The sequence below is a fragment of the Leptosomus discolor genome, chromosome 8, assembly GCF_034619465.1.
Source record: "Leptosomus discolor isolate bLepDis1 chromosome 8, bLepDis1.hap2, whole genome shotgun sequence".
In the NCBI taxonomy this organism is placed as follows: Eukaryota; Metazoa; Chordata; class Aves; order Leptosomiformes; family Leptosomidae; genus Leptosomus; species Leptosomus discolor.
Window position 1 is genome coordinate 27,720,963 of NC_141398.1, and position 144,179 is coordinate 27,865,141.

The window sequence follows — 144,179 nt, forward strand, 5'->3', positions numbered from 1 at the left end:
AGTCTCTGTCCAGAGAGAGGATTTGGAGTTTCTTCATTATCTTCTCTTCTGTAGACAGTCTTAGGAAATTATTAGCATGAAATAATTTTGAGGGAGAGGGGCAGGAGGATAAAGCTCACTTTCTCTTCCTGTTATGAAAATGAACTTGATTTTGGTGTCCAGTTTGATAAACAAGGATAGTCAGAGCTAATCTGTAACTCAGCTGAGGTCTGCTTCTTGCCAAATAAAATTAAGATCTTTTTCAACTTTCAGGGATTTAGAGACCGCATCTAATTGGTTTCAAACCCCTGGAGGAACTCAGTAAGTAAACAGGATTAGTTGCAGATATGAGCCCACTAAAGTGGGACACAGGTCAGGTCTTCAGATTCCAGCTCTGCTCTGTCAAAGCAGGCACTTAAGGTCTCCTGATGTTTCTGTGTCAGTAGCCGCAAAAAAATGTTTCACCACTGAGAAAATCATTGGAACAGCAATTTCCAGCAAGCTCCAAAGATTTAACTTCACACTTCTATTAAAAAAAAAGTATTTGAGTTGACATGTATTAGGGTATTGTGATTATGACATGATGGCACAACTGGTAACTTGAAAACGCATGTTTACAAGGCATAGGCAACCATATTTCCAACTGCTCTCCTGTAGGGATAGCCAGGTGTCCTTCAAGAAGTTGCCATCTTGACTCCACGTATGTACCATGCTGAATCGTTCACTCCATCAGTTCTTGCCAGCAGGACAGGGTGAGAACTTTGTTCACACTGACCTTGTCTTTCAGATCCCTCCCAGCCATCCAGAAAATGCAAGGAAAATCAACACAACTACGCAGCCTTTAGCAGCTCAAGTAACTGCCCTTGTAAGTGTAAGCAGGTAGGTCAGTATATTTGCTCTGCAGAGAAAAAATAATCCAGCCAGCTGCATTAATTAAAAAAAGAACCTAAAAGACTTTGAGGCTCATTAAAGTTAAGAATAACAACATGATGTGATGACAGATACAACTTGCAGAGTTTCTGAAAATAGCAGGTTAAAATGTAAATATCTCTTAATAAATAATTTTCCTGCAATGTAAAAATAAATGATATTTCCTTTGGCAGTAATAGCTGATTTAATCTTTAGCTGGGAAGTTGTTTTGCTCATAAAATATCATTGTGCTACAGAAAAAAAAATATTATTTTGTTGTTTTGAAAGACTTTTGTAATCCACGATAAACTGGGTGACTCTACTTATGTCCGAGATAAGCGCCAAGAGTGATGCAAGCTCCCACCAGAACCAGACTCAGGATAGTCTTCAGAGAGATCCAGGAGAAATCAAACAAAGGCCTCATACTGTTGCCATACAACTCCACAAAGGCATCCTAGAAAGGGAAATAACAGAGTATCAGAATGGCAGTAACTTTTTTAGAGGGAGGGCAACTTGTTCCTGCTCAGTGGTCATCCAGCAATCACATGGCACAAAAACCCCACACAAACCTATTAAAATAGTGATTTTGGAGCTACGTTTTTGTGCAGCGCGTAGCACAAAGTTCTCCTGCCTAATTCTTTACAAATATTGCTATAATTATGGTCATGACTCCTGCTTTAGGCATGCCCTGTCTAATGAAAAATATAGGAGCAGCATTTTTAAATACGAGTACCACCATTTTGGCTCCTGAGTGTTGTATATTGAAACATACACAAAACTGGCAAATGGACCTTCATTCTCCAGACCTTTCACTTCCACTGGACATGGGGCATCTATATTGCCAGTCAGCTTTGCTGAAAATAAGGTGGTATTTATTTAGTTCCCTCGGGATGGGTTCAGAAGACTATGTGTAGTAGCCACAGATGATTCTTCCACGTGAACTGAAGCTGTTAGGGTTGTGTTACACCTTTCACAGTCTTTCACAACTGTCACCAAAAGGGGTGACACCTTGGTCCTGTGCTCTTGCTAATCATGATTTGGATGTGGCAGCGGTCTGGCTGTAGGGTTTGCTGGGCCAACCAGCTGCTCTCTGACAGCTCTGTGTAAAAAAAGAGCTGTCTTGCCATGGGATCATATTGTCAGTCTGACTTGCCTTCCAGGCCACAGCCAAGACATTCATCTAGAGGAAGAGGAGGGGAAGCACACAGTAATGCCACTTCTCATGGTTGCCCATGAGTCACCTGGCATGGGTGTAGGGGGAGTCCTCTCTCTCAGCCCGGCCCAGACCACCCTGTGTTTCTCCTTCGAGCTGCAGTCTTCCATGTATGGAGACCTGTTTTGTAAAGCTGCTCTGGGAAAGTCTGGAGGTGTGTGTAGGCACTGAATGGAAAGGCTGTTTAAGTAGCAAAGATAAAGTTTTTGTGACTCATAAATACAGTGGGGTTTGACTGGGCTAGTGATCAGATTGGTGACACTCTGCACGTAGTGCCTTTCTCTCAGGTTGCAGTTTCTAAGAAACATGAAGCTTCAGAGCATTTCTGAGAGGTGGATACATCATACCGTATGGCATGAAAGCAGTAAATAGCGAAGCTGAATTACTTGAAAAATGTGACAAAACCGATAGCATCATTTAGGGCAACTCTTGTACTGTGCAGCCAATCAAGGTCTGCTCCCAAACTGCTGAGATAAACTCATGAAACAGCTATCATCTAATGTGGGGCTTTCCGTCTCTACCTTTACTAGTCTGGACGTTCCATTTTTGGTAGAAGTTAACATTCTCTATGTTATAGTGCCTTAGCTGTTTTGTAATGTTAATATGCTAGGAGTAATCTGCCTTCTAAAAATGCATGTATGTTATGGTTTACAGCAGGAATTAAGGAGAGAAATATCTCTGTTATTAATATAAACCTTCCAGCCAAGTTAATTTTCTGTAAATTACGCAGTTAAATTAGCCTCCATCAGCAGCCAGCTCTAGTTATTGTCAGAATAAGAGCGTTTGTGATTTTACCACAAGAGGGCGTGTAAGGTTTTTTTTAATATTTTGCCATTTTGACTCCTGTTCACTAACACTGAGTGAGATTCAAATAAGTAATAGGTATTTACTTCCAAAATATGTTATTACCTTAAGTAATATTGGAGCATGTTGTAGGTAAGAGCAAGTGTCAGTAGGTAAGAGTCAGTAACAGAATAGCTATAGGCTTTGACCAACAGCTTGACCTGAAAATACATCTGCCTCCTGCCACTTCTCAATGCTTGTTCCTCCTGGCATTCATTTTCAAACTTTCCAAAGGTATGTTCTTAAGTGAAAGCAGCTTAACCTTTGGGGGGAATGTTTTAATGCAAACTCTTCATTTCGGAGAAAATTCGGCAACTTTTGCTTAGCTGCCTGGTTTCTAAAATAGACATTTGCAAACTCTGGCCTTAATATTCTGCTGTGCTGTTGCAGAGCTGAAAAAGCACACTCAGTTTGCTGTGCAGCTCTTTGGAAAGCTGCTTTTATTTCTCCTTAAGGCTATGAAGTAACACAATATCCTAAAATGTTACAGGCTGGGCTAAATCCTGTTGTCGCCAGTGCAGACTCACTGACTTCCATGGGAGCTTTGTCTGTATAGGGAGTTCAAGATCAGACCTTATAAAAATACAACAAGGGTAAAGTTCAACACTTGGTGATATTATTATGGATGGAAAAGAGAGGAAATTAAACAAAAAATCCCATGGAAATCCAAATCACGTGAAAACATTTTAACGTTAGGATTTTCATGTTTTCTTTCTGCAGGGAAGGTCTCACTTTGGTATGTTCATGACAGCCAATGCATACACAGTATCAATAACAAAATGAGCATATCTTATGTCTCCTTCCTATCCCAGTTTAGAAACACTCCTCCCAGTTTGTCCACTTGACCATTTCTAATGATTCAGTAGAGCTCCTGGTATTGGATAGGAAGGTGGCCAGAGGGTTACAGTAGAACTTGAAGACAAGGCAAACGCATGGCATAACCTATGGCTCAAAAGAGGAATGTTAACAAAAAATGTGCAGCATGCAGTACTTTTTCGTCTGAGATTATTAGAACAATAACATGAACCCAACCTAATGGTGTCTGCACTATATATTACAAGTAGCTCTTTATGATTGTTCCCCCTCCCCTTCTCAAACATCCTGATTAGGCCTATTTCCGAAGCTTGTTTGAACAGCCTGTCACTATTTGTTTAAGTTTCAAACCTGTTTTAAATAAACACATGTCCATTTTATGTACTAAAACAAGGCGAGGGGGGGAGGGAAAAATGGCCCGTTGTTGAAAACTATTTTAGCACAAAGAGAACCCTAAACAGAATCTCAACTGTTTCATAAGGTTTGTCTCCTTCTGTAAACCCATGTATTTGTCACTGGATTTTTGTCACCTAAACTTCTCTGTTTAAAATAAGAAAATCTCTGCTAAAACAAATAAGATTAGGAAAATTGCTTGAAACACTTGATGTCCTCTGAAAAGCACTTTTTATAATGAAAGCAAAGGTCCCCTTGGCAAATAGACTGAGGCAAGTTCTGGCTTGGGCAACCTTTCTGGAAGTCTTACACAATTGGAAAGAAAAGGGTTGCAGACCTTGCTTTTAAGATGTACCTGTTCAAAATTTAATGAAAAGTTGCATCCTGGATGTAAAATTGTATCAGGGCAGTTAAAAATTGTATGGAAAAGAACTCTTCATTCAGCAATAAGTTTTCAAAAAGTAATTTCTTAAGAGGCTTTTAATTAAGTCAAACCATGTTGACTGTTTCTGTCAAGCAAGAAAGGTGGAAGTGGGGAAGGGAAAGATGCTGTCACTGAGCTCCTCTTACCACCAAAACACCCGAGATGCCTGCCTCACCTACCTGGGCTTGATTGGCAGGCCAGGAAGATTGCCCCGAGGGCACGACTTGCTGCCATCTTGCCTTTTGAACTATAAGCAGATAGGACATAGCATGTTCCTGGCTGGAGTTCCTGGGATTTGTGGGGAGCCCAGGGCAAAAGTGGAGTTTGTCACCCTTGGAGGATGAGGAGGCATAACAGTGCACTGGGTCAGGGCAGCCTCGAAACAAAGCCTCCAGATTGTGCTACCCTGCTCTTCCACTGCCCCAAATTTGGCAGCTCTGATCCAAGAAACAAGTGTCATCTTTAATTACACAGGCATTCTTTGCTTGTGCATTGAGCCGAGTTTGTTCAGTCTTGGTCCTCTTGCAACTCAGCTTCACCCTGCTTGAGAGGCAAGGCATAGCTTCTCGGCCGCAGAGAAGTATATACTTCCCATAGGCTGAGCCCAGCGAAGCCTTACAGATCTGACAGCTCCTTACTGAAAATACGGAGGGAGAAAGGAGAAGGCAGTTTCAGCCAGGCATTTCTGACTGAGGGGGAGGTGGGGAGAGCAAACACGAGGAAGTAAAGGCTTCCTTTTTCTACCTGAATCAAACAGCTGGTGAGGAAGTGACTTTATTTCCCTCTTTATCACTGAGTTGGCAGGATATCCTCTTGAGCCACATTGTATTGAATGAAGAGCTGGTGAGACTTCCATTTTACTGAACGGGAATTGCCTTGCGGCTATTTTATGCTGCCCTCTCCGTGACTCCAAAACAAACAAACAAACACACACTAGCTCCCGGCTTTTGAAGAAACTTGCCCGAGTCTGAACAAGGCGGGTTTGCCACTGGTATGGGGCAGGAGTGGGAATGGCATAAGGTCCAATACCAAGATTTATCAGCTGAATGACTTTTCCCTCACCCCTGCCTCCATACGAACGACATCAATTCTCATAAAAGCTTTCATTCCCAAATGGTAACTCATTTCAGAAAGAGTTTGGGGAGGGAGGTGGCGGACAGAGCTGGTTAAATTGTCCCATGTTTTCTATGCAGTGAAACCTCATTAAAATGTCATCTTGAAGCTAATGAGAAAAGTTCTTGGAACACAAAAAGTAGACAAACCTGTAGCTGTTCTTTTCCCAAAGAGTTTATGGATCTTTTAGTCAGCCTAGGTCATGACTACATGCAAATAAGGACAGCTCAGACCTTGACCGTGTTGTGCCAAGGTATGGCATTTCATGAGGTTGGTATCTTTAGAGAGGCCAGTATCTTTTTACGCCTGGGAGTGCCAACGTGCTGGCGGTCCAGCCAGGTGCACATTATCGAATTATAATGGGAAGGAAAAGAAGGTGTCATCACACAAGCCCTGCCGGCCACTGGCAGAGAACCTGCCTGGGGAGAGGCTTCGGCACATCCACCCCTCATCAAATCTCCATCTCCCCCACCCTTTACCTGTGGTAGAAATGGGTCTATTTTGAATTCTCTGCTTCCACAATTCCCAATATAGTCTTAGGTCTTCAGCTGATGTGTTAACTGCCAGCTGCATACCCTTTTGTTTCTCCAGTGATATCTGAGGTTTCTGACTTCGGACAAAACTGGTTCTCATCACGGTGGTCTTGCCTAACTTCTTTGTTCTTTGTCCTTTCTATCTATTTGTATAAATTCTTGCATCAGTGAACCTGTGATCTTGGAGGCTATCTTGCAGGTCCTAATCTTGCCACACTCTCACTGAAGTCTGTGTGAATTTAAATCAGCGGAAATATTATTTGCATAAGGCTGACTAAGCATGGCACTCAGATGGAGACATCTAAGGAGCAAGGACTAATTGTGGTTAGGTTTGTTCATGAAAACGGGTGCATATGCTTAGATATATAGAAATGTGAGTGGTTACAGTAATGGGGATGACTGTTCCTCCTATCCACACTCCCAGAGAGCAACCTTGCTGGCAGGCAGATTTCCTCTGGACCTCTGCGAGATAAAGGACAAACCCAGGCTTCGGGGAATAGTCAAGCCATGTCTTTAAACACAGAAATCGTAAGGTGTTGATCATTCAGCTTGCATGGAAACCCATGCTGTGTTCAGACCAGGCTACATTCTTGTTAAACCAAGTCAGCATGAGAAATGTTTCAGTAACTTGGTCTTGGCATCTCTACTTAATTCAGTTAGATGGGTCTCTGCAATATGCAAAAGTCCAGACCTAGTGGAAGGTGCTTTGTTTTCTTATTCCTGGAAAGGCCCACACTAAAATGAGGTATTTCTGGCATCAGCATAACAGCTGTAATGTCACTACAGCAGCTAGCTGGTGGTATTTAATAAGTGCCACTTTTGAGGCAGCCATATTAGTATTAATGAGAGAAAGAAGGCATGAAGCCCTTCTGGTCAAAATACTTGGTGTTAAAACAACACGGTCAAAGCTGCTCTACTCGATGCTTCACAATTTTCTTTTTAGTTCTTTTGTGGGTCAATAATCCTATTCAACTAATCTGCTGTTTGCTTGCATCAATATTTAGCAGTCTCGGTTTTCTTTTCTGAAGGTACCCTACTTAGATAGAGTGCTAGGAGCTGTATGTAACTCGTACCTACAAAACAAATGTGTCCCTGCACATATTTTCTTGAATCTCAGTTGCACTGAGAACCATTCAGTTTTAGGCCACATTCTTCTCCTTCTACTCAAATGTATCAAACCCATTCTACAGAGCTTACATTCGCATACAAAGGTAAACTTAGCGAACACCCATTTATGTATTTTGGATCACTTTGGAGAAGAGAACAAGTGTTACAGAGTTGCTGGGGGGGACTCATCTCATCCCGTAGCATCACTCTCATACCTGCATCCTCTGAAAATAAGCTAGATGCATTAGGACCCCTGTCAAATCTTCAGAATGACTTTAAAATTTAAATAACGATGAAACAGGTCTGAATGACAGTGCAGACGTGTTTCTCTCAAAATCTTGTCTAAATTCTCCATCTTGCTCCTAACTTACTTTCAATATGAGTGCCCTTACACTGGAAATGGCCTACCTAATTAAAAAGCCCAAATCTGAGAGATTTGGCTGTAGTAGGTACATTGGTAGTAGTGAGAAATGTGAACACATCCCCCATTATGTTCCCTGCCTGCTCCAACTGTCGATGCCCCTCTCAGGCTACCACAAAAGAGTTAAATCACATAACCACCTGAGAAATGGGAACCGAAATTAGCTGCTTGTAGAAATGCTCAAAGTCCTGTAGCACAGCGTTTGTCATCAAAGTCATGAAGGGTTTTATTTAACAAGTGTGTTCAGCTCTGCCAGGAGTGAGGCAAAGGTATTAGCAGAGGTAGAGAGGGGAAAGCAAGACAGCAAGGCTGTCAGTCTGGGAAGAAGGGCCTAGCTTGGGGCCGCCTCAGCCAGAAAAGCCAGAGTCTGCACGTGAACGAGAAGGGTGAAATCAAACCAGTCTGAGCAGGTTGTCCCATTGGCTGAACCACGAGGGACCAGTCATGCATTTTTCTGCTTCTTGTTTTAACATCCTTCAGGGAAACACTCCATCCCGTGTTTGTTGTCTCAACACTCAGTTCTGATCCAAATCCCTTTGGCTTGACTAGTTCACGCTCGGCATTGAGCAATGGTAATGCTGAGCTGGAGTGGTGGCCTGGGCTCTCTTTGGTGCTCCAGCAACAACAGGTCATGCAGAGCCACCAGCACCTTCTGCAGAAGTGCCTCCTGATCCTCATGTGACTTGAATGAGGCTCTCAGTTTCTTTAAATCTTGTGACAATCGACAGATTTACAGGGCCAATGAGACAACATAGCTAGCATTATGATATAGTAACCTCATGAAAAATCTGCAATTTAATGAGTAAATGCAAAAAAAGCTTATGCTGTAGACTTCAATGGACAGTTACACTTCTACTAGCAGCCACCTGGAAAATATGAATTTGTGCATGTGTTTTCTTTGGCAGCCTACACCTCATTAGCAGCCCAAACCATTTCTGCTCACCTGTAAAAGCCTAATTTGAGGCAGAGAAGAGGCAGCATTTTTTTTTTGGTCATTGCTTTCTCTTGCCATTTCCTAAATCAGCCCTTGGGTGCTGTACTTCACCAGGTACCATTTGCCAGTGTTAGCTGTAGGGAAGGTAGACATGTCCTGGCAGTCAGGCAGCCTGATGGAGCAAGCTGCAAGTGCCCTCCTTCCAACAGGGTGCATGCAAGAGTGGAGGCCTCTCGGTGGCTTGCTCCATGTTTTCATAATTTCACAGCTAAGTGATAATGGGAAATTAAAATAAGGGGAAGTTCCTGGTCTGCATCTGCTCAGAAAAGATTGGGTTTGGTCTGGGTGCCTCCCCTCCATGCCTCTTTCTTGTTCTTTCTGTCCTGTTCACCATGTGCTCAAAAGCACATGACCTGGGAGACAAATGGAGGGTGAAGGAGCAGGGAAAGAATGAGGAGAGTCTGTGTAGACTGAGGTAAGTGGGACTTTAGACAAAATGAACTGTCTAAATAGGACAGGTGAAAACTGTTGCCACAATGAGCTGAATCCTGATAGCTTTATGAGTTGTCTTGCCTTATGGGGGCTCATAGGTTAACGTTGGCTGGTAAATCTTGAATTTTTGGGTTCATTCGGAAAGTCCTTTGGCAAATGTTATCAGGTAAGAGCTAACAGGGACCATATGAAAAAAACAAGGAAGAGTCAGAGAGTAAGAATACGATTCACAACAGACTGAAAGACTTTTGTTATTCAAAACAGTTCAAATTCATTTGCATACACAGTTGTAATCCATTAGCTATGACCATTAGATTTTTTTCAAATGCCACCATGCAAAACCAAAATAGGAAGACTTATAATGCAAACCGCCTCTGCCCCTCCACCTCCAAAACCAACATCAAAACAAACAACAGGCATCCTACACAAGTGGGATCTTCTCTATCCAAAAGCAAGTACCACTGGGATGTCTGAAAGCAACATGCCTCCTACCCATATGTATACTTTAATTCCTCTGTAAAAAGAAAGAATGTCTCACTGATATAAGAAAGGGCACAAATTCTCTGTTTTCTTTTAGCAGGAAGCTTTAAAACTGAAAAATGCTAGAGGCTAGTAGCAGGAGAAAAAAGGGTTATTCTGTACTTCAGGGGCTTTGCTGGTGTCACTGTTCTGGCCTAATCCCTCAATGGAGACATGGTTTATACCAACTGCAGGAGTCTGCCAGCATGGTTGAAGTACCTCCCAAACAATGAGAGTTATACTGGCAAAAGGACTCCTCTATTTGGTGTATGTCTACATAAGTCTACATAGTGGGGAAGGGAATCATGCCAAAATAGTTATCTTTGTAGGCTAGGGATGTGATTTTTTCCCCATGAGATAGTTATGCTGGCCAGACTTTGTCATGTAGACCCTAGGAACTTTTATTTGCAAAATAAGACTGTAATTTATTTTAACCAGATGTTCAGCGCTGATCTGTGTCTGTGCATTCACAGTACACTCCAAGTATTTTTTACTGTGAAAGACACAGACCTTGAACACCGGTAAGATTTCAAAAACTTAACACTGAAACTTTAAGGCTGTGGTGGGCTTTCCTTTTGGTGGTGACAAGTAGTTCCCAATGAAGTAGGCTGGTGTTCTGGGTATTGAATTTTGCTCCTATCAATCAGATCCTGGCCTGTAAGGCAGAAGGCTCAGCTCTCCCAGGTATCAGACATTCACATCAATTGCTGGAGCAAGTCATGCAGTTCCTTACAACCTAATGGTTGCTGGGAGCATAGGGTGAGAGCTAAGGTTACCTAGGATCTCTCTTTTTTTGGTAAAGAGCAGGAGGTACGAGTGCCAGTCCTCTGAAAAAACAGATCCCTCTTTGTTTTCTTTCATGCCTTGTGTTCCTGAGAGGAGGCAGGGGCTGGTTCTGCTACAGGACAATGATCATCAGAGTGGTCACATAGCTGTCACTGGAGCCTGAAGTACGTACCAGTATCAACAAGTTAACATACACATCCTTGGGAACAGCTGAAATACAGCTTAGCCCACATTCCTATGGCCAGTCATTCAAAACAGAAACTAAAGGATTTGGTTAACTGCTGCTTTTCTTCTTTATAAGCCTGCATGTCTTTGCAGATCATTCACAAAGGGCTAAGCATTTATATTTCCTGTTGACATCCTTTGAAAGGGAGAATGCCAATGGAAATTGGATCTTTTAATGAACAATTTCTGTGGACAGCAAGTCAGATGAAAATTCATGAAGGATTTAAATCTATCATTATGACCTTGAACTAACAGCATGAGGAAGGAGAAGGCCATTAACTTAGGCAGGAAAGACTGGTAATTACTTCATGTGTTGGTGTTTCCAAGTGAGTAGAATTTTCATGCAAAATTTTAGATACTCAAAGGAAGGAATAAAACACAAAATCAGGAATATCAGCCAAGAAAAAAAAAAAAAGCGGCGCATTACCTATGAAATCAGTCTTGAAAGCTGTCCCACTTTCTAAAATAAATTAGGCTCCACAGATCAGAAACTGCAGATCAAAATTGATATAAGGTCCTAAACTTTATAGTTTACTTTTTTTTTAAGACTTCTAAGTGCAGGTGGGTCCACACAGCAGAGTGCAGTTCTATGGAGAGGAAGAGAGAGCTGACCTTGCACTGAACAAGCCAACTCATGGGCAAGTATAAAGGTGCAAGCACTATAGGTATATTAGAATTGTACTCCAGGTGGGCTAACTATTCCTGCTGTGAAACTAGTGCAACCACTGTTTAAAGGCAGCTCAAGTATCCCTGTGCAGCACTGCGCTGTGCCATGTGGATGTGCCCTGAGGCACTACTGGAGAAAAAATGATGGATCCTGCTGCACAGAGTCTTATGGCACCACCTTCCACGTACAGCAATGTGTGCTGTGACTCTTGCACCAGCAGCTGCTGCTGAAAGACCAGTCTCTCTTGCCCAGTCACTTCAAAGGAGCCTCAAGAATTTCATTAAAGTATTAATCTGCAATTAAAAAGCCACCCTTGCTTAAGAGCCAAAGGAAGTGATTACAAGAGATGAGAGATTCATGTGTGGCAGAAGGAGAGGGACTAGATCTGGAAATAGGTACAGCAATCATCTAGAGGATGACCACAAATAACTCCTGTGTGCAACCACCTCCTGCATCTGTCTCTCTTCAGGTGATGGCCTGTGCCCATCTTGATGCCCTTTTCATTGGAATTCTGCCGTTGCTGTCAACGCACTTCTTCTTCCCCAGATCTTCCATCACCAATATCTGCTGCTTCTACCCCTGAGTGGGAAGGCACAAGGATGGTTTCCATCAGCTTTGCATCAATAGAGGCTTCCTGCTACAGGGGTAACTCTCAGCTGGCAATTTATGACTGGAACCTAATATATAAGTGACATAACCCACCCAGGAGCTGCCTTCAGAACCTCCTCTAATTAACTGTTGCCGCTATAAGTTTAGACAAACCCAGGAAATCACATGCAAAATTCTGTCTGACTTGCTATCTAATCTTCTTCTATCTAGGTTCTTATACCACACACATTGCTGTGGTATCTGAGCATCTTGGTGCCTGGATGCGATTCAGTTAAACCCTTTTCAAGCTAGCAGTCTAAGCTGCAGTCCTGAGACTTCTCCTACATGCAACCAACTGTTTTGCTACGAGCAAACTGTGAAGAAGCTTCTTCAAAGGCTCCCTGAATGTACCAACTTCTCTTGTCTTCCTTTCCCAGATAATGTAAGGTTGGGAAACTTGCCAAGCATCATGCTAAACTGAAAGAGATGCTCGCACTGCAGTGACTACAGTAGCCAAGGGAGCCCAGTCTGCCAGAATGTTATTGTAGCATTCTCAAGAAGCTCACAGCATTAAGACTTCATTTTGTGTTGTGCCTGCCTGTCTGTCTAGGAGATGCTCCTCTGGAGGCCAGAAAGTCATTGCTTCCTCAATATTAAATATAAGTGTGTCTGCCAACTGCAAACCATTGGTTAGCTTCAAACTTTTGAGTCACTTTTCTTTCTTTTTCTTTTAAGATTGGAGGCATTTGATCCCGCGGTTGCTGTCGCTTGAAACAAAACTTCTGCTTTCAAGAGGATTTTAGATATACCCTTTTCTGATGACCGTACAATCGAAGCAAGAACACAGACAGAAACCAGCAGTCAAAAAGGTGATGTAGAAGCTGTATTGTTTCTGGATGAGAAATACTAGATGCGGGTTTGATTGATTTAAGCCCAAGTAAGGGAAAAGTTCAAAACTTATCTACACTTTAACAGTAAAGAAGCAATCCTCCTCCCAGGAGGAACCATTTATACTGATATCAAAGTGTATTCTGACTCATTAACTGAACTATGTTGTGCTGGTGGAAGACAGTTAAATCAGCAATATTTTGTTTACATAAGGGTTTGCACCAGTATTATATGGATATAATTTATATCCATTAAAAAAAAAAAGTCAAATCCATAACCAACATGGGTGTACAGCAGAGTGCAAACCAGGCATGAAACATGGGGAGAAATTTTCAGGCCAAGGTTTTGGGCTATGTGTTTGATTTTTACAAATCTGTGTTTTAAAAGTTCCTGTATGTCCTGTATGTTCCTGTATGAGAGCAGTTAAAATAAAAAGAAAAAAAAAAGCCAAAACAATCTAGAGCAAAGCAAGTATCAAGAAACTAAAAGAAACCAAAGCCCCTTCCTTTCTTTTGCTATTCACTCCCACAGCTTTAGCCATGGAGTTGGGGATAGAGGGGAAGAAGCTGAACTGAGCCGGTGATCACGGCATTAAGTTGATTTGACTATTAGAAAACTTTAATTTAAATGTTCTCCACGGGGTTTCTGGTATTTATTTTCTCATTTACTTCTTGAGCCTATTTAATACTTTGACCTGAAAGAAAAAGACTTTGCACAAGCAAGCAGATTAAAGGTTCAAATTAGTTAAAGATGAAACAAACCTATTGATTCATTAAAGCCCAGTGTTCTCAGTGTCACCAGGAATACTATAATTTATTAAACTGTTACTATGCTTGAAATGATGAAAAAAGACATTTTCAGAATAGGTTTTAATTGGAAAAAATACACTGCTCCTTTGCATCCTTTTTGCCTAATGTTTTCTGTCCCATCCAAATGGCCTTCCTATGTATTTAACAACCATGGGAGGGGTTAGTGAGACTCTTCTCATGCTTGCCTGACTCTATACGTTTGTTTTAGTTTAATTTTGTCATCTTTGTCCACTCCCAAATTGTACCTCTTAACTTGAGCCCCTTTCATTCATTGGGTTTTTTTGCATGCTTTATTCATGTACTCTCTTTCCTTCTCCTGTGTTTTTCTTCAGCTATTCCTTCTGTGATTCCTTCTTCTATGGCTGTGTAACCTTTCTTCCTTCATTACCTCTGTTTTCACTATTCATTTTCATGCATCCAGTACTACGCTGCACAGGTTCCACAAAGCATTTGTGTGTACACAAATTACGCCTTTCCTTACCAGTATATTGCTTATTCCTGTTTATAGAGTTGAAGTTAGCTGAGACAAATACATGATTGTCATCGTGCCAGCTAATCGTGCTTGAGCTGTGGTCCCAGCAGGTTTTAACTGCTGCTGGCTGCCACAACGCTGAGTGCAGCCTAGGTGGATGTGATTGCCAAGTCACCGTGGGCATTGTGCCAAGGGGACTCTTCAAGGTTGTGTTGTGACACAGTGGTAGCTTGCAGTGAAGACTAGCCCTGCCTAGTACTCGGTGAGGCTCCAATACCCAGTTCATGTCTTGAATAAACCTAAGTTGAGGTGGTGTTCCTCTCTCTTGAAGCAAGTATGGTTGGGTAGGAGTGTTTGAAACAAGGCTTAGTAAAAACACCAGTTGTGTCTGGTTTGCTGTGAAGCCAACACCAAACTGTATTTGGAAAGCAGGGATACCTGGGCACTATACAGCTGTAGTTCAGCCATGCTCACTGAATCCTAGTATGTGGAAGACGCACTGCATCTATGTTTTTTAGCAAGAAGCTGATAGCTGCTGAGCCATATGAGAAGCTCTCTGAAGGCATTCACACTCCTGGGAGGAGGAGCAGCTCATAAAGCTGTGTTTAGTACTTCACCTCTGGCCAATATTTAAGGGTGGATTTAGGAGGAGAAAGATGAAGTTGCTCTTCGCTGAATTTCATAAGATATTAAAATACATACTTACATCACAGTTTTTAAAGAAAATTAAATAGCATCACCTTGAAGAGATTAAAGGTATGATCCATGAATATAGGAGCTGCTATACTGAATTGCCTTGTGGTCCAGACATAAAGACTTAGTGAGCCAGCTACAATCAGTTTGTGATTAATACCCGAGTTAAGACTAGTTTCTTCCTTTTGTGAGTCATTTTCCAAGACGCTGTCATGTCAAGTGTCAAGAAATCTCTCTTCTAATCCGTGTGCTTCCTGATCTATTTGGCCAAGCATAGGGGAGTAGCCAAAGTCCCTGTTACCACAATTTTGTTAACAATTCTTTTTGAGTTCAACATTGCTCACTCTATTTCCTTTTCTTAAGCTGCATATTAGCAACAAAGACCTGCTAATGCCTTTAATTTCCAAAAGTTGTTAAAATGCTTTGGAATTTCTAGTTTAGTATTTATTTGTCTTCAGAGATTCAGTTGCATAGTCCTTCCCACTTAAAGTTCAGCTAAATAATGTTCATGTTATCCTTCTATACAGTGGATCTCCTCTGCTTCTGTGGCCCAGTCTTTCTTTCCTGAACAGTTTGTAGGTAGATAGTGATGTTGTTCCACTATATTTCCCCACCGCCCATTATTACTGAAATCACCCTCCATGGCAAAATACTCCGATTGTTCTTTTCCCTTTAAGCTTGTTACGTTTGTCTAAATACTTACGCTTATTCAGCTCCTTTTTCTGATACCTTCCCAGTTTTACTGAATTCCCTTTTATGCATTTACCAAAATTACGACTCTCTGACGGTCGTAATTGGCATCATGTTCTCTGAATTCACAAGATGCTGCCATATATACAGATGTCTTTAATAGACGTATCTGACTAATATGCTCCCCAGATCCTCATAACTTCTGGCTTATTTGCAGGATCTACTTCTGTTCTGGTCCTCTCCATTTTCTAGGCTCTCCTTTCCCCAGAAGGTTTCCTCACTCTCTGTCTAACAAATTGAAACGCCTTCTTGCACAGTCTTTTCTGGCCACACTCAGAACTGGCATAGATCTTACTGCCTCATCAGACTTGCATATGAAACTGGGAACAACTGAGTCAAAGCCATTAGTCTTGTCTCAGACCCTATCTAGCCAAATGATATCAGTTCCCAGACAGTCTCTCTTACTTACTGGTAAGAAAAGCTCATCCAGTGTCTCATGATATCCATTCTTTTGGCTGAAATTAAGCAGCTTGCTGAGTTCATGTTCCTCACAGCTGCGCTCTTGGGGACAACTGGGAGTGTTTGTCTCACCAGTCTTGTTCTGACCAGTGGCAAAAGCCATGTTCAGATGCAAAGAATCACATTTTTCTGCCAAAGAAGTTTGATCTGACCCTCCCGCTCTGTAGGCGAGCTCTCTTCCGTCAGGAGGCTGGCTTCTTAAAACAAAGCATTGGCCAGCTTGTGCCTAAGAGCCATCCTTCCCCTCCCAGATGACCTTCCATCTTCTGAGCTTCCTCAGTTTCTCACGGACAGTTCTGGGACTTTAGAACATTTGAAAGTAAAGAAGCAGAAGCTTTGTGAGATCAAGAGTCCTTACCAGAAGGTAAAATATTTTAGCCAGTTCCCTAGTCAAAATAAGAGTTACTATCTTTTATCTACTTGCTCAAGTTTTAATAAAATGGGCTTTTGGTTGGGCAAATAGCTGTCAGTACTGCATTGCTTAAGAGAGTTCTTTTTCATTCTCACTGTAATGTACTCCATTTTCCTAATTCTTAAAAAAATATGCTTTCAAGTTAGACTCCTAAACACATGAGTAGACACCTAAATTAACAGACTGAGTTTCACAGTGGGGACCTCCTGCCTTGGTTGTCTGAAGATGGGTAGGTGCCAAGCATCAAAAGTCCTGGGCCAAATAATACATTACAAAGCTACAGTTTGAATGGGGACAGAGGAAGTTAAATTCCTGATCCCATTTCTAAAATTTTAATATTATGCATTAATAATAATTGCATTATTAATAATTTAATTAAAATTAATGGAATCTAAAAAAAATCTGTTCTGAAAATTGTGTTTGAATTTTCCGCACTATTTATTTGACAGTGATCACAATGGAGCAATGAGACTATAAGAACAGAAAAAGCTTTTCAATAGGGAGGGTGCTGGAACTAGCCATATTAGTAAGTAACCAGCTCACTGAACAAGGAGTGAATGAGTGACAGGGAGAGAGAGAATGTAGGGATGGTGATTCAGCACTCCTGGTCCTCATCATGCAAGAAACAGAGGGATTTCAATTACGTAAGGAAAGACAGGAAATTCAAAGCTGGTACGAGGATATACTTTTGCATGGGATCCACAATTAGACCATTTTATTATGTAAAGTATTTAAATTAGGTGATTGCTACAGGACTCTGAGAAGTGAGTTTAGCAAGCTTCAAAGAATAATTAAATACGTCTATAGTAAAAAAAAGCTGTTAACAGTTATTCCAAAATAGTAGTAGGTAGTAGTCATAGTAGTCATAGTAGTGGAAGGCTTATGCTTAAAGGATTAAATCAGTCTCTGAATTCCTGGGATTAGTGTGAGGTCTTCAAGGGGACTATGCAGGACAGGGGAAGGATGGGAGACAGAAAAGATTACCCTAAATCCTCCTCTTTGGCATTTCTTCATCTTCATCTGAAGCAGGTGGTGCTGAGCACAGGCACAGCCTGTGCTGGATGGATCATGATTTCGGTGAAGGAGGGCAATATTTAATACTTGTGTAATAGCTGAGCAGGGGAGTTTTGTGTCCTTCAGTGTTTTACAAAGATTTTTTTCTAAAATTTTTAGTGCGTCATCCAACTAAAGAAGACTTTGATTGAGACAAATCCCATGGATTCCTAAAATAAGATTTGCGTAGAAATTTTAAAAAATGAGCAACATAGTACGTTTAACTTAAGAAAAAAATACAATATGTCTTTTTATCTGGAAAACTAATGTGACTATTTAGTATTCAAAAAAATTGCTGGAAGTTAATTTCTAGTCATAATGAAAGGTTAAGAAAAGAATTTCAAGACAGATTTTTAAAATGGGCAAGTTCTTTAATCTTGAAAGGAATATTTTCATAAAATATATAATGAAAACTAAAAAGTAAACAGAGTAAAAAATTAATTTTGCCCATGTGCTTTATCCAAATGGAAGGAATAGTAATTAAACATGTAATAACAGCAACATAAAGGGGGAGGCTGTATTAAAAAAAAAAAAAACAAAAAAAACCCTGTGTTTCTTATTTAACTGAAAGTAGAGCTAAACAACCTGCTAATGACACCAAATTTAAACCTGTGTCAAGGTATAAAATGCTACTGTTCAGGTACAGCTGCCTTCACTCCTTTGTCCACCTATAGATTACTGCGATGGTTAGCTGTGTTTTTTTTAACTGAATTAATTACAGCGAGCGAGCAGACTCTCCCAGGCTGCTTTGAGGACCATCTCTTGCCACCTCGAGAGGCTTCCCTGCGCCACACGAGGCTAGGGTGGATGCTGGAAAAGGCCACAGAGGTACAGCTGACGGAGCTGGGGCAGATAAGGCTCCACCAGGCCTCAGATGAGCAACTGGATCCTGTGGCTAGACCCAGAGGCAGAGGGCCAGCCTGAGTGCAGGTGTCCTTATGGAGGGCCACCACAGGAGCAGGTCCCCAGACTGTCTCCCTGCACGTGATGGTGCTGCAGAAGACAACAAAGCGGCGTTGAAGTCTGCAAGGCTGTATCAGGCTTTGCTTCTTCTCTACTCTTCCTTAGAGGACTCCTTCATTTATTTTTACTTTTCAGCCTTCCTTGAATCGCTTTCATTTCCTCCCCTCCTTAATTATATATCATTATATTATATATTTTTAGCTAGAAGTATGTGAATATTTTTAATGACATCAAGTGATTAAAAATTGCATTCACAGAAGAGAATACAGCTTATACACCTGTACTGTGCCATGGGTAACATAGTGGCGTCTTTCTCATGGTCAGCCGAGCTTCCCAAACTCCCCTCCCCACCCCCACATGTACTTTCACTCACCTCTTTTCAGACCACTAAGCAACCACTGTCAATCACCCTTCACGCCCATCCCACCACTTTCACTCTCAGTCATTTGCCCACTGCCCTGACTCTGGCAGGATGCACCTCACCAAACCATTGCAGACACCCACCCCCTCTTACTCACCTCCCGAACCCTTTCATGCGGGCAGGGATATTAAACAGCAGCTCACCTAGAGCTGTTGGTACTGCGGTAAATGCAGAAAACTCAAAGCAAAAGAGAGAGAGGACATAACTGGGTGATACAGGCACTAGGTGGGAAATTCCTTAGTCAGAAGATTTAGCAGGTATGACTGTCTCGGAGGGATTGGGGAGTGCAGGAAACTCATCTGCTTGAAGCACTTCTGCAATACAACAACTACACCCAGAGATGCATCCCCTTAGGTTCAGTAAATACAATGATTGAGAGAAACTTTTCCAGTAGGTGATTCAGAGAAGCAGCAGCCTCACGTGGCAATCTCCAAGTTGCCCCCCTGGAGAAACCTCTCTCCCCCTCTGTTGAGTGTACAGGAAAAGTCCTTGGCTACATACCCGAGCGAGAATGCCTTACTTAATCTCTGTATCTCAGTGTATCATCTCTGGATGGTAGTAATGAAGTGCTTGACTGGGGCATGAGGAGGAGTATTCCTGGAAGGTGAGTGCTACAGCAGCTGTGGAGGATCACCCACAGTGGAAAATTATGGGTGGCTCTGTGTATGCAGAGCTCGGAAGTCCCCCACAAAGAGGTTGTTCATGCCTGCTTAGATCAAGGATAGATACTCTCTTCTCTGTTACATTTGTAGAAAGGGTCATGGTATTTCCCTTTGGGAATTGTGTATCACGGCAAGTCAATTTTAGCTGCGTTTATCTTAAGTGGTTTTATATTCCTGCATTAGTTTGCTGCAGTAAAAAAAAGACTGCCATTTGCATTTGTATATCTCATCAGTTTCTGAGTGGAAAATGATAAGAAATTTCTCAGCGACTCTTCAACCTGAACATTGCTTATCTTTTCTTTCAGCCTAGTGTTGAATGAAATACCATATCAAGCTAAGGGAGGCACTATTCGACAGAACAACAGATATCTCTCCACACCTGTCAGATTAAAGAGTAAGTGGAAGGTACTATATTTGGATCTATTATCTTACATAAGTATTATACAGAATCCAAACATTTCTCTGGAAATAAATATAAAGGCTAAACATTGGAGCTATATGTATATGCATATATATAACATATATATATGTATATGATATATATATGTGTATAAATATACATCAATACATGTGTATTTAGGTATAATGCTGAATGGTTTGAACAACTAAGTGAAAAATCAAGACCCTTGTAAAGAAATTCAATTTAGTATTCCCTTAGTGTTTTCCCAGCTAATGGTTGTCCTCTAAAATAGTCTGGTTCATTAGTAGAGTCCACCATTGAGTGGTTACAGATGCAAAATATTCATCTTAGACATTGTAAAGGCTGAGTGCTAGAGCCTGACCTTCCCTTAAGCACCTGCTTCATCCACAACCTTAAGGACAGCAAAGAGTTGCCCTGTTTTCATTTGACTGTGGTCAGGTCCTCAACATGCTAAAGTGAATTTTCCCACAGTTCAAAGGAGACTCTCACATCTGCGAAAAGGATCCCAGAGCTAAAGCTCGTTGTGTTACAAGGGGTATGAGGGTAGTATCTGCACAGAGACCAGGCAGACCCTGGAAGAGAACAGTCTGGACCGTGCGCTGAGGGTTTCAATTGTAAGGTTCACTTAACCCAAAAAGCCTGCTGCTGCAGAAGGCCACAGATGTTTTGTTACTCTTCCTTGGTTCTTCCTATCTTTACAGACATCACAGAGACACTGTGCCTAATACGGGTTTATTCGAGCTTTCCTCTCAGGACTGTGACCTGACCCCAGACCACTGAAGAGCCGATCTCATCCCAGCTAGCAGATTCCTGTATGAGATCTTACAGTTCTTGTCCTTCACAAATACTTCTTAGCCCCATCTATTCCAATTAAATATACCTATTGTGAAGCAAAGAATGATAGCAGCATTTTCTATGTCCACATGTTCCCTAGACTGATAAAATGCTCTGTATATATTAAGAATATAAGTGCGCTCAGTCCATTCACAACACACAATAAGTGCACAATTCAATTAACTAATGCGATTCATATTTCATTAGGACAGAAGCTGTTTGTGACCTTAAATGGACAACAATTTCATGACAGCATTGCAGAATTTTAATTAGATAGGAAAATAACAAAGCCAAATGACACAGAGGGAAAATGCACGGCCTGGCAGAATTGTTCCAAAGAACTTAAAAACAAAAGATGCAGTTGTTCTGCTAAGTCCTTCTCCTCCTTCCCCCTTACTAATGACACAGAGAACAAAACATTATTGCCTTTCTTTGCCTCTGATTAACCATTTGTAGAGAAGGCTATCTTGGCAGTTGTGGTATGCACCTGGTACGTGTCTAAGTGAAGAGCAGCTCCCCTAAGAAGAACCATTTTTATATCAGTTTTTCAAATTTGTTTCAAAGGCCCAAATATTTGGCCCTGAAATAATTTGTGAAGGAAAGTGATAAACCAGCAACAACAGATATGATTACTAAAATTAATTGTTAGTATGATTAGTACAAAATAACACACAAAATCACAGTCCATAAAGGACTGTGATTAAAGTAGAGAAGGATTCCAATGATAAGCTGCAATTGCTATAATATTTCTTTTTGTTATACTCCTAAGAAAATGAGAAGGGATTAATGAAGTTAGTTATTACAGTCCTGTAGTAATTTCATCCTTAATCCAAAGTATTACCATGTATGCTGACCCCTATGTGAGTAAAATGGCTCCCTACAGCCTGTAATTCAGTTTCATTATTTTCCTATAGATTGCCAAAACTGTATCTCGTATTACAGAAACATAAAAGGATGAGATCCTTTAGTTTTAAAACAGTACATTTAAAGAGACGACAGAAGGATGAAACTACCAGAACAGAGTTCACGGTCTGCAAAACATGCTCCCTCCCCTCTGCCCCTCTCCCAGACTACGACTTTTGTTTTGAAGATAAAATCAGCAAATAAATTTTGTACAAAGCTGGCCAGATTTTGTATTAAAGACAAGATGCTGTACAGGAAGCAATTGGATGTGTAGCAAGATGTGTCCATTTAATCAGGACATTTGTTGATCTGGGTCAGTAATAGGATGGTTATTTGTCCCTGGCCAGTGGGTGGCAATGGCAGCAAATGGCTTATGGTAGACAAGGATTGATTTTGATAAACATGTCCAGATGGGTATGATTTAGATCAGTAAATATATTGTTTTGTATAAAGAGATATTTTCAAATTAATTTTAAACCAATGTTTACATCTACCAGTCACTAGATACTACATATACACTCCTAAAATATTTGAACCGGGAGTATACTCAGTAAAGGAAAGGAAAATAGCTTTGCCTTCTCCGATTCTAACACCTCTGATGTTTTTCTTCTTTATGATATAGTAGATCAAAGCCCTGTTGTCTGTATATTAATATTATTTAGCAGTGCTTTTCTCAAACTTACTGTGAGCTGGAACTTACTGGAACAAATGAAGGTACTTTATTTGCAGTATGGTCAAACAACTTTTTAATGCAATGAAAGCATGAAAGCATCAAAACAGTACAGCTGCTAAATGAGAGAGATCATAAAAAGGGAGTTTCCAGAACTCACTGATATTAGCTGCTCACCCATACATTCCCTTCCTCTCAAGTTTCAAGATGAGATTATTATTAAAAAAGGCTGATTTGTCAAAAAAAAAAAAAAAAAAGAAAAAAAGAAACTGTCTGAACAAATCTGCAAATAAACCAACTTGGGGGAATTCCCATGTCTGTGTGTGACCTCCATGATCAAAATAAGGCATCCTCAACCCGATAAAAGATTCCGCTGTTTTTATTAGTACTTAACTCTTCACCCAATCGCGTATCTGACCGGTGCAGCTCATGCTTCAGGAAAGCTGTGCTTTAACTGTGGTCGGCCCAGCATGTGCCAGACCCCTCACAGGCCAGAGGGGTGACTGTTCGGGCAGGAGCAGTGGTGCGGGAACCAGGGTGGTGCCCACCACTGGTCAAAGAGGCAGCATCTCACCCGGCCCCTGAGCGCCACGCTGAGTCCATGCACCATGGAGGAGCTGGGCACAGGCTGCTTATTTGTAATGAGTACTGTTGTGCGGCCAAATTGCTCTGTACAGATTTTCTTTTTTTTTTTCCTGTTAAGTTTTTGGCTTGGCTGATGGAGGATGGGGAGGAAATGCCTCCCAGCAAAACTGCCTCTCTTTGGACTTGTGGGGGGGCCTCGTTCCAGTCTGCTTGCTGGCCTTGGGCTGACCAATGTTAGAAACACTGTAATGTCATTAATTTTTTTTCTTTTTTTTTGCCTTTCCTACACTTAAATTCACAAATCTGATGCCGGATTTTTTCTTTCTCTCACAGTACTGCAAAACTGGAGACACCCCACAGCCATGCTGGGATCTGCTCTGCACTGCCACTGATGCCACTGACAGCTTTTAGATAGAAGGAAGCTGAGGCTAAAGAGCAGAGAATATTTCTCACCCGACATTGTTCTCAGAGACTATTTCTGGCACACAGGAAGGACTCATAAAATCACTATCAAACTTACTTTGGCTAATTCCATACATGACTCGAAGTATTCCAGAGGTGTGTGTCAAGCCTCAGAGAACTGATGGCAAATTTCGTTCCCAGGTTAGAAAATAAAATATGCCAATCTAGGGCTGCCTGGAAGTGCTTCCTTATAAACACCAGGTAAAACAGCCTTCAAACGATACACGAGAATATTAACAGGAGTGGATCCAAATATTGTACTCTAAAATGAATACTTTGATAATCATAACAATGTGGTTTGAAAAGCATCACTTTAAAAGGTCAGCTATACCACCCCCTGACTGCATATTGAAAGCATAGCGGATATATTGAGTCATACATATTGTTCATTGTCATTTGCATTTGGTGAAATCCCTGCATTTTACCCAATTTAGTAAGCAAGCACCACCTTGGGCTCCCTTGGCAATACTCATCTCTAAACGCAGTTACTGTTTGTTGGGCTAAAACAACATCTTGTCCCATCCCGCACCAGTAAATCGCTCTTCAGTCTTTTGATCAATGTTTGTGTTTTCAAGCCTGTGAGTAATTTTGCGTTAATGGAAAGAGAGGAGCGGCACACTAGAGCAATGCGGGTATTTTGAGCTTCACCTCTGGGATACTTTTGTGCATGTGTTCTGAACAAATGACCATCTGTATCAGTTTGCAGAGAGTCACTAGTGTATCTCAAGATCTAACTTATATTTGCATGGATAAAGACCAGCTTAATTCTACAAACACCACGTAGTATGGTTGGGCAACATGTCATGAAAAGGCCTTACTGACGTCAAGTACACTTTTTACACTCCAGCATTTTTTTAAAACTGCCCTCAGGATTTGACCTCATCACCTTTTCCTTATTTTTTGCACATCATCTATCACTGGTAGGGACTGTTCAACTTTCCAATAGTCATGAGTGATATTTCCAACCAGAATATGGTAGAAGCTGTCCTCACCCTTCCGGGGATTACACCTGAAAAGTAAGCAAATTCTGTGGGTGTTTAAGCCTTTTTTTATTTTCTATGAGCAATGTAAAAATGACTCATTCGTGCTTCAGCTGGAATGTATAGTTGGTAAACACCAGTGGGGAGCAATCGTATTTCCAGATTTGTAAATAAAACCAGTCCATACTGCGCCGACTTTTCAGTCCTGTTACTGATGTGGGTTTTCAGTGGGAAGGGCAGGGCAGGGTCTCAGCCCGTGCAGCTGGGCAGGTCTGGTAGCTACAGCCATTGGTGGCTGGCACGGGAACAAAGAGCTGTCCAGCAACAGGGAAACTGGGAGGGGGTGGAGGAAAGGAACAGAGCCACCTTCACAACATAGCACTGATAGAGGCTTTCAAACCAATTTTGATAAGAAAAAAAAAATTTTAAAAAATCCCCCTCGCAGAGATGGATGGATACACAAAGTAACATGGAGGCTAACACAAAGACCATAGAAGGCAAAGGAAGACTCCGGTCATGGATGTTCTGGATTGAGCTCTGCATGGAGGATAGGCAAAACACACACTCCTGCCACACACACACATTTAAAACTAGTCAGTTTGGTGACTGAAGGAGAATTTAAATTGAATTGTGTAAAAGCACATACACACTGTGCAGAAACTGCTCAGGAGAGAAGTCACCTCAAGGTGCCTTTATAAAACCTAATGCTTTTATAGTGCCCTGGAAATCATAATGTTGTTTGCAAGGATTTTTGTAAGGATTCAGGAATACTCTCCATCCAAGAAGGTATGCAAGCCATATGCCTTCTCCCTGACATGGACAGAAAGACCAACGCTTCATTTAGACCCCTAACCCAAGCTGCACAAGCAATTCAGCAGAAAACTTGGAACAGGAACCGGCTGACTGCCCCCTCTCTCCTTAGCCACCAGAAGGAGCGCAAAGGACACCTACTCGGGCAAATCGCTGAGTGTCATCTGTGGATCCTTACCATTTTCCTACTCTTGTTGTAGAGGGGCAGCTGGGCTGCCATGTCCAGCTCTCTGGTCCCCACAGCTGTTTGCCCGTTGACTCTCCAGTCCCCACTGAGGCTGCAACTCCTGCAGCTCTGCACTGCTCCCCTGTTGCTGGGCCATGCAAAGTTTCTTTGAGATTCAGCACATCCCTCCAGTGACGCCTGTTTGGAGTTACCCGCTGATGAGTAATAGTGTGTAAAAGTCAATTACATTCATATTCATAGTTGCCTGCTACTTAAAATGTTAACGATGGGGAAATTTGCCCTACGGGAGTGAGGATGGGGGCAAATTTTTATTAGGCCCACATGGGCTTTTATCTGTTTTAAATGTTACATTGTCCTAGGGAAAGAAGTGCCATTGTTAACAGCATTGGAGGCAGTCAGCTGCACTCAATTTAAAATTAAAAAGAGAAGAAAAAATAAATGAAAAGGAAAAAAAAAAAGGGTCTGCCTGACGCACTGCACTATGGCAGGCTATGGTAACTTGCCCCAGAAACTTTTTATTGAATCCAGCCCTTCAGTACAAAAGAATTCGTTAACTGCTTCATGATGTAAAGTCTGCTAAAGACATTACACTCACTGGCCAGCGCAAGGCTGTTCCCATACGCCGTAAGCATTGCCTTCACTGATCAGCATTGAGTCCAAGGTTGCATCTACGAGTCAGTATTACCAAGTCAGGCGCACAAATGGTGCATCCCTGGTTCTGACTTGAGTCCATGTCACATTCCTGCCCACGGTAACACTGCTGAAGTCGGGACTGGCAGAGCTCAGCTCAGGCAAAGGCACAGGCTGGGAGTTAAGTGCAAAGTTGGTGTTTAAAATCAGCTGGTATTGGGGCTGCTGTGGGCTGAGCTTCCTCCCCGCTCTGCACAAGGACTACCAGTGGTGCAAGAGACCCCTTCTCCTGCCTTCCGCAGCACATTGCCTGTGCCACACATGCATTGCACAGATGGCACAGAAACCATTGTGTCGAATCTACACACCAGCCTGATCCTGCACGACTGGGTATGCCCATCCTTGGGGCAGTGCAGGATCCACTCCAATAAAGTTATCCCACCGTAAGAACTAGCAGAACCAAATGTCTTCTGCACAAAAAATAACACTGCATGAATGTAATCTCTCTGTTACCTCACCTTTCAAAATGTTCTTTATTGGGCTTAAAAAGGCTGGGGGCAATAGAAGCCAGCGTGACTCTAGAAACCACTAGTATCTTCACAACGATTTAAGATTTCCATTCACTATCGTACGCTTTCCAGTTTGCACTTCACTGACGCACGCAGTGCTGAAAGAGATGCACTAGTAGATGTTTATTATACTTATTGACCAGGTGGCCCTAAGTGCCCGAATTACACTCGCTGCCTTCTATTCATCACGCCACCTTAATGAACAGAGAGGCTGGCGGATGTCAAACAACCAGCCAGGAGAAACACAAGAGAAGCCAGGCACGGTGTCACCCGGCTTGAACCAGCCCACTGGTACCTTTCACATGGCCGTATCCATTCAGCTCCCCTGCAATCCCAGTGTGAATGAGCCAGAGCCATTGCCAAGCAAACAGATAAGAGTCTGGAGGTACTGATCAATATATTTAGATAAGGTATAACAAGAATACGTAGCAACCTGCCTCTTTGTCTGTGCTTGGTAAAGAGGAGAGGAGAGAAAAATAAAAATCCCTGTATTGGCTGCTTCAGGCTGAATTCTTCTCTTTGACACTATGGTTAATCAACACTACTGCAACCAGGGAGTTAGCCTAAGTTCAGGATAGCACGATGGCTTTATTAAGAAACTCAAGCACAGAAATACAGTCAGAAAGTCCTGGGTCTCCTCAGCAAATTAATCCTTTGAACCCAGCTCAGCCACCTGCACCTTCACATACACTGTTCTTAAAGAGAAGATGCTGGAAGTTTAAAAATAATTCAAAATATGTTAGTCATGCTTGAAATGGCCAAATGAAGATTAGAGAAAAGCTGCAAAAAAACCCCTAACAGCTTAACTGAACATGAGGTGACATTAAAGGGTATGCAAATATTTATACGTAATTTTATAGCAGTAGGCTATATACTGTACTTTTTTTGCTCACACACTGATTGCAGCACTCACTAATTGAAATTTCTTCAACTCTGAAAAGGACCTTTATGGGACTGAGAAAGAAAAACTATGACGGCATCGAATATGAGCTAGCTTTTGAGACAAGCGCCACTTAGGTGACCAGGGCTGTATTCAATTGCCTTTGCTGTTTTCTTGCAGAGAAGCAGCTGAGCAGTTTTAAATAATGGAAGAAAAGAGTCTGTTTATAGAACAAACTGGAAATAAGACTCTACCTGCAGGGGCTAAGTACACAGCCAAAGTCTTCCTCTGGCTTCACTGAAGTTTGAGTATATTACAAAGGTAAAGAAGGCATATTTAATCTTTTTCTTCTCTAAACTATATATATATATGTAGACACACACAAGACAGAAAGAACAAGTCTGTCTGTATAAAATCCCTTCTATCTTTAGCTGAAAATTTTTCTGCTGTGTCAAATTCAGAATACAGTACAAACCCAAAATCTAGAGAAGAGTATTTTGAGACCTGTTTAGTTTTCAGGGGATTTTTCTCCTTATAGATAAAATTAAGACTATGAGTTTACCTGTGTCTCATGTAAGAATCTCTTACCCTTCTTTGACTGTACATTTGTAAGATAAAGTGTTTAGCACAGGAAATTCACCAATTACACATTATAAAAAGGCTGTTGCTAATCAAATTTTACAGAAAAACTTACCAAATTGCTTACAGGGGAAAAAAAATCCAATCAACATCATGTAGCACCTGTGTTTGTCCAAATGTATTTGTTGTAAACACACATCATACTACCCACCAGAAAAAACCTCAAGCAAGCTGCGTCCCAACACTGAACCAGTGCAAGGCGTATGGACAGGTGCCTTCCTCTACTCGGTTCCTTTAAAACCAATTTTTTCCTCAGTTTATTTAGATACTTTATTTACAGCCTGGCCCAAACTTTCAGCTTCAGTTTTGATCCACTGACTCCAGCAGATTTCAAGCATTGTTTTGGCCTGAGAGGTGTCGATCATCCATCCCTTAGGAAGGCTTACTGCTTGGCAGCTGGCAATGCCAAACCTTTCCACACCAACAGCATACAGGCAGGCCCACAAAATGATTCATACCTTTAGCTGTCATTTTAGGCATGCCAGCCCCAAATTTAGGCAACCCCTCTCAGTCGCTGCAAGTATTGATGCCCTTATTTTGCACCAATAATATTTTCCTAGATCTCTAGATGTTGGCTGCCTGTCTGGCTTCACTCTGGCTTGAGCTGGTATATGCCTATACATATCACTGTCAGGATCAGGCCTTACAAAAAGAGGACTTGTACTATCCTCTTGCTACTACTCCCCTTTTTGTGAGAATGAAGGTTTGTTCCCTCCCTTGCTCACTACAAGGACCACAAGCTGACCTAGCAGACTACTCTGTAAGAGAGTATCCTTTTTTAAGTGTGCCTTTCCCCTATTGAAGCCTTTCCATTTTGTTTTAAGTATTTAAAATTAGGCACTGGAAGGCGATGAATCCCACATCTTATGCCTGGGCGAGCAACAGGCTGCAGAGTCAGTCTGCAATAGTGTCTAACACAGCTATCGCAGGCAAAATGAAACAGCATCAGGAGGAGACGACATAGATGAGAGCTTGCTACGTAACTCAGGACCACGGGAAGATTCCTCAGGGACAGCCGCTGCAGCCCTCAACAAGTTCTTTGTGAAGGCCAATCCAATGCATGTTGAGCTCATGCTTCCAGATTGCAGGATGCAATATTTGCAGAAATTATAACCCTAGCATTTGGACTTATATCAAAAAGAAGCAGCTCATGGCCAAGTGCAACTGTAAATACCACTTACATTTTCGCAAAGCCTAAGCCAACAGATAGATCCCTACAATCCAGAAAACGCTGAGCTACAATGTTCCTGATCGCCTGCTGGAGCCAGCGATACTGTAATAACCACGATCTTAAACTGCAATCACACACTTTTCCCCCCAAACATTTGCTTTAGAGAATCCTGCATTAGCTGCAGACATAATAATGATACAAACTGTCTTGTGATCACCTAGGACAGGCACATTGTCACCTGTCTGAGCGTAACAATGTGCATAGGGTTTTTTTCCCAGGTCAAAACCAAAACCCATTCTCTATCAGAAAGTACTGTAGAATGACCAACAGTTATGACAGGGGTAGTAGCAACACCATCTAGTTAGCAAAGACTAACACTCAGCTTTAGAAGCACTATTTCCAGTGAGGTGGAGATTTCTGGGGCATCCCCCACACTGACTTTGAGATACTGGCTCCTTAGAAAAGAAAAAGTAGTATCACACTAGCGAGACGTCAGAGGACAAAGCCATCCACTAGCCCCTCTGCCTCTGAGCAACCTGAAATCCTGAGAATATCCCCCGACACCTGTTTCCCAGGCAGGACAAATACTTGAGGGGAAAAAAAAAAAAAAAAAGAACAAGAAACAAGAGCCTGGGAGCATCCTTAGCTGCACCTTCTGAGGCAGAGAGGCATCTCCTACTGAGAGACTCCAAAAGCAACTTGCCTTGTGCAGATGCAAAATGCCCCTCTCTCCTGCCCACGCTGCAAAGCAATTTTCAGTGTGGCTTCCCAGATGGTTATGTGTTACTACTTGCAGATAAAGAACACCATGCTAAAGTGTATTTTAACAGCATATCCAAAATGCTCTACATCTGTTCAGCTTGGATGGGTTCAGTGGTTCAGTTAATGTAAGCTCAGGCTAGTTTGAACCTGTTAAGTGCTCAATTCAGCCTGATCCACCGCACCTCTTTCTTTATTTTCTGCGTAGCTGGATTCTGTTTTTTCCATGACACAAGCATTTCCGTAGACCTTTGGAAAGGCATTTAGCTGAAAAGCACGGATTAGTAGGAAATTGTTTGCTCTCAGTATGCTGCAAAGGAAATAAAGCCAACATGATAGATTGGTACTGAGTGAGTGGAAGTAATTTTTCCCAAGATGTCACACTTGTGCTTCAGAAATGAGTGATTTCAAGCATCAAATAAAGTAGCGGCAAAAACACCAAAATATACATCATATATAGCAAAACAAATGCCATAAAGAAATGTGTTATAAGTTCATGCTGAGCCATACAAAGCCAAATAAACATTTTCTTGTCATAGTGCAAAGCAGTGGTTACAACACGAGAGGAAATCATGTCTATACCACAAGAGTGTGTGTCTGAACTTAAAACTAGGTGAATGGATCAGATCTTCATCTGGTGTAAGTCAAAAAAGCTACAGAGATTTCACTCAGGTTTTAGACGACTATTCCTAATGAACCCTTGTTCCATGATGTCTGCAGAGAGGCATGGTTTACAAGGCCATGGCTTTTCATAATGTTCCTTTCAGGCTTCTTCATCAGGAATTCCTTATACAGATTTGTTGTTTGATCCTCCACAGGAGGAAAAAAGCTGAATAACTCCCATCTTGTTTGGCTACTGCCAACAAATTTACATAGGCAAAATTAAAACTCTGCTCAGTTCAATTTGGGAATGAAAGAAGAACCTGATCAGGGGCAGGGGAGGGTAAAAAATAAAGCCCACACAGCAGATTGCCTCCAGCAGCTCTCTCAGGTCCTATGAGCTCCTATGACACAGACAAACTACACCTCCCAAAGCAGGGATGACAGGGAGTTTCCCTTGAGGGCTGCGGCTGTAGTTTATGAACGTGCAACTTCATTAGCAGCCAGTGACCCCATTAGACAGGGCTCTTCATTTCTTGGCTCGGACAAAACTCTCCAGGGACCTTCACAGCTGTATGCCACGCACAGAGATCTCATTGCTGGGGTGAGGGATATGGCTTTCAAAGTCACCTTGAGGAAAGGCTCAGTAATTCAAAAATCATCCTTTGGACTTGCAGAAAATTAAGCATTTTGGTTTGGGTTTTGCCAAATCAAACAGCTGTAACTTGTAGAGACACCTATTCTACAGTACAGAAACCCACTCATCCTCCCAGGTGAGGAACTGACACTGAAAATCACATGTAGCCTAATAAGCCTCCTCTTTCTATAATTAGGGGAGAAGTACAAGACTATTTCTAACATGACTTCATACTGTGGTTTTTTTAAAGAAAAAAAATGAAAAACATAAAAAGGAAAGCTCATAAACAGCTGATGACCTGCTCCATATAGATCCGTTACAGAGGAGCAACTGTGCTCTTCACAAAGGACTTTTGATGTAGGCAGCAAGCAAACAGTGATTTAAGATGGGCTGGGCTTGCGGGATGTTGATGGCAGGGGACATTTGCGGCAGGCCTGAACTCTTTCGCCGATTAGCTCAAACCGCGACAGACCTCGGAGTCCTGCTCTCTGTGCACAAGGGTGTTCGGGAAGCCCATGACAGTGTCTGGCTAACTGGGGGATGCTGCCAAAACCTGCTGCTGCCTTCTTCTCCCTTTACAAAGCAAGAGGATGGGGAATAAATGACCCTGCAACTAGTGGTCCTGGTGGGATGGATGCAGCAAACTCAGCATAGCAGGCACTAAGACTAGGACAACGGTAGAGATTCAAACATCTACTGAGAAGAAAAGGGCTATGAGAGCAGCGGGGAAGGAAAGATCATGCTGAATGTCATGGTTTTCACTATTCAAATCTGTCAGGTCACAGATGCTTTCAAAAAGCCCATAATGCTTTAAGTTGGTTTGTTCAATTAAGCATTGCTAAAGCTTTCACCGGAGTTTAAATTCTGGCCAGAGACATAAGCAACAGCAATAGCGTTCAGCAAAAGCCTACGGTGATAAGAAGATGCAGGGAATGTTGTACTAATTGAGTTTCAAGTGTGCTCTGGCTGCTCCTGTAAGTTTCTCACATGCATTTTGGAGAGAAAGGGGATATATGTGTTGTCATTTGTACATGCCGTATCAACTGCTGTTCCTAATGCATTTGTCTGGCATGAATTTCTGTTCCTTTCCTTAAAATCTCCTTTTATGGCTGCCATGCAGTAGATCTGTTATTTTTAAACTACTGCATTTTTTTTCTCTTAATACTCATCTGATTGTTCAAAGCCCAACCATGGATTCTCAAAATATACATCTGCATTTTTCCACAGCTTCATGCCGAGTTGATTCTAGATTTTTATCGGCAGAAGGATTTCAGCCTGGGAGGTTCCGTGGCTTCAGCCCCAGTGGCTACAGGTGGGAAATGCTGATTCACTAGCGAGCAAGTTCAGAGGCTGCAAAACAACCTTCTGCCGTGGCACCGAGGCTTAGCAATAAGCTATCTGATGTACCACAGTTTCCAACGAAAGGTGTTTTTCAAGAAGTACCAGCAGTTTTGAACTGCTGGTATGAGTGAAGCGTAGTTTTTTAAACTGTCCTGATCTCTCCACTCTTCCCACTTTTGTGCTGCTGTTCTACCCTGGAAACTTCTTTTTGGTGTTGACTTCCTAATGCTGACATTTTCTTTTAAGAGAGCTGCTCTTCAAGGCAGCACCGCGGCTGATGTGAAGTGGTTCAGGTCCGCTGACTTTTCACTGGAGTTGTGCCAGCTTGCACCACCTGAGACAGAGCCCTCCCTGCATTTTCAGAATCAGATCTGCTGTATTTAGAACCAAAATCAATTTCAACAGTTTCTTAATCTCGTTAGCTCTATAAAATCACGCAGCAGGGCAGGGAATGGCAGCTGGCAGGCATCTGTTACAGAAGAAATTTTACCAGTGAATGGAACATCTCCTCAACCATCTGTTTCTAATGTGTAGAAAGAGGAATTACCACCACTGGTGACTTCAGCCTCAGAGATATTTGCTGGAGATCTCATGTGGTCATTCAAAAAATACCATAGACGGTCATGCACCCAGCATACTTGAGATGAGTACTGACCTCATTCAGACAGAAAAAATAAAAAAAAAAAAAAGAAAAAGAGTTTACACACTGAAGAATTAGCAAGTGGCTGTGCATAACGATAGCCATATTAGGATCAAGTAGAATAAAGCATCAACCAAAGAAATGTATGACAGAAATTTAAATGTATTTCTGTGTGGAGGGAGAGCCTGGTGGATGCTACAGGAGGAAGGGTACCACGCTGCTGAAATTTTAGGATGGGGAGCAGGAAAAGAGTCATATATTTTAGCATCTGAACGCTGCAAGATTTTGCAGTGAACTTGAAGGCTCATCAGCTGTAGACATGGTGCGAGTTGCACCGGGCCTGCAACTAGAAAAACTAAATCCTGTGGCGTGGAGATCTTGAGAAAGATTTCTTATAACTAAGGACATCTACACATACCCAAGCAGAGGGTGCCAAAGCCACAAGCTTTCTAATCAGCCCCTGGCACTACACGTGCCTAGTCATCTTGCCCTGGAAGAGGCCTACCCATGACAGCCTTGAGCCTTGCAAGCACCTCGCCATTAGTGTTGAGTCCGGCCAACCTCCTATGTGGTGCCGGGGCTTGCCTGCTCAGAGCTGAAGGAGTTTTAAACACCGAAGAAAGGACACAGTACAAATCATCTGGCTGAACAAAGAGCTAGCCCAGAGAAAATGTGGGAGACAAACTATGCCCTCACCCCAAGGCCAAAGCGTGGGGTTAACTCAGGATTGCAGAGCAATGCCTCCATCCTTGGGGAGTTCAGATGCTTACATTTGGAAGCACTTACTTTCCTTCAAAGAAAAAAAATAACCCAGAGGCCTGTACATTCCTCTTCCATCCAAAATTACTCCTCTGATCTAACCCAGGGGGTCTGGGCTCACCCTACTCCGCAAGGATATGGGAAGACCTCGGATCATTTCTCTTCCAGCCCAAAGGGATTGTAGCCCACTATTGCACTTCATTTCCAAATCCAACATTGTGGGTTATTCTGAGGTGAAAATGCAGCAAGCCCCTCCTGCTGTAGGGTTTCCACAGCTCACAGCTAATTTATTGACACAGAGTGAGGAATAAACCCTGTGATGGAGCAGCAGATGCCCTTACCCAGGAACAACCGTGAGATCCAGTATGTATGGCATCAAAGGGCTGTGTGTCCAAATGTGCATCTGTTCCTCACCACCACCCACTACAGCAGGAACATCATGAAGATACCACCTCTGCTTACAAACCCTGCCTCCCTCTAGCATTAGCGTTCATCGGGGTAGGCAGCAAACTGCAGATCCCCACACTCACCGCGTGGTACCTTAGGCCATAGAAATGCCATATTATCACTGAAACAGTTTAGAGGCGTGCACACTGTGCTTTCCTTCCTTTCTTCGAAAGCTGGCAGAAGCATTTAAAGAAAAATAATTCCTTTATCCTTTGCTTTTGCAAACAGGATTTACCTTGTATATCTAAAATTTCCTGTAGAACAAATGTAAGTCCTAATTCCTAAAGCTGTGAAGCAAGAGAGGAACGTAAAGGAACTACAGGGTATGAAAACATCTTGTAAAAATTAATAATTTTCATTGAGAAAGATCATTTTATGTGCTTGTCTCTTTATGCAATCACAAATATGTTACAAGCCAGAAGATAAAAGCAACGGGGTTTACTTTTTTTTTTTTAACAATTGTTCTGGATTTGTCAGGTCTCATGCTCTATACCTCCTATCCCTTCACTTGGCTTAAAATTGGAACTATTGCTCTTTGACCCAGGACTGATTGGTTTTTCTAGACTCTTGCCCTAGATGTTCGTAATACAACAACCCAGGTTATCCAATATCTAATTAAACACAGGTGGAACTTGAACTTCTTATGGGAAGACAGCAGAAAACATTTTGAGTGATCTGAAAGGGAAAAGAGTGCATTAGCAGGGAAGTGAAGATAAAATGTTGGGGAAAGCAGATTGCCCTTCCATTAAAGTCAGTAACAGTGGTTTTAGCCTCTTCCAGAGTGATACCTGGTAGATTAACTTTGTCCTCTACTAGCAAGTATATGCCTAAATATCAAAATGATCTCTATGTGAAATTGTATGGGGTTTTTGCTCATATCTGTTGCACTGATAATTTCTTTATGGGTGAACAGCTTTATCTGTAACCTGGAAGTGCCCCTACAGCCCTCACTTAGAAGATACAGCTAGCTAATCCTTACCCTCACCTGTTTTTTCTGAACCTTGTATGTGTTATATATTAGGTTACTGCTCCCTGTAAAAAGCATTACATTTCCCACCTTCTCCTGCCTGCAACTTCAGCATCGCCAAAGTAAATTTTTAGGTTTATAGCATAGAAAATACAAAACAAGTAAGTTCTTTGAGTTCCACTTAAATATGCAGCTACTTCTAAATAAGCAGAACTGTCTTAACAAGTCTGTCCTAAGTGAACAGTTTCATACTCTGGTTCCAAATGTGCCACGAACTCTGTCACTGTGACCTTGTCTCAGAAAGCTGCACTTTGAAAGAGATCTCAAACTCTGCTCCAGATTAATAGCTCAGGCCTCAGTTCTGCCCCCAGCTCTTGCATTTTTTAGGTATGTAACAGCCTTAAAGAAAATCGATTAAAGTTGTGATGCTTTCCTGCTGCCAGAGCGTGGAGCTGGACATCAAATGGGCGCTTCCAGCATCATGTTGTGAGCCCTCCTCCCTGCTTCCTCATCAAAAAGGTAGCGGGGTGTTTGATTTATACAGACATGACCATCAGAGGTAAGCAAAGCAAGTGAAGCCCATGTCTGGGTGCCCAATGCCCGCCAAGTCCCTTGACAACATTTGCCCAATTACAGGCACACACTTGCCTGTGCTACAAAACTGAAACCCCTTTGCACCATCTTTACTTGGATCACCCTCAAGAGAGAGGGGGAGGCCAGAGTGACATCGGCCTTCTTATGGTAGCAGGACACTGGTGTCTGAGCCTCCGTATGACCACTGTAATTTGCTGTTGCATTGGGAACATGGAAAACACCAGCAATGAGAGGCTGTATTTCTGTAAGGAGGGAGTTGTTCAACACCCATGAGTATGAGCATCCAGTATGGACACAAAGCTTGCCCACATTACCCTGACAGTGGCCTGAAGCCATGAAGCTCCCATGAAAAAAATGTCACCACAGCTCCAGCTGCCAGCCCTTTGGGACCTTCCCTGCTCTGGGGGCTGGCCACGGCACAAGGGTGCCTGCCTGGCTCTGAGGCTACTGACAGTACTGCTGCTTGGAGCACAGAGGCAAGGGCGCATCCCTTCTGCAGTCAGGGGCAAGGTCACCTTCACTGCAGAGGTTTTTCCTTCCATGCTCTCCTCCATCTGCATCTCCGATGTGATGGGGCAATGCGGCACAGCGCCAGCCTGCGCCTCCCCCACTTCTTAGAACCCCGGCTCTCACCACTACCGGCCTTCCGCGAGGCCAGGCGCCACAGCTGGCACGGCACGGCACCCACTTGCTCTTTTCACTGGAATCCCCAGATTTTGGCTATTTACATCCTTTTCTTAGAGAGAGACAGGAAGCTGAATGAATCAGAGACATCTACGGCTACCTCCGCCCCAGCCCTCACCAGGCTCCCAGCGGTGCCCCACACCTTGACAGAGTTACCTACAGTTGGGCTCACACTCTGCCTGCTGCCGAGACAGGGACCAGAAGCTCCCCAACCTGCTCCAGCGCTCCTGGGGTGGCAGGTAGGGACCAGGAATCCTGGTTGCCCCAGAGGGACAGGGACGCCCTCGGGTCCCGCAGCCTTGCTAGCTGCCAATGCCCCCGCTAGTGTTTCCTACAAGAGGCAAAAGCAGTGCTGTCCTCACGGAGGCACCTGCAGAAAGCAGAGAGAGGACAGGTCCCTGGGCAAGCCTGCAGCATCCCTGCCACTGCAGCCAAAGCCCTAATCCCAGGCATGCAGGGGTGTACGCCAGTGAGAGGGAGGGAGGATGCAGGCAAAGCACTTCACAGTAAGAGGGCCGGTTCCATGAAAAACTAAAAAGCAAGTTGTTCCTCTGAATGAGCACGTGGCATACAAAAACACCCCACCAGAGGAAGAATATCCTTTGCTCTTCTCTCACAATACCTGGCTGACACACAGGGTTAAAGACTAGCGAGCTCTGCTGCATGTCTGCTGCAGAAGGGTTTTCATCCCTCCGAAACCTTGAAGAACAGGCAAAAAGCAAGGCAGCATCTTAAACTGACACTTCCCCAGCAGGAAGCAAACCCTCCAAGCGAGGATGAGGTGCTTCCTTTGTGCGAGTGAATCTGAGCTACAATCTCTTCTGCCCATCAGATGTAGGAGGCTGTCTCTGAACCCAGCGAAGCATCTGTGCGCTCACCACTGCCCTGTTTCAAAGGACACCTCTTGCTTCAGGGAATCATTTTGGCTGCCAGAAGACAACTGCAAGGAGAAAACGAACATGGTATTTGGGCCACCTTTGTATGATCCTGCTGTCTTAGGCCTTATTAGGCTGACGGTCGGTGCTGTGAAGGAGCTCAACCCCCGCCACCCTAAGCACAGCTGCACTCAGCTGCTGGGATTGCACAGAGCTGCTGGGACCCCCTGGAGCTGCCGGAATTCCTGGGCCCAAGGCATGTTTCCCACTGCCTCAAGGAGGCAGCTTCCCTGCTGCACCAAATCTGCTTGAGAAATGTGCATGGGGTCTGGGACACTATATTGGGGCCGGGCATCTTACCAGCAGCTTTAGGGCCAGACCTCATCAGCGCCATGCCTAACACTGCAGCACAGGAGGTGAATCGGGCAGCTTGCTGGGGGTACACAGGGTACCATGTGGAAAGTCAGATGCCTGTGAATGGCACTTGCAGAGCCTCAAGTATTTCCTATAGAGCTCTACCCAATGCCTAACAGGCAGCAGCGTTCAGTCAGCAGTGAAGCGATGCTGGGAAGATCCCCTGCCACCCTGGGAAACGCTCTATGCCGCTGGCTGCCTGCTCCTGCTCGCTCTGCTGGACACAGCTCCCAGAGTTTGTGCTGGCTCACGCTGCAGGCCTCAGCTCTTGCACAGGAAACCAGAAGTACTCAGGACTTCTGAGGTCCAGGTCCTTTTTGCCAACATAAAAAATTTACCGGCATGCTGGGAGGGCCAGAACAACGCACCCTTTGTGTCTCAGTTGAATCTGCAAAACAAAGCGTATGTCTTCTCTTTTCCTCTTCATTAAGGCAATGAAGTATCCGTAAGTTACAGCAACAGGGCATCCAAAAAACCCTCTCCAATCAAAAGAACCCTAAATTTGCAAAGGTAAGTCCTCAAAAGGTCAGAGATGCCAGAACTGAGACTGCCTGCTCAACAACAGAAGCAGCAGGCAATTGAAATAAAGGACCTATGTCCTGCCCCTCTCACAGAGAGAGGACTGCATTCTCTGGCCATGTCGCACTGCCATAAAGTACCTGGAGAGAACAAATGGAAATATTTTCTTCAGCGGCAGGGGAGTGACAGGGAGAGGCAAAGACAAGCAGTTCTGAGCCAGGGACCCATAGCCTGGCTGCAGTCCCTCCTGCACCCAAGCTCTCTCCCAGTGTGGGTCCCAGCAGAGAAAAAATGAACCTCTAAGTCTGATTCAATATTGGCTTGTTCCAGTTTTACAGCAGTTCAACTCCCATTATCTGAAAACAAGTAAGCCCTTAGCTATAAAAGTCAGATTTCTTTTCTCTTCAAGGAAGGGGAAGAGGAAAGAGGAGAGAGGAGAGGACTCTCTACCAATAATCCATTATATGGAGGCATTTCACGGGAGTTGCATTGCATAAATCCCAGCAACAAAGTAATGGTTTTGGTCTTTCCTGAACAGATACAGCAGAATATGCTTTTATCAGTATCACAAATATCAAGCTATATTTTCTGGAGCTTGCACTCCGATAGATTTCTGCATTGTGAATGTAGTCATAACAGCTTAGATTATCAACTACTCATCCCCTATACTAATTCTGAAACTAAATACCTGTGCTTACAAACAACAAAATATTCTGGCAGCCCAAACTCACACAGCTATACAGAGTGCACATCCTTTATTTTCTTAATCTAGCCTGCCTCTCAATAACCAACTACTTCATTCAAAAGGTACCTTGTTTGGAAATTCAGGCACAGTCTAGGATCCATACGTGTGCCAAAAGAAAGTTGTTTTGTTTCAAATTCACTTGCTCTACGGTTTCAGTCATTCAGTTTATCAGAGGGTGTGATTTTAGAAAAATATAAATGGCGAATAGAAATTAAAAATCCAGTGACCTTTCACTGCAAGGAACAGCAGTCTCACAATGCATTCCTGATTAGAAAAGAACATCAAATGACCCACATGCTGGTAGCTGAGCAACTGCAAAGCTGACTCTTTGCAATCTACAAAATCACGGAGCTTTTTTATTTTTTCTTTAAAAAACATAAACAGTCAGTGTTTGTGTTCCCAAGTGGAAAAAGTGTCCGAGGACCTTATTTACAGAGTTGGAAGGACAGGCTAATCCCTTGTCCCTGTAGCCACTTTTAGGAACTTTCAGGTTTTTCTTGGCAAATACTCAAATGCAACATAGATGTCTTGCTCAGGGTAGCTTTACTCAACATGATTTCTGTTAAACTCACCTGCAGCGTGAATCGGGCAATTGTGTGGCCTTATTACTACCAAACAGTTATTTTAAAGAGTAATCCTTACGGTTAATGAAATGACAGCGGAGGCCTTGGCTTAGATATGCACCAGGAAGAGAGCATTTTCTTAGAAAAGCATAGTTCTCAGTAAATGATAAACCACAGAGCTACTGCTGTGCACATTAAACCACAAAGCTATATTTATATAGAATTAAGGGTCTTAAATCCCACCTCCACCCCCACCCCCCAGCTTCTGCCATCCAAAAGCAAGGATTTTCAAACGCACATCTAGGATTTTGACTCCTAACACAACCTCCTGACCCAGCCTATTAGGTATCCACGTTACAATCATGGGGAATACAAACTCTTTTTCCACATGACTGTTTAATTTAAGGCATCTGAAATGTCTCCACCACTTATTATTATTGATCTTCAGGGTTACAGTGGTGCCGAGAGGCCGTACCATGCCAGCTTCATAGCAAAATAAGAGTCCTTCCCTCACAGAGCTGCAGTCCACAGAGACCACAGAAACACCCGGAGCCAGAGGAAGCAAGTGCTCTGATCCCAAACACGTACAGAAGGAAATAAATCAGTCTCCAAAACAAGCAAGCATCCCGATTCAGAAACACACTTTAAAAATGCCCACGCTTAACCCTTTGTGGAGACCTCTGGGACTAGCGAATTCCACAAGCTCCTGCTCACCTGGACTACGAGCTATGGCACAGAGTCAGCCGGTACCACCACCAGCACTGATGGCTTGGCAGGGCCACCTCAGGCTGATTTTTCCTGCAGAGAAGCATGAACAGCCTTTACAGCATGCTGGTATCCAAAGTCGGGTCCACGTGAGCTGCATGGCTACAAAAAGTATTTGGCAAAGCAGCTTCTGTCGTGGGGGGAGAGGAGGGCAAGGATCCTTAAATGGGACAGCAAAACAACCCATGGAGATGTTTTCCTACACCTAATGCAACAAACTGCCAGTAACATTACTTTTTCAGGCTTTTTTTTCACTATTTCAGATATGCAAGAAGAAATAGGAATTAGCAGTGCTGCACCTGCACAGTGCAGCCCAATTCTGAGCTCCAGAGACACAGACCATCCTCAGGAGAAAGAGACTTGTGGGGCACATCCCGCACTCCGCCGGGCTCACGTATGTCTGTCCCCTTCCCAAGGAAACCCGGGGGAGGAGGAAAAGGGCACACAGGTCTTGTCCCAGCACAGCCTTCAGCCATTGCTGAAGCATCTGCTTGAAGGTGAGAGTCAGAAGGTAGAGACACTCACCTGAGGCTCTGTTAGCATATTATAGCATTTCAAGAGCAATGCAAAGCTTTCTAGGTGACTTGAAAGCCTTTTATTCAGTCTAGGAGGTTTAATCCTGCTGTCATGTAGGAAAAGTAGCTGAAGGGAAAGAGCACCTTTCAGTGAAGCATTTACTAGCAGGGCTTCTTAGGAGTCAAGGGGTTGCATATGACTATGAACAAGCCCCACTCTCAATTCAAGGTTGCAAGGACTTTGTTGTCCAGCCGACAAAGGGAAGTCACTCTGGCAGAAGAGGCTCTAGGTGACCACAGTCAGGCAGTTTCTGGCCTTCCCTGTTACCTGAGTGTCAGGATTCAGCAATAAATCCAGCAGAATTGAAAGCTCTCTCAATATTTCAATAGTAAAAACCAAGAGGCTCTTCACAGTGTAAGGTGGCCACTGCTTGTACCAAAGCTTTAGAGCAATTGCTGACATTTTCCCTGAATGTATTTGCAATTTTGGGCAGTATTTGCTGTAAAATGACAACTGCCTGCCTCATATTGGTACTGAGTAATGCAAGACATCCAAGTATCAGTGGAGCAGGGCCTGTGAAAAGCAATGAGTAATAGAAATACCAGTTTCCCAACTCTTTGAGCCCTCGAGAGAGCTAACGGTGGCCCACGGGCAGAGCTGGCTCAAGGCACAGCCCTGAGGAGCCTTGCAGTATTTTGTGCCATAATCTAAATAGGCTCTGGGCACTGTCGAACTGAGTAGTTATTAATACTAGCCTTGTTGGCTTGAATTGGGCAAAGATTTTGTGCACACCCCCCCTCTGACCTCATAAGGCTGACAGGCCTGGAAGGAAAGTGGAAAGACCCCAGCGATACCTAGGAAGAAACCAAAACCATTGGGTGACTCACTTTTCCATATCAAATATGACTATTTTGTATCTGTAAAGATATTTAATCCCACAGACACTCCTACATCAAGTTCACTCATTTCACAAAGCAAATAACAATTTTCCTGCTCTCAAGCCAGCTGATTTGGTGGGGCACCTGTTATAAAGGAGAGTCAAAACACATGGGGCTGGGCTGAAGGTGCAATTGGTTGTTTGACCAAGGTTGACCAAGGTAAAACACTACATACTGCCATTTCCAGGCTGCTGAGGAAAGAGGCAAATGTGGGTTAAAAGTACTCAAATGACCCAGTGTGGAAACACAAATATAATTCTGGTACCAATGAATTCTGTATTAACAATGCATTCACTGGCGGGAGGAGAGGAACATTTCTGTCACATCTCAAAGGCAAGTGGGAAAGCAGTGTTGTGCTGGAAATAGAAATACTGCTTCAATAACCCTTACTATATCTAAAGGGGTTTCTGTTTGGGGATAATTAACTTACTTTCCCTCCGGGCACTGCCTTAGGTAAGTGCTTTGAATAACAAGGAGAACAATGACTGAAGTAGTCACTGTGCTCTGTAAGCTCACGTGCCCCATAACCTGCTAATGGGAGACACTTCGGACAAGTTTTATTCCCTGATCCGCACATGCAGCTCCCTCCCACTGAAGTCAGTGAGAGCCCCGTTTATGCTTCTCCAAGAAGAATTTCACCCATAATGTTTAACTACAATGAGCATGAAACAAATTTGTCTTATTCAATATTGGGTGACTGGAAAAATGCCCTAAGCATTTTTAGACGGCAACCTGGAGGACACTCCAGATCCCCAGGTTTACCGTGGCTCAGCTCTAATTTATGAAGCAAGAGTCTGGCAAGAAGAACAAAAGCACGTGGATGCAGCTATTGCACATCTCATGATCAGTTCTTAAATGGAAAAATGGATTAGATACCTGAGCTCAGAATAAAACTGTTCCAGTCAAGGGAATACACGAACTGAGTGTGTCTTGAAACTTTTCAAGGCAGTAAGATAATGTGAAGGTACCAGTCTAACACTACATTACTATATATTACACAGTTGTTACTGTAAGAAGGAAAACACTCACCTTTTTTTTTTTTTTTGAGTGTTTACTAAGTAAAGGAATCCTTGTTTCATTTATTCAAAACAAATTAGAAGGGAAAACCAACACCAAACAGACCAGTAATTAAGAGGTGGGGAAAGAATGAACAAAATCTCCCACTCATAGACCCAAAATTATGTGTTGAGTAGAGCACAGCACGGAAGCAGTCTCAGATGAGGGACCAACCAGTTTGTGCTTGCCACTCGGATTATCCAGCACCTAAGATGAAAAGTTTAATCGCTGCATAAAATTAAGGGGGGTGGGGGGTGTTCCTAGTTTATGTCTCTAAACTACCTGATGATATGCTCTTGGAATTTCTATAATCTCAGAAACTTGCAGATATAAATTTAAAAGAGTGGCTTAGATCTGCAGAAACTTTAAACTGTGAGTGCCCGGGAAACTGAGGAATCCCTTTTTAAAAGGAAAGGGATTAGGCAGAAGGAACGTGAAGAACTGTAAAAGGGAAAATATCAATGGAAGTGTAGCAAAAGCCTTCCTGTTGAGATCAGTTCAGCTATAGAAGGAGTAAAAACACTGTCACTGGATGCATATAAAATTTTACTAGGCTGTCATAGATGTCTTGCATCCTCGCTTGCAACTTTTTCTGGTTAGCACTTCCTTTGTAACAGATGGGCAGGCATGAGGGAGCAAAGAACTGGTTCCCAAACCCTTCTATTACCAAAAAAAGTTAAGGCATAAGACAGCAGAAAAACTTTTCAGTCTTGAAAGAGGTGAGTTGAACAAAATCCACAACACCATGTGCATTTTCAGCAAACCGCACCAGTTTTGCACAGAGCAGAGGAGGTAATTTTACCTCTTTGTTCAGGTATGAACAGATGGGAAGGCTGGGAGCAGAAGAGCTACCCAGCTGTCTCTGGAAATTTTAGTGGCATCGACAAATGTTTGGTTTGATCCCCCTCAATATCCCCAGTTCCAAATAATCCTTCCTTTACGATGCCGCTGGAAGTTTGAAGAAAGTCGCACCTCCTTGCAACTGTGGCAATCGAAAGGACCTTACTTGGATTCCTCCCCCCAACTCCACTTTGCACTGAGAATACATGGCTTCAAGAGCATTCACGAAGGGATTTTTTTCCTCCTCTGGCTTAAACAGTGAATGGCAGAGCTCCGAGTCTGAATAAACAGTGTGGGTGGTGACTGCTCTGTGAGGCCCATGTAAAGGATGCAATCATTTTCTGACTCTGTTCAGCATTAAATCATGTGAAACTAGCTTGATTACCACACATAACATTGACTCTGATACAGACTATAACGTACCGTGTATCCTTCCCTAACTTTGCAGGGGAAAAAAATAACAATTAATTCTCCTAGTTTCAAGTGTTTAATTGTGTATAAAGTTCATTGACCTCACTAGTTGCTGTCAGATGATCTTGCTAAGGCCTGTGAAAAACATCCCAGGAATGCAGTGATGTGGGCAGAAACAAAGTGAGTTCATGCCACAAAATGCTTTAAATGGAACAAAATCAGCAACCATCCGGAGAGCCTGCACTGAAAACAGGACTTCAGAATAATCGCTGGTTTAACCTCACCTAAGCACGGCTAGTCCTTGAAAAGGGACTATTATAAATCATAGCCTTTAAAAAATTAAATCCTTTAGGGATTCTGCATGTGACTACATGAAGCAACTTTGTTTACTGGGAAATCTCTGCAGCTGACTGGGAGTCAATGTTTTGGAATGACTGGAGAAACTGGGACACGTAGGAGATAAGCTGGGAAGAGAGGAACCTGGTTTTGTGCCCTGTCCAGTTTCCATTAAGGGTGACCATAGATAAGTTGCTTTGCCACCGCGTAACTCAATTTCTTCCTTAATAAAATGGGAATAGGACTGCTTATCTACATGCAGACATGCGATGCTTTTTTCTAGGCAGGGAAGCCACTGTTAACATACGTGAGTACTCATGTTGCATCGTTTTTCCCATCTCTGAAATGCAGGTTCTGAGCTGTGTTATAGGAAATCTTTCCCTGAATGACCCCAAAGAAGTGTGTTGCATTGCCCATTTCATACACCGTTACCAAATGAATAAAATCAGCACGAATTCTGCTGGTAGTGCTCATTAAAATATAAACTGCCTCTCTTACGTACTTTTCACAATTGAACTATGCAATTTCAGAGGGATGTCACAATTTTCTAGGGAAGCAGTGCATGAACCACTGATTAGATGGCAGCTTTCATTAAGCCTTAAATCTTAGCACAAGTTGAAAGCACATCTGCCAAATCTCTGTCAGACTGCAAGGCCTTTGGGACAGAGACCAGCAACGCCTGTGAGCATGGATGGTATTTTGACCATCCCCACTGTAGCCTCAGGTGATGCAGTCAGATGAGCCCCGTATCTCACTGGGCTGGAAGCACTGCCATAGAGCTCACCTTGCTTCTGGTGTTTTCACGGGTGCCTCCGGCAGAGCCTGACTGTGTCCATGAAGAGTGACCAGGTAAGCATCAACGCAGGGCACTTCTTCACAGGCATTTATTTCCCATCCTCTCCCATACTGCTCTCACTGCTCCTTTCCTCCTTCTCTGCAAAGACTGAGAAGGGAATATACAGCTCATAGACAGTAACAAGGTGACAGAAAAGCTGGTCTGAAGTGATGGCCTAGGAAATGGGCTTTCATCACATCTAGTATGTTGCCTGATCGCAGCTCTCGGTTTGCTGGGGGGGACCATCATCCAAACCCTTTCCAATATACTTCTGATATTTCACATTTCTTATGGAGGCTACAGCAGATAAGCTCCTGAACAAACAATTCTGGTGAGACCATTTCCATTTGGTTATTTGGTTCATTTTGGTGATCATAACAGGCTTGGATTATAACTTCTACCATCTGGAATTTAATCTTCTTCACAGACAGATAAAACCAGATAATAGCCATATTAAATTGTGGATTATGATTGCTCTTGGTATTAAGTTCTAAAGTCTTACCCCAGAAGGGTACAGGATTAAGACAACCTATACTATTATTGCGCTGCAAAAGATGTAGTTCATAATTTCTCATATCTGTTTTATCTACTCATTATCAATGATAATAGTGGCCTTAATCTTTTACGAAAATACTCCAATCAAACTCTGTAACCAAAACAAAGTGTATGCAGGAGAAGGGGGTTTCATTAATTTTTGCTTTCCATTGCTCAGTTGTATGTGTTTCGATGGGAGAGGAGGGGGGTGGAGGAGGAGAAAAAAACAGAAAGTGTGATGCAACTTCATGTTTACGGGAAAAATATTCAGAGGACAAGACATCTATGAAATCAATGGGTTCCAGGCCTCAGCCAGCATTTCATGCATTTCACAGATGGTGACATATTGGAATGTTTTTCCAAACAGTAAGAAGCCTTTGCAGCTGCAAATAGGTAAGAAAACTCTAACCTGGTTCCTCAAAAAGCTACAAAATACCAAGCAATTTTAAGGTACTTTTGAAAGAAAACTGTAATACACAATGACGTATCATCCTTCTGGATTGTATGTTTGCTAATAATAATGCAAAATACCTAAGCACTAATAATAAGAAATAGGCTTCCGAGCAACACCCACATGTTTAAAGGTACCATGAAGACTTGTGTTTAGTTCAATCATTTCCAAAGTTCAAGATAAATAATCTGTAACAAAGGACTTAACATAAGTGCAACCCTATTTTATTACTCAGAAAACTATGCTCCACCAGAATAAAGTGTGAGAGAATTCATGGAATTTGCAGCTTGTTAAAAACAGAGAAGACATTAAACTTGCCTTAGGGGAAATACACACACACACATATATATATATATATATATAATACATTATGCAGTACCTGGGCATTAAGATTTCCTCTTACCTGAAAATGCCATTCTCTTTTGTTAGGACCTTAAAAATACAACATTAGTAATTCAAGAGCAGCTGGTGAAAACCAAATAAACCTAGGAAACAGCCTGCATATCGATTCAGAAATTCCTGCCACATCACTCCCTTTCTTCAATTTTTTTCCAGGAAACCTAACGCATCATGGAAGCAGGATTTTTTTTCTTTAAAAAATCATGTACTTCAGTCACGTTTGATACTAAATAGCACCTTGAATCCTATCTTCCCATCTCCTGCCTACTGTTTAAATCCAAAATTATTTTAGCAGCTCAGTAGCTAAAATTTCCTCAGATTAGCAACCGCTGAATGCTGCATTTCTAGACTGTACGAAGAAGGGGGTTGTTATGTCTAATAGTTCCTGACACAACAGGCAGCTAAAGCATGTTGAAATTTGAATTGAGATGACAAGTATTATCTATATATACATGAATAAAGACTTTTATGTATATAAGGTTAGTATCCACAGACAGTATAGATCTAGAACATTGTTTGGATACTGTTGCAACACTATAATCCCGAGTTCCCGTGGGACACAGTATGTTTCTATCCCTGGTGATTTATGAGCTATTGGACTTTAAAACTCTTGCTGCTTCTTTCCTCTAGCAACATTTTGCTGGCACGGGTCCAGCTCTCAATATAGCCAGTCCACAGCCTTTGACTATTAAAAATATGCAGTGCCTGTTCACCTCGAAGTGAGGGTCCACACAACTCACTCTGCAAGGCCAACTGCCTGACTTGAGAGGTCTGATACAACCCCACCAGGTTCAGCAGAGACATCCTATTTTACACCAGTCAGTATCTTACCCATGATCTTACATCAATACATCAAATAAACATCAAAAACGTAAAAACAAACAAACAAATCAACCCTGCATTAAGATAAAAATGTGAAATGAACATAAAATGAAAGGAGATACTGCTGCCACTTCAAGGAGTGAGGATTAAAGGACTCCAGCTTCATCAGATAAGACTCTGGATTTTCTTGTCTAGCACTCTTGTTTTAATCCATTTTCCAGTTCTATATGCAATGAATTATAGCTAGATCTGCATAGCGTTTAAGGACATAAATCTATCCTACAGTGTATTTGAATTTAAAATATACACAGCCTAATATCTTTTATGTCTGAAAAAAATGGAAGCGAAATCTCAGGGGGAACAGAGCAATTACCTGTTTCAGTCAACGTGTGAAGATTAGTCAAATAAATGGGCTAACAGGCCCACCAGCTGGAAAAATTAAACTGAAAGCCTGCTTCTGAATATATGCATTATATCACCCTTAGCCAGAATGGCTTTAATTATTCTTAAATAGAGCAGTGGAATGAGAAATAGGAAAATCTCACAGCCCTTTTCTCCCACAATGGAGAAAGAGATGAAGAATGCCATCATTATAATTTTTATTGCCTTTAGATAGATGGGTAGTCTTCCGGGTCATGGTAATCCTTCTTAGCTTTTCATATCATCTATTTAGCCTGAGGATCTAAAGATGCATTTTTAAGTGCTTGTGAATTCTGTCACTCATCTGTCAACTGCTGGGTATGGAAATAGTGTCGGGCACATTTTGCAGGCAGGGATAAACGCTGCTGCGTCGGTAACAAAGCATGACTGCTGGATGAGCCCTCACTGTCAGTTCCCTGCTCAGACCATAAGGCCACTCAGAGAAGTCAAGAAATGTGGGGTGGGATGCATTTTACCTAGCTTGAGTTGTCTTAGAACCACAAGTCTAGACAAAGCTAATATGTACTTTTTTTTTCCCTGGATGAATCATCTTACTTCACCCTACCTATTTTAGTACAAGATGAATCACCTTCTGAAAGCGTCTGTCTGCTGGATGCCTAATTTTTAGGTATCTCAAATCCATCCTATGTAGAAAAACACAATCATCTCTAACTACTAAATATTTAATAAACTCTAAAATGAATCTATCTCAGGCTAGTAACATCAGGGTTTTATGTAGTGTTCTTTGATGGTAATTACAAAAATACTGAATTCTTAATTTTTGTAATCTCAACAATTTCTCCTGACAGAAAACAAACTAAAGAGCCACTATATTTCAACAGAAAATGCTTCGTCAGGCACACTACACAATTGAAATAATGTCCCTCAGTCAAGATGGTGAGGAAGAGAATACAAACACATAATCAAACTTTCCAGCAAACGTGCCTTTTTCTGTAGTTCTAGCTTTTACTTATGTTTTAGGAGGGGCTGATTTATATTTGTGTTTTCTCTCCAGTCATCTGCTGGATGGGTTCCTTCTTGAATATGTACAGTCATGAGACCAAATTTTGCCTGAAACAACAGAGAGCTCCTGGGTCAACCCCACTTTGATGCTACAGCTGGACACAAATCTCTGCTGCCCATATAAACCTGTGCCTGTTCCTCATTTGACTTTTGGCATCTGGTCACAAAGAAGATGGTGGAGGTCAGTACAGACCTAGCTGTAGGACTTAATTGCTTTAGGATGACTGAGAGTTTCCTCTCTCGGGAAAACTCCCCAATGACTTCCCACATGAGAGACAAACCCCTTCCAAGCCATCGACTTAAAAATAACACACTGGGTTTTGGAAAAAATGTAATTCTGGGGGTTTGTGTAGCCTCTGTTTTTGACCCTTTAAGATTGCACTGGCATCGAGTTTTCAGAGGATTTCTTTGCAACTGAGAAACTTCTCTGCACCAGCTCCAGAAGCAGAGGCCTTAAGAACATCAGTCAGGGTGAGACTCAGCCCCGTAAGACTTGGCAATGCTGCCAATGTATGTGGCAGCCTGAAAGGCCTCCAAAGCCATCTTTGGAGAGGCCCGTCTGAGCAGAACTACAGGCAGACAAAAAGCATCTCTGCTCCCACAGTGACAATTTCCTTAGAGACACCAAAAGGCACTTAAAACAGCAAGTCAATAGATAAGACTGCCTCAGATTCAAACTTGCGAGTCTCTATTTCATGACTGATTTCACTCTTACGGGTAATCCCCAGGGTAAAAATTTCTCCCTGTTTCATGACAAACTGCTACCAACAGGTTTTAGGGAGCTTCTGCACAGCTTTGGGATTTTTCTTCAAGTGTTTTAAAGCCTACATGATGAAAAACGCAGTGACTAAAACTGAAAGCCTGGGCATTCTGCACCATATGTTACTGCTTTGCCATAGAAAACATCAGGGGTTTAGGGTTAGCGACTGGGAAACTATGACCTCCTGCCCATACAGTTGCAGGCATTTAGCACACTCCCACTACTGCACCATTAGCTCTTTGATTTCATAGGCAGAAGGAACAGAGATGTTTTGTTTTTTTTTTTCTCAAATCTGTTTTTCTAAAAAATGTCTTTTAAAATCTCTCAGCAGAAATGGACTTAGTGGATGCGCAGAGATCACGGAAGGACTTCTCCCCTAGTCCTAAAATGCAGCTGCCCTGCTTTAAGCAGTCAGCTCTTGTTGAGCTATATGGACAACAGCATCAAATTATTGCATTGCTGATAATATTAATGGAACAACTCCCTCCCCAGGTGTAAGGGCAGAGCCAGTGGTTTTGGGTGAGCATGAACATAACTGTACTTCTTTCCACCAACGACCAACCTTATAGTATCTTCTCTATACAGATAGCTGACAAAAATACAGAGGCTCTTGAATTTCCCTCTACTTAAGCACTGAAATCTAGGAAAGAGATTATATTACATTTTATGTTACAATGAACTAATTCCTTCTCAGCATGTCCATTCCAACACCAGGGTAGTGAACTGTGCCATGACAGTTAGAAAAACTGGCAGTAAGCATAACTTACTGCTAAGGACGTTATTTGTCTAAAAAAACAGCAAGAAGAGGGTTATAAACTCCAAAGTATTGTAACACAAGTTCTCCTAAGATATGTATGTAAGTAAAAAGTGAATAAAGGGTGGTAAAACTGAAGGCACTTTCCCTATTCTGGGTGACAAGATTATTTGGGATTAACTTCTGTATTGGATGGATGACTCTGAGTACACTGTGGGTAAGAAGGAAATAATACACATTTTTGTGGCTACAAACACTAAACCAAAAAACTAAACTGTCTGGCTTTATATTGCTATAACACAGAGTTGTGGAAACACTGCTAAAGTTTTGTTGGTACAGACTATGGCACTAATCTTGTCTCTTTCTCAGTTTCTTTGTCCTGTGCTTTATCTTCCCTTTACTTCCTACTTTTTCCCCTTTATCTTTTTCTCCTCCTTCTTCTGACCCCTCAGCATTCAGTTTCTTTCTGTCTCAGGTAAAGCAAAGTCAGTTTGCAAGGAAATCCTGATGCAATTGTGATGCTTTCCTGTCACCCTTCATTACTCACTAAGGCTCTAATACCATAATGAATGATACCATTATTACTAAATAATTTCTGCGCAGATTAGATTTCAATAGCCTAATCTTCCCCTTTTGTTTCATTTTTAAAAAAACCACTTCCTTTTTTCAGTACAGCACATGGAGGGTACAGCTGATCTCTGGACATCCTCTTTTTTTTTTTTTTTTTTACTGCTCAGGCTGCAGCGGTGGCACCCTGTGAGGTCACCTCAGTGGTGTAGGGTGCTTGTGGGGTACACCAGGGGGGCAGCCCACCCTCTCGTGCCCCATCAGTACTGTCCCCTCTGGTGGGACATTGGCCACTGAGGTGGATGGCTGCTTCCTGAAGGCCCTTGAGATGATGGACTGCACCTGTCTGCCACCCTGTACCCACAGGGGGAGTGGGAACCACAGCTTTGCTGCCAGCAATGTGCTGCTGCACTCGACAGGAGGGTAGTGATGTCCCCACCCCAGGACGTAGACAGAGATGGGGTAACCAGGTTTCCCTGGGGTATTCATCAAACAACCCAGACCTAAATAACACAGACCTTAGGGGGAGCTGTGTGCAGAGAGGATTTTGAAACTCAATCCTAGTCTTGAAAAAGCAGCTCCCAACACCTCTGCATTTGCCCCTGCGTAAAGCTGTAGCCACACTAAGGTTGGCAAGATAAAAGGAGACGTACATACTGCATCCACTTCTTCCCCCTTGGCACTCTCCTAGTGCTTCCATGCTCATTTCCATCTGTGCAAAGTGCATGTAAAACAACTTAACCCCTTGCCAGCCAGACACTGAACCACAGGATTTGAATCGTTCTCGGTTCCTGGGCCTCCTTAGGTACATAAAAGCCACGTCCGCACTTCAGGAGGTGGCTGAATCGCAGCCTTTGTGTGTTAGGTGCAGGGGAAACGGAGTCCAGCCGTGGGCATGTGCCAGCCCCTGCCGGGTAAGAGCTGGCATTGTCTGCCTAATGAAGGAGCAACATTCCTACCAAGCACACTGAGTACATTTTCAATGGCATAATCAGGCTGTACATAGTAAAATAAACGAGTCCAAAAAGCAGGAAAAGTCCACAATCAAAACACAGAACAGAAAGACTGGGATTTCCTAGCCTGGGCAAAAAGCAGAGAGGGAAAAACTTTCAGCACATCCTTGGATGCTGAGTTTTAGAGCACCCTCAGCTGCAGCACCCAGCACCTAATGAAAGCCACCACAGTGGGTGCAAAGGATGCTCAGAGCTGCAGGACATCACCCAGGGGTGCTTGAGGGGAACATGCTGGGTAGGCAGATGGTTTTGAATGTAGGAACTCTATACAAAATAGTCTTTGCTGTGTCTTGTTTCCATCGGGCATATGTACCTCCCTGTCGCAGGGTAGTGAGCAGCACCGAGCGTATGCAACACGGCAAAACAGAAGCAAAGGAGCCTTACAACACAGCAGTAATCCCAGTATACATCTTTCAAAGAAAGGAAGAAAGTAACTTGCAGTCTGCTATGTGAAAAGGTCTTTCAGCAAAGTTTTTCCAGCTACAGTGAGATACACATAGCTACATATTTACAGTTAGGACACCAGGGAGATAATCTATGCACATATACTTCCAAAGTACATTTGGACAAGAGCTGGAATTTTCCTCTGCAAGTAGTGTAACAACTAAACATTTAAATGGTTAGAAGGCCAAACAATTACAAACAAGTCAGTAACAACGATATTTCAGTTCCTGGTATCACCCACAAAACACGGCTGTAAAACAGAGCCCAAGTAAGCCCAAAATTACTCCTTAAAACTGAAGATAATAATCAATAACCAGCTATATGGAGTGGAAATACACATACCTCCCTTGGGAAATCTACAAAAAGATGAGGCCGGTGCTTTAGAGAGCTTATCATTCTTTCATGGACCAATCACCAAACACTTCTCTGATAAATTGTTACACAAACTGATGCTTGATGGACTAATTAGTCTTATGTCAGAGACAGACTCATAGAAGAGCCTGATACGGGTACCCAGCATCTCAGCAAATGCACCCAGTTCTGCCTGCTCAACTGATGCTGTGCCCTGCAGACAATTTGAGACCACTGGCACCTTAAAGAGCCCACACTTCACAAGTAACAACCGACCAGGCTGATCAGAAACAGCCAGTGATGTTTTGTGGGGAAAGGCTGCTATCCTCCCCAGTGTGGGAGGGAGACGGGTGTGGGGGGCATGGGGAAGGACAGCATTTGAAGGAAGACGTGAAGCACTACAGATGTCCCGCCGGACAAGGCTGCAGTGTTCCTGCTACATCCCGGCAAAGAGGAACACAAGTGTGAGTGCAAACAGGGTTTGTGTGCATTCAATGAAATTGTTTTTGTATACAAAGAGGATTTCAGCTGCTGTGAGGCAGATGGAAGGCGCTTTTGGCCACGCTGAAATGTCTGGTACTGCCTGCGTTCGGAAGCATGCGTAGGGCAAGAACAAAATACACTACTGTGCAATGTAAGTTGTCTGGTAAAAAGTTAATTCAGCACAGAGCTATCCGAACTACAGGAAAACAATTCATTGATGGCTTACCCTGCTTCTCCGCTCCTTCCTTTCTCCTAGAAGAAAGAGAGCTGCTCACGCTGTTGGCCATGAACCTGGGCAGCTCAAAGGAAGGTGAGGGGACAGCAAGTGTCAGCAATGACCACAAGAAACTTCTTTTTCAGAGCAGGGGAGAGCGAACAGGGAGCAGCTACAAATGGGGAACCTCTACCTTCAGCAGGGCACCACTCACCTCCCTCAGTCACCGGCAGCAGCTCCATTCTCTGGGCTGGGGGTAGGCATGGGCATCTCCAGCCAACGACTCGGCTGACCCTCCCTCTGCTCTCCTCTCCCCCAGGAGCTGAGCTGCTTCTGCATGGCTTTCAGGGTGGCACAGAAACAGGTGTGCCAAAAGGGAGTCCCACTTTCAGAAAGTTGAGAAACTCTTTACTGGACCAGCTAGTTCATCCTACTAGGGTGATTGCATCACTTAAATATCTGCTTTGCCAAACTCTTTAATTGGGCAAGTGTTTTTCTATTGAAATTTGCAGGTCTCCATAGATCATTTACCTTCCAGTACCCCACGCCTGTTAAAAATCTTTCTCCCAGCCTGGTTTTGTATGGTGCTAACGTCAATCCACATCAAAGTCCACAGGAATTCTACACATGTGAATCCAAGTTTAAGCAAGGGGAAAAAAAAAAAGGGCTCAGATTTTTATTACGTGAATTTTATTGGAACATTCCCTTCATGTCCCTACATACAGAAGAGCGTCTGGATTCAGTTACAGCTGCATTTACTCCCACACATCTGCTCCCTTATTGTTATAGTTACCTTTTCTCGGGGGATTTTAGAAACTACACACAAAAAAAAAGCCCTTCACCTTTAGGTCCACAATGACGAAGATCAAAAAGCCTTCAGCATTCCTGCATCGTGACATGAATTATGCTTTGAAGCTGTTTAAAAATTGCTTTTCTAATTCAAATGCTGCTGTTTGACTGCTGGGTTTCTAACACCCGTGTGCAGCAGGGCCAGTGCCCTTCCTCTCCATGTAGGTGTACAGCTTTTGTTGTAATGCACAACCCGTCTGTGAGTGGCATTTCACTGGAAGGGGTGTGAGGCAAGGTACAGCAGAGCTCCTTAGCAACAAATGCAGAAACAGAAAAATAAACTTTGGATGCACTGGGTTCAATTGATTACACAAGCTGCTGCGCTGGCTGTGTGATGGAAAGCAGTAGGAGGACAGGCCCGAATGGGGCTGAGTCTGCTGATGGAGGACGTCAGCGGGATTAAGGGTACCTGGAACACTGAAACATAAGGTCCCAATCGTGTCAAAAATCTTGTTTTAACAGAGTAATACAGTATGAAGCAAGATACTTTGCTACTTTCCAGTTACGCCTATGTGCAGACCCTCTGTAGGGCTTTCAAGACCAGATCTTATCGTGGTCTCACTGCAAAGACAAATCCTGCTCCAGCTAAAGGCAGGAGCACAGTTCTGGTTTATTTCAGTGCTAACGAGGGTGGGCACTAAATACATATGTTGATGAACCTCAATGCGGGAAGGCAGACAAGGATGCTGGGGCCGTCAGGGATGAACCACTGCAGCTGCACACCTAAGCAATCACTCTGGGAGGTGGGGCTTGGGCAAAGGGGGAAGAAAGGAGGAGGTGCTGAGCTCCTGCAGTGACTACAACCGACACGTCTATTACTGATGTGAACAAAAAAACATGGTCCATTTTGGATTGCTCTCATTAGCTGGTTGAAGCCAGCTAGTGCATATTTGGGGTTGGACCTTGAACTGATTCAGACACTGGCTGCATTTTCTACGCAGGAAAACATGTGCTAGGTCCTAGAAGCTGTAATTTTCCAGGGAGACAGTTTAAAATCATTTGTTTTTAAGTACGGATGGACATGATTTAGAAGACCCAAACTGGCATGTCAAGAAACACGTGCATGGCAGGGAGAAAGGTTAAGACAAGCGGAGGAATAGCTTATCTGAACTATCTCCTAATAACCTCACTTGTGAGCTCACGTTACTGGGACCTGAAATGATGTGGACAGACAAGGGTGCAGGCTGCAAGGCTGCCTTTATCCTGGCTGACATGCTGGCTGCCCTGGGAAGATGCTAGTTAAGTCTCAACAGCAATGTGCATGTTATCCTCCCAACCACACAGCAGCAGTCCTATCTGAGACCTGTAAGTAAGGAGAAACAGCATATTCCTCAGCTTGTAAATTAATTTAATTCCTGGAGTGCATTTACAGAGTAATGCCTGAGGCTTACGAAGGCAAAATGGAGCTATAGACAGCACATTAGTCTCTGGAGAGACATATCAGCTGTTTCACGTCCTGATGGGGGTAATGTGGAAAACTGTTGTATATGGCCTGCCCCATCCACTTGGAATATTTTCCCTTTACTTTCCCATACTATTTAAAAATCACATACCTGAATAAATTCAGGAAATTAGCAACTTCACAGAGATGCATTAAGTCCAAATCCTGCTGTATACCTCTGAGGTGCAATGCTGAAATAGAAACAGCAGCCTTCTCCTCCTACAGAGCATTACCAAGAAATAAGGATTCTCTCTGATGAAGAAATAGATTAAAAGGGAAATTAAACTGCAGATTTAATTTCAATAGTTGTGCACCCAAGTCAGCCCACAAATAAGCCAATCTCACCATCTAAATTAGGCATCAACAGAAAATTAATGTCAACCTTAAGAAAATTTTAAGTCTTAAGAAAAGGAAAGAGTAGATGAGTGATCCGCTTTTAAATATGAATCTATAATGAATGCTTTCAAACCCAAAGATGGTTAGGGGCTGATGGCAGGCAAATTTAATTTAATAAATACGTAAAGGGTTTTAATCTGACTAAAGGGGCAGGGTTGGCCCCAAAGCTGAGATCCAAATGCTCCTAAACTTTATGGAGGTCTAAATTTATATCCAGACATTGTGACTAGACCATATATTTTAAATATTATATATCAACAGCCTGCATCCATGTACCTTATCACATTGAGACACCTCAGATGCAAAGCTCTTCTGTAGATCCCAAGCCTTGGTTGCCATAAGAAATCCCCTTCCAAAAGCTTACAGTAAGTGCAAGGGGTTTCTGTTTTGGTGTCCTCACTTCTGCCTCCCAGTGAGTGCTGGTTTGCACAGCACTGAGTCAGAATATTGTGTCTTCAGCTCAGCTTGAATCAGTCAGGTAAGGCACAATGCAGCTGATCTCTTAGAGCACATATAGCATCCCTGAGCTGCTCAGAGGATGCTGGCACTGACAAAGTGGGAAAGGCTAAAAGCATCATATTAAAATGTCATAAAACATTCATTTTGCATGATTAGAGAAACCAGTCATTGGCATTTTTCTTTTAGTGCTTGACTTTTTATTCCAGCTGCTCTAATCCAGCTTCTTTCTACAGCAATTATTGCTAGGAAAGCTGAATCTGGCATTCTTTTCATGTCCACTTTAAAACCTGCTCTGTAATCTGTCAGCTAGGCAGGTCTTATATGCAGTATTTGAAAATAAGTGAGCGTTTTTTTCCCCACAGTCAAATTACATTTATAGTAAGCTTCAATTGCTAAACACCGGATTGCAGGAAAATGTCCATACTCTATTAAACAAATCATATAAATATGTTTCTTCTCTGTTAGTCTAGATTTATCTTGCCAAGGCTGAAGCTTTGTGTAAAAGGACTGAACCCAGGAGTGCATATGTCAAGCTGAATTAAGCAAAAGAAAAAAAAAAAAAAAGGCAGAGCCATATCTAAACTTCCTAAGAATAATAGGATGTTGATTAAATTGTTAGAAAGTTAAATAAACAAGCGATTTTTTTTAACTGTCCTTTGAATGCCTCAGACTTTCACTCACCCTAGCTGTCTCTGAAGGTGAGGAGGAGAAACAGCCCATTGCTAGAGGGCATGCAGATTTCAGGAGGCAGTGCTCTGCCAAAGCTTTCTGAGTGACATTGGGTAAGTCACTGAAGCCTGAGGCATTTTGACATCTCATTTCCATCAAACTAATTGAGTTGTTGTAGGAGTAAATGAAAACAGAGATGGAGACTTCTGCAGTAGAAGGGCAAGCTAATGTCTGCTTCAATGGGTAAGGCAAGCAGCTGCATTGCTCTAGCAAAGAGCCATGCACGGGCCGTGGGCTGGCCTCTTGGAAAGCAAACACCAGCACCATCCCGTCAGGAGCATGGCTAGAAAACCTGGGTTGGGAAGCACTGAGAAACAAGCCATTGCAGAGCTCTGGACATGCATTGTTGCTGCTATCAGTGTCAAGAGAAAAAGACAAAAACACCGGTATCCTCAAGTCTGGTAGCTATTTCTGACCATGAGAGGGTCACATGCTACTTGGTGCAGATGGGAGAAAGATTTCCTTGGCACTTAAGCTAAATTTTTGTTTTTTCAGTGGCATTCTGCCCCTGCCGACCTCTTGCCATCAGTTCTCATTACACCAATCCTGTTTGCCAAGAGTGAGTTGCTCCAGCCACCCATGATCTGAACTGCCTCCACGCCACCTTGAAAGTCATGCAGCCACGTTAGGATGGCATCATATTCCAGCCGCTGTCTTCAGCTACCCAACAAGTGCATTACCTTAGGGACAGCCTCATGCTCACCCACGTACATAGATTTTGCATTGGAACTGGCTTAACGTTCAAGCTGCCCTTGGTGAGTAAGCGGGGTGAGGGCAGGATAGTCTGCATCCCCCAACTGTGACCCACAGCCACTTGGAAAAACCACAGGAATCTTTCCTCATACATGTCTTTTTAGCACTCCCCCACTAACATGCTTTTGCTCTTTCCTGAACCCCTGCAGAGCTATCAATCTCTTTCTGACAAAAAGTGTCAATTTTTCCAATTATAGCAAAGCCACACAGAAATGCAATAGCATTTCTTGGCTCATTAATAATTTCAGAGCGGTAACCCCATTTTTCCTCTGTTGTATGATTTATGAGTTGGTTTGTCATCTCATATTAAATATCATAGGTAGACATTAACTAGCTAAACAGAGGTACTCTTATTTCCCTAAATCAATGCTTTAGATATTTCAAGTTCCAATAACCTTTCTGATGCCACATAAATTCCTAATTAAAAAAGTAACTAATAAATGCTCTTCTTCAATATGTTAATAAGAACCCTAGTATGCCCGCACATTGCCATAGAGCTCTTTAACATGAGACAAACTTAAAAAGGTGCTTGTGTTAGTTTTACTCACTCACAAAAGGATCTCACCAGCATTTGAGGAAGAAGCAACACGAAAATCAATACCAAGAAACATCAACGCAAACAAGGAAGATATTAAATTAGGCCACATTTCAAAAGTTCCTACTCCACTAAGTACATGATGTGCAGCCAAAAACCTATTTTTATACTACAGAAAGCATTTAAGTGAGCACATCTGCAATAAGCTTCTGTGGGAACATGTACTGGGGATCTTATTCACACAACGTACGCAGGTGGATTCACGTTTGGACTCTGCAGCATCGCAAGCCACCATGCCTTCTGCCCACCATCCCCGTTACACACAGCTATGGAAAACCGGTTCAGCTTGACTTCCCAACATTTTCAAGATCTCTAATCATACAGCTGTGGATCTTCCTATTGAGTCTCTGGTTTTGCTGAAAGCGACCGTGATTTTCAGGACATCGGTTTCCCCTCACTACTTCTCCGCAGCACGCAGACAAAAGTATTTCTTTTTGCCAAACCAAATCTTGAGCCTGGTGAATGTATCTGAGGAAAGCGCTTGCCTTGCTCTCCTTCACCACCACCTCTCCTTTAGGGAGCCCTCAGCCCCCCCGTACGTGACCCAGCACGTTAGATCAATACAAAGGGCCCTCATGTTGCAAATGGCTTCCTGGCAGCTGAAATTATTCCAGCGGAGCCGATCGCAACGTAACGCCCAGGGGAAACAGCAATTCCTGACAGATACCATCTCCTGTCTTCGGATACAACGCCAGCAGTGCTCTTCGTTTATCTTAGCAAGCGGTAAGACGAAGTGGCAAGGTGGTGTCAGACCTCACAGGAGAAACCCAAAGAGCAGAACTTTCATGGCTGAGCAAAGCCAGTCCTTTTTAGTCACTCTTCTCTTTAGCTCACAGAAATGGTGAACTCTGTAAATGTTTTCAATAGGCTGCAATTCCTTTTTGTGCAATTATAAATATTTTAACATATGACATCAGTACAATATGTTTTCATTGTGTTTAGATCTCTTTAATCAGGATGGGGCCCAAGTTCTCCTTGCTGCCTTTGGTACTTGGACTTGGCAACCAAATTTGTTTTGTCTCAACTTACTGTTCTTTCTTCCAGTGCAGAAGGAGCAACGCGCACTTCTTTTTTATTTATTGTTCTTGATAATTGGCTTCGTTTTCAGTCAGAACTGATCTGATCATCATGGAAAAAGAAATAAAACACATAAAAAAACCATTAAGGGATATTTATCTCCAAGTTAGAAGAGTAGTGAAAATAACCAGAAGGATGAGATAAGTGGTATTTCTAATCTAAAGGATAAAATCCCCACTTAAACATCTACAGACAATGATACAGATTTCAAAGGCAACTATTTATGTTCTTTTATTTCTGGGCTTTGCACTTAATACGGTGGTTAATTTATAGCAAGCAAAGGCATAATTTACAGGATTGCAATAAGCCAGGAGCCCAACCCCCATACAAAAGAAGTCAATGACACAACACACATTCCCCCTCCATCACATGGGCCATAGCTGCATGCTGGGTCACACCTGGACAATGTCACCAGCCACAGCCCTGGGTACTGACTGGAGCAGGGGCGTCCCAGGTACTCACTCACCACCCGCTTCCCCTCGGGTGAGGACCAGAAGAGGGTCCCATCCCACCCAGCTGCTCCAAAAAGCCCTCAATGCTGTCTCAGTACCAAGTCCCACCACCCTGCAGCTGTGCTGGAAAACTTTGGGATTATTCACCCCGCAGCTGGAGCCCTTGTGCACCTCTTAGTAATGCGAGAAGTGCCAGCGAAGGGTACTTTCCATAGCTTGTTTAACACTTCCTGGTAATCGCTTAGGTGACAAGTGAGCCCAGAGGCTGGGCAGAGGGGACTGCTTCAGTGGGGCTTCAGTGAACGTCACATGGCAGGTGGGAAATTTCTGTTTGGGTACGTCTGACTACCAGAATTAATCTGCAACTTTTGCTAGCTTATTTGCGGTCATCGAAATTGCACTGCTACACCGCATTATTAGTCAAGGCAGATAATAAAACGACCAAATCGCTAGAAGATGGAAACAAGCTAGTTAGAGTGAAAGATTACAAATTAGTAAAGTACATGGAGTAAGAATGCAACTCCCTTTGTCAGCCAATAAGGCAAGGACAACCGTTTTTTTTTCCCCCTAAGCAAGCTAATAAGGACTGTTAAGTAGGGCTCCATTTGCTCTTGAGAGAGAGAGGCTTTTTAAGTAGATTTAAATGTATTAACTAACATACCAAGATGCTTTATGAGAAATCCTGGCAATAAATTAGAGAGGTTGACAGCACATTCGAAGTGAAAAATTAAATCATAGCTGGTGTGCCCTGTCTAATCCCATTCATTTCAATCAGTACGAGAGAAAACTTGTCATAGAAAGAACAAGAACTAAATGAACAAGATGCTTGGGGACTTTCTGGTTCTTTCCTTGATGTCTCCTAGGGGCATAAAGAGGGAGTTTTATCCTGTGACTCAGCCAACGTAGAGAGGATTGCACGTATCTGGGTTTGATTCTCTGCTCCCTGCCTGACACCAGACACAACAACTCAAGGCCAGATCCAGAAATGGTAATTGCAGGTTTTTAAGCAGAACACAGGCTCCATGGGTCTCTAAGACCCACAGTGAGAACAGGAGAGCCCAGCTTGGCACCATGTAGCCCTGGAGCCAGGGGAACTTGCTGGGTCACCACAACTTTACTTTTTGAAGCTGCCCAACCCAAGCAGCCAGAACCTATTACCTATGGAGCCAAACCAGTAGAGCATGCCTAACCCATGCACAGGACCAGCTTCTCCCATGTAATACAGCTGCTTTGTTTTCTCTAAACACATAGCAGTAGCCATCTCCAGGCCAGCAATTAACACCTGCCTAGGGAGTGGCTTTCTCTGCCTTCAGTCTGAAGGCTTTCAAGGTTTACACCACTAAGGAAAGCAGCCTAACCATCTGAATGGGGCTGGGGAAAAGAGCCCAAGTATGGAAAAAAGGAGACGGTATGTTACAACTATACATGAACACAGACAGCTAAACTCATTACCCCATACAAAGTGCCTGGGAAATCAAAGCTTACAGTGTGTTCTCCTGGAGAAAGAGCGACAGCACTGTGGATGTAACAAAAATACATGTTGTGGGTCACTGAATTAGAAAGATGTATTTTACCATAGAGCATTAAATGCAAGAATATGGCACATGAAAGTACTGAAGTAGTAACATGAAAGAGAGAGATATTGATGTTTTAAAAAATCTCCAACTGTTATGCAACTTAGATTTTTTTTTTTTTTTTTAAGGATACAAATTTGCATACAAAAGAGAAAAATTGTTTGGGGGATAAAAATAAGGAGGAGGAGCAACATGATCCTCAGTTCAGATCCTCCCCCAAGGTTTGAAAGACAATGGGAAGGAAAGCAAAGGCAAAGCTTCCAATGATACTGTAAGTTATTCACTAAAAGACTTCAGGAGCACGTCTTTGATGTACCACGGGGAAGGCTCAATCCTATTACAGCCCTCCTGAGGAAGTCTTAATCTTCTAGACAAAGAAACCAAGGCTCACTTTTTACGAACTCGCATGTATTTTTGATTGCTTCTGGCTTGGTTTATTTGTTTCTTTAAGGCTCATCAAACTTGATTTTTTTCTGAACCACTAAACCTACAGTTCAAGGCAAATGAAAGCTGTTATGAAAGATCAGGCCACTTCTTTTTTGGAAGGGTGAACTTATGGGCCTATATTTAACTGTTATTGATGAAATGCTGGCGTTGCGGAAATCAATAAAATAGCCCATTGCCAAAAATGGCACCAGCATTTTATTCTTTATTTAGAAAATGCTGGCTATGGTCAAAAAAAAAAAAAGAAAAAAGGCAAAAAAAAGCATGTTTTGCAGGTTCATATAGAAACACACAAGAAAAAAGGCAGAGTGCTAGGAGATAAGCTATATTGATAAAATGTAATCCTTTTATGTTGGAATTAAAAAGGATTCAAGGTTTATAGTTCTGGTGCTTTAGACTACATTCATCATAAAGAAGCCAAAGTTTGTATAACGTCGAGGCACTGTCTGTTGGGAAAAATTTACAAATCAGTGCCTTTATTAGGATTACTGTTATTACTTTAAGGGAGGGCAACCAAATCCAAACTCTGAGCTTTTTTTTATCTTTCAGAGACAGATGAACAGCTTTTGGTTGGGGATTTTTTTTTTTTTTTTAAGTATAAAAACCAATTACTGGTCTTGACTGAAGCTGAATTCAATTCCTTTTTTGATGTTCTGCAGTGCACTTCTGAGCAGCTTTTGCAAGCTATGACTAGCGTACAGCATTTGCAGTCCCTCTGACAAAACAGAAAATGTATTTGTAAGCTCATTACTACTAGAATAATGGCACGGACACAACTCATACAGTTTGCTCTTGCAGTGATGATGAAGAAAATTCACAATATGAGCAAGGGGAAAATCACAGAGATCGATTTCTGATTTATTTAATCAGTTTGTTTTGGTTTTTTTACCTTTAGGTGTGGATTCACCACATCAGGATGTTTTTCATCACCTCTATCTTCTTGCAGAAAGGCTGGCAGATCCCAAAGGCAAGCTGTCCCAGAGGGCAGCATGTGTCTTACACAAACCCCTACACCTGCTCAGGAGGACTTCAAACTGGGTTTAAAGGATTCAAAGACATTTTGCATTTCTTTTTCCTTTGCAAGGATCAGTGATGCATCATTTGCCATGTTCACCCCTGCTCTTGTTGACCAGGGGGTTGTCTGCCTGCGGCTTGCCTGCTGTTCCCCCCTCGGGGCCCAGCCTTGCTCCCGGGCCATGCATCCTCCTGCCTGCCATTGAGAAGGAGAAAGATTTGCGACCTCCACACGGGCTCCACCTGGCATCCAAGACCAGGATCAAGACTTAAAATGCAGCAAATGCATTTGTTGTGGCGCTAAGGCTGTTCTGCTTGCACACCACAAGTGGCTCAGGTCAGACAGTAAGTGGAGAAAAAATGCACCACGGAATTTAGTTATTACATTAATTTGATTTTGTTAAACGGCAAAAGGGGAATAAAAAAGATATATGAGAGCAGCTTCAGACATAAACAAGGAGCATATCCCATTTTGGACAGCCTCACACGCTGTGTATGGCACAACATGTAGTTTTCTTCTTTTTGTTTGTTGTTTTCAGTTTAGGTTTTATCCAATTATATATCTATTGTGTGACAGGCCTGGCATGAGAGATCCCATTTACAGGAAATATTTCTGAGATCACAGGCCCTGCAGGCTAAATGCAAACACTGGAGCAGATGGTAACTGATCCAGTAGAGCTGTACCTAGGGGTGCTGGAAGGGGGGAAAGACTTGGAAAGTAAAGCCACTAACAAAATAACCTCGTATTATTAAAAACTACAACCAAATCAGCCCAGCGAGTAGCTAGGGACCTCATTAGAGATGCCTCTGACCACTGCCATTGACCTGCTCATGGCAAGGGGCTAGGGGCGGGAGGGAAGACGTGCAAAAGAGGGTGCTTGGTTATAAAACTACTTTCTACCTGCCTGAGAGGAGGGCAAAGGGGGTGTTCTGCCCATTGAGCAATCACCGTTACGTAGCGGCAAAACTCTTAGAGGAGAAACACAAGAGCTAAATGTCAACCCACCCTTTAACACAGTCGTTCCCAGGCTCTCCCTTTGGCACAGCTGGAGGATGTTGAGACTAGCCTTGCGAGACAAGCTCCCTCCCCTTCCTAACAATACAGCGTCTGTGCCTGGCCCAGGGCCGCTGATGCTCATATTCAAGTGGGTGCCCTCTAATCTGCGATGCATCTTGTGTTTACAGCAGCCCAGGCTGAGGCCAGGTCAGCACTAGGAATAGCTGACCAGTGTAACTGCGGCAGCCTAATCGCACGGACAAGCTCAGGCAGTGCAAAAGCCGTTTATCCTGGGGGAGGGTGGGGATAAAGGAAGGAAGCTTGCATCAATACACTCTCTAGCGCTTTCTTGCAGCAAAAAACACCCTTTTGATGATAAAACTGCATTTATGCTAGACTTATAAAAGTGCTGTGATGAGAAATCACAGCCCTAATGAACCGTACTGTAGCAGGAAAACAATTCAACCACAGACTTGCAAAAGCAGGTAACTCTGCCTTCCTTGTATATTTGAGTAGTATATATCACAGTGAATTTCCAACCTCAGTACTATGACAGTATCTCAGTATAATGACGGTAACTTTGGTTTTAAACACATGAGGGGAAGCTCAAGGAGACTGGATGACAAAAGTGAGATTCCAGACCAGTAAACGGGAACAGCTGACCAAAGCCCTTGAGAAACACTGACTCATTCACGATCAGTATTTTCAAGGTTGGTAAAAGTTACATCACTTCATAGAGCAGAGTGCAAAATATCAGCTTAAGTTACTTTACCTACTTTATTTGCTGCAGAGGGACAAATTATGTCCACTTACCCATATTAATTTTACTGTCTTGTCTTTACTAAGTAACTCGTTAAACTAGTCCCTCAACTATGGCTATGTAATTTTTGACACTTTTGCTCCTCTTGTCCTACCCCCTTTCAGCTCTGTGACTGCGTCTCACTCTTTTGAAGACTTATCCTGCCATCCCTTAGCCTTCTGCTCTCTTTCACAGACCAAACAAGCAGCATTTGCTCTGATTTTCCTTGTGGGCAATGCTCCGCAGGAGTCCTCTGGACTCCCTCTCAGACTGGTTGACTGCTTTTTTGTTTGAAGTGGGGCACAGCACCCAGCTGAGACTTCACCAGCATAGAGTCTCTGTGTAAAGGTTTCTTCACACGTCTTGCATCTCACTCCCCTCATCTGACTTTTTCACCCTTTGGAATGCAAAAATACGCCTTGATTTACATTAGCAGTCCAGTTTTACCAGGATCCTCTAACATAAACCCCCCTGCTGCTGCAGAGCCCTGTTTAAATCAAGAGGCCTTCACATGGGTGAAGATGTCTTAAAGAAAGATCGGGATGTAACTCTGTCACAATTATTATGATTTGGTAACATTTAGCAGCTGTGGGTTTTTGCTGTAGACATCAGTTTTATAGCTGAAACTGCTCCTTTAATTTTTTTTTGCAAGAATGTTTCACTATTTTTTTTTGTCATTGTTGTTTCCTGGACTCCTAAATATAGCCAAGTGGAATAACTAGCACCTCTGTAAACTGTTGGTTAAAAGCCACACTAAGTTTCATTTTGCGCTCTGGAAGGCCATTTAAAACACATCAGACTTGTAGAGCTCAAAATTTAGGAAATTATTTACATTCTGGGAATAACTTCTAACCATTTCCTCAGGCTTTTCTGCCTTTAATACACGTTAACAGTATTCCCACCAAATAAAAGCATGGCCTGAAAAATACCAGGTGTCAAAATAAATGGCACTTCAAAGTTTAAAAAACACAACTGAGAAATGAAAAACTGGGAAGGTTGCTCTGCTGTCATGAGGTGTTTTGTCAGTAGGATGTTGAACAGCAAGTGGACCACTTTGGGCTTCATGGGAAATTCCAGGCAAAGCCAGAGAGGCAAACTCACTGGCAGCAAATGAAGCCACTGCGGCACTTAACCCCATGGAGCTGAGTTCATTAACATCATTATTTAGTATGAAGGCACACAATTTCAAAACTAAAAACATCATGGAATTGAGTGTCACATTTCTGCCTGAAAGGGAGGTAAGATGTCCATCTATCTAGTGTTTACGCACCACAAGGTGTAAGATGGCGAATGGCATGGCTATTGGAGGCAACACATGAATCCCTCACTCCATCCTGAAAAAAAACCAACCCACACATAACAGAAAGATGAGGTATGGGGGTCACTATTGGAAAACACAGTAAATCCTCGGTGATCCAGAAGCCTGTGCTACATCCCTTGACTCCAAAGTCATTTGAAAGAATGGAAGCTCTGAAGTCCCTTTGAAAATAAGACTGCCTGACCCACAGAGAGTAAAACTTGCTTATTTATTCAATTTTCTGTCAACATTTCAAAGGAATTATCATCCCCATTTTGCAGCAACTAAGCTGTTTGCCTAAGGTCAAAGAGTAAATTAACGTTAAACTAGATTACAGAGTATCATGGTTCCCATTCCTGTGGTCAACCAGCTAATATCAGATTAGGTCACCCCAGTACATTTAATTTTAAAAGAACGTTGAATCTAACGCTCTGCCTAAGATGTGCTCAGGCCTTCAATAAAAAGTCATATGAAAGTGAGAGAGAGGGAACAATAAACAAGAAGGCTTCCTACGTCTCAGTAACTTGCAAACCCAAAGAGACAAAGAGCAATGCAAAGTTCTGTACTGAAATACCAGCATTTGCTGGGGAAAAAAAAAAAAAAAAAAAAAAAGTGTCACATAAATACTCTCAGCTTTTCGGGCACAAATGCAGCCTGCAGGGTCTGGCCATTGCTGTGGTGCAGGACCAGAGCAAGCAGATCTGAGAAAGCTCAGAAGCTGCTCTCCGATAGCTCCAGCAGTCCTTGGCATCTGCAAAAGCACCACAGCCTGGTCAGAAGGAAGGTATAATGAAAATCAGGCAGAACAAATACTACTCAAAATTACTTCTTGTATTTTTCAGTTTTAAAACAGAAGATGGGCTACAGGACCTGTCTGGACACACACATGAAGACAGTCTTTTACAGAAACACCAACTGTCCTGCGCTGGAAGGGAGACTGGAGAGGTTTTAAATTAAGAACTGCATTCCTCTTCCAGTTGCCGGTGAAATCCATAACACCAAAACAATTACGATCTTTCCTAATTTTTTTTGTATTTGCTGAAAGGGCTGGAGCTTCTCAGGAGAAGAGAAACACATTTTTGCAAGGCCCAGCTATTGCTTCTGTTACCATTGGCAAGCCAGCAAATAGCTGTCTGCCCAAACCAAACTGCAGCACCTCACTGGTACCTCTGTACATTTAGTATTCTCAAACCAACGCTGATCTCTGAATCTGTACTTTGAAGCAGTAGGAAACTTAAAAAGATTTTGCTGAAGATACATATTCAACACTACTTGTTGACAATTCCAAACATCAAATAGCCTCCTGTACCTGTTTGGTTATTTAAACAAAGCTTGTTCACCTTGCCTGCCAAGCTAAATGTTTCTGAAGTCACTGTTCAGACAACCACTAAGTAACATAAACTGTGAAGACAGGTCTTCAGAAGCCCCAAACCAAGCCCTGCAGCACATCCACAGAGCCCACTGAAAGAACAGAGCTCGGCTTTATGTGAGATTACTGAAGAGCAGCTATTTCTGAATTCCTCCTTGAGCTGCCAGTCTTGCTCTGCAATAAGAGTGCTTTGTTCCTCTTCAGCCAAAACCAATGCTGCAATACACTAAAGACTGCTCAGGAGCAACATGGCCTCTTTCCAAAAAAAGGCTACTGGCTCTTGGGCTTGTTCAGGAAGAGCTGCTCCTCCATACTTGATCCTGAGTAACAGGTGAGTAGAGAAATCCTGGGAACTCTATCACCAAAAATGTCGAGCTAGCCAACTAGTGAGATATGTTAGCCACTGACATGCAGTCTGTTGGGTACCAAGTATGAACAGCAGAGGTTAACTAACTGTCCTGGATAAGCCGCATGAAAAGCTGTTAGGAAATCAGAATGGTCACTACAAAACCTTAAAGAGTGGATTCTCTGCTGGCAGAACCACCATGGGTTTCCCAAAGGATTTCCGTGGAGCTCTCCTCATGGGACCACCTTCTGGCTTGTATACAACCAAATCACTGTTGATTTTCACGGCTTCTCACTCTGCATACACACGATCCATCATGAACATGCCTTTTCACACACAAAATGGTATTCCCACATGGAAAAGAAGCAATTTATTTTGCATATAAGTTCAGTCTTCATGTATGAAAGTCAATACACAAATAAGTACATGAAAATTAGTGTCATGTTTTCTAAGTTCAATTCTAAAACTACATTGCACAAGGAGTAGCAAGAAGACATACCAAACAGTTTAGTACAATTCATACATTTTAAGATAATACATTCTTTTCCTACTCTTGCCTCTCCAAAGATCTTTCTTAATTCAGTGGTTAGCCACATACCCACTTGTCTTCAAAACATCCCACAAAGGTTTGTGAATGTGTAATAAATGCACAAGACATGACTCCCGTAAGTTGCACTAATAAGAGTAGGGCTCCATTTCAATCAAAGGAACAATAACTACGTACTTAAAGAAACCTTTCTTAATGGGCAGGTAGCAGTGAAAAAGAACATCTTCATACATGTCTGCAATGTGGTCTCTGTTCATGAAGATTCAGTGAGGCATGGTGAGGATGTGGAATGCCTCTCCTCCTGTCCACTTCCCCTGCCTTGTGCACCTCTAAAACTACCAACACACCTCTAGAGGACTGTTGGTAATTTCACCAACCAGTTTTACCAACCCTCTCCTCCAAACTCCCACACAGCAGAATTATCCAGCCTGCACCCGCATCTTGTACGCTAGCATGGAAGAAAGCTTGAGAGCTACCGCTACACCCACAGCTGTTTTCCACGAATCTGAAGAGTGCAATCAGCCTAATTGTTTCTTTGAAGATAGACCATCCTTTTCCTGTAGCCTCATTTAGACTCGACATTAAAAGTATATAAGGCTAAAAATGGAAAATCACTCATAACTGAACTTGTAAAATATAGAACCTATTTTTCATGAAACAATCTCAAATTCTTTTTTTTTTTTTTCTTCTCATACTGATGGTTTCCTATCTTAAATGGGAAACACTATAGCAATGACCTACTCGGTTATGAACTCCAGCACTTCTGACCTATAGCAAGTAGAACACAACCTGAGGTGAAAAAAGACAGCTTCGGATCTGACTCAAAGTGTACCAAGGTCAAGTGAGAGTCTGCTGGGACTGGAATCACGCCTGCAAGGACTGCAGACCTTCTGAGACAAAAGCAGTAGAGGACAGAAGAGCACAGAGGCAATAGCAGGAGGCCAATAAACATTGGCCTTTTGCTGAAAATGAGCAGCTGTTGGGTGTTATGATAAGCCACTAAAATAATTCTGTTTACTGCCAGTGAGTAAGCAGTTTCAGAGCATGCTTAGTAGATGGAATGTTATACTAGCAACACGTACAATTTTGGAACATGAAACATCTTCTATTTAGCAGGAGAAACTGAAGTTGCGATATACTCAGTAACATGTTTGGCTCAGACCTCACGGCCCAGGTTGCGCCCAGCTGATGCTACCACCTCCACGCAAAGACTAGCACGAAAGGAACTAGTAAAATGCCCCCAAACAAGAAGACTTAATGGGTCCTCGCAAAACATGAGAACTGTGCTATCCATTCTTCAGCACCATCTGCTGGTACCATACCTAGCATCAAACTATGTATTTGCCTGCAGACCACGGCCAGCTGTCACTTGCCCATTCCTCCAAGAAAATCATGGACCCCACCAGGTCCAGGGTCCCTCTGTCAATAAAAACAGCTTTTCCTACACCCCAACGACACTTCTCGGACTTACCAAACTCCTTCCCATGCTGAGACACCTACAGCTTAGACTTGACCAGCTCATACGATGCCAGGGGCCTAGATTAAGGCTGTTCCAGCTCAAGAAATGAGACTATGTGTTCCTATGACCAAGGCACCCCTGACCATACTTGCAATATTGACCTATAAATACCCTTGGATCTGCTGACCAGAGGGTTATCTGACAAGTGCTATCTTTCTTCCTCTTCACACCTCTACCATCTTTTAGGCTGCAGTCACATCCAAGTAGCATCATCACACTCAAGTGACTTGGACGACAATGCTCCAGTCATTCAAGAGTGCCTTCAGGAGGACAAGAGACAAAGCGCAGGGCACAGCAGCATCCCCAAGGATGGTACGCATGCTAAGCACACGCAAACGTACTAGCTTTGCATGGGGGAAGCGCAGACCACCCCAGCTGAGCCTTCCCAAAATGGAAAGGTGTTTGTGTCTCACCATGCAAGCTCTAAGCAGCACTCGCAAAACCAGCCTCAAGCAAATACTGGAAAGGCAGGTCACAGCTGGGTAGGCTGCTTCTGGAAAGCAAAGCAGTTGAAGAAAATGTTCTCATTAACAGAAAGACACTTTCTGTGGCCATGTGGACAGTTCTGGAGACTAGAGTCAGTACAATGCACAGGCTCTCATCTCTGGTGCAGTGTCCTCATGCCCTGTTGTTTCACTGCTTTAGCTGAATGTTGGGAAAGCGTTGACAGGGGTTTCAAAGGGACATTTTGAGTCTAAACACATTGTTGAATCCAGGCCCTTGGTAGTTGTTTTGTTGCACAAGAGAAAGAGGGAAAACATGATATTAAAAACCCACTGCAAGCACTTTCCCAGGGCGCAGGCGCAATCACCCAAGGGGCTGAAGCCCAGCCAGTCCCACGCCCTGCCCACCCACCCACTCGCTCGCACCATCCCTCCGCCAGCCTCCAAATGTCACCCTGCCAAATTGGTCAGCACCACTTCATTTGTTTAAATGGCAATTGCATGGGAGCTGATAGGCACCTCCGCTCTCCTGGAGCAAATGCCCTGCTGCACCTTGTCCTCCCCATGCCAGCCCAGCACCCAGCTGGAAATAATGACCATTTTTCAGGGATGCTGCTGGGCTACTTAGTAGAGCACAGCCTGAAGAGAAGATGAAAAATACTGCTGGCAAAAAAAAATTTCAACTGGGATTTTCCCGCTTGTTTTGGGAAGACAGGAGTACATGTAAAGACAAAAAAAAAAAAATTGTCTTTCTAATTGTCTTTCTTATCTTACTGCATAAGAAAGCACCTTTGAAGATTCAGAACAAACAGAATTTACCCAAACAGAGGGTAAAGGAGACTCACACAGAGCAGACAAATAACTACTGACATTCCACTTTCAGCCTAATTTTTAGGTCTGAACACAGAATTTAAATATACAATACATAATATAGGCAGAAGTGAATTTCACCCTCCGATACCCATGTGTTTTTCCTGTTTGGCTCAGTCATTTAAAGGAACAACTTTCCCCTTGAACTCTAATGATTTTTGAATTAATTATTAAAAAGCCTGACTTTACAAGCAGATTTCCTTTTATATACAACAGTGCACAAATAAAAGAGGAAACTGATTAAACAGGGAACACGACAGTATTCACTTGACAGCATACTTTGTAAAAATTAAATTGGGCATGTGTGGTGCACGTGTGCACATCTGCAGGCGAGGAGGGATGGTTTCTTTCTTCAGTCTTCCTTCTCATTTAGAATAACCACGTGCTGTTCTGGCACTTTTAATTTTAACATAACCAGCTAATTATGATTTTTTAAAAAGTTGGTAGTGCCTCTTTAAAGAGATAAAATATTTTACCTTCCTTTTATATTTATTTTGAAGTAATGGAGCTAAATTGCATTCTTGAATGGCTTGCATTTCATCTCCAAAAAATCCTAATAACTGGTATAACTTATGCCTCCTTGTTGCAAACAGACTCTTGATTACATTCATAATAAAAACCAATGGATGCTGCCAGTTCTCTTTTGAAAAGCCATGGCAATGAGATGCCTACATTTTGCAACTTCATGTACTTATTCAAGACCAATAAAAGACTTCCTTTGAAGTAAATTATAAGCGCGCAGTACCTTGAAGTGATTAAAAAGGAGTAAACCAGCTAAATACGCTTATTTTTCTGTGAAAGCAACGACATTTATAACAGCAAGAATGCAGCATAAATGGGAATGGTTTTCCCATATCTCCATGCATCAAAGCAAAGCTGCTCTGGGGTTGGGTGGACTCACGGGACCAGCCACAGCTTTCGTGTCCAGCCACTGCATATGCTGAAGCTCCTGCTGGTGACAGAGAAGCCAGAGCTATCCGCCCCCCTCTATCCCTCATTAAGGCATTTCTCACCTGTGTAACCCTTGCACCAAAGACTTTGCCTTCCAAGATCAAGTTAATCCAAAATGTAGCAGGCAGAGTTCCCTCAGCTCTGTGCTTCCACTGCAACACATTTTTTTCTGATCCTTTCTGTCCATTTCGGTGGAGGGCATGCACACTGAATAACTTACACATTTGTCCATATTAGATACTATTAGCTTCCCATATGACTCTCATTTAAAAAAAAAAAAAAAGAAAAAAAAGAGGAACATGAACATACTAGCCAGCTTGCCTTCAGAAAATTAAAAATCCATCCAAGAACATGATGACAAGATACTTTTGAATGAAAATAACACCAGTATAATCCAAGCCTAGCAAACAATTCCTCTGATATTACAGTCACAAAACATTAAGGCTGATTTTTTGGGTACAAATCAGACTGTGAATCTCAGTCTACATGGCTACTCAGAATGATAGCAGTTATCTCTAAAACTCTCCCGCATTTGGAGGACCAGTGCAAGTCTGCTCATTGCCTAATGCCAGCTGAGGCACTGGGAGAAGCACCGCGATGCTGATGCCTTGCCCCAACCCTCAGCACTGGGGTGAGTTCTACCTGCAGTCGGTAACCAGAGGGGACACACTGCCAAGTGATATGCCCGATATCAACAAGCCACGTACCCAATTACTGACTAACAGCACAGAGTAGACGGCATGACTCCTCTCCAGCGTGCGATCCTGCAACCTCGAGTGACGCTGACATCCAAGGACTGTTTGCCAAGATACTGACTGCTGCACTGGGCCCTGGGGTCATACATCAAATGTTCACATGCACTGACAGATGTTTATGTTGGTCATCCTGACTTAACTCCCATTACATCACTTACCAAGCTACTGATGTTATCATAAACGATTAAACAAGCCGGCAAGGGAGACTCAAATAAAAATTTTATTCCCTCGTGGTATGAGGGCATTACACTCCAGACTGCATCTTGCTCTTAAATCAAATTGAACAACTGCACAAATTCTTTAATTCATTTGGATTCCATATGAAAAAGAGCCTTTGTTTTGTTTGTTTGGTTTTTTTTTTTCAGAAGACTGATTTCATTCATCATTTGACCACTGCAGGATGAATGAAAGGTATTAAAAGGTAATGGGGGAGATCAGACATTGAATGACAAATTATTGGTATAAAACTAAAACCAATTTTGTACTTTAATTAAGGAGCCATTCAGGCTGGGATTCATTTCAGCTACCTTAATTCCTGAGAGTCTACTGCATTATTCAGTGCTTCCAGTAATTTCTGGTTTGTATCGGGACTATTTTTATGGACTGAAAATGACTGAGAGTTTTGAGGGAGCCAAATTAATAAGCAGAGGAAGCCCTCAATCTAGTGTGTACATAACATGCTTGGTGCCTGCTATTGAAATACAGTCTTATTCTCAAATACAAGGGGTTAAATTTAAACTCCATAACCGCCTCTCTGTTGCTTGGTTGTCATTAAGTGCGGGGAGGGAATAGGAAACACTTCACACATCTTGTTTTCTGCTTCTAATACATTTTTGAGTTTTCTACTGCAGGCTTTGCTTGGATGTGTAATCACTGTGGAATGGCTACTATACCCTTGCTACACTGCATAATACTTTCCCTTCCTCCTTCTGTAGGATTCCTCATGAAAATAGGCACTTTGTGTTTTTGGCCCCAAGGACAGAACATAATGTACTGTCTCTAGCAAAAAAAAAAAAAAAAAAAAAAATCATTAAAACATTTTCCACTACTTAAAAAACCCCACCACATGAATTACTACTGTATTTCTTTTACACACATGACCTCATAGATAGATGTATGCATACACACACACACACACATAAATGCATTCAATTTTCAATTTAGCTATTTATAGAGCTCTATAATTTTTCCTGGCTCAAGTTTTAGCAAGCTTTCCATGATGGGGTTCAGTTCACACGGTTTCACAGCCCTTCATTTTGCTTCAAGTCCATATCCATGGAAGATCCCCTCCCTGTCCCAGCCTCCTCCTAGAATCCCATTTAATGTTTTGCTGATTAAATTGGCCAGTTGCTTTACTGAACTCATCACAAAAACCAGTGGGTTTTTTCTTTCCTAAGGAGTCGCATATGTTTTGTCAGTTTTTCTTGTCATCTCCTAGTGGCAATGCTCACTGATGCAGTTGCGTCCATCTACAACCACCCTGGTTTTGCTGATGTAAGATTTGACTCACATCTACGGGGTCTTGGCAAAGAGTCGCAGAAAGGTCTTCCAGCCATGCTGTTGCTCCCTTAAGTAGGAGCAATACAGGTTTCAGGAATGTTTGAGAGTCGTGGAGCCTTCCAGCCAAGCCAGAAGCAGCTCTGGAAGATAGGCATCCACACAATGCTGTTTTCTTGCTCCACTTCCAGTGAGATGAGCAACAAGACCAAAGCACTCAGAGACCTCAAGGTGGGGAAAACTTTTCTCACCCTGGAGTCAGTCTGCTCTTCGATCCCCTCATATTTCAGCAAACTGGCTTGTCCCAGGGTGAAGGACACCCCTGGCTGATCTAGGACAGTTGGGTCTGGTGGTACTTCATCTCTTCCCATCCCCTTTCCAGCTCTCCAGGCTGGGAGGCAAGGCTGAACTGCACTGCAAGCTCCTGTTGCGTGAATACCTACTGAGAGCTAAATGCCCGTTTGTGTAATTTCCAGCTAAAGTCTGCGTTCTTCTAATCCCACACATATACACACACCCCCCTCCCCCGCCATGATAAGGTGCAGTGCTAGAGCACACAGGCACATAAGAACAACAAGAGAGAAACAACTAATTGTCCCCTCTCTCCACTTCACAGAGCTCAGCTTACTCAGGCCAGAGGCGTACAGCCTGCATAAAAGACAGAAAGGCAGAGCTCAGAAAGTAAAAAGCTATTAAAATGAAAACCCATGAGGCAGATAACAGCTTGCTGCCAGACTTTTCAAAATTTAAGTGTTGATTGTTCAGAATTTATGTCTAGATTTTTCTTAAGAATGCAATTTCCTGGCACATGGTACAAGTTGCTCTAGACCTGCATGTCAGCACAGCAGGCATCCTGTTGCAAAGGTTATTATGGAACTATTGAATGTTTTCATGCCAAATTTGTCCAAATTAAACCAAGGGGAATGGAAATACTTTCCCTGGATAGGTGGTGGTTGCATTAGGTGGGTTTGTTTATAAGGAGAATAAAAGTTATGGCTAAATATAAAAGCAGATATATCATAATATTGTCTGAGAACTTGAATAACATGTCATTCAGCCTGCATGCTGTGGAAAGAACATGAAGGTCAAGTCTAAAATAAGATCGGTGACTGTTTGACAATAGAAACATGTAGGAGGTAGAACAGGAGAATTTTCCACATTTTTTTAAATGACATTTTTCTTTCAAAAAATATTCTTGCCTCCTTTGCAACGCGTCTGATGCAAAACCCCATTCAACATCGTGCAAAACATACTACTGAATTCAGCATGGTTTTGATCAGCCCCCTGGCAAACCTGCATTAGTCATTTGTGCCAACTGTTTACTTTTTGCACTATGTTCAGTTAGGAAAATGAAAGAAGGCTGCTCTGTTGCATTTTTGGTTTTGGAGAGTTTCACTTTCTGCTTCAGCCCTCTCATCCTGCTTCCCTGGAAGTCAGAGACTTCAGCGAGGCTACTGCTGCCTCTTAAAGATAAGCATCTCTGGGTTCACAGCATCGGGGAGCTAGCAGAATCCCTGGCAAGGTCAAAAAGAAGGGGGGTGAAAAAAAAGAAAAAGAGCCAAACCACTACTTTATAAAAAAGAAAAAAGTATAAAATCCAAAGTATTCCTTTTTCCATTCTGTCAATCCACCAAAACCTAGGGTGAAGATACGATGTCAGGGACTCAGCATTTCCAAAAGTGCATCCAAGGCAGGGATTTCAGCCCCTGCCCTGAGGCAGAGGTAACGGGCCCCTCAGCAAGTCTTGTAGAAGAAATTGGGAACTCGCAACACCAGTCCTGACAGAGACATCCTATGTACTCCACTTTTACTTCTGTCAGTGATGTCGGAGGTATATTTCTCTTTCCTCTCCTATATTCACTTTTAAATATAGATACAGCCACCTGTGTTACAAAAGGAGCCTTGCAAATGCCCTAATCCCCCTCCCCAACAACCCCACTGACAAAGTCCCATGACTTTAAAGCAAAGGCAGAGACAGAAAGTAGCCCAAGGCAAGGTCTGAAGGCAGCTGCCCTATCTTTCCCCCCGAGCTGTTTCAGACAGTCCATGTAGTTTACAGAGCTAATGTTAAAACATTCATTGCCAGCATGCCACTCCGCAGGAGGACTCTCAGGGTTTCCAGGAGGAAGGGACTGGGGCAGAGGAGGGAGATGTGGGGGTAGAGCATCCTCTCCACAGCTCCACCAAGCTGTCCCTGTCCTCTGGAGGCTCTGCACCAAAGCCAGCTGCCCTTTGGCAAGCCCAGTCCCATGGCTACCCTTTTGCTACCAGGCATCCCCGTATTTCAAGTGGGAGCTCAGGTAAAACGAGAGGAGCTTTCTTACTCCTCAAGCACAAAGATGCCTTTCTGAAGCCACAGGGGAAGGGAGGGAGGAAAGCAGTCTGCAAGGTCTCTGTCCAGGGGAGGACTTGTCTCCTCTGAAGGACCTCTGATGAGGCTGCAGGAGAGGCAGAGCAAGGAGCCAGTGCCTTGTAGCACACCAGCCTTGCTGGGGGGGTCAGGAAAGTCCCTGGGCAGAGCCCAGCCAGAGCCCGCTGTGGGGCAGAGGGGCTGCAGGGACAGGTCCTGCTCAGGTCTGTGCTTACAGCCCCGTTTCTCCTGACCTCCAAACCCTGTGGCAGACAAGGCCAAAATTAGTATCACACCATGGGCTGGCACACGATGGCTTTGACCCTAATGATCCCACTGGGAATGCAGTATTGTTCTGGCCCTATTAACAATAATTTGCATGTTGTCTAATGGCCCTGGGAGGAAAAAAATAAAAAGAGTAGCAGGCCCTGAGGGAGGAGAAAAGGAAATGGGAGTGCTGCCATTTTCTTCTGAGAAACGGCAAAATAAGAAGGCTGACTTTTACGGAGCTAGAGGTAAAACTAGTCATTGCAAAATTATTTAGTATCTAACATAATCATCCAGCCTTTGTTGCTTCAAGGCAGGGTTTTGAGAACCTAGGCCATTTAGATATACCAAAGAGCTCTTGTCAAACCAGCCTGGCAGGGACCTTGATCACAGGAAACTAATTTTAGCGGGACTCTAAGTCTTTCCCAAGGCACTCGTGACAGTGACCTTTCATGGTGACATGATAAGGACTTGCTCTCAACAGAAGGGTCTGAACTGCTGAGGCAAGGGACATCTGCACACAGCATTTCTCCATCCTACTTGGAGCCTTATACATAAAGAACAGTCAGTAACACCAAGCTGCCACAGTTCCAGTCTTATTTTTTTTTGTTGAGAGGAGATTCTTTAGGGATCAAAGTGTCCTCAAAACTAAACAAGCTGGCTGTCCATCCCATCCAAGGGAACAGGTAGTTTATTCTAGCTGTCAGTAACTGCAAACCAAACAGCTCCTCTCCCACTGTCAGTTTTAGCTCTAGGCCAGTTATTAAAATTAAACAGTTTTGTTTGTGAGAATGATGTATTTGCATCTGCGGGGAGGAAAGAAGGGAGCAGAAAGGGAAAAAAAGAGCAAGTTTTCTAAAATAAACCCTAAGCCCATTGACACAGCCTAACAGCATGCCAGTGCTGCCCCTTCCTTCAGCCCATTAAACTGCCACACAAGTCCCAGCCTGCAGGATGAGCTACCATGCCCCAAGCATCCTTCTCACTGGGTCATGGAAAATAAGATAAAATAATTTTTTAAAAAGGCAAAAAAAATGCAATTGCTTGCAAAATAAACACACTATTCCCTTGTGAAACAATCACCCTCAACAGATACGAAAAAAGGTACAAAGAGATCCCTTGACAGGTTTCCCCCCTACTTGTGCCACCCAGGCTGGAAAGCAGAAGGGGCAGCTCCCCTTCTCATGGTCCTAAAGCACCAGGAGGCTCATCAGCTTGCCCCTGGGGCTAAGGCACAGCTTTACTGGCCGAAGCTGAACAGGACCAACTTCTAGAAAGCCGCTGGCCCATGCAAGCACTGTCAGAGGGATATTTGTAGCATCCCAGGCCAGGTTCCCCTTGCAGCGAGGGCGCCTGGGGAAGCTGAGGAGCACTCTCCAGGCAAAACCCAAGGTAGCCTCACTCCAGTTTTTCCACCACTGCACAGATGTGCCCAACCATCCACTACAACCAAGGCTTTGTACAACACTTCATAGATCCCTTTTTGGGTCTGCCCACATGCTCACTGCTATATGAGGCTGGCTACTGCCAGTTTCAGCATCCATACTGGAAAAAAAATAGCTATTGATTCCAACTGGGCAAGGATTTCACACATTCAGTCCAGAGCCAAATACATGAATTTTCTACTGCAGGATTTTTTTGCAGTAGCTGCGAGCTACTGCAGAAGCCTGAACAAACTCCAGGCCAGCTCATTTACCTGCAGCCTTGATTGCCACCTGACATTTCAAGTGATTGGTTTTATTTCCTCCCTTGCCAGAGCGCCCTGCCATCACACTCCAACCCCAGGAGGAGGAAAGCCTTTCCCTCACTCAGGCTTCATGGCAGTGCTGCTATTTATTGCAGATCTGGGCAGCAGAGAAAGGAACAGGTCAAGCTGGAACCTGAAAATAACACTGATGTTAGACCTCCTGTTCAGGACCTTTCTCATCCAGCAGCAGACTGGGGATTAGATATTTAGACAGCATGACTTACTGTGATTTGCCAGATTACTTCAGGAGAGGGGCTTTGGAGATGTCTAACTTGAACTAAAATTTGCAGACACTTGGAGCACGATGTAGAATTTCCTTCTGTTATGAACAAGGGAGCTTTTACTTAAGTTTTTTTAATGTCATTTTTTACTTGAGCTGAGCGTACATTCTTGTGAAGTTCAACAGATTTTACTGATCTGCAACACTGACCATCTTATTCTGCTAATGGAAATGCCAACTCACTTACTACTGTATTTGAATTTCTCTTTGAATTTTTTAACGTTTTTTTCCCTAGAAAAAAGATTAGAAATAGGGTCCTCTACTACATTTTATAATACATGGTCTGAACATGCCATGAATATTCTTCAGAAAGGAGTTGTTTCTGGCAATAGCTATTCCACCACAAAGACACGCTACAGGACTGTTTGGTACCGCAGAGGGAGGCATTTCACTGGCCTCCCGTCCAAGGTCCTATCCTGACTTTCCAGTGACTCACTCAAGTCTCTCCAGAGCACACAACAGGAATTTTGTCTCCTAAGCCTCAGTTCAGCAAGACAGTTAAAACTAACTTCAACCTCATGGTCAAGCCCAAAGGCTTGATTACTACTCACTTTTTTTTTTCCTCGATGTTTTAGAGTTAAAATCACTTTTTCTGCCTGTATGTCAACATTTAATGAAGCTTGTGAATGGAAGCAAAGGAATACATGTTCATGAAGATACTTCTTACAAGAGCTTATTGCTCCTTCCCCTGAAGTGCCACAGACAGTTTTTACACATGGTGGGAATGGAAAAGGAAGGACAATTTCCTTCTTGAAACACTGATGAACTGTGCTGATATATATAGGAAAACAATAACATTGTCAGTTGCCATTTCTCACACTGCTCACCCTTTTCCTAAATAAAAACTAGAAATCAACACCTGAAACCGATCTGTTTAATCTGTTTCCATCACAAGCATTGCTAAACACATCTGAACAGTGGAGCTAAAACAGTTTAAGCCTAATTTCCATTTAAGTTTTTCTTTCTTCTACCTCCTCTCCACTCAAATCTCACCCCAGGTAGTTTCACAATCTGACTCACTTTGCTCTTTCCCAGGCTAGCAAGCCCCAGCAACAACAAAATGTAACACTACAGAATTGAATTTTATTCTAAACCTCAAATTACCATGATGGACATTTTGTTCAATATTGTACCTTGTATCACTTCCATATTTTCATTAAAAAAGATCAGCCCAACTCATCATAGCATGGTGGGCAACAATACCTTTCCCAGACCTGGTATGCTGTATAGCCAGCAAGAACACCAATTTCATAGCTGGGTTAACTGAAAAAGAGAGATACTACTGATTTGCCCCATATCCTATCGTGTACTTAGTACTAAAGCCAAGAAGAGGAAGTTAAGTTTTGGCTCTCAGTTGCTTTCTCAAACAACTGTGCAACAGTCTCTTTCCATCACTATGTGGGAAAAATGGGGCCTTTTCTGTTTGATCGTACCTGGCCCCTGTACATAAATTACTTACTGAAGCACTCTGAAACCCACTAAGTTGCCTTTTCAACCAACAAAATGGAATCACCCTTTTTATGCTTCAATAAAATAAAACAGCAATAAAATGATGTATGCACTGAAGGATGCTGACTACTTTTAACCAACTCTAAATGTGGCAATTCGTAACAGATCCTCAGTCAGCGCAGGAGTAAATTCAGTGATGTGGGTGCTCTTAGCAACACAACAAGCACATTTACAGTTACCTTTACAAAACACATGCAGAAGTAAGAAGTTTTCCCTGGATGGATGAGACCAGCAGTGCCTCCATCCCAGTATCCCCAGTTATCAACCAGCACCAGGTACTCTGGGCGAGAAGCAACATAATACCTAATTTTTAAATAGTATTCCCCGAAGAAAGGTCTACCCTCAGCACCTGGTGATCTCATTTCAGCAACTGATGTTAAATTTACCCCAAGGTATATGACTGCCCTTCCAAGCAATTTTACTCAAACATAGTATAGATGTTTTCCTTACCCTTATAAAAACCTAAACCTTTCTTAATTACAACTTAGTGCTTCCACTCAGAGTTCTCCCATGAAAACAGCTCCCAAAGGTTAATCATGCATTGCAGACAAGGCTGTTTTTCTCTATTAGTTGAAAACCTGTGGCCTTTTCATTTGATCTTATTTTTCTTGCCGCATATACAAAGTAAACATAACTACAATTGTCCAATTAAGTGCCTTTTCCTGTTCCTATTGAAGTCAATGGCAACACTTTCTAAAATCAGATTTGTTTTCTTACTCATTAACTGTAAAATCCAGAAACCTGAAAGGAACTTTCTAGTGAGGGGAATTTAGCAAAGTCTATTGATATACAATAATTATGACAGCAAACTCACATTAGGATAAAATAACAGAAAATAAATTCCAGACTTCTAGATGCATTTAAGAAAGTTACCTGGTTTCATAGTTTCAGGAGAAAAAAAAAAAAGAAAAGAAAAAAAAAAGCCATCAGATTGTTAATGAGACTGAAAGCCAGAGAAAAATAAAAATCCCTCAAATCTGTCATCGGCATTCGCGTTTGCCAAGAAGGCCTGAATGTTATCCTGCTGGGGAAGAGAAGATTTATGGCACCACACACCTTCATCCATCCTATTACGATATATGCAATGGAAAATAAAACAGGCCGGTACTGCTCTCAGAAATAATTGGTATTTTGCTGCCACCGAGTAACAAGTATTGTTACTATTACTACTAAATCTGCAGGAAAGCAGCCATGAGGTGCTAATAAATAAATTATTTTTAAAAATCCAACAAATGAAACAGGGCTAGGCTTCACACTCCAAGGGCGTGAAGGACAATAAAACAGGCCAGGGAAGGAGGTGGGAAGGGCTGGACCTGGCGTGCACAGTGGCCGATGGCCGTGTGGCAGCACACAGGACTGTGTCTGCCGCTCAATGCCCAGCACCAGCAGCGGTGACGGACTGGGATGGTCAGAAAGGCCTGCAGAAAGCCAGGCACCACCAAGCCCACCACGAAGTGGAAAGACAAAACAGGTGAAGAACCAGACACTCACCAAATACGAGCGTGTGTGTGATGGGGGCAGGCAGCATGCCTGGCTGGCACACCATGGGCGCATGGCTGCATGCTCACCCCTGCCCAGCCACACCCTTCACCCTAACCCCACTCACCAAAAGGGATGGAAATGCAACAGAGAAAAAATTTAAAAATCACTTTGCAGCAGGAAGGGTTATTAATTTAACCAGACCTATTGTGCTGGTTTTTAGCTACGGCTGCTCGACTGCCAAGGCTGCCGACCCAGACCCCAGGCCAGGAGCGAGTGCCCGGCTGCCCCACCAGCAGCCCCAGGGAAGGCCTGCAGTGGCTAAAATGCTGCGGGCTAGCCCGACGAGGCAGCTGCGGAGCGAGAGGGGAGACAAGGACACAGCAAGATTGCTGGCAGCTCGCATTAGCGAGCAGAGCAGTGTATGGAGAGCCAGTCCTGCTCTGAGCCCTGGGCTTGGCATCCCTCAGTGGCAATGGCGGAGCACGAGGCTGGCTCACCTGTGTGCCAGGCACGAACCATCACACGAGACCAAAACCACAGCAGACGTTTCGGCAACACCTGAGCGCCAATCCCATTTCCTATGTCCACCTCCCTCCTCCATCCCAGGTCCAACCCACTGAAAGATGACCCTCTCGTCAAGGGCACAAGGACTTAATGTTTGCCGGCGATGCAGCACAAAGTTCCCATGCTGCCTTAGGAAGCCCAGGCCCTGGTATCTGGCCGCTGAGAAAATGCTTCTGCTCCACATGCAATTTCACACGTCATTGCATGAGTCCTGTGATTCTCCTGCTAAAGGCATGCTTTGCCATTGGAAACGCTCGTGCCTCGGCAGAAAAAATCAACTGGCTTTTCTTCATGGATTACCGAATCCGAATTTCAAGCTATATACTCGAAAAACTAAGCTACTTACTGCCCAGGAGAGCTAACGCAGCAGCTCGAGAGAGGCCTGTGTTAATACAGGCACAGAACTAACTTCTTTCTCAATATTGAAAGTAAAGTAAAACTTTTTAATAGGATTGCTGTTTGAACTTTATGGTTCTTTGCAAGATCAAGGCAAATGACATCATCTCCATAACCGAGACCCCTGGTTCTGAAATTTTAAAGGTCACAGTCAATTTTTTTTTTTTTAAAAAAAAAGGAACAACAACAAAAAAAGACCAGGCTTCTGAGAAAATACGCAACCTAACATTGTTGCAAGTTACAGAGAAAGCTATTATAAATGAAAGAGACTAGAGAACCACAACCATTTTCTCTTTCTGCCCTAGCTCCTCTGCTTGATTCGGCACAGATCCCTCACAGAATTAATTTCTCGCTCTTCAACAGCAGCAAAAGGAAAAATATTTTGATAATATTTTGAGAATTCGATTATAAACCCACAAAGCCACAAAAACTGGCAAAGGACCTAGAAGGTGTAACACTTGAAACTGCCAATTCATTTATTTAACTGAGTGGATTTCAGATAGTTTCCTTTTACCAGTCAAACAGTGACTTGGGGTTAGTCCCACTGGGGATTGAGTTACAAGGCCCCATGTTGCTAGCAAAAAACTCAAAGCAGGCTCTGCTCCAGCACGGGGCATCCAGCTCCAAGCAAGGCACCATCCCATGCCAGACGAGCAAGAGCCTTTTGCTCGGGACTTGCAAGAGAAGCAGCGTGCTGTGCAGGCAGGTGCCTGGCCGAGCTGCTGGGAGAGCAGCTCCAGAGCCCAAAGGGGATGAGATCTCAGTCAGCAGCCCACACACGAGCATGGGAAGGCCCCTGAGTCACACTGATATTCACAACCTCTAGCTGTCCTGGAGGCAGACGCATCTGCCATCCCTCACCGTCACGTGGGGGCTATGGTCCCTTGCAGGGCACGGCAACTCTCCATGCTTCTTTTCAAAGGCGTGCTACCAAGCAAAGAAAATTAATGATTTACTAGGTAAAAAAAAAAAAAAAGAAAAAAAAAAAAGAAAAGAAAAGAGGAAGCTCAGTGATTAGGGCAGTCAAGCCAGTGGAAGGGAAACAGCGGGTCTAGTCACTGGTCCAAGAAGCGTTTACGCATTTGGCTGCAGACAGCCACCTGAGAAAACACATCAGACAGTGGGAATTAGACACCCTGGTTCTTCCTCCTCTGACAAATGAAATCTCACCCCTGCAGAAGGAGGAGCCCTGTTGCCAAAGGGAAGGACATCTCAGCAAAACCAGCAGCCACCTGGCAGGTGAAGCCTCCTGAGATGTTGGAAATGTGGGTGTAAACCCCACCCTGGCCTGGCAAAGGTCTCGTAGGCAAAACTCCCATTACCTCAGGAGAGGGATTTAACCAAGGAGCCACGAGAAAACACGGGGGCTTCTCCCCAGCTACATTTGTGTGTGAGGATGGCGTGTGAGTGACAATGGCTGGGCCAGAGGATACCTGCTGGCTCCAGGACACAGAGGGTCTTGGGAATGGTGTCCCCCACAGCACACCAAGCAGCTCCCCTCCCTCAAGGCAGAAGTAGCTCCTGGATGGCTTGGGTGAGGAATGGCGGGAAGCCGGGGATCTCTGTCACCTTTCTGGCCAGGCAGGCACTCAGAGGATGCAAGCACTTATGTTCCACCCAAGGTCCACTTCAGACATCTAAATCCTTCCCCATATCTGGCCTTAACTCTTGAACAGAATAAAGAACTGCAATAAAAGAACAGAATCGGATGAAAATGCCATCTGCTATGAAAATGGCATGACTACCGCATTCCTGGTCCACCTGTAAACATTGTCATTTAAAATTATGCTTTCTTGGCTGAATTTTCAACACAACACTGCTTCTCTCACCTGGGCTTCTTTACATTTTTTACATCAAAAATGTACTTTTTTACATGTATATGATGGTGCCTGTGTCTCATTCTATAGTTCTCATGCTCTGACTTTTTCTTGAACAGTTTGGGGAGGAAGATGTACATTGGACTAGAAGCGCCCAGAGCTGAGCATGGCTCCCACGTACATTAGGTTGTGTGCCCAAAGGGCGAACCCATCATGGCAAGACAAACACCATTATGGTTATTTCCCCCACACCAGCTGCATTACATTCAATGTTCCCCACATCAAAGTCAAAAGTCACCAAGCACAACAGCCTGCTGCCAAGCCAGTCCTTCTGCAGCTCAAACACCAGGCTCTAAAAAATGAAATGAAGCCATTAAGTTGTCAATCAGAAAGCATACATCATACCACCTACCATGAAATTGCAGAGATGAGCTGGTTCTCCTCTTATTTCTTTTGTAACACAATTAAGATGTTATCAGGCCAAAGTACAATATTGCGGTATCCTGGCCTATGTGAAAATCTTTGAAAGCTGCATTTATTTGCCGCCAGAACCACAAGCTAATAATACAGCCTCCATGCAGGCAGTCCCCATCTGTTGCTTCTTCTAAGTTTCAAACAAACCCGTGACAAACTGTGTATTGTCAGGATATTAACAATCCCTGGACACCATTAACAGCAATGTCTAGTGCCTAAAATTTATACTCCACCAGCTATATCGTCTTCCAACCTGACCTTCAATATGCTGCTTCCCTTCTTCATTTTCCTTGCAACATAAAGAATTCATGTGCTGATAATACATTGCCAACTTACAGAATTGACTTAAATCAAACAGATAAATAAGAAAGTAATTCCAATCACACTTCAGACCCAAGTGTAAGACATAGGCCCATACAACAGACTCGCAGCGTGCGCTGTCCAGCTTACTCGCTGTGTAACATATGCTCGTGACAAACTCCGATGCTCACTTCTCTACTGCTACACAGCCTCTAATGAACTTATCACTCCACAATATACCGGGGAGCCACAACATAAAGGCTACAACAGCCAGCACTCCTGCTTGTTGCAGCATCCTGCAGGATAGGGAGGTCTTGCAGGCAGCCATGCTGAGGTCCTACAAAGCCTCGCCACCTAAAAGGTGATCAGCTACTTTGGAAGAGCCATTTATGATGCTTTAAGAAGGTTCGTACATGGGCTATGGCACAAGTGCCAGGCTGAAGGCCAAGTGCATATATTAAAGCATCCTTTTCCCCTGACAGATCCTGAAAGCTAGGAAAAGAAAAAAAGAAAAATACACTGCCCCATGCCATCCTTGATTTCTTCTGTCTGAAGAGAAGATCCCAAAACTCATGTTTGCAATGTCATGTCAGTTTTTCACTCTTTCTAATGAGCTAGAAGGTTTTGCCTGTGTTTAATAATCCCACGGCTCAAAGGCACCAGCCATTTACCAGACAGACAGGCAAATGGCACCTTGGGGTGATATTTTGCACATCTTCTTCCATGTGTACATTACAAATAACACGTGGCAGTAAACAGCATCACATGCATCCAAACCCTGGAGCTTTTGTTTACAGGAAACCTCAATAATCAACTAAATGGCTACCGATAAGCATCTTTTCCTTTTAAAGGCAGTCAGCGTTTATAGTCCGAGTTTCTTTTATTTCTAACCGTCAAGAAACAGCTCCAGCACTCGCCTCATCTGGCCAATCACGCCTGGTAACACCTGTCTTTTCACATTCTCGGTTTTATTCGTTATTTATATTTCTCTTTACACAATACACCCGCAGGACAATACATCTCCAGCATGCTTACGGATTTGATCCAAAGCTCACTGGAGTCAACAGAATGACTTCACTGGCTCTGGAGCAAACCGAGGGCCCCAGCTCTGCAAATGGGCTTCCAGCCTGAGGAGGGACTTACGCACAAGTTAGGCATCCCAGCCCAGAAGTGCAATCGCAAAATCCCTAACCCTTTAGCTGCTCATCTTTTAACCAGCCAAGGTCTCCAAAAGCCCGAACTGTTTGCAGATTTTTTTCCCCCCAGTTATGTGTTTCATGAAAAAAAAAAACCACCAACAACAAACCCTCTGTAGTGATCCATGAAAAGGCCTCTCAGGGGCTAGGTCTCCCTCTCCCAAGTGTGGCCCCAACCACTAAGCGCTGAAGTAATTTTCTCTGTGTGTATCTATATATATGTGTGTCTGTATATGTATGCATATTTGTATACACATATATTATATGTATACGTACAGATATTATAGATATGTGTATCAACACACATGCACGCACACACATTTTTTGCTCCCCCTTCTGGCCCCATGAATCTTGAATTTTTTTTCTTCTTGGTGGAAGCAGGGGAGAGCAGGTGAACGATCCTGCCTCCAACGTGACTTGTAGCCAGGATCTGCAGCATCCCTCTGGGAGGTGCGCAATGTGGATTCCCGCTGAGAAAAGGGCCCCAAAGCCTTACTCCCTGCTACAGCCGCACGTAGCTGTCCTCTGGTTCCCCAGACACATACACCCTTTAGTCAGGCGGGTTCAGCAGCAGGAAGGCAGCATCTCTGTTTTTTAACAGAGATGGTCATTGCAGGTGGCACATTACTGAGCCTAAACACCAACTTAGCAAGAGACCTAATGCTGAGAACTTAATGCGGTAATGCTTCACAAACATCAGGCTTCCAAACCATGTTAACTAGGAAACACACATTTTACATTCCTTTATACACGCCTCTTAAAAGGTGTGCTGGGTAATTGAGACAGCTCTCTGTATTTCGTGGGGGACCGGACCTGAAATTGCCAGTGTCCTACCCAGCTGACCTCCATCTCTAAGTGACTTACACCAGCTCTAAGCCCATACGTAAAGTTTCTTCTTCAGTATAACTTTTGCCATTTCTTCCTCCAACACATTAATATCATAAGCTTTACACATACAACAGGGTTGGTTTGCGGGAGAGCAGCTGGGACCACATTTGTTACAGTATATCAATTAATACAGGAAAAAGGGAAAGAAATACCATTCCAATTTTGATGCGGTTATTTATTTTGGAAAGAGAGAGAGAAAAAAGGAAAGGCTTTTGATTGACTACCAGTGTAAGAGCGGTCCATTTTCCACGAGTGGAAATTTTCCTTTTCTGGGTGATGCCGAAGCCAGCCCTGGCCAGAGGTGATCTTTACGCCAGAAACACAGTCACCCATTGGATCACAACAAATACTCATTTTCCAGAACAATCCCACGGACATGGCTCCCAGCACCTTTGTTTCATCTCAAGACAAAGGCAGATCTTTCACACTAGACATATCCTATACCATAAAACCCCACTGCAGTTGCCACCGCAGCCATAGATGCCGGCACTGATGGCCACCTGCCTGCCCACAGCACCGGGATCCCATGTTCGTCGTGCGCCCACCTGGCACATCACCCCTAACGGGCAGGGACGCCTATGCGCACACACGCACGTGTGTCCTTGCTGCTCCCGCGCCCAGGACCTGCCACGACGTGCCTGTCCCTGGCACCTCTGCTGCTCCTTCCCACCCTGCCACAGGACCCTGGCTTGGCCAGGGCTGCTGCTGCCAGCAGGCGAGGGTGGACGGGAGGATAGGAGAGCAGACACTGCTGATGAAGAGGGTGCCTCGCTCACCCTTTTTGCTCCCGAGCTGTAGGTGCACCCCCCACCCCAAACCGCACCACCATAACCCCGCAACGAGGTGAAACTCCACAGCTGGCAAAAGGCCTACACTGCTTCAGCACACACCAGGGCAGATGCCCTCGAGACAAACCTTTTGCTCCCCACAACTCAAGCGCAACCCGCCTGGCACTGTCCACCCTGGAGCCCCACCAGCCATGGGCCAGAGCTGGGAGGGGGAAGAAGTGATCAAGAGACGTACCCAGCCTCCGTTGTCCTGGATCCAGTTGTGCAGGTGCCGGTTCAGGTACTCGGTCATCCAGGCAGCGATGCTGTCTACGAGGGGAGACATCTCCCGGTTGACGCTCTCCACACACATGACGCCGCCGAACTCGAAGAAGGCCACGATCCTGCCCCAGTTAACCCCGTCTCGGAAGAGCTCCTCCACCACCGCCACGAAGCGGCCCCTGGCCGTGAAGGGTGTCAGGTGCAGCTGGCCGGACATTTGGGCAAAGTCCCTCTGGTAGCGGCGGGAGAACTCGTCCCCTGCCTGGCGCAGGGTGAGGTGGACGACCTGGGGTGCGGGGCGCAGCCCCTCAGCTGGGGGTGCGTGGCTAGCAGCAGCCGAGCCGGGGGGCTCGGGGTGCGGAGACACCAGCCCAGTGTGATCAGAGGAAGTCCCAGCAGCAGCAGCAACCGCAGCAGCAGCAGCAGGAGGAGAGAGACCTGGAGACAGGGGTGCCCTGTCCTCACCGGCAGCCCAGTCGTATCCCCTCTGCGAGAGTTTATAGTGGATGTACTTCAGCACTATCTCCCGGTTATCGTAGCCTCTTCTCCCCGGATGAGCCATAATTCCCAAGTGGAAGCAGCAAGAGGAAGGGAGAGAGGAAGAAGAGGAGCAGGATGAACCCAAAAAAGTAAAGCAGCCAATAATAATAAAATTAATAACACCAAAAATTATAATCCAGTTACTGTATCGGGCACGGTTTCATTCATGGTGGTGTGGGGGAGTTCTCAGGGTCTCGGAGGTACTTTTGTCTTCTCAGTGTTTCCTCCTCGGTTTGAGATGCACGGTATAAATAGGGATTAAAATGCTGTAAATACTTTACTTCCAGGTGCACATTTATTACTTATTATAAATTTAGTTTAGGACCATTTCCTCCTTGGTGTTGAAATACATCTTAAAAAATATTATACTGATTCAAAATCAGGTGCATTTTCCCCTAGGTGCTGAACTACCACGGACACAAAGGAGCAGACGAACACACACCGTAAAAACTGCAATTCAATACGATTTGCTAAACAGCCTTGGATGAACGTTAATCCAATGCACTTTAAGCTAGAAACCTCAACACTGCTTTTTTTTTTGTTAAGTTACACAAACTAAATTTCCTCTGTAAAGTACTTACTTGGACTATAAATATGTTCCTCTGTCAAGTTTCCTCTAAAAAAAAAAATAGCAACAACAAAACCCAAACATCACAAGTCTTCGGAAACGTTAAGTTCTGGCCGCTTTGATTTGATGCTTCAAGTCACCAAGGGGATGGGAAAGGGACAAAAAAAATTATATCTACGATTTCAAATGTTTTTTCCCAGACTCCTGTTTAACAGACATCTCCAAAGATGTGTCAAAGCTCAGAAAATCCCGCCTCGCAGCCCGGGAAGGCGAACAACCCCAAAGAGACGGAAAATCCTGGAGACCAGATGAACCACATTTGAATCCAAGCTCTCGCAGAAGTGCTCCGTTTTTCCCTCCAGTGTAACGTACAGACATATGCATTTACGTAGTTTCATTCAGACACCGATCGTAGGAGCCCGGTGCTTCCACACATACGCACGCACACACCAAAAAAAAAAAGAAAATATATATTTAGGAAATGAATTCTTTTTCACACGAGCGTAAGAAAAAAAAAATGAATAAAAAATAAAGAAGGAGAATTGCTTTTGACTGTGGCTCCGGGGAGAAATGCCATTTCCCGAGCAGCTTTGTACCAGAGGAGGAAGAGCCCCCGGCGCCGCCGAGGAGGGGCGCGGACGGGGCGTGTGTGCGCTGTGACCGGTGCCGATAGGGACCGCGGCCGCGGCGCCGCTGCCCGCCCGCCCCCCCGCCCGCCCGCGCAGCCCCGCGCACCCGCCGCCTCCGGGCGGCTCCTCCGGGCGCTCCGCGCTGCTGCTGCTGCTGCCGGCGGCGGCGGCTCCGGGCGGCTCCGGGCGGCGGCTCCGGGCGGCGGCTCCGAGCGGCGGCGGCGGCGGCGGCGGGCGCGGGCGGGGAGCTCTCCCGGCGGCGGCGGCGGGGGGAGCGGAGCGGGCGGCGGGGGCGGGGAGAGGCGGGGAGGAGCGGAGCCCGAGGGGGAGGCTCCGGCTCCGGCCCCGGCCCCGCAGCCGGGCGCAGTGGTTTCCTAGAGCTCCACCTCACGCTTCATTCAAGAAAAGGGGGAAATGGGGAGGGGGGTGCTAAAAAAAATTAAAAAAAAAAAAAGAAAAGGCGGCGGGGGGAGTCGAGCAGCCCCGCGCAGCCCGGGCCCGCCCTCCATTGCGGCGCGGGCCTGGGGCCGACGGCGGGGCAGCGGCGGCGGGGCGGAGCGGCGCGGCGGGGCGGCACCCGGGCTGCGGGTGGTGCTGGCGCTCCGCGCCGCGCCACCGCCTCCGCCGGCGCGGAGGAAGCGGGCGGTGGGGGGTTGCGGGCTGCCGGCCCTCCGCGGGGGTGCGCCCCGCGCCTCTGCCGCCCCGCGCGGGAGGGGCGAGGCTGCGGCAGCTGCGCGGATTTATTTAAAAGTAGAGAATAATTGTGTATATATATATATATATACACACACGAAGTGGGGGTTGGGGAGGAGAAGAAAGCTCGATTCACCCTTTTTAAAAAGAAAAGCGGCCCGATGTAGGCGGGCAGGGGGTCCAGGCGGGTCTGCCCTGGCAGCAGCCCATGGTGCCGGGCCGGGGGACACCTCTGCAGGGGACCCCCCCGGCGGTACGGGTCCCCGCGCACCTGCTCCACGCATGCCCCCCGGGCGGTTTTCTGGCGTGCCTGTGGGACAGGCGGGGATTTTAGGACCTTCTGCTGTTACAGGACTCAAATTTGTCCCTGCGCTCGGCCTGAAGACTTTTCTTTTTTTTTTTTTTTTTTTTTTTAAGATTGAAAAGCGGGGAACCTGTTTGGAGATTCGATTAATCTGGAGCTTGACCAAAGAAGCCGAGTTAACCTTCCAAGTAGGTTAAACCCAGAGCGCTGGGAAGAAGTGATAGCTCAGTTCCCCCGCTGCTACCCCGACAAGCGATATCAGGGCAGGGATGAGCAATGCTGGGACAGCCCCGGCTGAAATGGGGACCCATCCCAGGGTAAAGCCAAGTGAAACGGGAGCCAGAGCTACTCAGCATCTTTCTCTGCTTAATATGAGAGGGGGAAAGGGGCGTTTGATAAATTCTGCCAATTTTTGTCGATATGAGGGTGACTGGGATGATAATCTCAACTATAAACTACCCTGAAGCTAAAGCGCATAAATAAAGCTGTGAACGTGAGTTATTTTGACAAGGGGCGTAGGGAATGAACGCGCGCTGCCTTCCGAGCCCCCGTTTTCAGGTCGCGTTTCCTTCGCACACGGACCCATCAGTCAGCTCCCCCGCAGGGGACCGGGAGCTGGGCGGGTGGGTGCTCGGCTTTTGCCCCGTCCAGAAGAAGGGGAGATCCTGGCATCCAAACGGAAGGTGTTCCCCGTGCGCCCATGGAGCTCGCTTGTGCCCTGGGTGGTCCAAGGATTTGTTCCGAGGCCGCGCCGAGGAGTTTCCCCCTAAGGCAGACGAACCACCTTTCCAGGTACCTGCTGGGGCGATCAGGCTGTTTAATCGTCCTGGCGTTTCTTATTTCGGGGGGCACGGGAAGGCGCCCGGCACCCCGCCTAGTGCCAGCGGTTCCCACCTCCCCGCCAGCTCTCCCCTCCCCGGTGCCGAGCACACGCTGCTCCCGCTGGCCGGGGCTCCGGGGGCGGCCGGCGGAGCGGAGCGGATGGGGCCCGGCAGCGCCGTCCCCTGCCGGCAGCGGCTCCCCGGCGGGCGGCTGTTGCCCCCCAGCGGCCGCCGCTCGCCCCGGGCGCGGCCGCCAGGACTCCCCGCCCCGTCCCTGCGGACTGGCAGGAGGGAAGGGCCCAGCCGCCGCCGCCACCCCTGGGGAATGAGGGGGGCAAGGCGGCGCCCCCTCCTCCGCGGCGCCCCCGCCGCCGCCTGCTGCTGTGCGAAGGGGGCTGGCGGCGGTTGGTCGGGTCCTCGGGGGGAGGGGGGGCAGAGGCTGCGGGACAGCAGGTGAGATGGGGTCAAAAGAAGATGGACGGGGCTCCGCGGGCTGAACATCGCCGGGGCTGGCGTGTAACTCCCGGCGTGGGTGAACGTCACCTCCGCCTGCATGAAAGCCTTCAGAAGCAAGGCGCTTGCGATGAGCTGAGGGATTGCTTCTGATTGCTGCAGAAATGTAGACAAGGGATCTGTCAACCAATACAACAAGCCTTTGTATTACTGCGCCAAAAGAAAACGAAGAAAAAAGGGTCTCCTCTCGATACAGAAAATAACCTGACGTTTCCATGTAACGTGCTATGCTTTAAATGGAACAAGCGATACAGAAAATCAGAACAGTCGTAACCAACCAGGCTGCTGACTTAGTCTGTCACTCTGCTAGTGACTGAATCTAATGTAGTTGGTCCTGCAATGGAAAATACATCAGACACAGATGCTAAGTAACACAGAAAAACTGTTTGGGTGAGCTGCACTACAATGTCATAGCAGGATTGGGTTTAAAGCCCGGAGCATAAATCAGTGCAGGACTGAGGCAGAAAACAAAGATGCATATAAAATCCATGGGCTTTTGTAAGGAGAAATCGAAAGTATGACTGAATTTGCTTTGGGCATTGAGATGTATTTTGTATGCAGAAATGGAAGTAAGACCAACCGAATGAACAGTGTGCTGAGGGCATATAATCAGTAAAATACAACAGTTTGAGAATTCATAACTGATTTCTGATAGAAACAGATACAGCAAAACTTCATGAGATACTCTGTTTGGAATGGATTTAGTAATGATGCTTTGTCCCTACCAGCTCTACATTCAGCACTTCGCAATAGCGATGATAGATCCCAGCCTTTTTAAAAGTTTAGCAGGAAAATAGTGGTCATGGTTCACAAGAAAGCTTGCTAATACCAAACGCAGCTGAGGCTGTACCAAAAAAAAAAAAAAAAAACCCAGAAGGGAAAATCCTAGGAACTGTTTGCTTTAAGCATGGGTATTAAGGATGAGTCACGGGAAACAAAAACTATGCCTCGAAGAATGACAAATCGGGACTCTAAAAAAGCAAAACAAAATTATGTGCATTTAAACAGTCTTTCTTGTTCTTGACTTAATGTGTCAAATGCATTGCATCTGACATGCATTTATGGCTTAATTGAAGGGAGCAGCACCTTAAAACCAATTATAATGCTACCTGAGTGGGTGATGAGCATCTATTAAAGTGTCATGAGTTTGCATCACAGTCCTGCTTTTTACCTTGCTTGTTCATTTGAGCTCAGCAGGATAAAACAACAGTTAAACAGACATCCAAAATAAAGGCAATATGTTTTTGGGGGCAGATAGAAAAAAAAAACAGCAGGAGAAGCTCAGGATTTATCAAGGAACATGGAACGAGTGCATAAAGTCAGATAAGAAATCATTATGGGGCTTTTAGGTAGCAGAACCACTGCCAACTACTCAGGATCTGATCCTGCAAATCCTTCCACACACACATTTACCTTTTTGTGAGCTGCCCCACCAAAGTTAATCAGCCTAAGAGGAATTAGCTGTATAAAGAATTAGGAATACAAACAAGCTCAGGTGAAAAAATCTCCCTTGACAATTAGGGAGGCAGGAGCATTGACAACAGGCATCAGTCAGGTCTGGCAGTGTAAAGGACAGATTATTTTCTTGAAATGGCTTTCTTATCTGTGCTTGGGCAACTGACAGAACAGGCAGGATCCTGCAAGGCCCTCTGTTCCTTTGATAGCTTCCCAGATGCCCAATGTACAGTAGATGCACTATTAACAAATTACCTAGAAAAGTTTGTAATGCCTGGCAACACTGAACTTCCTGACAACCTGAAAGGGGACACCTTTTCACTGTACCTTTGTATTAACATCAATGGGATTTCAACAGCAACCCTGGTTCCTGGTGACCTGCCCACCCTTTTATTTCCTTGGCTCATGAGCAGGCAAGTTGGAGAGAAGCAAGTGATTGTTTAAAGCCTTGCCTGAGCAGGCATGAAACAAGTGGGGTGAACGTTTGCATCATGTGACAGCACTCAAAGTAAGCAAGGGCATTGCCACGCTTTTTGCTGAAAATCTGCAGAGATTTTCTATTCCAGAACAAATCCAAACCAAGAAAAACTCAAAAAACCCCTAACTTTGAGTAACCCCAAAGTAGTATTTAGAGTGGTATAGGCATATACAAATACAACAACTAGAGGTCCTTTGCCTTGAGATGTTCTAGTACAGCTTAAGTACTGGTTTTATTGAAAGAATCCCCTAAGGTTGTGCCTACAGGTGGGGAATTTGCACATGCACAAATTAGCAGGCTGCTCCTCATGCAGCCAATGGCACTGCAAGTGCTTGTTGGTGCTGCCCAGTGAGGCATTCTTCTGTGCCACCCATGGCCGTGCTTCCCTCTGTTCAGGGCCTTTAGTGCTTCTTTCTACACCAGCATGTATTTGTTCTGCAGGCCCTTGTGCCTGCAAGAGCTTCCTAACTTACCCTAAGACTAACCACGAACCGCATGATCTTTCACGTTTGTTTCTGTTGTGACACCTTGATACCCACAGACCTACAGTATCTGCCAAAAACTGCGTGAAATGCCTTGAAAACAATACTTTTCTAGAGATTTGCATGTGCGCATATAATCCTCTGCTGTCAACTGCAGAACACCATTTATTGCTGTGTTGCCCAACAGTGCTCTCTAGACACCTAGCACCTATTGTATACAATGCTTTAAAACCCAGTTTTCCGCATGTAAAAAGTACAGGGAAAAGTGGCACCCATGAAGCCTGGATGTGTATTTTGCTCGTTTTTAACCACGACAGTGGCAGGTTAACCCAAGCAAACTTTTCGGAGTGCGTTCCTGAAATGGGAGATTGCCTTTCATCCTGCCGGTGTTGCAAATGCTGCAGGTGTGGAGTGGATCCCTTTTGGCTGGAAACGCTTGCAGAGCACAGAATGCTACTGTAAAACGCTTGAAGCGCGCTCAACCTGCAATTATGGTTTATTGCATGGGACTTAATTGAGCTCGTCGGGAAAGGCAGCTGGATGAGATACTCAGATAATATCCTTAGGGTCCAACAGAGTGAACAGCTCCTGACTTTCAGACCCCTTTTGCTGTACTCACCCCTCAACCATCTTCATGTCTTCTGAAGATACAGAGTCCCCGTGCTTTGGATTGGAAGGAGGCAAACCAACTGCATCCAGCTGTGGAGAGTTTCAGCATGGAGGAATAGGAAATGGGAAGAATCTGCTGGACAAATAGGAACATCCATCTCTGATTCATAACCTTATTACACCTGTTAACATTTCTCAAAGTGAAAAGGGAGAAAGCATTTTTTGAGTAAATGCTTTGAAATAAAAGACCAACACACCTCATTTTGACTACTTTCTTTGAAGCACCTGTTAACTTTGAAAAGGATATTCACCTCAGCTGCAAGTTACCTGGAACATTTTAAAACTGGTTTTAGACTTATTTTTATATACATTATTTACAGCTGGTATCTTTGCAGATTTAACACCTTATTTGGCCCAGTGAGTTGATTCTTTGTGCTTGGTAGCATGATTTAGCACTAGTCATGTATGTTTTGCTTTCACCCCTTGTCTTTATTTACATTGCTCTAGCAGCAGCACTACAGAACTAACTTCACAGTTAGAACTCGAAAGGTTTAAAATTAACATGGGGATTCCCCTCCAAGCTGAAAACAAACTTGTTTTCAACTTAGAAAAATAAAATTTCAGACTGGCCTGGTGGTATTCCACCACTGAGGAGCTTTGGTATTAGGTTCTTCATCAAGGTTTCCCCAAACGGCAAACCTTCCCAATCAGCTTTACGAAATGCTTCCCCCCACCCCCCTCCAAATTAGATATGCATCTTTGGGTGGTGGTTTTTTTTTAAAAAAAAAAAAAAAACAAAAACGAGTATTTGCACTTTCCACTTCCTTCAGTGCAAGTTTCTGTCCAAAAGCTTAACAATATTATTTCCCCCCCACCGCAGACCACCACCAACGGAAGATTAGCAAGGTCGTCTTTTTCACCAATTTAGAGCATCTAGGGTGAAAGAAAGGAAATAAGAGAAAGAGGACGGGAGGTGTGGCAAGACACACCTCCTTTAAAGGTCTCTGGCTCTGGTGAGTCTCCCCCCCAGTGACAGAGGAAAGGAAATGACTTCACGAGGTTTTACTACCAGCTTTGACAGACAAATACACCTACCCTTCAGTGTGCTTGGCACTGGTCGTGCAGAAAAAAAAAAAATCAAGAAGTGGAGCTACCATATAATTTAGCCTTGTAGCTGAAATCCAATTATGAAAAGGAATGAAAAGCAATCTACTTTGGCCTGCTACTTTTACTGAAAAGGAAAAACCAGCAGCTCCAGCTGCAAGATGGCCTTCTTCCATTTCAAAACTCAATTCTCCAGCAATCCAAGATTACCATCAGCCTCTCAGCTTTAAAACACATTTTAGACAGCATATACTTGCCTCAATCCACCTGTGATTTTGGCATGCTCATAATTTAGTAAGAAAGTCTTTCTAAAAGATTGAACTTCTGTGATTTTGGATTTACTTCAAGAATAAGTATCTTGGGGCTATTTCTCCTCTACTGTTACCCTGGAGCTAGCTATCTACTCAAGCCCTCCTACCACAGAGCTGAAATGTAATATAGCAATTTTCTATACAGCTGCATGCTTAGTGGTGGAACAGAAAGACAGCTACTACAACTATTATTTCTATTGTTTTCCACTAGGAAGAATGAACATCACTTGGCTCACCAGGATTCACAGGCACTGGGTATATACTGGCAGCACCTCCTGCAATAAAGGCAGATTTTATCAATTTAATTCTGCTTCCATTATGGTTTGATGACACTGGGTCTGCTGACAATATTCAGTTGAATTTTTTACATCCTTCAACCGCTGTACACCTCTGCCCTAAGCTGCTAAAATGGAGGGATATACTGTCCCCCTCTGCTGTCCCACAAAATTAAGAGGATCCTACTGAACTAACCCCAGGAGAGAGAGGGTGTGAGAGAGAGGGTGAAAGACCGGGCGACACGTCAGCAAGTCCTGCAAATTAATTTATCCATTGCTCTTCATCCCCTCAAAGAACTTAGAAGTTACAGGCTTTGTTGATTCTTCATTTATTTTGAGAAATATAAAACATGAAAACTAGTTTACAGTTCTGGCACAAAAATGATGAAGCAATAAGCACAAAGTCTTTTTACAAATAATGCTATATATTTTTACCATTTAAAAGTGCCTAGAGTTTTTCACAGCAAGTAAATTGTATTTACCTCTATCTTTTTTTTTTAGTAAAATATTAAATCTATTTAAATTGCACATGAACACCTTGGTGAAGTAAACTTTACATAAAGTTACAATAAATCTGTACTTAAAGCAGAATGTCATTAGAAACTACACGGCATGGAAAAGACTATGAAAGCCTAAATGAAATCTTCAAGATTGACCAAGAAAACAAGAGACAAGACACCGACTGATATGGCACAAGTGATTAAATTATTGACAATTTGACAAAAAGTGATAAAGCCTATTTGGAGTTCTTCATGGATCTAATACACTGCTAAAACATTTAAATGCAGAGGTTTTGTAACATTTAAACTGGCAAAATAGTTTTTCGGCTGCTAAACATTTTTCCACAAGAGTACAAGGCATCTCCTTCACTTAATATTGGACCTTAAAATGAGTACATTGGTAGACAGAGAACGCGCATAAGAAAACAAAATTTACATCACAGGTTGCTGCAGTCGACAATTTACTACGTTTTGACAATAAAACAGTTGAAGAGTTTATCAGTTAAAATTAACTGCATTAACTTGAAACAGCAGAACTAGAACATTTAGAGATTATTCTTTCCTTGTTCCTTCAAAAAACTCACGTTGTTCCAACTTCCACAATTGCTGAGTGGTTCAACCTACAGTTTTACTATCAGGGTGACAAAGATGATTAGGGGACTAGAACATCTCTCTCACGAAGAGAGGCTGAGGGACTCGGGGCTTTTTAGCCTGGAGAAGAGAAGACTGAGGGGGGATCTTATCAGTGCTTATAAATACTTAAAGGGGGGGTGTCAGGAGAATGGGGCCAGTCTTTTTTCAGTGGTGCCCAGTGACAGAACAAGACGTAACGGGCACAAACTTGAACTTAGGAGGTTCAACCTAAACATGAGGAGGAACAACTTTACTTTGAGGGTGGCAGAGCACTGGAACAGGCTGCCCAGGGAGGTCTGTCCTGGAGACATTCAAAACCCACCTGGACACTGCCCTGTGCAGCCTGCTGTAGGTGAACCTGCTTTAGCAGGGGCTTGGACTAGATGATCTCCAGAGGGTCCTTCCAACCCCTGCCATTCTGTGATACAACCACTTAGATTACGCAAAATTAGTTGTGAACTGAAGTCTCTAAAGATCAGGGCCGTAACTTTCACTCAGTATTCTTACTCCTTTTTCACAGACACGTGCAGTGAATTGTATCAGTCATTATTTGGAGGACTCTTCAGTCAAGACAGAGTGATTAGTGATCCAAGATGTGCAACCTGAATTATTTTTAAAAGCCCCAGCTGCCATAGTGTCATGTGTGTGCTGGATTATGTTTCTTAAATGCAAACCCTTTAATATTTCAAGTTGAAGATCCAAAGATTCAAGTATCCAAAGTGTTACTGATTTCAAGTCCTGACCTTCAGGCTTGTGTTGATACCAAGCCATTTACGTAAGCATTTCTTTCAAACTACAGCACAACTGATTCAAACATTTTCCTATCTTTTCCAGGTAGTCAAAGAAGTATTTGATTTGCATCAAAATAAGAATTAACATAGATAATAGGGTCAAGTAGCATTGTTATGTTGCTTTAAGAAACATAGCAACGTTGACAATGGATGTATGATAAATGCTCCATTGTGTTGTTCACATTAAGCAGCAGAGGAAATACATATGCACACTAGATTTCTTTGCACTGAAGCTCAGCTCTTTAAAATACAGGAACACACTCTATTCTCAAAATTAGTATTATATTATAGACATGCACAACCTCACATATCTAAACAAAATCAGGAGGCAGGACCTAAACCATACGCTTTGTGAAGAATTCAACAATGCCACAACGTTTGCAATCTAATGAGAGTCTAACCACTTAAAATGAGAGTGGCAATGTGACCCTCCCCCACAAAATATCTTTGTAAACCAAGTATTGAAGCAAGTTTAGTCTACGGGAAGAGAATTTGAAAAAAGTGATCAACTGAATTCAGAGAGGGAAAATAGCCTCAATAAATTACATTTTAAAGGTTTTCCAGTTATTATTTTTCACCTCAGTTTAACCAAATACCTCTTCTTAAATAGATGTAGAGAATACCTTAACAAAAGCAATCAATTCCGTCTATTTTGTTGTTAAATACTACTTTCAAGGAAATGAAAGTGCCGAGTTTTACAAGTAATTTTAGATTCAGAATGCCAACTGAAAATGGAAAATATGACATTGAAAACACAGCAGTGCTAACAAATACAAAATATGCAGAGCTTTTGAAAAAAAGCAGCTCACAAGGCACTTGCTATAGTGGTCCATTAAATAAACAGTATATATAGTGCACCCTTAAAACATCATTGTTAAGCATCAAGCTTTTTTCAGTGTGAAACTTAAGATTTATTAGGAACAACCACTGGGTGCTATGTATTCTGAAGCAGTTATTGAGCAGCCTTGTTTCAGGTAATGTAAATGAGACACATTACAAGTGGGGCACAGAAGCAGAGTATTTCAAATAATTTCTTGTCATGTGAAAGTTTTTCCATGTAGTGATAAAATTAAGTGTGGAATGCCATTCTGACGTGCACCCCTCTGCCCCAAAAAGCTACATTCCTGCTACTGGAGGAGCCTGGCATTTTAGTTACAATTGATTCTGTCATCAACTACTGGTTTGGCTCATCATTTGCAGCTTTGAAAAAATAATGTGCACAACAGTAGCATTAAGCTACTTTCCTTTCCAGAGCAAAAACTGGCAGATAAGGAAAATTAAGTTTCTGTAAAAACTGTACTTTATTTCAATGGCTTAAAATGCTGAAAGTCATAATCAACACAACTGATACTGGTTTGATGGTTTTTGTTCACAACATACTTCAAAGGCCAGAAGAGCTACAGACCCGATCACGTCTCCTAGCGTTTCTCTGTGGGAACGGGCTCTTCATCTCCCTTTAGAAAGTACGCATATATTAAACCATACTTTTTAATTACTCCCAGACTGAGAAAGCTTGGATCATACAAATGTATCTGCCATCTTAAGGTTTCCATAGTTGCATATTGGATAGAATAAGGAAAGCTGTCATTGACAGAAGGATCTGTAGATTGGCCAACAGAAAAGTTAACATTCTAAATTAAAAACAGTCCCAAAAAGTTAGCAAAAGGTACCAACTTGTTCAGGGGACTTCAATCTACTTCAGCCAAGTCTGTCATGGTACTTATTTTGTCCATAAGCACCAAAGTGAGAAAACTTAAGCATTTGTCCAGAATTACCGAACATAGTCCATTCTCAAATTCTACTCTGCAAATCAGTTACAAGCTTCCCAAATTCTCTCCAACTCAAATCACCAAAAAAACCAACTTAATCCTCATTCACACTTTTGCATAGTTTGGCATTTTCTGGAGTCATACTTCGTTTTCTTTCATAGCTTTTTGAGGCGACTCATCTGTCACAAATGCAAGTACTTCCAGTCTAAATCCTTCAGGAGAAAAACTGAGTCTCACTTAAGCAGCAAGCTGTCCAGGACTGTCTGACATTCTTCTTTCAAGTCAAAGTAAAGATTACTCAGTTTTATCTGTACTTTCAGATTTTTCCCTTTGCATCATGCAGCGACGAACTATGCTGTCAAAACTTCCTAGGTAAAATAGGCCAATGATGCGAAAAATGCCCATGCAAACAACCTGAAAACAGAGAAACATCTTTCAATTAATTTAAGATCCTGGATTGCAGCACATCATTTACTTGTGAAATAAAAATGTTCCAGGCAGCTATGTTATATAATCTCAAGCAAACTCACTCATGAAAACCATCATAACTATGTAACAGTTCAGGACTGAGTAGCAGGTAGCAATCTTAGCTTTCCCACAAACTTGCTGCTTCAGCTTGAAAAAAACAAGTCTCCACAGTATTAACGGCCATTTGATGACAAATAATCAATGTTTGCATAGTGATCTACATTTTAAAGTATTTTAAACTATAAGAAATTGTGACTACAGGGCCTTCCCAAATCTTACCTGCTGAAGACCTTCAGTAATAGAAGTGACTGGTGACATTCCACTTGTCAATATTGACAGCATGTAACCGTCTGATCCAACTGAGCTGTTAAAATTCCCTTGCTGGATGAAGGAAAACAGCAATTAAGAAAAAAGTAATTTACCCAGTTGTGGCACATCATGTTGTGTGTTATTTCAACCGCTGTTCTTGATGAACATAGCTGACTGATGTCACTAACAACAAATATTTTTATGTAAAAAAAATTAACACAATTAAGAATCAGAATATTCAAAAATATTTTGTGCTATACAGCAACATTCCAAAAGGCATGCACTTAAAAATGGACAAGGAAGTTAACCTCTTTAGAGAGAGGTGTGCTAAATTACTGCAGATTTCTTTACAGGATAGAAAGGTTCTAAATTTCTTCTTGAAGCAATGCTTGATGGTCTCCCTGTCTGTAATGTATTTGAGACACAGAATTACACTCTAACTCTGCCAGATCACCAATCAGTACTATAATTGTAGAACAAAATACTGCTTGCCTTTTGTTAAAATTAGCTTGCTATCCCATGAGATTTGGCAGGGAGGTGCATTTCAAATGCTAGGTAGCAAGTCCTCCATCTACAGCAAAGATTTTTAACTTGCCCTCCTCAAAACCACGAGATACACAGCCGGGTAAGCAATTCAGCTGGCGGAACAGGGGGAACACACACCAGGAAAAAGTTGTTTGGTTGGCTGGTTTGCCTACTTATCAGGAAAATTGCAGCTCAATAGCTCTGACTCCCAGCCTTCTCCCATTTGTTTCCAGCAGACTTTATGCTAGAAAACAGACTTTCTGAAACACTGCAGGACCAAATCTATGGAATGCAGAACTGAAAGGAGAGGGTGGTGCTCCTGAATCAGGCTTAGGAGTGCATCTATGAAAAGCAGCAGAGGATATGAGATTTGGTAGTTTCTCAACACACACTTGAGAGGACTGCGAGTTCCTACAGTACAGAGCTACCTTTTAATTTCTATTTTAGTGTCTCAGCTGATGGCCTGACTTCATAAAGACCATGTCTTAACAAATATATCATCCAAAGTGCTGGAAAGCATGGTGTAGAAATACCAGATGCTTAAGATTAGAGAGCAGATTAGTTTTCCTTAAGCACCAAAGCAGAATACTGTGTGAGGTAGTACTCACTTTTAAAACTCATCGCGCCCAAAACAGACATCAATTTTGTGTTTATGTGCTGTATTTGTGAAAATATTGTAAAAACTTCAAACACCTGCTGTAGTGTAAATCATGTTGAAAAATCAAGAGTACTTGAACTGCAAAATAATTTTAGAATTCAATTGCTGTGCTTTATGAACGCGACATTTCATGTTTGTTTCCATTCTGAAGTGCTGTATTAAGCATTCAAGCATGCCATAGCACAAAACATATTAAAAAATTCCTCAGAAAGGCAATACACCTTTAATCACAAAGAGCAGCATTTTACGTATTTTAATCACTCATAAATCACATACTTAAGACATTAAAAGCCAAAAAGGCTAGACTGCTTTCATTTATTGTAAAATCATTTTTACACGAACTCATCTTCAAGAAAAATAAGACAGTCCAACAAACTTTTGAGGTTAGACAAATGGTATTTGATACATAAAAAGTCAATGAAGTTTAGTGCTTTAAAGTCATAATCTGCATTTGAGACATTGCATCACACTAATGCATCATTTTGTTCTGTCTAGCATACAGTTTCAGATACTTCTTTGTTCCAAGAGATTGTATAAAATCACTTGTGGGCGCAGAGGCAAAAGAATAATAAAGAAAATATTTCTTGTTCAAACTAACCAGCAAAGAGTAGTGTTTTGTGTAAACTGATTTTGCATTTAGCTTAGCCATTGTCTTACAGTCTTAAACAAGCATTACATGCGATCCCAGCCTCTAACTTTAAAAGGAACATACTTTAAAAACATAATTTACTTACTATGGCATCTTTGACTATAACCCTGGCGACTTGTTCTGCTTGGCAAACAGATGAGGTTTCAGAAATTAGCTTCGTCTCTAAGGGCTTTAGCAGAAAAACACCAATATAAGTTTGACTAACAACATACAGGAGAGAAGAACATGAAGGTCTTTGTCATTGATGACACCACTGTTAGCAAGTGGTATCATACTGTCACCTAAAACATCCACCTAGAAAAAGGTAAAAGCACCTTCATAAATAATAGTCTAATTTTATGAAGGGAAATGACAGTATTTCCTTGAGTAGTAGGGGTTTTTTAATAGTTTAATACTAATAAAATATGAAAAGGTGGTTGGGTTTTTTCCCCCCCAATATTTTATTTTCAGAATCTATCAAAATGCTTAAACTATGTTTCCTCAACACCTGTATTAGTTCATTTATGTTTTTTGTCAGAAATGAAGTAAAAGATAGGCCTGAAATATTTTAAGGTCCTACAAAACTATTATTTTTTTTTGTTTTTAAATTTCTCAAACTCTACACACTGGTGTCCACCAAAATCCATCACTGCATTTTATTTCTTCATGTTTTAGAGCATTTAAGCCACTTTACCTCACTAGAAAAAAGCAATTATGGCAGTTATTTTAGCAATCACAGTTTCTTTCACCAAAAAAAAGCTCCAAACAAGTCTGGTCTGTTAGAAAGGGCAAAAATGCACTTTAAAGTATTTAGATGCATGTTTGTCATTCACATACTTTTAACAAATAAAACAACAATGGAGCTAACTGTACAGCAAGCTATTTAAATGCTCAATATGTTAAGACAGTGGATTGAGAGCAGCCCTGGGGAGAAGGACTTGGGGGTGCTGGTGGATGAAAAGCTGGACATGAGCCAGCAAGGTGTGCTCACAGCCCAGAAAGCCAATGACATCCTCGGCTGCATCAAGAGAAGTGTGGCCAGCAGGTCGAGGGAGGTGATTCTGCCCCTTTGTTCTGCCCTCATGAGACCCCCATCTGGAGTGCTGTGTCAAGCTCTGGAGCCCCCAACACAAGAAAGACATGGAGCTGTTGGAGCGGGTCCAGAGGAGGGCTACCAAGATGGTCAGAGGGTTGGAACCCCTTTCCTACAAGGACAGGCTGAGAGCATTTTGCTTGTTCAGCCTGGAAAAAGAAAAGGCTCCGGGGAGACCTTTAGTGGCCTTCAGTACTTAAGGAGGGCCTACAGGAATGGTGGGGAGGGACTTTTTACAAGGGCCTGCAGTGATAGGACGAGGGGTAACGGTTGGAAGCTGGCAAAGGGCAGGTTTAGACTAGATACAAGGAAGGAGTTCTTCACCCAGATGGTGGTGAGACACTGGAACAGGTTGCCCAGAGAGGCTGTGGCTGCACCCTCCCTGGCAGTGTTCAAGGCCAGGCTGGATGGAGCCTTGAGCAACCTGGTCTGGTGGAAGGTGTCTCTGCCATGGCAGGGGGGTTGGAACCAGATGATCTTTGAGGTCACTTCCAACCCAAAACATTCTGTGATTCTACAGATTGTTCTGTTGATGAAGAAAAAAGTGCTAAATTAACGAGAAGAGAGTACTGGGTCGCAAATCGACTTCTTGTAATGGCTAATTCAGTTACATTTAATAACAAAATTTAATTGAAACACTCAAATACTGGGACTAGTTTAATTCCTAGATTTAATACTTTAAAAAAGCACTTCTAGGGAAGAGCTGAACAACTACAGGTTTCTCTCTCATTATCAATCCAAAGTACTACAGAAATTAAATTTCACAGAAACAGGCCCATTTCCAAATATCTGTAGGACTGTGAATCCTGGTTTGACTGACTGGGCTCATTGAAAACTTTTAGTATGTGTATTTTAAGAGGAGCAGGGGGGGAAGTCATCATAGAATCATTAAGCTGGAAGAGACCTCTAAGGTCATCAAGTCCAATTGTCAACCCAATACCACCATCGGTGCCTTTGCCAGCAGAAATCACATACAAACACCTTTTACGTGCTTTCCTACAGTGATACAGCTTATATCATCAGATCTCCATCTCATATCCCCTAAGACTTTTGAGCTTACTAGCCAATATCAACCAAATCTGAAAGAGATAGAAGGGTGTCAACAGTAACTAAAATACTCTAAGTTTGAGAAAAAATTAGCAGCTGTTCAGAGGCAACAGCTGAAGTTAATGACATGTTGATATTCATGATATTCAATGATTACAGAGAAAAATAGCCTAGTTCTAAACAAATGCAAACTACAGAGACAGATGTCTAAGTAGTATTCAATAAATGCAAAAATAATAAATGAGTATCTGAACTGTCAGAAAACGCAACATTGCAGAGATGTAAGGTGCCCTATCACGATAGCAGTACGTCACCCAAAGACTTCATGTATGCTAAAACAAAGTAGAATTCTTTGCTTAAAAAGCAAATAAGCTAAATACTACTGAATCTCTTTTAAAGGGAAATCTTAAGACGAACAGTGCATTTTGCTGGTGGCTGTATTTCCCTGAAAAAGGCTACCACAAAAGAATAAAAGCCCAGAGACTATGCAAGCTATACAAGTATCTGTAGATGTCTAATTCTGGCACTTTCTGTGGATGTGTGGGAGTATACATTTAATACAGAATATCTATATCAAGAAATGATAACGTTAAGAATTGTGTTACACAATCCCTACCAATTCCTACACAAAGGGTGAAAGACAAAATGGAATTCAACCCCAGTTTCCTATTATACACGATGGGGCATCTTGAAAAGGCTGATCTTGGATACCAGGTTTCTAGTTCACAGTATGCAAATAAAAATAAGATCCATTTTTCTCTGATTACCTGATACTTCAGTCTGAACAGGGAGCCTGAATGTAGTTTTTTGAAATTACACTTCATGTGTAAGGACGTGCCAAATGAGGAGAGGAGACTGAATTTTTAAAGGTCAAAACTTTCACTTTCAAGGCAGCCAAACGAAAAAGGCCTACTGCTGACACACCCTTCTGGAAAGTGATACTGCCATTTGCACTACAAACACAATGCAAGAGTTTTCTTCCTACTTTAATACTAGACAACAGCCACTCTTGAATGGTGTCATCACATATATTCACACAGCATGGTTAGTTTGCAGACTTCACTGAAGGAACTGAGGTTTATTTTGATCTGTCACATCTATCAGAACAACTGCATATTATCAAAGACATGAAACTGAAATATTATTTTTGGCTCATCAAGCTTTGATATCAACACAAGTAGTGGTTTTACAGTTTACCATTCCACAACAATACCTCGATCGTGTACAGAAAGACCTTGCAGTGTTTCAGATATTAAAGGTAGGTAGTTCTTCCATTTAAAGCCAGAACAATAAACTACACAAATTCTCCTACAAGCCATTTAACTTTGAGTAGTTAAGTTGATAAAATTGAAGTGAAAAAAGAAAAACAGACATTACTATGAAAGTGAACGAAATCTGAAATGCATTGCTTACTATGAAGTGAAGCTACAAAAACATTATAGTATTACTGAAGGACAATTTACCTTTGTTTTACTTTCTTCTGCAAAGCCAGGTGTGTCAGTATCTGGAGGATAGGCCACTGTTACATAGACATTATAAGGTTTCACCTGTATTTTACAAAAGTAAGTGTTATCTTAATACTGACAGCCTTTACATGACTCTCATAACTTCAATAATTCCTCTTGTACCAAAGAGATAAAGCAAGTATGCATTTAAATTGCTTCTATTCTTAAGTCACCCTCATATTCAGCACTAGCAAGACTCAGCAGATTTTAGAAAGATGGTTGCATTGTTTCATTTAATAAAAAATATCTAAAAACTTTGCACTTGATGTAAATTATTTGACCAATCTAAGTGTTTTTTAAGACATTTAGGAGGAATATGAAAATAGTTTAGCTCTATAATTTTAACAATTTAAAATTAAAAAAAAAAAAAAGACTAAACTGTTGCCAAACACCAGTACCCAACTTTCATAAACACAAGACCAAAAAGGCTTTAACCGAGGCTTATTAGCCTGCTTTTTTGGTGTTGTTTAAGTCTACATTATTTTCACTGCTGGACAAATATGAGAAAAAAATGTAAAATTCAAATTTGGTATCTTTAAGAGGTAAACTCAAGTCACAAGGCTTTTCAACCCATGGTATAAACTTGCATGGGGTCAAAGCCTAAGGAGACAAAATAACAAGTAGAAAAATGTGAGGAAAAATGGAAGATCTCATGTCAAGGATTACATTTAGTTATGTTATTTGTATGCATGTGTCAGAATTAGATCACTTACTGCACTACTCTTCAGAAACTACTACAATGCAAATCTGTGCTCTAATACAAATAGAGAAGCTTTAAATGAAAATATTCAGAGGGCTAAGATAAAGCAAAGTATCGTAAAGCGCTAAGCATTTTTATTTATATTATGAAACATGCGATATTGAAAACACTTACTGAAATACCACATCACAGGTCAATAAATGCCCTATTTTTAGTTTTGAGTAATTCAGTCTGCACAAAAATATCTGTCACCAGTCTGAAGAAAGACCCTGCAGTCACATTGTTCTACTTGGCAGGCCAGAGGTGATTAGAGGCAGTTTTACCCCACATTCTTATCCTAATCAAGGCATACAACTACATTAAACGGAAGACAGTAATGACAGGGATTATGCAAGGGTCTAGAACCAAACACAGACACTTAATATATAATCACTTAATTAAAATATACATTCTTAACAGAAGAATAGGGGATGTAATTTTCAAAACAATTTTACCTGTCTTATTACAATGCACTCATTAACCTCATTCCATTGAATAATGAAAACAGTGCTTGTTTGGTTTTTAATCTTGATTTAAGCATAAGCTTCGATCATTGCAGTATAAAAAAAATTCATATATATCAAAATTTAGAAGCTTGAACCACTGTCAACATGCCTTTTTTAAATTTTTTTTTTGGATAATTCTCAAATTCTAGCTTGCAAGTTTTACTGTTTCATGTGGTTCACATGCCACTTATGGCCTCACAAACAAGCTGGGAATCACTGGCCTGCCCTTCAGGCATCCATGGGGTCTTCAATGTAATTCTGCGCTTAGAGCCATGAAAAAAATCTCTACTCAAGACTTAAAATCCAAGTCTTTCAGTTAAAATAAAAGGTTAAAAAAATGTCTGCACATGTGGTCATCTTTAGTTCTAGGAACAGATTCAATCTATTCCCTCTTATGCAATTGAAATCAGCTTAGTTTCTGAAACCCCACACAGAGCAATAGGATTGTACTGCTGCCAAAAAAAGGGCCAACATAGCACACGTATCAGCAGTGCTGCATGAGACAAATAGAGAACTACTTGAATAAAAATGTGCTGTGCTACTAGTCAAAAAACAGTATTTTTGTTTACAATCAAAAATACTCAAATTATTGCGCACATACCTCCATTTGCAGGGCTTCAGCCAACCCTCGAAGAGCAAACTTTGTTGGAGAATAAGCTGTATAACCAAACAGGCCTAATTGCCCAGCCTGAGATGATACAAACACAATCCTTCCCATTCTTCGTTCCTTCATGGTAGCAATTACTGCTCGACTCGGGTAAACACTACCCAGATAATTGACTGCCATTAGTCTCTGTATAAACGATATTAATGTGGTATTTGAGCCATAGATTCAGAATCCTTCAGCTGTTTGGTATTATTTATAGAAAATCCCTATTTCAGTCTGCTTTAACAATGAGGTTCACTAGATTTGTAGTTCTAACAGCTGGCAGAAGAAACAACAATTGTTTTCTATTCTACAGCTTCATAGATTTATATAGCTAAAAATCTCACTTCAAGCCAAAAGAAATCCAGTCTATCTACGAGTTTTAATAGGATCCAGGATACTGATAATACCGTGAACCATATGGCCTTTAAGGAAAAAAGGTGAATATTTGAGGGAAAAATCTAACCTGAACAGTGTCCAGGAAGCAATCCATTTACGCACCATGTATGTAAACATATTGAAATGAAAGTTTAAACAGCTTCCTAAAAGGGGAACAGGAAAAATTCTATGTATTTATGCATTTCAGAGATTTTAATCTTTGACAGGGTAAGGGGAAGTCTTTAATTTCGCTCTCTAGAAGACCTAAACCACAACTGATAGCCTATACAGGCAATAAAATGGATGATTCGTATTTATTATAAAGTTATGTCTGTTCAGTATTTTCAGATGACTCAATGTTATCTGTAGATGACTGGGGCCTAAAGTAACCAAAATACAGGGGTTTGGGGGGTGGGTTTGATCCTTTCATCAGAGCAGCAACTTCTTAAGCTGCAAACAATTTGTGCACCTCTGAGCTGAACACTGATAACAGCCAAATTTTTCATAAACAGGTTAAAAATATTAAAACCAAAAATCTTCACCAGAAAAAAACGTGAAATGTGAAATTCAGTGCCTTTCACAGTACATTGAACTATAAGAATACATGCCAGGCTTTTCTGCCATCTGGAGGACTCTGTCCCAGAGGGAGAATCCACTGTTCTGACCCATAGTTACTTGAAAAATTAGAGGCAATCCTCGCAAACCTAAAGATACATTCTAATTCTGACAGCTACCACGAATCAAGACACAGGAATGTAATCTGTTAGAATGGTTGAGTGAGAAATCATCATATAATAAAGTGAAAATGTATGCTCACTCACTTCAAAAGAATTCACTTCAATATCCTCAAATTTTCCTGTAACTGAAGTTCCTGCACAGTTTACAAGCATGTCAACTGGCCCCAGCTTCTCCTGAGCCTGGAAGAGATGATGGAGGTTAAAATGTTCTTTAGCAGGAAAAAAAAAAAAAACTTCCTATAGCACAGTATCACTATAAGAAACTACTTCCATTAGAAATACATCACACACAGACAAGCTTCTTAAGATAGACAGGTGAATGAGTTACTTCCTCACCTGTTTTAGAACATTCTCCACCTGTTCGTAGTCTTTAGATACATCAACAGAAATACATAGTACAACCTAGAAAAGGAAAGTGAAAGAACACTTTTACAACACAGTAAGTCCAGTAACCATTGACTCAGAGCCTTTCAAAATGAAACAAAACCCAATGATGTATCTTTTCCAGTAAAACAAGTCTTTTTGACAGGACAGTCTGCACTTCTCCCACACTGGATAAAGCAATCCCTGCCCCCTCCTTGCTCCTCTGCCTCACACACACAAATTCTCGTATAATAAAGATGGTATTAAGAATGAACAAGCACTCTGGGATCTTCAAAGCAGCTACTCATGTACAAAGTTTCACTTCTAATTTACTGTACTAAGACACACTATGATTCAAGTTATGTACACAGAGTTTAATAAAAACTACTCTAAAGCAGTCAAAATTCAACACTGCTACATTCAACTTTCATCAGTGCTAAACACAAGCCAAACCATTTCTATAGTTTAGGCTCATCTTTAAGAAAAAAACATATTATTCTTTTTCCACATCATAGAAAGGCATGGTTGGAGTGTTGCTGTGAAACTGAAGCATCAGCACTGCAAACAAACTCTTCCAAAATTTATACATGAAGTGTTAAAAGCTTGCTAACTTTAGTATTGGCAATGCATGCTACCCACTTTTCTCATAAAATTTTTTTCAAAGAATAGCAGTAAACTCAGTTGCATCCTGTTTAATTGAGACATGTCAAGGACAAAACTAAAATAAAAATTCTATGAGAAACTGACTAGTAGTCAGTGTCATAAACATCTAAGAAGTGAAGACTACTTGTCTGGTAACCAGGGATTATGGGTTTTAGTTTGAAAGACAAAGAAAAATGAAAATACACACTGGCCCGCGGGGACAGGCAGATGACAAAAACCAGATGACAGCGATATCCAAGTTTTGTTGCAGCTAAGAGTTAAGCCCTGTTTTTCTTGAAAGTTACCGATTATTTTCAGCAAGATGATCCCAGAATCCACGTTTTGAGGTACCTTCAAATCAATTTCTGGACAAAGGAAGCACTGCCTTTGGGTTACCACTTACAAACTGTAAGATCACTATGAACTCCAGCTTGGCCAGGTATTGACAAATAAGCTATCCTCTCTGCTGAGCAATCAGCAGAGCTTTGGGGCAATTCATCTTGGAAGGAAAAACAATCTCATCTCACAATAAAAGGAGGGACTCCTGTATTCTTGTTCCAATTTCTATCCTTTCTGTTACTTTGGACAATTCACTTAAACTCAGTTCGAGGCGAAATAAAACAAAGTCATCATCAGTTTCTAACAAGTATCATCATGGCCACTTGTCATGGAGCACGTGGCCACACACACACAAAAAAGAAGCTTACTACAGTGTAACTAACTGCTTTGGCAGCTAGTCATTTGAGTTCTGCCTCTGGTCAGACTGCAACACTTCTGAGCTGCATAAACAGAATCTGCTCGCCATTCCTGTACAGCAGGTTGGCTATTCCTGCCTCCCAGCACTGTGTGTAGTTGGACATTTGAGGAAACTTGTGGCACAAGTTATTGGCAGGTCTGCATGCATCTCCCCTTAGGGCATTTATTACATTTTGGTAATATTTATCTTTTACATAAGTTCAAGAACAAAATAGCAGTTGAACAAAACCAATATTGATTTATTATCTGGATACTTTTGTAAGATCAGTAAAGAGGTTAAAAACCACAGTTCTGCATCAAAATTGGGGCAACTGGTTAATATATCAGATTGCATAGATTAGTTATTCATAATGTGAACAACACAATCTGGAATTACCACAGCTTTTATTGACAACTATCACAATATAGAATTCACCTCTTTGCTTCTATTATCACACTTACTTTCTTCTGCTACAATATACTGATTAACTTCACTCCAACGCATGCACTATAGATCCGCGCCTAGGACACTGAATATGCTGCCAGATATAGTCCAATATCCCCAGTCCTGTTTCTCACCTTTTGTTCTAAATATGGTGTGCGATCATTAATAAAGCTTTCACAATAAAAGATCAGTTCAACTCCCACTAAATAGCTGGGAACATTCTATATTGGGAAAAGGATTAAAAAAAAATTGCAAAACCACCTCTAAGGGCAAGGACTTTGTTCCGTTGCGCACTATACCCATAAAGGCTGCACTGTCAGTACTCTAAATAAATAGCACACAAACGCTGAACACCGAAATGCATGTAGATGTCAGACCCTGGTTGTCAGTGCAACCTGGTTTCTTGTATATATCCAAGAGCTGAACGGTGACAGCATATGCTGTCATGTAAGTAATCTTTCCAGAGGGTCTTTGCCTCTTAGCTCGGCATCTAACTAACAGTCTCTGTGTATGTGATCCTATCAGACAACATCTTTCTCTACACTCTTTCAGCAAGCCTTTTGTACAGCTTCTCTCAGCAGCTACCCTCACTTCCCAGCTTCTGATCTGCTGTTCCAGTGTGAGCTCTGCCCCAGACTCCTTGCTTTTTCCAGTTCTGTTCTCTGCATTTAGATCAGGCAGGCTTCCCTGTGACCTTGTCTACAGCCCAACAACAGCTACAGAAGAGCCAGCCTACCTAACACCCCCACTGCCTCTGCTGAACCTGGCTGCAGGTCGAAAGCTGCTTCTATAAAAGCGCTTCTGTTCAGTCCACACTGGAGCTTGCTCAACCTTGAAGGTACTTTTGGAGATTTTAACTGAAACTTTGGTGAACATGTATTAAGTAATATCTGTTTTAAGTCTGCATCTATCAAGCTTGGAGAGATTTTAACAAGAACATCCTGACACAGTGTTTGACAAGGGATTAACTTTAATGCTAAGCTTGGGAAACTACTAGAGCTGCTAAAAGAAAACTGTTATTGGGATTTATTTGCTTGCTTGTTTGTTTTAAATGAGCAAAATATAGTTTCTCCTCACCTCAAATGGCTTAGTTTTTCAAATAAAGTTGATCTGAGTAAGGCAACATGCACAGAAAAAAAAAAAATCAGCTTAAGCCATTTGATAAAAATATAAGGAAGTGAAGACAGAACCTTATCTTATAAATGGAGATATTAAATTTTTTTATCAGCTAGTACTAACATTACTGCCTCTGAATATTCGGCTTTTTCCATCGCTTCTTTTCAACAGAATATCCAATTTATCAATTAAAATTCCTTTTCACAGACAAATAAATTGCTTATACCTGTAATCATGAAAGTAACAAAAAAGTTCTGGAACACAAGAAAGGAGAAATCAAAGATGTTAACGGTCTCAATAGTGCTTCCCCTCTCCCCTTGAATTTTAACATTTCATCTTGAAGTTGCCTATTTTGAACACAGGAAGCTTACCTATTTCAAGCTAGTACTTCCACAAGCTCCAAAACAGTGTCTTTATGCACAAGGACTCTATCTATTCATCAAAGCAGCTTCAGCGTTTAAAGTCTCAGAACTTCACAAATTTAACTTGTCTATCTGTTACAGTACTTTGCTAGGAAAAGGAATATACAAGTATGATGTAGTGAACTAAACCCGGAACAAGTATCTAAACCTCTTAAGACAATTGCTGTATTCACGAATGGCAAAAAGCAAGTGATTTGAAAAAAAAAATTGAAAAATACAAAGGCTTATCAAGCAACAGTAAATTGCAGCTATTCAAAAAAAGTGTACTACAGCAGAAGACATCAATCTTCTTGTATAAGAACAGCAGGCTAATGCACTAGCTAGGCAACATCAAATGCAGCAGAGTTCAGAACATCTCACGTAAGCAGATGGGTATTTTTTTTTAATTCAAATACTGAGTCCTCACTCATTTTTGTCCAACAGCTGTGTTTTGAAGACAGTACTACTGAACTATGTTGCAGTGACTATCTTAAACAAAACACACAACAGCCATTGTTATCAGTGATCTTACCTGCTTGTCATTAACATAATACTTTTCTATTTCCTTCTTTGTCTGCAACAGCTTGTTCTGAAATGGATACAAGAACAGTTAAAGCACTGCAGTTGAGAGCAATATTAGTCTTCAGTATTTCAATAAGGCTTAAAAACATTCCCTAAACCCCAAAAAAGTTATCCTCAACTTGTTAACAACACTTCACTACTGTCACTTTACAGATTTATGCACATACAATGAAAACAAAATCCATGAAGCTACCAGAGCTCGCTTTTCTGTTTCACTTCATCTTCTAAAGCCACTACCGACTCCTATAATAGATTTAATGCTTTTGTTTCATACAAATACATCAAGCACCTAAGACAGCAGGTATTAATTTTTCTCCTGTATTTTGCTTCTATTTCATAATTATCTAATATTACATAGACTATTCTGAAGAACAATCACTGTCATTGAATTAACATAAAAATTGAACTAAAATTTGGTAAATTGAAATTGTCAGTCCTTTCAAGAAAAATTGTGTTAATTCTGGCTCCATTCAAGGTTATGCAAAGTAAGTTCTCCAGTATAAGTAAATTATCAGAGAGCTAGGATTGAGCCCTCCTCCCCCCCCCCAAAAATTAAGTGCTTTTATTTCCTGTTTTTTCTCTATAAATAAAATAACAACCCAATTATGAAAACAGAGTCATTCCAACTACATTCCGAGTACCTCTTAGTTAAAACAAACAAACAAACAAAAACCACAACAAAGCAACCCTTTTTCCTCCAAAGCTGTCTTGACCAGTTTTTCGCTAGTAAAAAGTATGATACAATGCTGATTAGACAACAAAATACTCTGTGAATTTTAAGAATTGCCTTTAATCCCCCAGTTGTCACTTACTGCAGGGAAATTCTACAGTTTTGAAGAATATAGGGGGTTTCCTGCTTTTGTCCTCTGCCTCAGATCTAGACACTGAAGTAATGAACGCCATTAACAGAAATGATAGCACTGGCAGAGTTATAAGGCAAGCTAATAACAAATTCCATGTTGGGCTACACTCCTTAAAAAGGCAGCCACCCCTGCCACTCAAATGCATTAATTTGAAATGCTTAGGATCCCCTTAAAATATGCACTGAAGACAGTATGAATAAATTACCAATTCCAAAATTACTGCCCACCTATACAGATTTTGTGAACAGAGTTTAGCCAGTAAAAATACACACTTACCTCATCCCTTGCAATCAGTGTTATGAAAGCACCTTGCTTGTAACATTCAATAGCAATACATTTTCCAATTCCACTGGAGCCTCCAGTTACCTAAAAGTTGTTCAAAACCAGCAGTGTTAGTCCACTATTCTCATCTCTTCTCCCATGTGATAAAAGCCAACCCAAATGAAAACCCTAAAAATATACTGAAATTAAAATATCACCCAAAGAGGTATGGCTACAGCAGATACACTAAAGTTAGTTCACTTACTGAGTATGAATGAAAAGCAAGATCTGAATAATCGATTAGCATTTGTTTCTACCCCAAAAGCAGTTTTACCTCAGTGGCATTTTTTTTTCTCATTTCTTAGATCAAGCACACTTAGACCCACGCCCACATTGGCTCTCTCACATGCTTTTGACTCAGTTCTGTATGTTATTTCTAAAAACAGAAGTAGTTACAAGTTTTAAATCATTCTTAACACTAGCCATAATAATACAACTACATACTGCCCCTCCATACCCAGTCACAGTAGAAATTATTTGTAAAATTAACAATTATAGACTGCCTGCTGAAGATATAATCACATAAACAAACAGAAAATACCGTATTTCTTATTTAAAAAAAAAAAAATCCATTAATTCAACAGCTTGCCCTCTGTAGAGTATTTCTGTCTGGACCCTGAACTGCCTGTGTCATCCTGCAATTCTAGTTTTGTGAGGATGCCAGTACCTAAACTTCCACTACCTCTTCTTCTTCTTCTAAACTGTAACACCAATTAGTCTTATACACAAATAAGAAATTAATAGTTAGTGTATAGACAAATGCAGAGGGATGACTATAGCCCTGCATCACATACTGCAGGAGGATATGCTGCCAAATGATACTAATGTACCAGTTAAAGTCACCTTAACGCCTCTCTCAGTTCCCTGAATAAACCTACTTACGAACTCTGTGTGGAACAAGATGTAGATGACATTCCTGACCTCTCTTTTTGACTAAAATAAAAATATCTGCCTGTTTGACATTGCCTTTAGATAACTTGTTCATTTAAGTGCAGTCTCAGTCTGCATGTGCCTTCAGTACTTAAACACTGGTATCTTCCTTATATATACTCAAATTATTTGAATTTTCTTTTAACAGCATATTAAACAGCGATAATTGAGAAAATATTGGATCAAAATGCCCAGAAGCAGCTATTGTAAAAAAATTCTGTTGATTAAACGAGTTCTGAAATACAGATTTCCTAATAATTAGAAAAAAGTGATTCAGATTGCTCTGGAAATCTGTGGGTTTTGTTCTTTATCAAAACCTTTCATAAGGCTTCAGAGAAAGTAAGGTATCATCACCTCCATTTTAAGTATGAGAAAATGGAGGCATTGAGCTAACTAGTGGAAGAGCGAAGACCCTCAATTTTTAACTACACACCCTATCAAAAGTCTTGTGTTATCTCCTCATCTGCCAAGGCCTCAGTTTTGTTTTCAGTTACAGGCTATCCTTAAAATTCTTTCCACTCCTGGAGGCAATACAGTCAGAATAGTCAGAAGTACATTCCCATGAGTCACTAAACTCTTCTTTCATATGAGTATTTTATCGCTAACCTTCAAAAATAGCTTGGTGTAAACCAAATGATCCCAGTAAACAAAGATTTACAACATGGCCCATGGTTTCCAACTGGTTTGTCTGCAGTCATAAATGGCCCAAGAATGTAACATTCACAAAGACTAATTTAATCTCTTTAGGCTTCCTCCATTGGTAGAGATAGCTGCTTCAGATTAGCCTTCTGAAAGATTATAGCTTCACGCTACACTAACCTTTGAGGACGACTCCAAGATGCACGTCCTGTTTTAGAAAGGAGAAACCTGGTCTGCAGTGTTCTGAACCAGGGGTAACTACTTCCAAAGCAAATGAAGCCCGTAAGAGTGCGAGTGTTAGTTAACAATTTGGGACTTCAGCAGAAACCTAGAATTAATTTAATGCTTCATGATGGAAACAAGTTAAGAACATTAATGTATTTGCAAAATAGCCTGCAAGATTTCAGTCCATCTCTCAAAAAAGTGAAAAGACTCCATTTGATACATTCAGGCAGACCTCAGTTCCACAGCACTCAAGAGCTGCTTCTACAGATTTTCAACAGCAGCAGGTACACCAGCACATGAACTAATCCATGTGCATGGACAACTGCTCCAATTTTTGGCACAGCACAGAGAGAGAGCTGATTACTACCTGCACAAACTGCTGAGTATCATGAACAGGTCGACACACCAGTGCTTGAGGAATTCTTTGAAGGTGGAGGCACTGACACCAAACCTCTGGCTTACCAGACAATGCTAATGTTAGTTTCAGAAAGACAAGGTCTGAAGTCACACAAGAAACAGAAAAAGGAAGTTTTTATTCACAGTCACACGGAAGAAACTGGACAGGGCTCATGTCAGATAGGTCAATGACAAAGGGCAATATCGATTAGCTGGGAACTTTAGCATTCAGGTGGGAGGCTCTTACTAATATGTACATCTTTCAGGAACACCATGAATGCTAATGTGACAGAAAAAAAAAAAAGAAAATCCCTTACACTAGTGAAAATTTTGCTTTGTGCTACAATGAAGCAAGCCTACGCAAATCTGTACGTCAAGAGGGTAAGTTATTAACGCAGATGCTCAGAATTAAAGGAAGAGCACACATCCACTCCATTAAACAAGATGTTATTACTGTTACTTACCCTTGTGGCCAATAGTTCCACAGTGTTACTGCATTTCATTAGTTCCAGCCATTTGAATTGCCACTGATCCTGTTTTTAAATTTCGCTGTAACCCAGCCTCAGAGGAGTTAGCAAGAATAAAAATCTGGTCACAGCAACTCAAAATACAGACTAATTTCTTGTCAGGAAGGGACAATTAAATCCTAGCATTAATTCAGATGTTCAGAACACAATACTACCAGCCCCTGAGCAGTGTTACTGAGCTGTTCCTATGTTTGAGAAGAAGAGGTACCAAATTAGCTATTTCAAAAAGAAGCCTCCAACTTCTCGAGCCATGATCCTTGGTAACAGAGGTCAGCTTCTAAGGATCATAGGGTTTATTTCCCCCTTGATAAATGCAAATGTTGGGGTGAGGTACAGAGAACTGCTGTGTTTGACTTTCAAATTCAAGATACTAGGAATTCACTTCAACTGATCAGACAGTCCAACTCCAAATTAACACAACTGTCATCAGGAATGATCAAAATAAAGACTTGACTGATATGGTATCTCCAACAGAGCTTATTAACTTTCACTTAGCACTGGATGCAAGCTGGCTTCATGCTTTTAGACAGTGCTCTGACAGAAAGTTCCACTGAAACGGAACATCCCTGTAATCTGCTCGAAGTGGTCAGTATGCCTGACTAGACTCAAAATGACGTCTTGTTGAACCACTCGGATGCATCCAAACCACAGATCATATCACTCCCAACACAAGAGCTACAATGCTGAGACGCCAAGATTGGCTGTCCTTAAAGCTGACTGCAGTTACCCAGTTGGGCTCTGCCCAGAAGTGGTGAAACTGCTTCTAGGCTAAACGCCTAAACACCCTTACACATGTGGATTTAGCATGATCATCCTGAACTGTGTCCAAGCGAAAGGCCCTTTTCTATCTGAATGGGAGACAGCCCCAAGCAGAGAACATCTTTACATTTCTTGCCATTGTTAGTCCACCAACTTTGATAAACTACATTCATATCACTGAGATCTTGTGGGTTTTTTTGCAGAAATTTCAACTCTGTTTTAGAAAGATTAAGGCTGAAATAAGGAAGGGAAGGTTAGCATTGGTATTTCAGCAAAGACACTTTCTAAACATCACTCATGAAATTTACAGAAGGCTCTTTGCCCAAACATCTTCAGTTTTTGTTGCATTCTGCTCCATCAAGCAAAGCACCTTTGTAGAGAAATTGAAAGAAAGAGGAGAGAGAACGTGTGTAGGGAAGGCGTTAACATCCCTGACAAAGGGCAGTTAAATGTGATGCACACCAAGCAGTAATGACTGCCTTATCCTGTTTTCATTCTCCTGTCTACTGTTACAACCAGCTACCAAAATAATGGTTTATTCTCACAGAATGGGTGATGTGTGCTACTATGTAGCCCAAGACCCAAGAAGGGAGTTAAAGCCAATGGTAAAACAAAAGATGTATATAAGAGTCTTACAGATTTCAAAGCACAGAGAAGTTCAGCACAAGAAGCAGCAGCTCTACATTATACTCTTTATTCGAGAACACTTTCCTAGTCGTGCTAGAAACAAAGCAAGTAGTATTACACACCTAAAAGGCACCTTGTTTTAAATAAGCTAAGCCTGATGCTTGAGCCAATTTGATAGCAGAGAACTCCTTTTTCTTTAAAGCTGCTCACTGGGGTCACCATAATACACAGCAGATGAGAAGAGGGAAAAAAACCCACAAGATTAGACCATTAATAATTTGACGTTCTGTAGACTCTCACTCTGAGTAACAGTCCTTTTCTAAGAAAAAGAGACTCCTACAATCATGATTCCTCCAGAAAGCATGTCTCGCCTAACACAGCGAGCACTCCTGCCATGCAAATGACACTGGGAAAGGACAGAGAGAAAAAACTCTGCTTCAAATTTCCATCCCAAAAGGCAACTAGAGCCTCAGCCATAACTCAAACATCTATTAACCATAACTGTTAGGAGAGAGAAATACTTTCTATGAAGGATTAAGAGTGAAAACAAGGCTGGCTCAAGTTGAAAATTCAGTAACTGGTATGTAACAGCCTCTGAAGTTGTCCAGTGACTTTCCTTCAGAAATGTAACAGACATTTTCATCACACTTTCAACTGACCGCCAGAAAGAAGAGTTTCTAGATATGACTGACTTTTTCCACTTTATAAAAACAATTTATTCAAGTATATCTTGAAAAATTTTATTTACTGTGCAACGGTAATCACCTGCCCTCTTGAGAGAGACTAACCAGCTGAATGCACAATTTGCAGGTCTTGATTCCTTTACTCTTTATTTCAAGACTGGGTTTAACTGAGGCCTGACAAAAATTACCAAATGTTAATCTACAGTCTTACCTGAATCAAGTCATAAACTAAAAAGAATCTACATATGCAGATACTTAAACTCAAACAGATTTTGATAGTCTTCTGTGAGAAGACTTCAAAGAAGTCCTTCGATAATGTTATGGACTTAAATATTTTAATTAAGTCTCTCAGTCATTTCAGTAGCAGCGGACACTTACTCCCAGTATATAAGAATTCATTTTACACACACAACGTAGAAAGCCTCCCTGAACAAAACTTCTGATTTACAGTACCATCACCCAATATTCTTCCCTATGTACTACACTAGAAAATTTGAAATCCAAACATACAGGTGTCCAGCATTATTAACAGCATCTACAAATCTAAGAACTAGTGAACTCTGAAACAACTGCTCCATATTTCATTAGGTTGCATGAATACATTAAGAGCATAACTAAAGTCAAAATAAAACAAGTGTTCTGCCAGTGATGACACCAATAAAACTGTTTACCTGCAGGTTTTGAGTTGTATCATCAAGTTAAATACATCTACAGCCTTATCCTCTGCCAATATGTCGTCACTTCTGTAGCTGGACTCCTAATTTTATAAGGCTTGCCAGAATACTGTTTTTGAGACTTCTACTTGTATCGAATTGACCTTAAACTGCTAATATAATTAGTGTCAACAGTTGGAGGTCCTTCCAACAAGAATATTCTCAGAATTTTCAATGTAAACTTTTTTAAGTTAACCATTTTTATTAGAAGAACCAACACAAGTAGCTTTTAAAGAGTTTAATCACAAAGAATAGACAAAAAATTGAGATAATCACGATACATAAAAATTATATTTTTTGAAAAAAAAAAACCTCACAACAGAATTTTGGAATAAAATCCACTAAAACTTTTTATTGTTTGCTATTCTATTTCTGCATAAAAGTCACAGAAGGGCCTTAAGTCTGCTTCACCTTTGCTTTTACACAGTATTGAAGAGTTTCTAAAACCCTATCGAAGTGTTCTTCCTTAACAAGCATTACTTCTGTGGGAAGAGCCATAACCAGAGAACCTTAATGCCAGCTCGAACACACCTCACACCGTATATGATGCTGTAAAGCCAGTTACAGCATCCAAGTAACATCTATTGCATAAAGCAACTTGGGCATACTGTTGTAACTTGGACAGGTCTAAATCATCCTGGGGACAGCCTCCTCCAAAAAGGAGCTCCAAAAATAATAATAAAAAATCGGAATCAAAACAAAAAAGGCACCGCACAGACTCATAAAAAAATAAAAGTAATTAACTTGGAGCAGCTGTAAATTCACTTGCACCTAAAAGGTCTAATTCTGGATCATCCCAAACTCCCACTGTAATAAAGGGCACCAGCAAGCACTATTCACCCCCTAAAAGCAAATTTAACCAAACAGTAAACTACACCTTCTCTGCATAGATCACCCCTTCAGGATTTAAAGCTTTAAAAGCTGATTCTAGGACCTTGATTCTTCCAGATGCTTAACTCATTTGTTCTCATGTGTCCAAATTCACTACTTTGTGATCCACCTGAAAGCACCTGGGTATTGGTCTTTTCCCTCCCTCCCTCAAGCCATGCACCCATACAACTTCCAGTGGTGTACTACTCACGGACTGTTTTGACAGTATGGTCATCCAAAGGCCTCCTTCTAAAGACTTAACTTCTACCATCTTGACTACACGCAGTCGAAATACTGCTATTGGACACTGATATCTATGTACTTAAAGGCGAAAATGTGCACGAGTGTTGTCTGACCAGTTCCCTTGTACTAAGTCTTCCAATTGCCTCACATCTGACTTGTTTTTCAGACCAAGGAAACCATAGATTTTGCCTTTTGTTTGTGAGCGCACTCAACACTTAAATACCGTGGGAGATGCTAAATGAAAACAAAACTCAAGGCAACCGGTAACTTCGAGTACAAAAGGAATGTCTCAAAAAGTCAACACTAAGACCGAAGACTGTTTGCATTTCTGGTGACTCAGAAGATCGCCTTAAGCCATCCGAGACAGCCAGCGGTTGTCAGTCATCAGCACAGGCCATTTCCTTATCGTTCGGACCTGTGGCTCCACGTTTTGGTAGCTCGGGGTGCTACAGCAAGCTGCCAAGACTCCTCGCGAACCAGCGAGCACCCTGAACGCTGAACCCCCCACCCCCAGAGCGGCCCTTTGCCGCCAGCCCCCTCCGGCTGCTGCTCAACACCGGCCCGCGGGGACTCGCCGCCGCACCCCGCCCTGCCCCCGCCGCTCCCGCGGTCGAGAACCCTCCTCCGCTCATCCCCCGGGAGCAGGGCCTTCCCCGCGGGGGCCCCTATGGCCGCCATACCCTCCGCCTGCCGGGGGACGCTCCTCCCCACAGCGCTGTGCGCCCACCTCGCAGGGAGCAGACCCCCCCCCCCCCCCCTCCCTTATCACCCGACCCAGCGGACAAAGCGGCAGGGGGCGACCCAGGCGGAAGCCCCCCCCCCCCCCCCCCTTCCCTCGCGGCGGGGAAGGCGCGGAGGCCGAGCAGCGGCCCGTCACCGGCCCTGCTCCCTCAGCGCGGGGCAGAAAGGGAGGGCGAGGAGGACCCCTTCCTCCCGGGGCGCCTCACTCACCACGACGTGAGCGCCAGGCAGCTTGAGGGGCTTGGGGCTGATGAGCGGCGACACCATATAGAGGAGGAGGACGAAGGCCACGATGAAGGCGACCGCCAGGAGCAGCATGGCTCGGGCTGCGCTGGCGGAGGGGTGGCGGCGGGCGGGGGACGAAGCCCGGCGGGGGGCGGCGGCGGCAGCAGCAGCAGCAGCTCCTACTGCTGCTGCTGCGGGGAGGGGGCGCCGACCGCAGCCCGGCGCAGCAGCCGCCCGCCTGCGCCGCGGCACCTGGCGGGAGGGGGAAGGCGCTGCCACGGGGCGAGTGAGGAGGTGGAGGAGGGCAGTCCAGCCGCCACTCCGCGGCCTGATTGGCTGCCGGAGCAGGCGCGGGCCTGCGCGCTCGGATTGGTCGGGGGGGGGAAGTTGGCCGCGGATTGGCTGAGGGGCGGGACGGCACTCGGAGATTGGAGCCCGAGGTGTTTTCAGGGTCAGCGTTGGAGGCAAAGGGCAGCGAGGAAGAGATTCCCTCTCGAGGCGATAAGGTCGGGCTGGTGCCCCCTACGGGCGGAGTGGCGGCCCTGCGCCTGCAGCCCCCCGGGGTCTTTGCCCGGGGCGGGTGGGGCCTTTGGCCCATCACGTGGGGCGGGCGGCCGCTTCCCGCCAAAGGGGTGGGCGGGGCCGGTCTGGACTGATCCTGCGGCGCCCGTGAGGGGAGGAGAGGGTGGGGTGGGGGTAGCCGGCCGGCACCGCGCCCCGGGTGGGTGGCTGCCGGGGCCCGGGGCAGAGGGAAGGCTCCTCCGCGGGCGACCGAAGAGCCTCGGTCAGAAGGACTCGGCCCTTGTGAAGGTGCCGGCTGTTAGCGAGAGGCCTGCGTGGGGGCGTCCCCGTCCCGCGGGTCTAGGGGCGGCCGGGGGGCGCCCACTCGCTGTGGAGACGGGTGTACTCAGCGTTAGCCCTGAACCCCCTTCGCGGGGCAATAACCTCTTTGGGAGGGGGAGGAAAAAAATAAAGTTATGTTGGTTAGCTAGGGCAATATTAAGCACTTATCTCGACTTCCTCGTGTGTTTGCAAAAATGTCTTGACTATCAAGCACCTGTTTGCACATAAACTTAAATATGCTGCCCGAGGGTACCAACTGACGTGATGAAAACGGTGGAGATGCGTCGGACCGTTTCTGTGACACGCACTCGGCAAGGGACGAGAGCAAAGGGTGCTCGTTTATGTGGGAAAACGTCATGTGTCAGTGAGGTAGAACACATAAACGTAAATTACCATGAAAGGTAATTCACTGACTTTTTCCACAGACGGGTTTTAAAGCCTATTTTACATTATTGCCTCCAGTAAAACCAGATGTGGATTCTGTGAGACTCAGTTTTCAGAGCAGTTGAGCTCCACCGGTTTCTGCTGGCTGCAGGTGGAGCTAAAGCTGCTCCCTTGTTCCAAAATCTAAATCAGAAATTTTTTTCGGCATGCTGGGTGAAACTACAGGTTTTTCATGTTATTCACATGAAAAAAAGATAAAAGCATGGCTTTCTGTTTTAAGCATAATAGTAGAACAAAAATTAAAACAAAGAAACAAAAAACCCTTCCAGAGGAGTCCAAATAAAATAATTCCTTATATTTGACTTAGATATTTAGATATTTATTTAGTATAAATGGCTGCATTTGATATTTTTTAATTTAAAGTATAATTATTTGTAACTGAAAAACCCCCTCAACTTTTTCTCACTAGTTGTTATGCAGTCATTGGTTGTACAAAATAGTTTACAAAAAAAAAAAAAAAAACAAACAAAAAAAAAACCAAAAACCCCTAGGCAAGAGGGTGTGCAGAAGGGTGTGAAGATAATACTGGAGAGGAGATTAGAAGTAGTGAGTAGGCGGAAATGGGAACAGAGATGTGGGCGGGGATTATGCAGTTTTCAAGGTGAGAACAAAGAACCTGAATTTGATTCAGCAAAAGGATGAGAAACAAAGAATTACTCCTGAAATGGGATTGACCTGGAATGTCTTCTGTGGCATTTTGAGCTCAGTGCTGCAGAGGTAAGGTATAAGGAAGTGAGAGCAAGAAGTTGTGCCTAATAAGATGCTAGGTGCTCCAGTGCCAACAATGGAAGCTGACTAGCGATCCATCCAAGAAAAGACAGTATGTTGATTGTATTGTTAGCAGAAGACAAAATAAGATGTGGACTGGAAAAAGCAGCAACTAAAGAAATCAAAGTAGTCATTTAAACATAGCAACAAATTTGTGAATTGGTAATACTACGACATGAACGGCTGAGATTAGAAGTGTCCTGATCATCTTCTTAAAAGATAAATGTTCCCAAAACATACCAGGTACATGTAAAAGAAGTATGACTTGTTTTAAGGTGCCTTCAGGAGAATGGATGAAGTTTTAGAAGAGCAGATAGGGAGGTTGCAGCCTGCAGCCTCTAGAGTCACTTGTATTGTGCCGGACTATTCACTTGCTGAATTTTCTGGTTGTGTTTTCTGCATATTGGGAAGAAGGAGGGGAGACCAGGATCTACAGGCTACGCTGTGATAAAGCATGAGATCTTGATGTAATTTGCATCCAGCCTGTCCTACTGCATTTAGAAAAAGAAATAGCAGTGAAAGAGTGACTTCCATGGCCAACGAAAGCAACTTTTTCCTTTTATCCTTCCAAATTGCTTTCTTTTCTAGGCTTCCCCCCCCCCCTTTTTTTTTTTTTTTGTAGCAAGCATAGGTGTGGCACGCATCAGCCCTCTTAAGAAATGAGCATTAATGGTTACAAGAGGTTAGAGCCATGTCAGTGATTCTGTGGAGCTCCAGGTTTCAGAATAATGGCAGCCTAGACGGCTGGTTCCTGTCAACCAATTTTCTTGATTCCTTATCTCCTGAGGAAGAATAGCTAGTAGGAACGTAAGAGCTGCTGCATTTGGTTGGAAAAGGATCTGTCTAACGCCCTGCCTTCCCTGACAGCTGTCTGGAGGGGATGCTTGAGAAAGAGGGAAGAAACCATGGCCTGTATATGGTGGTGACTAGTGTAGTGTGACTGAAATACGTATCACATCCAGCTATCTGCCTGGCTGTGCCTCCCAAACAAAAAAACAGGCCCCCTGTAGCTGGACGACAGCTTGTATGCTCGTCATCACGCTGGGCAGAGACCACAGAGTTGTCCTTGTGTTGCATGGTGAAACGGCTCCCAGAGCACGACCTAGGCCAGAATACCCTGTCCAGGTACCCTCTCTGCTGGAGAGCTGTTGGGCTGATCTCGTGGCTCTTCCTAGAAGGAGATTTCCAGTGCTGCCATACTCAGCGTATCACCCAGGAGGTGCTTGCTTGCGGCGGGGACAGATCCCAGCTGCTCCAAGTGCCTTTGTCATGATGAACTGGGGCAGGGCTGATGGCCCAGGGCCTTCTGCAGAATTGCTCCCCGAGGTTACCAGCACATGGGCAGGTGGTATTTGTGGGCAGCCAGGGCTCAAGTCAAACCAAGGCTGCCTGCTGAGAGCAGAGGAGGTTTTGGTGGCCCATTGCGTGGTACAAAACCAGGTGATGTGTACATACGTAGCCCAGCCACCAGCCTAGTTTCCCAGAGCTTCTGCAGCTGTTTTGGGATGAATGCACTAGAAACAAAAATGCTGAAAGCACTGTTTCAATCAGATTTTTGTTTTCACACTGTTCTTCAAGCTTATTTAACTGTTTAATGTGTTTGCCAGAGTTGTTCAAAAAAAAAAAAGGTGAAACAATATCCAAAATTAACAACTCTTAAATTGTGAACCATTATATAAAATTAAAATAAACTGTACTGATGCTTTGCCTGTTGTGCAATAGATCTATTGAAATAAAATTAATGACAACCCAGTAGTAAAAGGAAATCTTTACTGTCTAATTTAAAAAGGCATAAATTAAACTTGGTACCAAGATGATCTTGAATTCTATATAGTGTCTGTGTTTCTTTTAATTTGATGCACCTACTTATACTGGACCTCACACTGGAACAATTTGCTGTTCACACTTGGACATAGGAGACTCCTTTAGCTTGCTAAATATTCCTGGGGATGCTGCAGATTGTGGGTTGGAGGAGGATGCAGAACAGCCTCTCTCTTCTCAGGTTGGACAGAAGACACTGTGGAACAAGCACTGCTGAAAGCAGGTGGGAGCAGGCACAGGAGGGAGCAGACTATGGATGTCCTTTGCAGCAGAAGGCACAGTGCTGAAACTTTTCAGTGTGTGCAAGAAGTGAGCGCTTTTCACACGGGGACATCTACTTTGTCTCCTGATGTAAGAACACCCATAGTCAATTGTTCTTATTGCCTCAAAAATTGGATTTAGGCAGATGATTACAGTGGAAGTTCATGTTACAAGATAGCACACATGACTTTATCGATAACAGCAGCTCTCCGAGCAGATGAAGCCACAGAGACACGAAGCGTGTGTTTGCCTGACCCCGAAGCCATGACAGACAATACCCCCACAGCCTCGCTGCCTTCCCCACCATATTGCACCCAGTCCCTGGGAACCTGCTACTGGGCCACCATAATTAAACACGCAGAGGAAAATCCACTATACAACTCGAAGCGACACACCGGTGAATTTGAAAATGTACTTCCCTCAGAATTGCCTTCCTTTCCAATGTAGTAAGTATGATTTTCTCCACTACTTATTCTACCTTGAATGCTGGGTGAGAGGATTTTTTTGTTCCTAATAAAAAGTGATTGTTTTTCTAATAGCAGACACGCTGTAGTCTTTCTTGCAGAAAGCTTAATCCTTGTATTTTGATGGTCTTCATCCTAAAATTGGGCTGTAGAGCCATTCTTGCAGTATTTCAAGATGTGACACATGTCAGTCTTTTCTGGAGTTCTGCCTTTCCATACCTTCCCTCTACAACCTTCCACTTCTCAGCGCTGCATCAGAGCCTTTCCTCTTTTTCCAGCAAAATCAGATGCTGCAACTCCTATCCTGCCTCACAGTTCTCCATCTGGCTGCCCCCTTTCCCTGGTGCCATGGGGGAGAGCTGAACTGCTGAGTGCACAAAGCAAGGATGTGCCATCCAGAGGGAGCAAAGAAGTTGTGCTTCGACAGGGAATCTATGCTCCAGGGGGATGGATGAGGAGAAGATGCCACTGCTGCACTTACTGTGGGGTGGTGCCCACCTCCCACCAGAGAAGTGGATAATGAGAGAAAGGGAAGGTTCTGGCCAACCTAAGAAACTCCACTGACCCCTTATTTAACAAACTGAGAAGAGGAATGTGAGGATTACTGTGGTTTCACCTGCCCTTGCTCCCTACTTGTCCAGGGAATCCACGCAGCTTGAAGTTACCATCTCTAAGCTTACATTGTGATGCTGTGACAGAGCGTGCTTTAATACAGAATTTCATCTGTGCAGAAATCAGCTCCTTGGTCACTATAGGCTTTAGGTTTTTGGATAGTCATTCCAGGTGCACAGCCAAGGGAGGAAGTCTTTCCTGGCTGTTTTCAATTAAGTCTTTCAGGAATTACCATTGAGGTGATCGCATTGCTTGAGCAATGTTTCTATCATGTTTTCCCTTTTCTCAGAGGCAGCCTTTCGCCTGTTACAGTCATTACTACCTTCCCAGATAAGTATTTTCATGAATGCTTTCATTTTTTAGCCAGATAGGGAACATTTTTATAATCACACTACCAGCAACTTCTGGCCTATTTCTTCTACTTTACCTGATTTCTGCTCAGCAACTTGGTGGTGAAGTTGCTCCCACCCAAGCCGCTACTGCCTTTGGAAACATGTGCCTCTAGGTAATCTTTAAAGATTGGCAGGTCCTGAACCTTTGTGAGTTTGCTCCGCTTCAGGATTAAGCTACTAGTTATACCACCCCAAGTCATCCAGTCAAGCCATGTCTGTTGCCTGCATATTCACTTGACTCAGTGTTATTACAAAAGGTTGAGTTAATGATTTGCGGGCCGGGTAGGCCTCTGGTTTCTCAAAAACTTACCTTTTGTACGCGATCTTCTTAGGTAGTTGCTGTGCTTGTAAAGCTACAGTGTCACTCTCCAGATCTTCTTTGTGCCTCTTGACAACGTTTCACGTTTCTAGAGCTGCTTGCCCTACCCCATGTCGCTGTGTGGGAGAGCTTCATACTCTCCCATTGCTCTTTACTTTGTAGCTGCACCCTTAAAAATACTGGAAGAACTGAAATTAACCTCCTCCAGGTTCATGCCAGGTTCCCTTTCAGAGCAATTTGGAGAGCTTTGTTTGCTCAGTCTTTTAACATGAATCAAGTCTGTTTCCAGTTCCAGGTAACACACTGGATATACACAGCACTGGGTAGAGGCTGGTGTTTATTTCTTGGATGTAATTACACAACATCTGCCCTTGTTATCAGTCCCTGATAAATTATCTTTGGCATGCACTGCAGAGAGGCTACTGTTATGCAATGGAAATTTAGAAGATCTCTTGTACATAGCTCAGTTCTCCTCTAACCCCAGAAATGAGTACAAAATAGCTTGCTGAAAACAAGAAATTCAACCATTTCTCCCCCTTGTGTTGATATCAAATGCATCAGAGCTGCTTGCACTCCTTCAAACCTGTCTCCATCCTCTAACAGCGCAGCCTGTTGCCATCCTGCCATCAGCCAGGGAAAGGACAGCATGTACAGATGGGCCCTGTCGTTGTGAAGGGAAAAAGGGGAATCAGAGACACTCAGCTTTTGCTTTGCTGCGTAGAAACTTGCTTTAGTATAAACGCTGGAGAAATATAGGAACATAAAGAGCTTTGAAATAGGATTTAAAAAGGAATCAATGCCTTATCTTCCGTTTGAGGAAAAAAAAAAATGGTGTGAAGGACAGAGGGTAAGTCAGTTGGACAAAAAAGAAAGAAACTGAAATTAGAGAGAACAGCAAAAAAAGGGAATACTACTCAAAAGCAACAGGAAAGAGGAAGGCATAAATTGCCAATTAACATTTCACATCAAAGGAAAATTCTGATCAAACCCTTTTTCTTCTTCTAAGAAGCATCATACATTTCCAGTATCCACGGCGGTGAAGCGAGCATGCTTTACACAAAAGAAGGCCCAAGAGAATATCCCAAATAACCACAAAGCTTGCGGAAACCATTTTACACAGCTGACAACATGGACAAAACCAGGACAAAAACCCACGGGAGCCCGGAGCATCAGCATCACTGCCCTTGTTCACCGGTTGATTTCCACCCTGTGCCGGCTACAGGAGATGTGAGGCACAGAGCAGTGTGTCTCACCCCGCACGCATCTCTCTAGATGCATTTACCCCGTGTAGAGCCTCAGACTGCCCAAGAGCACCACTACAATGCCCCTCCCCAGAGAAAACCCACAAATGCTCCAACACGCTCGTTCCCTGCTGGACTGAGCCCATCTAAACCTGGAACAAGCAGGCACCTCGCAGTGCTACCAGTGTTGGGTGAAGGGAACTTTGCAGTGACTACCTGCTGTGTTTGCTGGGTCATCGCACAGGAACACGCATCTTTGAGGCATTTGTAACCAGCGCTCGCTTATATGGACATGTGTGTATATCACGGTTAGGCAATGACAGTATCTATTCATACGGGCATCCCTTCTCTGTCCTGAAGCTGGTGGAGAGACAGTGAAGATGAAGGGCAGATGGAAGATTTTCTTCTCTATTGCCCCTGTGGAAACTACTGCTATGCCACAACTACATGAGGTTTGCTGTCAGGCAGGAAAACCACCTGCTTGTTTCCATACTGACAGTGGACATGTGCATCACAGCCATGAGGTTTTTGGGCAGGTAAAAACAAACTAAAAAAGAAAACATTTTTAAATTTTAGAGAAAGAACAAGGCTGGACATGAACACACAAGTTCACATCAAAACAACAGCAGGTATAATGATTAAAAAAACAGCAATTGCTTTGCTGTTTGGTTGTGTGCCGAGCAATTCATGGCTGTGATTAATTCATTAAAACATCATGAAAACTGCAAGTGAGCTCAGGCTCAGCCAGGCAAGAGCATGAGCGTTTCAACTGGCATTTTAAAGGGCACATTTGAAAACAGTAGTCAGCTGCTTTTCCAGATTTTCTAAAATCTTGCCTAAAAAAAGGCCTTGACAGGTCAGAACCTCCCAGCTACAGCCCGTGCTCCGGCCTTCAAGGAGGAGAGGAAGGAGGAATCATTTGAATTCATATAATTTCCACTTTTTCCTAGCTTTCTATTGGGCAAACATTTCACTTGACTCTTCGAGAGCCCAAGTCACAGTTATAAGTAACAGTCCTCATTTGCCATTATATTTTCTGTATGAGATGGTGACATTTATAGCAACTTTTTCAGTCCCCCACCTAGCTGACTCGTTAGTGCTGAGACATTGATGGAGCAGTAGCAGGAGGCAACTACTCCAGCTGAGGTTTTTGTAACAAATTACCTGTGGACGGTCATCAGCCAACAACAGAGTGAGTCAGAGGAAATTACTGTTTATAGTTTACAGAACACATGTGACACAGAGCATGTTTGAAAGCAAAGTCCTTGCCTTGAACAGCTTAGATTTAAATTAGCTGAGGCAGCAGAGGAGGAGGGAGGGCAAGCAAAAGCAAGTCTTGCCAATTCATGGCACAGTGCCGGGTAATAGGTCACCAAACAGGAAAGAAAACCCTGGCTTCATTATCAACATCAGGCCTGCGCTCAGGTGTCAGTGGCTCATTTCCTGGAGATGTCTCAAAACACGACCAAAGCCTTTTTAAAAGAAAACTTGGCTCCTGCTATGATGCGGATCGGACATCATATTTTGTTTTCATGACTGATGGTTGAGAAGGCCAAATAAACAAGCCCTAAACCATCAAGTATTTCTGCAAAAGGCTGGCAGACTGTACACGTGGCAGGTACCATGCACAGATGGTACGGACAGATGGACTCTGGCATCCCCAAACACTGACTTGATGTGAGGAAGGGAAGGAGTATCCTTGAGCATTCATTCATCAAGTTGGAGCCTCTTCAGTAGGCTAAAGGATGCAAGGGTAAATAAACAGAAAACGGCACAAACCAGTGACCTAGTCAAAAAGCTGCCATCAGAAGGGTGTGTGTGTGTGTGTAGGGAGGGAGGGAGAGGAAGAATCGTAATTAGGTCACAGGAACCAACAGACAAGTAACAGCACAAGCTTATCTAATGCCTGGGCTGTCAGCACACAAATGCCAGGCCAGAGGATGAATGAACAATTAAGAGTTTTTACACAGCTAATTATGATGACAGAGGGTTTGTGGAATAAAATCACTAGATTAAAACATTGCTGTTAAAAAGCAAAAGAAAAAATCAAAGAAGAAAGCACTGGAGCTATGCCACAAGAGGTATAACAGTAGCTACCTGCTCAAGAATAAAAGGAACAATGTTTTGGTAAGAATTAATTATCTGTTGGAAAAGCAGCACAGTAGGAAACAAACAGTCCACCAAGTTCTTGCAATAGTTTACATAAGTTACAGGAATGGCTTTAAGTCAACCATGATTACTAGGATGAATCTGGTTAAGACCAAAAACATATATGGAAGCCAATCATGAAACAACCCTGTCATTCTGGAGGAAGGAAAGAGTAGGCAGCAAAATAAAGATGTTCCTGCATACTTCAACAAATTCAGAACTATTAGGAAGCTTCCGGTCAAGATAATCCTCAGAAATAACATGAAAAAAAAAAAAAAAATCAGAATCTATTCTTATTAGGAAGGAAAATAAATAAACACAAAAAGTACATCAAAATGCCTGACCAGAGAACATTCAGCAGCTTCTTTGCTTCAGTTGACAAAAAGAGCAAACTGTGATCAGATACCCCTGACAGACAGGAGCATGAGCAGCAGCTGATTCAAGAGCATCTCCCTAGACTACGTGTTCTGCTCCACCCATTAAAACAAAAGCGTCTTCGAAGACCAGCAGATAATTTTAAAAACAAAACCAATCAAACAAAAAACTTAAAGAAGATTTGTACGCTTTTGTTGTGCTAGTGAATGACAAAACAAAGCTGACAGGTACATCAGGGAAGAAAGACAACTCTGGAATTTGAGGTCAGTCACGCAACATGGGAACACATGTAACAAGTTAATTTACTGAGCTTTTCTAGCCCTACGAATATAGGCACTGAGATGTGTAACACAAGTGACAGGAAATATGAAGTTTAATGTCAATGTGAAGAAACCGTCTGTGAAGAACACAAGCAGCACAACGGATTGAACTGAAAAACTGTTTTACCCACAGGAAGGAAAATGACATTTTTTCATATTGCAGTCAAAGTAAGCAGTAACACCAAAAGTTAGGAAAAAAAATTTGTGAGCTGACTAGCTAAGATGAGTCATACATCAGTCCTTGTGAAAAATGTACAACTAATTCATCCAGTATTTACAGCAGTTTTGATTATGTAAAGCAAACATAACCTTTCACAAATCCTTAAATCAGAGTATTTTTATTAACACAGAAAACTAAAAAAAAAAAAAAAAAAAAAGAAGAAAAGATTATGCAGTTCCCCCTACCCCCCCCCCCCCCCCATTTGGCCATCACCTGTCTGGGATAACCTAGCTGGGAAGCTCTGTGATATAGATTAATTTACTCCCATCTTACAAAGACAGCAAACCAAAAAGTTGTCCTTATAGCTGCAATTCTAAGCAGCAATGTTTATTTGGAATTTATGTCTAAAAACAACTTTAAACATCAAACATTAATGCTTCTGTTACAGATGTCATCCCACAACTGAGCAAGCAGCATGTAAATTTAAAACACACAGTATACTTCTACATTAAAGATAAGAGATTACACAGTCAAGCTTATGGAAACCCATAGGACAAATCAGCCTACCACAAAAAAAAAAAAAAAGAGGTTCCTGAGAATTAAGATTGCAGTAAGGACCTTCATTTTAAAAAAGGTCAAGACGACAAGTACTTCGGGTAGTAGCTTCAAACCTCTGGATGAGAGCCCTGGCAGTACACAGCTCACTTCTAAAGAATTCACAAGAGGCAACTATGAAAATGCAATCCTGTTGCAAGGAGGATTAAGCTTACTGGCATAGCTACCTGCACCTACACTGGCATTCCTACCCCACCCCCCAAAGGTCCACAAAAAGATTTGCAGTCCACTGGTTCACATTTATGAGTTCCAACATAAGACAAAGGTAAAGCTGTGTGTAACTGACCAATTTTGGAAAGAAAATTTCATCATGTGAGTAAACAAAAGCTCAGCACTTTGCAGATCAAAGAATTTTTAACTACATATTTTGTTCAGCTGTTAAACATAGAAACCAAAGTCTAAAAAAGCATTAAAAAAAAACCCCAAGCAGTAAATACCTGAACACAACATTCAAGAAATACTCAAAGAACATAGCTGATGTTGTACTACAACATTTTACTTCGTTTAAGTACAGAAAATTTCACCCATCCTATGATTTATAAAGTACAGAAAAGATGTACATAAAGGAAACCAAACCCCATGAAAAGATCATCAGGATGTGCATATGCACATATAACATACACGAAAAAAGTGCAAATTTCTTTTAATGCAAGTTAAACAAAGCATATGCAGGACAGTTGTACAATGATAATGGAACACATATTCTAGATATCCTAATGATGGTTCGTATCTACAGCCAGTGCAAACTTACAAGGCACAAACTCAATGCTGACACTGTAGTGTTGTAAGCTACATTCAGGCACATCTCAATTTGTAGTTCTTCAGAAAAAGATCAATGGAAGTGCTACTTCTGTGCTAAAGTGCCAGCCTTCTCTCAATGTCCAAGCACTAAATTGATGTAACCTATACACAACAGATATCAATAGGGTTCAGAGTGAATTTATCACTGGGAAGTCTGTAGCTAAAATGTCTTTTACCCTCCTCACATGGGAAAGTATGCTATTTCTCAAAACACTTCCCATACATTCTCCAAAGGCTACTATACCTTGCCAGCCTTGACATGTGGAATCTTACAGGATATTACTAATGCTTTTTTCTAACTTTAGTCAAACTCCTGCAGAAAGTAAATCCGGATTTAAAAAACCCAACAGCCAGCAAAACACCTTCTGAGATACTTGCATTTAACAAACTTTTGCTAAATTGCATAGTAACAGTGTGTATCAGCTAGTAATGTTAAAAGTAAAAGCTTGCTGTTTAAGGCAAAATTTGAACACAGCATAGCAGAAAGCCAAATACCATCTCCGTCAGTATTTAAACAAGTACTGGTCCATGGAGTCTTATCCTCACAGTGTTTCCTTTCTTACCTTAATAGTGAACCCACACTTGCAGAATGTTTGATTAGCAAATTTTGTTGCATTTTTCTAAATGAAATGAGAGCAATTAATATGTAGGCTGATTGACTGATACTGAAAACATCTGACAAATACAGTCTCTTCCACCCTCAAAAAAGGTTTTTTTGAACCTACTGGGAGTTTAAAACGCACTTGTACCCCGGTCTAACAGAATATCTAAAACTGAACTAATAATTTAAAAGTTTTCTAGTATTTAATAGACATTACCACATCACTTTGCTGTCTCACTCTAAAATTATATTTTAATATTGTTTTTCAATAGAAGACATTTAATAGACATCTGAGGAAAACAATACAATACAAAAGCTTAAGGGTCTTTGCAAACGTCTCTTCTGTTCCTTCTGCAAAGTAAGAAAGGAGTGATTTTACTGGCATTTACTTGAAGTGCCATCCATAAAGACCTAAGAATACCTAAGAAAGCAAAAAAAGTTCCAATGCTTCACGTCTATATCTTTGGTTTAGCCTTCCTGACCAAAGTCTTCTGTAAACTTCTTTAACTTCTCCAGGTCCTTTTCATTAACTGTTGGTTTTGTGCTAGCTAGCGACCTGAGCATATCGGCCTGTCAGGAAAAAAAAAAAAAAAAGAAAACAAGTGTTTTCAGAACCAAGTTTAGTACAACTGCTAACAATCTTGTTGCTGAGGCAAATATGCATTAAGAAGCCCGTTAAAACAAGACGACCACAGGAGTTCCTATTTACACAAAACTAGGTAAGCCTGAACGCTTCTGCAGGGGCAGCATTTTAACCCTGTGAAGCCAGACAACTGTCAGTGAGTTTTCTAATAATGAAACCACAACCTCAGGTTTAGGTTTAAGCCACTCATCCACTCAAGTTTTATTCATCTCTTTTTACTGAAAAGAACTGAACTCTGTTTTTCTTTTTTTGTCAGTTACTATTTTCAACCCATCTTTAACTACAGCAGTTTGAAGTGGAAAATAATCAGATGTTCCCATGTACTTTTCATAGTCCAACAATATAGAATAGTCATTTGTGATTCACCTCTACGGAAGTTTTACTCTTCATGACCAGTAATGTCTGTTTTTTCCATTCAGTCTATTTCCCAGGTAACTATTTAGATACTAGAAAACAGAGTTCAGAAAAATCACAGGTCTATGAAGTTGAAAGCAGCAATTAAAACATCCTATGAATGAACAGGAGCAAGAAAACTAATAAAGTCCTAGCCAGAGACAACCGAGAAAAGTAGATGCCTAACACCTCATACTACTAAAAAAATATGGGTAAACTCAAAAGTTAGTATGATTTTCTAGACTGGAGATTTGTCTCATCAGATCAGATACACTGCTTAGAAAGAATTACAGTCTGATCTTTTTAAGGACAAGAACTGATTTCGGACACTGAAACGACTGCCTATGCAACTATAGAGCATCAGAGCCCATTTGGAGCACACAAGGAATTGTTACGTTTAATTCAGACAAAGACTGATTAAAAAACCGCTTAGACCACGCAGGCAGAAGTTTCAGAGCAGGCCTGCACCTGCATGCATCCTTTTGTGCTTCCTCAGTATGCAAATATGCACAGAAAATTCTTTTCTGAAACACAGTGGCGGTTCCATTTACAGAGCAGCGCCTACTGTTTTAGAGGTTTGGGATCCCCGTGAAATACACTGATTTCTTTCCTTCACTACAAGACTGCTTGCACACAAGAAATGACAGCAGCACAGATTTGTTATCAAGTCCTTCCCTCAAACATTGTACTTAAACTCAGAATTGTCTTTCGTTGCTCTTGGGGAAAAAATACAGAATGAGTGCCCAGCAATTATATTTTTTTAAGCAGTGAACTAAAATGTCAATTTGTCTTAAAAATGACATATTTTATTCCCTAGACCAAAGCAAGTATTTTAACATGCACAAAGAAAACATATGAAAGAGCTGTATTACCTGTGATGAAATTTAGCCAAAAACTACCATTACATCCATGATCTTTTTACATTTTATTGTTTATGCTCTTATTTATTTCATGGACACCTATAGCATGTACCTACAGCACATCATTTCCCAATTTACACCAAATATAATTTTTCTGTTTCCTAGCACCAGTATTAATGCTACGGAGTGATGGGAAGGAAGCACATCATGGGGCAGGGATCCCAAAGGTTTTAAATTAAAGACAAGTGAAAGAACAGTGGAAGAGCCAGATGCCATCTAAAGCTGAAAGGACAGCAGCAGCAGACCAGCAGACAAGAACAATAAGAAATGTTTATCAGGGATAGAGAGCTGTCTTTTTCACAGGCGTGCTGTACTGTAGTGCCATGTTGGGAATTCAGATGTTATCTCGTATGTCCACCATTTCTGAAAACAAACAACTCATCCCATTGCCTTGCATAACCATTTGAAAAAGTTTCCAGAGTTCTGAAAAGCAAGAAAGAAATGATACAAAAGGATCCCTACCATGGAAACCTGAGGCTCCAGTAATTTATCACCTGGAACCTCCATCCATGTCATTTCTATGGCTTCAGGATCACCTGGAGAGCAAGGGGTGAACAGATCTACCATCATATTTGGATTAGACACTGATGGTCCTTTTACCTAAAGAAAAAAAAAAGAAAAAAAAAAAGAAAAAAAGAGAAAATACTCAGTTTATAGGAGTTAATTTTGAAAAAGACCAAAATCAGAAGCTGAACAGCATCTTTAGAGCAAAAACATTCCTTGATTTTATGCAGATGCCTCACCCATTGGGAAGACATGTCCTGTGGAAGAGAAATTGTTTAAATGTACTGGCATCATTCACTTTGAAAACAAGCAGCTGTAGTCAGATACTTCAATTCACATCAGGTCAAATCCCAGGAGTGCTCTTGCTAAGGTTGAGGATTTCTGTGGAAAACTAACACGCCAGGAAATCTAGTTGAAGACGACCACACTTCCTAGTCCCTGGTCACTCTGGGAGGCCATTCATCACTGGTTAGCAGCTTTCTAAACCATCTCAATAACTATCCTCGAGTGCCCCCCAAGTTAGGAAGCCAGAGATGGCTTTTCAGTCTTTGACATACTGCACTACAAAGTTCTGAGCACCTTTTCAGGCACCCCGCAGCAGCACTCGACAGAAAACAGGGCCATCTAGTGGGAAAAGCGAGTCCACACCTTTTTTTTTTTTCTTTTCCCAGACACATGGACAGACCCCAAAAAGCTGTACCAGGCGTCTGTTCCTTTTCTGCAACACATTATCTGGGATCCAGTCTTATTTTCCCTCATTGTTACCTGAAGCATCACACATCCACGGGAACTCAAAACATATGCAAAGATTGAAAGACAACACAGTAACTGGCTATTTTTAACAGCAGAGAACTGGATTTAAAGCACAACGCTGGAGAGCATAGACTGTAATATTCAAAATGCACTCGACAAACCTTTATTATCACACGGAGCAAGGAATGGTTTACAATGAATCAGTAATAATTGCAGAAAGCACTGCTTAACTGGGGCAAGTTGTCTGTTACAATGCAAATCATTAATAAAGCTAAGATTTTGCTTATAAATTGGATGTGATTTCCTATTTTTAAGTACTAACAATACAAGTGGAATCAACTTGGCTTAATGTCAGAGCCCTCTAAGTACCGCAGTTGTGGGTTTTTTTTTTCCTTCCTTTTGGAGGTCAAAAGGAGGTAAAAGGCAAGAATTCCTTCTGGGTTGCTCTGCAAACTGTGAAAACCAAGGTCATTTCATTGTGCCATGGCAGTTGGACACATTCCTCAGATTCTTCCAAATTTGAATGATAGGTTAAAAGATAACAGCCCTTTAGCCAGAAATGTCATTGTTAATTAAAGTCAACAATGGATAAATACTTCAGGCGTCACTGTTTAAGGGAAGGAAGCATCTAGAAAATTCTTGATATATCAAAACAGCTGCTTATTGTTAAACAAATACAGTTTGCATCACAGTGTTACTGCTCAGTCGCCCCCAGAAGAAACTTATCAAATCAGTGTTTCAAAATCTTGTTTTGTTTTTAAACTGCAAAAAGCTCCTCAAAGACCCTTTAAAATGTTTTTGGTTACACTCCCTTCACCACAATGGCAGGCTGCAGGTTTATTTTAGTAACCACAAAGTTGACTAATGTTTCCTCAATGCGGACTCTGGAACCTTAACATAGTTCTCTCATTCTGGACTATATTGGATTTAAGTGTTCCCTTTTCTTTGAATCCTAAGCTGAATGTGTTCCTTGGAAGAAACTACATGGAAAAAAAAAAGAGCCTATCTTCAATTCAAAGTAACTGTAGCTGTTCAGTTTAGGGCCCTTAACACTTAGGTCAGGCTGAGTTACTGGTAAAAAAACAAAATGTAACTGAGATGATGAAGAACTGCTGCCAACACAAGTTACCTGGTACATATCTCTTGACAGCTTAGGATCTAAATTTTTTCCTACCTTACCCAACACCACACTTGCTCTTTTAAGGAGCAACAAATGAAAGCTTCCCTTTACAGCAGCAAATACCTCTACAGAATGCCTTGACCCACCTTTACCCAAGATTCATGAACTCATGTAAAACCAAAGTTTGCAGTAAAAATGTAAACAAAAATTACTTTTAGTCTGGGTCTACTCTAACCAATACACGTTGTATGTATTTGGAACTCTGTTTATAATCAGTGATCGTAATTTTTTTTTTTCCATTGAAGAGCTTAATAATTTATAGACAACAATTAATTTGATTGAATAAGACCCGTATATGGAAATTCTCTGGGGGAAAAAAATGCATTCCCAGATTAATGGATTTAGATTGGTGCTAGAGAACTCTAGTTGGTTCTTTGTCAGATAAAGTTTCTTAGATCCAAACATTTAGAAGAAATGTTTCTTAAGTCCGTACATAGCATGTAGAGATAACTGCAAGACAAGCCAAACAATATAGTTTCAATCTTCTTTAGGGTGCACCTACATGAGTGTAAACTAGTTTTCACATTACAGCACCATCCATAGGATGCTGCATGCTGCCCAACAACGAAACACAGCCCTTGCTCAGTTGTCTTGCACCTTTACCACTGTCACAAGTAATGCTGATTCGATGTTTTTACCAAAATGTTACAAGAACCTTAATTTTTCCATTCGAAAATAAGCCAAGTAAGCAGAATGTGCATAATTATATTCCATCTGTTCCCATGTGGATGAGGGATACATTTGTTTAAACATGCTAGAAAAACCATGAAGAACCACAGAGCTTGATCCAGAAAAAAAGCACCTCTGTAACACTCCCATTTAAGCCGAATGCTTTTAACACTACCTAGAGACAAGAAGAGTCATCAGAGCTTGGATTACACACCATGAATACGCAGAGACGAGCTCCACCAGACTTACGGCAGGACTGAGGGGAGGCATGGGGAAGGAAAAAGAGAAGGAATACCCATGTTCTCCCCGGTCAATAAAATGCCATTCATAACCATGCAGTATTGCCCAAAATTAAATTCAGTTTACTTGCAAGGAATTTTCATATTAAGACAGTTCTCAGAGATGAAATAACTTAAAAAAAATTTTTTATTCCTACTTACTTTTTTAAAGTGAGTAGCTGATTGCACTTTTCTAACAGGCTGCATCAGTGCATCACGTACGATGATGCTTATATCTGCACCAGAATAGCCATCAGTTCTCTTTCCAAGCTCTCGGTAATCTGATTCTGTTAGAAGATTTGGAGTTGACCCAAGGTGAAGTTTGAACATTGCAGCCCTAGCATGGTCTTCAGGTAAAGGAATATAAATACGCTTCTCAAACCTGGTTTAAAAAAAGAAAAAACAAGATGTTCCACAGATGCTGGCTCATACAGGTGCACAGTGGAAGGAAGCTTATGCAAATAAATATATAGTTTGTTCCTAGCAATATTAGAGAGAAGCAGTTTCAGTATTAGATTTTTTTTTTAAAGGTTTATAAGGCAAATATTCAACAACCTGTTCTCATAAATAATACTGTAGCTAGCCTAAGCTAACATCCAGAATATAACAACTACTTCCTTTTCATGACAAAGATCTCTTCAGATCGAAGTTTTTCCAGATTCTCTCCAGCAGAGTTGGTGTTTTAAAAGAAAAATGTGAGGGGGAAAAAAAGTCTTTAAGTGTTGGAGTATATCTGAACAGTTTTCACACTCAAAGAAAGAACAGCCTGATAGCAAGCTGATGCAACTACTTTCTACAGTCTCCAACTAAAGAAAACCTCATAGTTGGAAGCAAATTTGAAGTCACATTCTCAATATGGTTGTCAGTAGAAAATGTTGATAACTGCAGTTCTTCCTTTGAAGTGGCAGCTGTTCTCACAGCGGAGATTACCTCCCACCAACAAAGTAAGAGCAACTCCAAATTCTATAGAACACAATTAATTTGATGTACATGACAAAGTCATAAGCCTACATTTCCATGAAAGAACTTGAGCTACTCAACAGTGTGTTAACAGCTGAAAGGGAAAGCTCTACCTGCTCATGCCCTGCCAAGAGGCGTAGTCTGTAACTTGTCCCCCAAGCCCACCAGAAAAACAACCAACAAGGAAATAGAAGTTTTCTGCTTGTTCAAGCACAATCACCTAACCAAGAAACCAAACTACAGGGTCAATATAAGAGTGAACAACCAACCTCTTTAAAGGGGCAAGGGGCTATCAGTTTGACTCAGTCCGTCTTGTGGAATTGAGTTGTAGAACATTAGCCATGTCTGCAAACACAAGCTGGATTTCTACCTCAGGTAGTCTCAGACTGAACCCTCCCAACAGTTGTGAATTTCGTACCGTGCAAAAAATGCCATCATACCTTCTCCTGATAGCAGAATCCAAAACCCAGGGTATGTTTGTTGCTCCTAAGACTAAGATTCCTTCATTGTCAACACCAACCCCTGTATCAGGGCAGAAATCATTTCACCATTTAGATGATATCAGAGACCTTTTAAAACATAGTCAGAATTTAACAGGGTGGAACTGCAGTTCCAAATTTCAGTGTTCTCATGCAAGCTAGGCTTAGAATATCAATCTTAATTCCTTTGACTGATTCTGAAAATCAGGTAAACTTACCTTGCATCTGGACTAGAAATTCTGTTTTTATCCGTCTAGCAGCCTCGCTTTCATTTTCACTTCTTGAACCGCAAAGGGAATCTATCTCATCAATGAAGATAATAGAAGGTTTGTTTTCTCTGGCAAGCTGGAACAAGTTTTTCACTAACCTTAAAAAAAATCAAACAACGGTTTCAGTCATCTTAACAATTACATCAGTAAAAACATGCAACTTAAGATTATAATAGTCATTTCCTCTACAGAATGCTAAAAAAAGCTACTCAAAGATACAACATTATTGCAGCTCCAAGACTCAGCATTATACAGAGATAGCTCAGCATTAAAAGGAGATGAAACATTTTAGAGTACTCCGGGGATGGTTTTGCAAGGAAAAGCCCTTTTTCCATTTACATTTCTACAAGACAGCCCAGATCATACAAAACTACCACTCTTGATAGATTCAAAAAGAACATGGCATTCTCTTGTTTAACATTTGTAACCTATTTGGATTAACTGGAAATTTTGTAAGAAGTAACAGATATATTTACTTCATATAACTTTACTAAATACTTTTTATATGAGAAAAGTTGTTTTGCCAAAAAAACCCCAACCCCAAACCCCAGCCATATCTTATTAACAAGCTTTAAATTTAAAATTAAATTTTACCAAGTTAAAAAGGAAAATAAATAGGAACATACTAGGAAATTCTTCACATTACCAGCATTAAATCTCAAGCAATAGACTCAAATGAAGTCAAACAAAAAGAAAAACGCAAAGCTGGACTCCAGTTCTGCATTCCTTTTGCAACAGAAGAAAAGCATAAGGTTTCCAGCTTTTGGGGAAAGAACACCTGAAGCTTGTTTTTAAAAAGACACGACCCTTCCTTCAAATTTAATTTCTTTAGGGCAACTCATCTAGCTCTATACGAATTTCTTCTTGCCAATGTTTTCCTGGCCCTCTGGCAACTCCAACTTACTTTTCACTTTCACCTAACCACTTCGAGACAAG

General features: G+C 42.5%; 3 protein-coding genes across 4 annotated transcripts in view; all 3 read right to left on the reverse strand.

Moving 5' to 3' along the window:
• Positions 1-1,207: 1,207 nt before the first annotated feature.
• On the reverse strand, positions 1,208-89,812 carry BCL2 (BCL2 apoptosis regulator). Of its 2 annotated transcripts, XM_086469366.1 has the most exons (3): positions 89,225-89,812; positions 5,319-5,481; positions 1,296-1,342 (listed from the first exon to the last, which is right to left on the reverse strand). In XM_086469366.1, the coding sequence occupies exons 1-3, from the start codon at positions 89,810-89,812 to the stop codon at positions 1,296-1,298; spliced, it is 798 nt and encodes a 265-aa protein (XP_086325492.1). The 2 variants fall into 2 exon arrangements, with proteins under 2 accessions (XP_009951822.2, XP_086325492.1); XM_009953520.2 differs by lacking the exon at positions 5,319-5,481 and having other exon boundaries at positions 1,208-1,342.
• A 12,183-nt stretch (positions 89,813-101,995) lies between these two features.
• KDSR (3-ketodihydrosphingosine reductase) lies at positions 101,996-124,103 on the reverse strand. The gene is made up of 10 exons (XM_086469180.1): positions 123,996-124,103; positions 116,388-116,477; positions 115,199-115,255; positions 111,301-111,366; positions 111,049-111,144; positions 109,805-109,996; positions 107,917-108,000; positions 104,420-104,503; positions 102,473-102,574; positions 101,996-102,139 (listed from the first exon to the last, which is right to left on the reverse strand). The coding sequence occupies exons 1-10, from the start codon at positions 124,101-124,103 to the stop codon at positions 102,020-102,022; spliced, it is 999 nt and encodes a 332-aa protein (XP_086325306.1). The 3' UTR covers positions 101,996-102,019.
• Positions 124,104-134,531: 10,428 nt separating this feature from the next.
• VPS4B (vacuolar protein sorting 4 homolog B) overlaps positions 134,532-144,179 on the reverse strand; it is a 19,214-nt gene continuing 9,566 nt past the window's right edge. The window contains exons 6-11 of the mRNA XM_086468970.1: positions 144,148-144,179; positions 143,193-143,341; positions 142,936-143,017; positions 141,698-141,917; positions 138,614-138,751; positions 134,532-136,765 (exon numbers count right to left, since the gene is read on the reverse strand). The exon at positions 144,148-144,179 is cut by the window's right edge and continues 125 nt beyond it. Of these exons, the coding sequence (XP_086325096.1) occupies positions 136,664-136,765; positions 138,614-138,751; positions 141,698-141,917; positions 142,936-143,017; positions 143,193-143,341; positions 144,148-144,179 (723 nt within the window). The 3' untranslated portion in view covers positions 134,532-136,663. The remainder of the gene's footprint in view (positions 136,766-138,613; positions 138,752-141,697; positions 141,918-142,935; positions 143,018-143,192; positions 143,342-144,147) is intronic.

What these genes read in the sequence shown, in the direction of transcription:
- KDSR (XM_086469180.1), bottom strand. Translation starts at nt 124,103, where the DNA reads ATGCTGCTCCTGGCGGTCGCCTTCATCGTGGCCTTCGTCCTCCTCCTC. An exon ending in TGGAGAATGTTCTAAAACAG is followed by an intron (nt 111,145 to 111,300) that starts GTGAGGAAGTAA and finishes CATCTCTTCCAG; the next exon opens with GCTCAGGAGAAGCTGGGGCC. An exon ending in CTGAAGCCCTGCAAATGGAG is followed by an intron (nt 108,001 to 109,804) that starts GTATGTGCGCAA and finishes TGTAAAATACAG; the next exon opens with GTGAAACCTTATAATGTCTA.
- BCL2 (XM_086469366.1), bottom strand. Translation starts at nt 89,812, where the DNA reads ATGGCTCATCCGGGGAGAAGAGGCTACGATAACCGGGAGATAGTGCTG. An exon ending in TCCAGGACAACGGAGGCTGG is followed by an intron (nt 5,482 to 89,224) that starts GTACGTCTCTTG and finishes TTTGTTTTGGAG; the next exon opens with TCACGGAGAGGGCAGCATAA. An exon ending in TCACCAGCTGTTTGATTCAG is followed by an intron (nt 1,343 to 5,318) that starts GTAGAAAAAGGA and finishes TTCCCTTTCTAG; the next exon opens with GATGCCTTTGTGGAGTTGTA.